General features: G+C 45.2%; 3 protein-coding genes across 4 annotated transcripts in view; 1 reads left to right on the forward strand and 2 right to left on the reverse strand.

Moving 5' to 3' along the window:
• Window positions 1-17,409, reverse strand: part of LOC142663968 (uncharacterized) — a 24,594-nt gene extending 7,185 nt beyond the window's left edge. Inside the window, exons 1-4 of the mRNA XM_075842828.1 lie at window positions 17,235-17,409; window positions 13,929-14,007; window positions 4,887-4,984; window positions 4,620-4,734 (exon numbers count right to left, since the gene is read on the reverse strand). Of these exons, the coding sequence (XP_075698943.1) occupies window positions 4,620-4,734; window positions 4,887-4,984; window positions 13,929-13,944 (229 nt within the window). The 5' untranslated portion in view covers window positions 13,945-14,007; window positions 17,235-17,409. The remainder of the gene's footprint in view (window positions 1-4,619; window positions 4,735-4,886; window positions 4,985-13,928; window positions 14,008-17,234) is intronic.
• Window positions 17,410-36,902: 19,493 nt separating this feature from the next.
• On the reverse strand, window positions 36,903-52,287 carry LOC142702600 (oocyte zinc finger protein XlCOF29-like). Its single transcript, XM_075848188.1, has 3 exons — window positions 51,993-52,287; window positions 37,618-37,772; window positions 36,903-37,127 (listed from the first exon to the last, which is right to left on the reverse strand). The coding sequence occupies exons 2-3, from the start codon at window positions 37,693-37,695 to the stop codon at window positions 36,903-36,905; spliced, it is 303 nt and encodes a 100-aa protein (XP_075704303.1). The 5' UTR covers window positions 37,696-37,772; window positions 51,993-52,287.
• Window positions 52,288-52,672: 385 nt separating this feature from the next.
• On the forward strand, window positions 52,673-108,062 carry LOC142664153 (uncharacterized). 2 transcript variants are annotated; one of them, XM_075843147.1, is made up of 6 exons: window positions 52,673-52,784; window positions 90,393-90,503; window positions 90,593-90,905; window positions 90,988-91,289; window positions 91,410-91,618; window positions 91,696-91,824. In XM_075843147.1, exons 3-5 carry the CDS (start codon window positions 90,642-90,644, stop codon window positions 91,597-91,599), a joined length of 756 nt encoding a protein of 251 aa, XP_075699262.1. In that variant the 5' UTR covers window positions 52,673-52,784; window positions 90,393-90,503; window positions 90,593-90,641; the 3' UTR covers window positions 91,600-91,618; window positions 91,696-91,824. The 2 variants fall into 2 exon arrangements, 1 of the variants encoding a protein (XP_075699262.1); XR_012851210.1 differs by lacking the exons at window positions 90,393-90,503; window positions 90,593-90,905; window positions 90,988-91,289; window positions 91,410-91,618; window positions 91,696-91,824 and adding exons at window positions 99,583-99,716; window positions 99,801-100,028; window positions 100,123-100,357; window positions 100,454-108,062.
• Window positions 108,063-144,179: the final 36,117 nt, after the last annotated feature.

Below are 144,179 nucleotides of genomic sequence, written 5' to 3' on the forward strand. Positions count from 1 at the left end.
GTGAGGATTACATCAGGGTATATGTAATCTGTGCAGTACATAAGGGCATATGTAAACCGTGTGGAGTACATCAGGGCATATGTAATATGTGCGGAGTACATCAGGTATATGTAATATGTGAGGAGTACATCAGGATATATGAAATCTGTGAGGAGTACATCAGGATATATGTAATCTGTGAGGAGTACATCAGGGTATATGTAATATGTGAGGAGTACATCAGGATATATGTAATATGTGAGGAGTACATCAGGTATATGTAATATGTGAGGAGTACATCAGGGTGTATGTAATATGTGAGGAGTGCATCAGGATATATGTAATCTGTGAGGAGTACATCAGGGTATATGTAATATGTGAGGAGTACATCAGGGTATATGTAATATGTGCGGAGTACATCAGGGTATATGTAATGTCAGGAGTACATCAGGATATATGTAATCTGTGAGCAGTACATCAGGGTATATGTAATATGTGAGGAGTACATCAGGATATATGTAATATGTGAGGAGTACATCAGGGTATATGTAATATGTGAGGAGTACATCAGGGTATATGTAATATGTGAGGAGTACATCAGGGTATATGTAATATGTGAGGAGTACATCAGGGTATATGTGATATGTGAGGAGTACATCAGGATATATGTAATATGTGAGGAGTACATCAGGGTATATGTAATATGTGAGGAGTACATCAGGGTATATGTAATATGTGAGGAGTACATCAGGGTATATGTAATCTGTGAGGAGTACATCAGGGTATATGTAATATGTGAGGAGTACATCAGGATATATGTAATATGTGAGGAGTACATCAGGGTATATGTAATATGTGAGGAGTACATCAGGGTATATGTAATATGTGAGGAGTACATCAGGGTATATGTAATATGTGAGGAGTACATCAGGATATATGTAATCTGTGAGGAGTACATCAGGGTATATATGTAATATGTGAGGAGTACATCAGGGTATATGTAAGATGTGAGGAGTACATCAGGGTATATGTAATATGGGTGGAGTACATCAGGGTATATGTAATATGTGAGGAGTACATCAGGGTATATGTAATCTGTGAGGAGTACATCAGGGTATATGTAATCTGTGAGGAGTACATCAGGGTATATGTAATATGTGAGGAGTACATCAGGGTATATGTAATATGTGAGGAGTACATCAGGATATATGTAATATGTGAGGAGTACATCAGGATATATGTAATATGTGAGGAGTACATCAGGATATATGTAATATGTGAGGAGTACATCAGGATATATGTAATATGTGAGGAGTACATCAGGGTATATGTAAGATGTGAGGAGTACATCAGGGTATATGTAATATGGGTGGAGTACATCAGGGTATATGTAATATGTGAGGAGTACATCAGGGTATATGTAATCTGAGGAGTACATCAGGATATATGTAAACTGTGAGGAGTACATCAGGGTATATGTAATATGTGAGGAGTACATCAGGGTATATGTAATATGTGAGGAGAACATCAGGGTATATGTAATATGTGAGGAGTACATCAGGGTATATGTACTATGTGAGGAGTACATCAGGGTATATGTAATCTGTGAGGAGTACATCAGGGTATATGTAATACGTGAGGAGTACATCAGGGTATATGTAATACGTGAGGAGTACATCAGGATATATGTAATACGTGAGGAGTACATCAGGGTATATGTAATATGTGAGGAGTACATCAGGGTATATGTAATCTGTGAGGAGTACATCAGGGTATATGTAATACGTGAGGAGTACATCAGGGTATATGTAATATGTGCGGAGTACATCAGGTATATGTAATATGTGAGGAGTACATCAGGATATATGAAATCTGTGAGGAGTACATCAGGATATATGTAATCTGTGAGGAGTACATCAGGGTATATGTAATATGTGAGGAGTACATCAGGATATATGTAATATGTGAGGAGTACATCAGGTATATGTAATATGTGAGGAGTACATCAGGGTGTATGTAATATGTGAGGAGTGCATCAGGATATATGTAATCTGTGAGGAGTACATCAGGGTATATGTAATATGTGAGGAGTACATCAGGGTATATGTAATGTCAGGAGTACATCAGGATATATGTAAACTGTGAGCAGTACATCAGGGTATATGTAATATGTGAGGAGTACATCAGGATATATGTAATATGTGAGGAGTACATCAGGTATATGTAATATGTGAGGAGTACATCAGGTATATGTAATATGTGAGGAGTACATCAGGGTGTATGTAATATGTGAGGAGTGCATCAGGATATATGTAATCTGTGAGGAGTACATCAGGGTATATGTAATATGTGAGGAGTACATCAGGGTATATGTAATATGTGCGGAGTACATCAGGGTATATGTAATGTCAGGAGTACATCAGGATATATGTAATCTGTGAGCAGTACATCAGGGTATATGTAATATGTGAGGAGTACATCAGGATATATGTAATATGTGAGGAGTACATCAGGGTATATGTAATATGTGAGGAGTACATCAGGGTATATGTAATATGTGAGGAGTACATCAGGATATATGTAATATGTGAGGAGTACATCAGGGTATATGTAATATGTGAGGAGTACATCAGGGTATATGTAATATGTGAGGAGTACATCAGGGTATATGTAATATGTGAGGAGTACATCAGGGTATATGTAATATGTGAGGAGTACATCAGGGTATATGTAATATGTGAGGAGTACATCAGGGTATATGTAAGCTGTGAGGAGTACATCAGGGTACTGTATATGTAATGTGTGAGGAGAACATCAGGGTATATGTAATCTGTGAGGAGTACATCAGGGTATATGTAATATGTGAGGAGTACATCAGGGTATATGTAATATGTGAGGAGTACATCAGGGTATATGTAATATGTGAGGAGTACATCAGGATATATGTAATATGTGAGGAGTACATCAGGGTATATGTAATATGTGAGGAGTACATCAGGGTATATGTAATATGTGAGGAGTACATCAGGGTATATGTAATATGTGAGGAGTACATCAGGGTATATGTAATATGTGAGGAGTACATCAGGGTATATGTAATATGTGAGGAGTACATCAGGGTATATGTAATATGTGAGGAGTACATCAGGGTATATGTAAGCTGTGAGGAGTACATCAGGGTACTGTATATGTAATGTGTGAGGAGAACATCAGGGTATATGTAATATGTGAGGAGTACATCAGGGTATATGTAATATGTGAGGAGCACATCAGGGTATATGTAATCTGTGAGGAGTACATCAGGGTATATGTAATCTGTGAGGAGTACATCAGGGTATATGTAATATGTGAGGAGTACATCAGGGTATATGTAATATGTGAGGAGTACATCAGGATATATGTAATATGTGAGGAGTACATCAGGATACATGTAATATGTGAGGAGTACATCAGGATATATATATATATAATCTGTGCAGAGTACATCAGGGTATATATAAACTGTGTGGAGTACATCAGGGTATAATAAGAGGGTATAATAATGGGGTAAATAATACAATTATCCATAGATGTGGGTTACGCTGTGATGCAATCCTTTATGCACAGGCCGGTGTCGCACTGATAAATGGTGTCCTTACTTATCCCCCTCTGCGTAGTTTGGGGAATTTTGCTGGGAAAGTGTTGTCCTGGTATAATACGGGCGCCCTCGCTTCCAGCAGATATGTTTGGGCCCTTCTCTTTGTGGTTCCCAAATATTAGAGCCCTGATAATCACCTCCTGATACAGAAGGAAAGTTCCCATCGGACCGGTTCATCTGCATATTTTTTCATCTTCGACTAATGGGAGCCATATCTTTATTTTTTCATAGGACGTAGTGGTTTGGGGGCTTTTTATTAATACCATTGTGAGGAACATGCAACTTTTTAAACACATTTTATTCCATTTGTTTTAGGCAAACTGATCAAAAAACAGCAATTTTGTTTTAAATGTGTGTTCACTGTTCTGTATAAATCACGTTATCTTTATCCTGCGGGTTATTTTTATTTTATTTTGTTGATTGAGCAGAGTAAAGGCTTATTTTTCGTGGGCGAGCTGTAGTTTTTATTGGCACATACGACTTTTTGATCACTTTTTATTACATTATTTTTTAGCGCTAAAGTGACCAAATAAACAGCGATTCTGGCGGTTTCATTCATTTTTTTTACGGTGTTCACCATGTGATTTAAATAATGTTATATTGTAATAATTCAGACTTTTTACGGATGCGGTGATACCAATTTTGTTTATTTTTTACAATACTTTAAGAGGAAAAGTGGGAAAAGGTTTTTTTTTATTTTTGTACACCACTAAAAAAAATTTACTATTTTTAACACTTTTTATTAGTCCCTGCATGGGGTTTGGACCAGCGATCGTCAGACATACTAATGTATTGAATTATTGTCATTTTTACAGGCTCTAAGTCTAGTGTATGACCAAATTCATACATCACCTTGTAGAGAACTTCTATGTGCAGTCACAGCTCCCTCAGGTCCTGCACTATGTATAACACATTGTCTGACGTGTTACTGTAATGTAGAACTAAGGAGGAACCCCACCTTAACAAACCTCCCAATTCACTTTCTAATATCATTATTACTGACCTGTGGTAACACCTCCTGGAATTTCCTCCTCCACTTCACTCTTACATGGTTGATCGCCCCTCACCCGCTCTTCTTCTGCTTCATGCTCGGCTTTACTATTAGTCAGATCTTCCCCCTGATTTCACATATGGAACAATTCAGTACAATACAGCAGAGTGCGAAGAATCTAACAGATCAACATAAGAAACCACCAAAATCTATGACCCCATGACCAAAAAGCTCCACACCCCCCTATATAGATCTGGTATAGGGCTCAGCTTCATCTACCTGATGATTCTCTGGCACATTGTGATTTTCCTCTGGACAGTCCTGGGAATACAGAGGACTGGGACATTTCTCTGGTGGATTTCTCCTACTGGATCCATCTGTAGGAAACACGCAGTGGCGGAATAGATTATTTACATGGGATGATATGAGAGTAGTATCTAGGTGATTCACTGTGTATAAGATAGCAAATGTAGTTCAAAAATGTAAATATATATTCACCGCCTGATAGAACGATTAAAAATACATTTTATTATTAAATTGATAAAAGATATGGCTCAACCAGCCATTATTTCCAGAAGCAGGCAAAAGCAAGTGATTGGCGACAGTAGAGGTGTACCAGAGTGAACGAAGTTTCTCAAACACTCCAGGACCACCCTCCCTGCTTATTGTATAGTATTTCGCTACACCCTTGCCAATAGATAACAATCTATCCAGATCCAACGCGTTTCAGCAACACATCAAGAGTGATGCCTCATCAGGGATTACTAGATAGCAAGTTCAATTAGAATTGTTAGATTTCAAAAAGCTGGATAGCACTGTATATGTGCAGATTTTAGCCTCCAGACGCGTGAACGGCTCTGATACAATGACCGCACACGCGCCCAGGAAGCTGCAGGCTTATACGATTGAGAGCCCGCCCTCATTCCAATCGTCACCGGGGCACCCGCCAATCCGCATGTAACACGCACATTGTGACGTGCCGGAGGCGGCGCCTCACGATACAGACGACCAATGAGGGTATCTGGACGACAAGCGTCCATAGTTACTTAGGGGACGCTAGACGCGGCTCCTAAACTGCTGTCAACATCAAAAAACAAGGAATGGATCAAGAACGAATGTCCCTCCTATCACACATAGCACTGTCCCCAAACAAGCGGGGCAGTGTGAGGTGGAAGAGATATGTATCACGGGAGTCGTCAAGAGGAGACTGACCCCCAGTAATTCCATAGTTGCCTAGCAACTTATCGTTACCCTCCTAGCCAGGGATCAGACTCAGATAGAGGATGGATATAGCCCATTATCCCAAGGATTCTGCATAGCAGTCCTATACGAGCATCCTCCCAAAAACGGAGGATGCCCGGCAGAGGAGAAACTCCCATACATGGTTGCTCCCTTGATCTCAAGGCGCATACAAAGTGAATAGAAAGGAAAAAAGTCAGCAAGTGGAGAACAATGCAGCCACAAATCGCAATAGAAACCGCATAGTGTGAACAGGGACTGAAATACCATTTATCAGTCAAAATATAATATATTGATATATTCACAGAGACATCCCAAATTCTCAGAGATGCCATTGTCAGTCAAAATACTATATGTTGGTATATTCTCAGGGAAAACTGGGAGTAACCAAAATCACAACTTGTCACAACTAGGCACACATAGCTCGACAGAGAGGAATGAGAAATAAGAGGCACAAAGTAACTAGAGAAAACAAGAATAGGAGATTTGTTCATTCAGTCCATGGGGATTAATGGTCTGCATCCTAAAAATCCATTCAGCCTCCTTTTGTAGAATTTTCTTGTCCAGATCCCCCCCTCTCGCGAGCGGTCTGACATATTCAATTCCCTGAAAGCCAAGAGCAGTAGCATCCCCATCGTGACAGGACCATACGTGTCTTGATACCGGGGTGTCCACCTTCCTTCTGACATCCCCAATGTGGTCACGGATCCTTCTCCTAAACTCCCTTTTTGTTTTACCCACGTACTGTAGACCACATCTACAAGTAATCATGTATACAATGCCTTTCGTTTTACAGTTGATGTATGATCTGTTGTCAAATGTTTTACCAGTTTTCGTGCTTTTGAAACTACTGCTACATATAATGGACACACATGCTTTGCATGTTCCACATCTATAGGTACCTTTTAGACTGTTCTCCAACCAAGTACTGCATTGTGCCTGTGATAGTAGATGACTATGAACCAATCGGTCCCTAAGGTTCCGTCCCCTCCTGTATGTAATAAGCGGGGAGTCTCCTACCAGGTCCCCCACATCGGGGTCTGCCTTAAGGATGCCCCAGAACCGCTTAAGGACTTCCCTCACCTCTCTACTGGCAGAGTCAAAAGTACCGATCACTCTGATCGACTCTTCCTCCACTATCTTTGGTTTAGGGTTCAGGAGATCGTTCCTGTTGCAACCCAAGGCATTTTGATATGCCCCTTTCAGTACATCCCTGGGGTACCCCCTATGTCTGAATCTATTCTCGAGGTCACGTGCAGATACCCTAAAGTCCGAAATGGTGGAACAATTTCTCCGTGCCCTGAGATACTGGCCCTTCGGTATTCCTCTCTTCAGGCTAATTGGGTGCCAGCTTTCCCAGCGCAGTAAGCTATTGGTCGCAGTCTCTTTGCGGTACATATTCGTCTGTAACATCCCTGTGTCAGTTTTGGAGATCAGAATATCCAAAAATGTAATTTTGGTGTCTTGGATTTCAGATGTAAAAAATAGACCCAATTCATTGGCGTTCAGTATCTCCACAAACTCCTGAAAATCCCGCCTGGTCCCTGTCCACAAAATCAGAATGTCATCTATAAATCTAATCCAAAGTAAGATAGATGATGACCATTTATCCATAAGGTCACTGAACACAACCTCTTTTTCCCACCACCCCAGGTAAAGATTGGCAAAGGTAGGTGCACAGGGACTACCCATGGCCACTCCTCTGAGCTGGTGGTAAATCTTCTGATCAAATAAAAAGAAGTTGTGTTCTAGACCAAATCTCAACTGTTCAATGGTAAATTTATTATGGGCCTGATATTGTATCCCTTTATCCATTAGGAAATATTCAATGGCTCTACAACCCTGATTATGTGGGATGGAGCTATACAGGGACTCAACATCTAAAGATGCCAACAAAACATCGCCATCGCAGCGTATACCCTCCAGTCTTCTCAGTACATCCATGGTGTCCCTCACGTATGATGGCAGGGACACCACGAACGGCCTGAGGACCTGGTCCAGGTACAAACTCGCATTCTGCGTAAGGCTGTCAATCCCCGATACAATGGGGCGACCTTTCAAGGGATTCACCCCCTTGTGTATCTTGGGCAGGCTATAAAATGTTGCCATTTGAGGGTGCTCCTTAAGTATAAAATTCATCTCTCTGTCATTAATGAGATTGGCTGATTTCGCTGGACCAAGGATGTTCAAAAGTTTACCTTTAAAGTTTGCAGTAGGATTGCTGGTAAGTACCCCATAACAATTGCGATCATCAAGGATGTCATGGCACATCTTTCTATATTGTGGTCGATTCATCACCACAATATTCCCCCCTTTGTCAGAGGGTTTTATAATGATATTATCATCTCTTTCTAGAGATAGTAGGCCAGCCATCTCATTGCTAGAAATGTTAGAACAGTGTTCTCTTTGGTTGATCAATTTTAGCTGATCCTCAACCACCTTCACAAAGACATCAAATCGGTGTGTTGTCACTTAGGGGTGCATATTTTGTAGATGGAACCCGTAATTCGGTAAATGGGCCCTTGCCCTCCTCCCTGTGACCCTCCTCCCACAAACCCTCCAATAGTCTAAAATGTGGGAGATCTTCCTCCATGATGCCCAGCTCAAGACATTGTCGTTTATTATGCATTTTAAAAAACTTTTTCCATTTCAATTTTCTAGCAAAAAGATTCAAGTCCTTGACCCAAGTAAAGGGAGCGACCATGTATGGGAGTTTCTCCTCTGCCGGGCATCCTCCGTTTTTGGGAGGATGCTCGTATAGGACTGCTATGCAGAATCCTTGGGATAATGGGCTATATCCATCCTCTATCTGAGTCTGATCCCTGGCTAGTAGGGTAACGATAAGTTGCTAGGCAACTATGGAATTACTGGGGGTCAGTCTCCTCTTGACGACTCCCGTGATACATATCTCTTCCACCTCACACTGCCCCGCTTGTTTGGGGACGGTGCTATGTGTGATAGGAGGGACATTCGTTCTTGATCCATTCCTTGTTTTTTGATGTTGACAGCAGTTTAGGAGCCGTGTCTAGCGTCCCCTAAGTAACTATGGACGCTTGTCGTCCAGATACCCTCATTGGTCGTCTGTATCGTGAGGCGCCGCCTCCGGCACGTCACAATGTGCGTGTTACATGCGGATTGGCGGGTGCCCCGGTGACGATTGGAATGAGGGCGGGCTCTCAATCGTATAAGCCTGCAGCTTCCCGGGCGCGTGTGCGGTCATTGTATCAGAGCCGTTCACGCGTCTGGAGGCTAAAATCTGCACATATACAGTGCTATCCAGCTTTTTGAAATCTAACAATTCTAATTGAACTTGCTATCTAGTAATCCCTGATGAGGCATCACTCTTGATGTGTTGCTGAAACGCGTTGGATCTGGATAGATTGTTATCTATTGGCAAGGGTGTAGCGAAATACTATACAATAAGCAGGGAGGGTGGTCCTGGAGTGTTTGAGAAACTTCGTTCACTCTGGTACACCTCTACTGTCGCCAATCACTTGCTTTTGCCTGCTTCTGGAAATAATGGCTGGTTGAGCCATATCTTTTATCAATTTAATAATAAAATTTATTTTTAATCGTTCTATCAGGCAGTGAATATATATTTACATTTTTGAACGACATTTGCTATCTTATACACAGTGCACTATTTATTAAATTCCTTATTGAGTGGGGATGGCAGGATTCCTGACTAGCGATATCAATACAGAAAAATGGTTTACAGATGCTAGGGAGGTTTTCTCAGATAAAGAGCTCATATCGCAATCTCAAAATCTAAGTGTTACTGCCTCTTTTCGACAACTTACCAAAGTTTATAAAGACCATATAAGATCCTGGTGGGAAATCCAAACATTAGAGACATACATCAAAAATAAAATTGTTCCGAGGGGCCTCAGAATCACCCTTATTCCTGCAGTAAGGGTTCGCTCACCTGAACTTTTAAAAAAGTGGGAAAAAGAATCGATCGAGTCTTCATTGAGGTTTATGGGGATTCTTCTTGAGGAAGAGAATATCAATTTGGCACGCAGCACTCTAGAACTGAAGGAGTGTATTATTGCTGTAAAAAAATTTAACAACAATCTGGAATACGAAAGAAAAGAGGTTGTTCTACAACAAGCAATAGAGAAGTTCACGTGTCACATTAAGGAAAGGAAGCATTTCCAGTTTGTACGTGACACGTTGGACTTCAAAGAAGGTAGAATTTTTGACTACAGTGCCAGGTCTGGTGTATCTCATGAGCCTGACACCGATTTATCTTCATCGGAGCAGGAACAATCAGACTCTGAATTCGGTAGGAACCCACCTAGGAGAGGTCGGGGACGGAGTGAGACTGGGAGATACCCGACCCGTCCCAACATTAGAGGCAGAGGAAGAGGAAAGAGTCAGCAGCGGGGTGGTTTTTTAGCCAAGAACCACCCGATTTCAGAGTACCTTCTGCGAGACAGAAGGGAGCTTTAGGCACCTTATCAGGGGAAAGTGATAGGCTCCAGATAGTTAATCTCTCCACACGTAACCTCACGAGGGAGGAAGTGGAAGTACTTAGCAAGGGTCTATAATTTGTCCCAACCAACAAATTTAATCTCTTTACTTGGGTCAAGGACTTGAATCTTTTTGCTAGAAAATTGAAATGGAAAAAGTTTTTTAAAATGCATAATAAACGACAATGTCTTGAGCTGGGCATCATGGAGGAAGATCTCCCACATTTTAGACTATTGGAGGGTTTGTGGGAGGAGGGTCACAGGGAGGAGGGCAAGGGCCCATTTACCGAATTACGGGTTCCATCTACAAAATATGCACCCCTAAGTGACAACACACCGATTGATGTCTTTGTGAAGGTGGTTGAGGATCAGCTAAAATTGATCAACCAAAGAGAATACTGTTCTAACATTTCTAGCAATGAGATGGCTGGCCTACTATCTCTAGAAAGAGATGATAATATCATTATAAAGCCCTCTGACAAAGGGGGGAATATTGTGGTGATGAATCGACCACAATATAGAAAGATGTGCCATGACATCCTTGATGATCGCAATTGTTATGGGGTACTTACAAGCAATCCTACTGCAAACTTTAAAGGTAAACTTTTGAACATCCTTGGTCCAGCGAAATCAGCCAATCTCATTAATGACAGAGAGATGCATTTTATACTTAAGGAGCACCCTCAAATGGCAACATTTTATAGCCTGCCCAAGATACACAAGGGGGTGAATCCCTTGAAAGGTCGCCCCATTGTATCGGGGATTGACAGCCTTACGCAGAATGCGAGTTTGTACCTGGACCAGGTCCTCAGGCCGTTCGTGGTGTCCCTGCCATCATACGTGAGGGACACCATGGATGTACTGAGAAGACTGGAGGGTATACGCTGCGATGGCGATGTTTTGTTGGCATCTTTAGATGTTGAGTCCCTGTATAGCTCCATCCCACATAATCAGGGTTGTAGAGCCATTGAATATTTCCTAATGGATAAAGGGATACAATATCAGGCCCATAATAAATTTACCATTGAACAGTTGAGATTTGGTCTAGAACACAACTTCTTTTTATTTGATCAGAAGATTTACCACCAGCTCAGAGGAGTGGCCATGGGTAGTCCCTGTGCACCTACCTTTGCCAATCTTTACCTGGGGTGGTGGGAAAAAGAGGTTGTGTTCAGTGACCTTATGGATAAATGGTCATCATCTATCTTACTTTGGATTAGATTTATAGATGACATTCTGATTTTGTGGACAGGGACCAGGCAGGATTTTCAGGAGTTTGTGGAGATACTGAACGCCAATGAATTGGGTCTATTTTTTACATCTGAAATCCAAGACACCAAAATTACATTTTTGGATATTCTGATCTCCAAAACTGACACAGGGATGTTACAGACGAATATGTACCGCAAAGAGACTGCGACCAATAGCTTACTGCGCTGGGAAAGCTGTCACCCAATTAGCCTGAAGAGAGGAATACCGAAGGGCCAGTATCTCAGGGCACGGAGAAATTGTTCCACCATTTCAGACTTTAGGGTATCTGCACGTGACCTCGAGAATAGATTCAGACATAGGGGGTACCCCAGGGATGTACTGAAAGGGGCATATCAAAATGCCTTGGGTTGCAACAGGAACGATCTCCTGAACCCTAAACCAAAGATAGTGGAGGAAGAGTCGATCAGAGTGATCGGTACTTTTGACTCTGCCAGTAGAGAGGTGAGGGAAGTCCTTAAGCGGTTCTGGGGCATCCTTAAGGCAGACCCCGATGTGGGGGACCTGGTAGGAGACTCCCCGCTTATTACATACAGGAGGGGACGGAACCTTAGGGACCGATTGGTTCATAGTCATCTACTACCACAGGCACAATGCAGTACTTGGTTGGAGAACAGTCTAAAAGGTACCTATAGATGTGGAACATGCAAAGCATGTGTGTCCATTATATGTAGCAGTAGTTTCAAAAGCACGAAAACTGGTAAAACATTTGACAACAGATCATACATCAACTGTAAAACGAAAGGCATTGTATACATGATTACTTGTAGATGTGGTCTACAGTACGTGGGTAAAACAAAAAGGGAGTTTAGGAGAAGGATCCGTGACCACATTGGGGATGTCAGAAGGAAGGTGGACACCCCGGTATCAAGACACGTATGGTCCTGTCACGATGGGGATGCTACTGCTCTTGGCTTTCAGGGAATTGAATATGTCAGACCGCTCGCGAGAGGGGGGGATCTGGACAAGAAAATTCTACAAAAGGAGGCTGAATAGATTTTTAGGATACAGACCATTAATCCCCATGGACTGAATGAACAAATCTCCTATTCTTGTTTTCTCTAGTTACTTTGTGCCTCTTATTTCTCATTCCTCTCTGTCGAGCTATGTGTGCCTGGTTGTGACAAGTTGTGATTTTGGTTACTCCCAGTTTTCCCTGAGAATATACCAACATATAGTATTTTGACTGACAATGGCATCTCTGAGAATTTGGGATGTCTCTGTGAATATATCAATATATTATATTTTGACTGATAAATGGTATTTCAGTCCCTGTTCACACTATGCGGTTTCTATTGCGATTTGTGGCTGCATTGTTCTCCACTTGCTGACTTTTTTCCTTTCTATTCACTTTGTATGCGCCTTGAGATCAAGGGAGCGACCATGTATGGGAGTTTCTCCTCTGCCGGGCATCCTCCGTTTTTGGGAGGATGCTCGTATAGGACTGCTATGCAGAATCCTTGGGATAATGGGCTATATCCATCCTCTATCTGAGTCTGATCCCTGGCTAGTAGGGTAACGATAAGTTGCTAGGCAACTATGGAATTACTGGGGGTCAGTCTCCTCTTGACGACTCCCGTGATACATATCTCTTCCACCTCACACTGCCCCGCTTGTTTGGGGACGGTGCTATGTGTGATAGGAGGGACATTCGTTCTTGATCCATTCCTTGTTTTTTGATGTTGACAGCAGTTTAGGAGCCGCGTCTAGCGTCCCCTAAGTAACTATGGACGCTTGTCGTCCAGATACCCTCATTGGTCGTCTGTATCGTGAGGCGCCGCCTCCGGCACGTCACAATGTGCGTGTTACATGCGGATTGGCGGGTGCCCCGGTGACGATTGGAATGAGGGCGGGCTCTCAATCGTATAAGCCTGCAGCTTCCCGGGCGCGTGTGCGGTCATTGTATCAGAGCCGTTCACGCGTCTGGAGGCTAAAATCTGCACATATACAGTGCTATCCAGCTTTTTGAAATCTAACAATTCTAATTGAACTTGCTATCTAGTAATCCCTGATGAGGCATCACTCTTGATGTGTTGCTGAAACGCGTTGGATCTGGATAGATTGTTATCTATTGGCAAGGGTGTAGCGAAATACTATACAATAAGCAGGGAGGGTGGTCCTGGAGTGTTTGAGAAACTTCGTTCACTCTGGTACACCTCTACTGTCGCCAATCACTTGCTTTTGCCTGTTTCTGGAATAATGGCTGGTTGAGCCATATCTTTTATCAATTTAATAATAAAATTTATTTTTAATCGTTCTATCAGGCAGTGAATAGTATCTAGGTGACCCTCAAAACAGGTTTGTCTTTACAACGAATGAAAGTCCCCCCCCCCCCTCTTACACTGCTGATCAGCCATTACATCCGTCTCCTCTTGTGCTTCATCTTTAACTTCAACCTTAATATGAATCAGATCTTCACCCTAAACAGACAAAAAAGAAAAAATGTAAAATTAAACTGGGTTCAATGACTTTATAGCAGAGTTGTAGTTTGGTTCTCCAGCACACGGGGCAAAGATTCAGTTTGCCCCCCCCCGCCCCCAACATCTCTTTCTACCTCGCCATCTTTGCTTTCTCTACCAATCAATGAGGTGTCATTTATATAAGTAACTCGAGTATTTTACATCGTACATTTTACAAGCGATATAAACTCTAGAAGGGAGTTACCAGAACAATAAATGAAAATAGAATAATTTAAAGAGGTCAGTGCCGGACTACAACAGATTGTATAACGGAGGCTAACGAGACTACATGGAGACATAATGAATAGCCTTCTCTCGTAGATAGTGTCACCCACCCCTGTAGTTACAAGGTTCGGACAGACTTAGGTAATGGTGTGGGTGCATTAGTAGGGGGCTAACCCGATCCAATAGAGAAAAAGTACTATGCACACCAATATGGAGTTATTTATCCAAACAAATAATTTATTTATTTATAGCCAGTGACAGTGCGACGTTTCGGTCAATACCATGACCTTCCTCAGGCACTATAGAATTAACAAAATTTATATAAGTATAGATTTCGTAATAAGTGGTACAGAATGTCATCAGTAACAATAAAATCAATTATGTACAGATCACAGATGTATATAAATCTTCATATGAAGCAATATCAGTAGTAGTGAGTACTCTAAGATCTATGTGACACAGGTTACTGTAGTTCAAACAAATAATGAAAACAAGAAAGAAAAAAGTAACGTTTTCACTGAGTAAAACACACATTGTAGATTTTCAGCTATGCATAGAACAGTGCGTTTTGTACAGAAAAAAAATCTTACATTGCAAGGAGAGGTTGCCGGTCATCAGACAAGACATAAATGTTCAATAACAAAATGCTGGTGGTAAATGTGTAATAATTAGCAATGTATAGTAATCATCTGAAAAGGTGGAAAAGGAAAATACAGGCAGACCAAGAGATATATAGACCAGTATATATAGTTGACAAGTAACAGTGGATGGATCTAGGTATAGAAAGTCTGATCCATAGTATAGAGATGTGTTATCAAATGAACCACATAATTATGTATAGGGAATTTACCTTTCGTCAATGCTTTATCCTGCGTGGATGGCGCTGTAAGCTTGGCGGGTAACCGCTATAGTGTGGCGCTACAGGAATGTCAGAAAACCCCTCTGTTATGTATCCAGCTGTGCAGTCACATGGCGTGCTTGGAACGCACATGTGAAACGCACCATGACCGGATGTTGTCTTTCAGACCGGAAGTTGTCATAGCTATATGCAACGTGCTGCTCGTAGCCGGTGTGTGTACACATGGCTAATTTGCATATTGCCTATGTTAGAACGGGGAGAAGAAAACCACAGTGCTGGGAGTACCAGCTGACTAGAAGGTAAGACAAATTAATGTCAGTTCAAACATGTTGTTGCTAAATGTTTGTTTGTGTAGTAGAGAGATAATAGTGCAGGAGTGAGTGCATGGAAGTATTAGATCTATTCAGAGATGATTGGAGGGATATAGAATCGGACCGTACGTCATCTAGGAGGAACCATGTCAGGTTGAAAGGATACATGGGTATGTAGTGTATTTTTCTTCCAGAGAAACCTTGAACAATGATTTTAAGTCTGCAAAAAAATTCTAGCTATATCATCTATACTAACTACTACCAATTTTTTTGCAGACTTAAAAATAATTATGTGGTTCATTTGATAACACATCTCTACATCTCTATACTATCAACCAGACTTTCTATACCTAGATCCATCCACTGTTACTTGTCAACTATATATACTGGTCTATATATCTCTTAGTTTGCCTGTATTTTCCTTTACCACCTTTTCAGATGATTACTATACACATCTACAATGTGTGTTTTACTCAGTGAAAACTTTACTTTTTTCTTTCTTGTTTTCATTATTTGTTTGAACTACGGTAACCTGTGTCACATAGATCTTACAGTACTCACTTACTACTGATATTGCTTCATATGAAGATTTATATACATCTGTGATCTGTACATAATTAATTTTATTGTTACTGAGGACATTCGGTACCACTTATTACGGAATCTATACTTATATAAATTTTGTTAATTCTATAGTTCCTGAGGAAGGTCATGGTATTGACCAAAGTGTCGCACTGTCACTGGCTATAAATAAATAATTTGTTTGGATAAATAACTCCATATTGGTGTGCATAGTACTTTTTTTCTACCCCCCCTGTAGATACTGCCACACCCCCCCTTGTAGATACTGCTATAAAAACAGCCCCTACTTGCAGATCCTACCACACCGCTCCCTTTGTAGATACTGCCAGACACCCCTAGTAGATAGTACTACACCCCCCTTGTAGATAGTGCCAAACACCCCCCCTGTAGATAATGCCACACCCCCGTTGTAGATACTGCCACACAGCCTCCCTTGTAGATACTGCCACACAACTCCTCTGTAGATACTGCCACACAGCTCCTCTGTAGATAATGCCACACAGCTCCTCTGTAGATAATGCCACACAGCTCCTCTGTAGATAATGCCACACAGCTCCTCTGTAGATAATGCCACACAGCTCCTCTGTAGATAATGCCACACTCCCCACAGTAGATAGTGCCAAACACCTCCCTTGTAGATAGTGCTATACTCCCTCCCTGTAGATAGCGCCATTGGGGCTCCCTTTAGTAGTGGAATCCCTGCTCTGTCTGGAGGAGCCCCTGACGTCACTGTCCATATATGGATAGTGACGTCAGGGGCTTCTCCAAGAGCGGAATCCTTGGCCAGAGTGTTTTCAACAATCTGGCCGGGGTTTTTACTCCAGGAGGAGTCCCTAATGTCACTGTCCATATATGGACAGGGGTGTCAGGGGCTCCCTTTAGGAGCGGAATACCTGGCCAAAGCATCGGCAACTCTCTGGCCAGGAATTCCGCTCCAGGAGTAGTGAATGGCAGAGCAGGGATAGATTCCTGCTCTGCCATAATATTCAATTGTATCTGCGCCCTGAGGACGCAGATACAATTGAACATGGCAGTTGCCGGGACACGTCTCGGTAAATCTGGGACTCTCCCGGCAAATTCAGGATTGATGGCAACTATGCCCGTGCTGCCTAGCCCGGCGCCCCCCTACCTTCTTTCCTATTTGTGCCCAGGGCACATGCCCCCCCCGCAGCTTTATAGATATATTTTAAAGAAAGCTTAGCGCCATCTACCTGATGATTCTCTGGCACATTGTGATTTTCCTCTGGACAGTCCTGGGAATACAGAGGACAGGGACATCTCTCTGGTGGATTTCTTCTACTGGATTCATCTGTTGGAAACACACAGTGACTGAATACATGACTACTGTATATCTGTCTATATATCACACACTTCCCTCTACATCTGCAATTCCATGTTTAAATAATCAAAGTCTAAAAGGTCGCGTCCTGAGAATTGCAGATACAGTTTAAAGGATATTTGCAGAGGATATTTATTAAGAGCTCCCTGCCAACCAAAGAAAAAAGTGCCCTGGTACGCCCTGGAACAATGACACCTCTGCTTATTAGGGAATTCTATATTTCAAGAGAGGGAACCCACAGTGAAGACACTTATCTTTTATTAGTCATACAAAGTACCTGTATTAAGGAAAACAACTACTCCAAGTTTTCTCTCCACAAGGGGTGGGAAACCACTGAGGTGTTGGAGGAAGCTCTACGGTTTTATAACACCAAGTTTCCTTTTACCTGGTGCAGTTATGAAGAATGAGAAAATAAAAATATATGATTACATTTAGTTAAAGAGGCTCTGTCACCAGAATTTGCAACCCCTATCTGCTATTGCAGCAGATCGGCGCTGCAATGTAGATTACAGTAACGTTTTTATTTTTTAAAAACGAGCATTTTTGGCCAAGTTATGACCATTTTTGTATTTATGCAAATGAGGCTTGCAAAAGTCCAAGTGGGTGTGTTTAAAAGTAAAAGTCCAAGTCGGCGTGTATTATGTGCGTACATCGGGGCGTTTTTAATACTTTTACTAGCTGGGCGTTCTGACGAGAAGTATCATCCACTTCTCTTCAGAACGCCCAGCTTCTGGCAGTGCAGATCTGCCACATCAGCACCAGAGGCTACAGTTGATTCTGCAGCAGCATCAGCGTTTGCAGGTAAATAGCTACATCGACTTACCTGCAAACGCTGATGCTGCTGCAGAATCAACTGTAGCCTCTGGTGCCGATGTGTCCTCGCTCGTCCGACACAATGCAGGACCTGTGAGTGACGTCACAGCGTGATCTCTCGAGAACACGCTGTGTCTGCACTGCCAGAAGCTGGGCGTTGTGAAGAGAAGTGGATGATACTTCTCATCAGAACGCCCAGCTAGTAAAAGTATTAAAAACGCCCCGATGTACGCACATAATACACGCCGACTTGGACTTTTACTTTTAAACACACCCACTTGGACTTTTGCAAGCCTCATTTGCATAACTACAAAAATGGTCATAACTTGGCCAAAAATGCTCGTTTTTAAAAAATGAAAACGTTACTGTAATCTACATTGCAGCGCCGATCTGCTGCAATAGCAGATAGGGGCTGCAAAATCTGGTGACAGAGCCTCTTTAATGACCAAGCTATTTTTTACGTTTTTCCATCGTCGCATTCCAAGAGCTATAACTTTTTTATTTTTGCGTCTACATAGCTGTATAAGGTCTTGTTTTTTGCGGGACAAGTTGTATTTTTTAATAGCACCATTTTGAGGTACATATTATTTATTGATTAACATTATTTAACTTTTTTTTGGGTGGGAATAGAAAAAAAAAAAAACGGAAATTTTGCCACTCTTTTTTGCGTCCTAAATCTACGCAGTTTACCGTAGATTTTGTATGTTTTCTACTTTTACACAGTAAAAACGCTTTTTTTTCAAAATTATTTGGTTTTGTGTCTCCATATTTGAAGAGCTGTAACGTTTTTATTTTTTCGCCGATACAGTTGTATGAGGGCTTTTTTTGCGGGAAGACTTGTAGTTTTTATTGGTAACATTTTGGAGTAGATGCGACTTTTTGATCACTTTTTAATCACATTTTTTTAAAGTCGGGATTCACAGAAAACAGCAATTTTTCCATAGTTTTTTATTACATTTTTTACGGCGTTCACCGTGCGGATTAAGTAATGTAATAGCTTTATAGTCGGGGTCGTTATGGACACGGCGATACCAAATATGCGTAACTTTTTTACTTTATTTTGTTTTTTGTAAGAGGAAAAAGTGGGTTTTTCATTTTTTTTTTTTCAGTAACTTTATTAAACTTTTTTGAAACTTTTTTACTAGTCTCACTACGGGACTTTAATATGCGATCATCCGATCGCTATTATAATACACTGCAATACTTTTGTATTGCAGTGTATTACTGCCTGTCCGTTTAACACGGGCAGGCATCTGCTAGGTCATGCCTGCGGCATGATCTAGCAGGCATTCGCTACAGGCAGACCTGGGGGCCTTTATTAGGCCCCCGGCTGCCGTTGGAGACAGACACTCGGCGATCTTATCGCCGGGTGTCAGTGGGATGAGAGGGAGCTCCCTCCCTCTCTCCAAAAACCACTCAGATGCGGTGCACGCTATTGCGCACCGCATCTGAAGGGTTAAACGGGTGAGATCGATACTAATATCGATCTCACCCAACAGAGCAGGGACGCCCCCAACCCTCAGCTGCCTCTGGCAGCTGAGAGCAGGGAGATTTGACAGCTCCCTGCTCTGTTTACTTTATTCTGATGCAGTGCCGTAAAAAGGAATATGCATCAGAATAAAGCCCGTTAGTGGCCGCCGTGAAAAGGCGTATTGGCGGTCACTAACGGGTTAAATGAAGACGATTCACACTGTTCTCCTCAATATATACAATAATCAGCCATAACATTAAAACCACTGACAGGTAAAGTGAAGCACATTGATGATCTTGTGACAATGGCGCCTGACAAGGGAGGAGATATTTGGAAGAAAATTAACAGTTTTAAAAGTTAATGTGTTGGAAACATGGGCAGGCAAAAGAATCTGGGCGACTTTGACAAGAGCCAAATTGTGATGGCTAGACGACTGGGTCAGAGCATCTCCAAAATGGAAGGTCTTGTGGGGTGTTCCTAGTATGCAGTGGTTAGTACCTATCAAAAATGGTCCAAGAAAGGACAACTGGTGACACGGTCATTGATCTGCGTGGGGAAGAAAGGCCAGCCCGGCTGGTCCGGTCCCACAGGAGAACTACTGCAGAATAAACTGTTCAAAAACATAATGCTGGCTATGATTGAAAGGTGTCGGAACACACAGAGCGCCTCTCATTGTGGCCAGCCGCGTCTACACAAGCACCATTTTGCAAAAGCGCCTCTCATTGCGTCCAGAGCATCTACACAAGCACCATTTCACAGGAACCAGCATACTACAGTGCCTGAGGAAGGTCAAGGATATGACCGAAACGCTACTGGCAAATAATAAATGTCCTTGAACCTTGAAAATTACTCCCGTTGGTGTGTATTGTACCTTCTTCATACCATACTGGGTTGGGCCCCTACGTATGCACCCACCTGAGGACCTGGTGCTATCTAGCCCTCGATAAACTGGAACACAAAGAGCATTTCAGCTCACTGTATTTAGGGCTGCATCACTGCGGACTAGTCCTAGTGCTGATACCTGTCCTCTGGCAAAAGCTTCTACAATTGGCATCAGAAATGGACCATAAAGCAATGGAAGAAAGTTGCATGATCTGATCACGTTAACTTTTACATCAAACGAATGGCCGGGTGCGTGTGCGTCGCTTCCTGGGGAAGAGATGGCACCAGGATGCATTATGGGAAGAACTACTATAGAACAAATTGCAGATTGGCTAGCGGCTGAGGAAGTGAGAAGCTTTGGGCAATGTTCTGCTGGTAAAGCTTCGATCCTGGCATTCATGTAGATGTTATTTTGAAACATACCACCTACCTAAACATGGTCATATATCAAGTAAACCCCTTCATGGCAGCAATATTGTCAAGTGGCAGGGACCTCTTTCAACAGGATAATGTGCCCTGCCACACCGCAAAGATTATTCAGGAACGGTTTGAAGAACATGACAAAGAGTTCACGAACTTCATAGTGTTCAGTGCTCAAGGTGTTGACAAATTCCCCAGATTTCAATCCGATCGATCCTCTGTAGGACGCGCTGGTAAAACAAGTCCAATCCTTGGAGGACTCACAATTTACAGGACTTCAAGGATCTGCTGCTAACGTCTTGGTGCCAGATACAACAGAAATCTTCAGAGGTCTTGTGGAGTTCTATGCCTCGATGAATCAGAGCTGTTTTGTTGGCACGAAGGGGAAATACACAATATTAGGAAGGTGGTTTTAATGTCATGGCTGATGGGTGTATATCTTAGGCTCTGTTCAAAACTAGTTTTGAGCCTTCTGTCAGAGTTACACGTCAGTAGGACTCCCAACATATACCTTCCACGGAAGGCTGCAACGTATCTCACTGTATAGACTTACAATGAGACACGTTGCCTATGCAGCCCCTTTCCCCCCGCAGGCAGCGCTTCACTGAACAATACACGGTATAGGGGAAAAGGGTGATTTTTACTACTCCCATGCGGAAGATGCAGTCAGTGTAACAGAGGTAAACAGTGATCACCGCACCTCGCCTTCACCTCTTCCATACTCCTCCTTGTTCCCCATATACTATGTATAGTTCATAGAAACAATGCCTGTTATGCTGTATGTATTGTCGTTTGTTCCCCTCTTGCAGCCACCTCATTCGGGGAGTATGTATTGTGCCCAGCTATGAGGTACAGGCTGGAAGTGGGGAGTGTTCTTGTCTGCGGCACGAGCACACCTAGGTGGACATGACTAAGCATGAGTCGGGGGCACGATATATACTGCTGTGCTGGTGTGGCGAGGAGAAAGGGATCACATCCACCATGCACACTGCAGGCTCTACTGCCTCTGTTCTAGAGAAGGTTATTCAAGGAGCAAGCTCAGGTCAAGCCTATCCCTCTTCCGATCCTTGGAGGCAGAGATACACAGTATTGCAAGGATTGAGTTCTCCCAGGGAAGCTGCAGTGAGAACTGTTCAGTTAAATCACTGGATCTTCTCACCTTATCCGTTTAACAGAGTCCTGTGACGGATGGCATATAGTGCCATCTGCCAGCTATAGGCTCCCATTGCAAAAAAAGTATATGTTTAGGGTACATGTTTTTTACTGGACCCCGCTGGAAGGAATAGTGTAGTGTACTACGCTATTCTATACGAAGGATAAAAAGATGGTTCAGTGAGACTCCTCAGGTAATGGTTCACGGTTTGGCCATAAGATTTCTGATATACAAAAGTATTAAAATAATCCTATGAGCCAGTAAAAGATGTGTATCAACTATGAATAATACGGTGCCAATGTATATGGCAGATAATACAATAATGTTTATTTATCCAAATACACCCTCAAAGAGGAAGAGACAAACCTCTTTGCCAAAGGATTATCATTCTGCCCAACGCAACAAGCAGATGAATTCCAATTATTTTTAGACCTCAATAATTTTTATTAGAAAAGTCACATTACAACGTCATTTTGCCATCGAAGCTGGGAAGCCTAAACAGATGGAAAATAGAATCAATTCAGAAGATCCCTACACACACCACGCAGTAAAGGGCAAATCAAGTTTTTATCCATTACACCACAGAGGCAATTTCCTCGAAACATTCTATACATTAGTTTCAAATGATATGAAAAACATTAATAGGAAAATAGTACCCAGTGAAAGTAATCTCAACAAAGTGGAGGAAAAAAAAAATAAATCACTGAAAGATTTGCAAAACAACAAAAACATAGGAATAAAATCAGCAGATAAGGGAGGAGGAATTGTGATACAAGACCGAGAGGTTTATGTTCAAGAAGCAGATAGAATACTATCTGACACAAAATATTATGAAACATTAAAGTCTGATCCTACAGATCGATACGAGAAGGAATTCCTAAATCTAATAAAAATACATTTCGAAGAAGGTATTATAAATAAAACAGAAAAATAATTTCTAACAACAACAAATCCGGAAATACTATTCTTCTATCACTTGCCCAAAATTATAATATCGGGCATAAATTCACTTACTAGCCAACTTTCACATTATATTGATTTACACCTGCAAAACCTGGTTATCAAATTACCATCCTATCTCAAAGACTCCACGAGTTTAATTAGAGATCTTCAAAAGTACAATTGAAAAGAAAACTACATCCTGATGACCCTAGACGTAACTTCTCTGTATTCCAATATAGATCATACCCTTGGAATAAAGGCGACTCAATTCTTTTTAGAAAATAACGGCATGCTACCAAAGAAACAAAATGCCTTTCTACTGAAAGGACTACATTTTATTCTCACCCACAATATCTTCAAACACAACTCAAAACTGTACAAGCATATAAGGGGCACGGCAATGGGGACACGAGTAGCCCCAAGCTACGCCAATTTGTTTATGCGGCATTTTGAATCCCAAAATATAGAGAACGAGCACTTGTATAGAAACAACATAGTCTACTATCGTAGATATATTGACGATCTCTTTTTTTATATGGTCTGGTACGCATGAAGAAGCCAACTGCTTTGTAAACACTTTAAATAACAACACATGGGGAATTCAATTCACCCCGAGCATATCTAAAGAAAATATTGTATTTTTAGATCTAGAAATCAGTCATTTTATTAACAAATTTACAACAAAAACACATTTCAAGGATGTATACAAAAACAGTTTCTTGAATTTCAAAAGTGCACACTATTTAAGATGGACAACAAACATTCCACATAGCCAGTACAGAAGGATAAGAAAGAATTGTTCATCGACAGAAGCATATAAATATCTATCAAAAATTCTCAAAGAAAGATTTGAAGAGAAAGGTTATCCTTCAAACCTCATCAAACACGCGTTTCAGAAAAATTTAGTTACCTCCCCTGAAACATGTCTCATAGAAAAAGATCATTTAATAACACAATAAAGGAGCCCCGATGAAGGACTATTCCAGCAATTTCATAACAATTTATAATTATGATCACAACATCATTCGAGGTTCTTTACAAAAACACTGGGGTATCCTCCAAAGTGACATAATTTTGAATAAGATCATTCCTTCAAATGCAGGCATAACATTTCGTCGAGGGAGAACGATCAAAAATATATTGGCACCGAGTAGATTGAGGACAAAAACCTCCAACTCCATCTCTAGCCATCTTCCGAAACCAACAGGTATTTTCAAATGTGGAAAAAGAAACGGCTTATGTTGTTTAAGTATAAATGCAGGAAAAAAAGAAGTTATGTCTAATGTAACAAAAGAAACATTCCAAACAGATACTTTTATGAACTGTGAAACCGATCATGTAATATATATATATGATTGAATGTGAATGTGGACTACAATATATTATCAGAACTAAACAGACACTGAGAAGTAGATTGAATGATCACCGTTTTAATACCAAAAACGGATTTCTGAAACACAGCCTATCGAGACATTTGCTACAAAACCATAAATCAAATTTCAATAACATAAAAATTTCTCCAATAAATAATAGAATTTCTACTTTGAACAAACGTGAATCCTTTTGGATCTTCAAATTTGAATCTCGGAGTCCAAATGGACTCAACGAGAAAATAGATTCAGTCTAAATTAATATAGTAAAATAAAGAAAATTAACTAAAAAATGGAAGATCTGAACAAAAACAATCTGAACCTACGAATTGTTCAAAATAAGGCAAAAGTCATAGACTGATACACAAATTACCAGTGACACAAGTACCGTCTCTTAAAGGCATTGTGTTGCCAGAAAAAAATGTTTGTTTTTTTTAAATTAAACATTTAGTGTGTGGGTGATTAAACATTGTTCAAATTTTTTTCACGAGTCAGGAAATATTATAAATTAATTCTAATTTATAATACTACCCATTTTTGGTCACTAGATGGAGCTATTCCCAAAATTGCAGCATTGCAACATTGGGTTAAAAGCCCTCGCTCTAGTGAGCTCTCAGCATCCCCCCCTCCTTTATCCTGGCTAGTGCCGGGATAAACGAGGGGTTTGAACGGTGTAACCTCCTACACTGTGTGTCGCCATTTTTGGAGCTAACACACAGTGTAGTAGGTTTACATACAGTAGTAAACACACACAAACACGAACATACATTGAAATCTCTTACCTGCTTCTGCCGCCGCGGCTCCCTCCAGCCCGTCCGCTCCGTTTGCTGCCGCTGGTCCAAGTGCACAAATCCGGAAGCCGCGACCGGAAGTAGTAATATTACTGTCCGGCCGCGACTTCCGGTCCACAGGAAAATGGCGCCGGACGGCGCCAATTTCGAATTGGACTGTGTGGGAGCGGCGCATGCGCAGTTCCCACACAGACGCCGTACACGGAAGTCAATGGGACGGGAGCCGTTCGCAGTCCCTATGGGACTGTGGCTGCCGTATTCCATGTCTGTATGTGTCGTTAATCGACACAGACAGAAATGGAACAAAAAATGGCAGCCCCCATAGGGAAGAAAAAGTGTAAAAATAAGAAAAAGTAAAACACAAACACACAAATGAATATAAACGTTTTTAATAAAGCACTAACATCTTTAACATATAAAAAAATAATTTGTGATGACACTGTTCCTTTAAAGAAAACAATGTAATAATATTCATCTAATATATCCCCAATGGAGGGTAAATCTAACTAAACGAATCAGTAGAGACAAATTATGAAACCAGATACAGAATCTCTAATCAAAAATACCTTTTCCGACGTGCAGTCAAATGCCGGAGCTATATTTCCGGCGATTTAAAACCTATGAAGGTGAACCAGCAAGATTAAATGACAGTTGCGATCCCAATAGCGACATAAAAATGTAATCTATCGCAACATAAAATACAGAGATTACACAATATAAAATCACATGATAGAAATGAGATACCAACGGAGAAGAAATACGTACATTTTTGCAGACATCTAGCCATTTCCGTATTTACATAAATTTTTATTTAAAAAAAAAATGCATTATTTATCTAAACAAATACTGCTAATTGAACACTATCATCGGCATCAGTACAGGTTTAAAACTAAACAAAATGAAATAAAATGAAGTATTAAACATAGAAACTTCATAATACAAAAAAGAAAAATAAACAATGCATACGTACCTGTAATGAAACTCCCACAACGAACTCTAAACTAAAAATAAGAAAGGGGGAGGGAGAGTGGTTGAGTCAGCCGCCAGCAGCAGAGTGAGGGATTTGAGTTAGAATTTGCAGGAGACCAGCTGTCCACAGGAGTTACACAGACTCTACAGCAGCCAAGTGGTAGGACCTTTTTAATGAAGACTATTTAGAAAGTTGCTTAATTTTACATTTGGGAACCAAATAAACAATAAAAATAATTAGGTTGAAAGGTGTACATAGCCTGTAAGTAGTACAACATTATTTCAAAACTGTTTTTATTGATTTTTCTCCTAACATTACATACAAAAATATGTCATTCAAAATGATAACATGTTGTACAGAAAATTCACATCCATCAGGAATCACATTTGGATTTTCATCATTGCAGGAAATGAGTGTGATAACATATCTTGAGCAGTGTAAATTCCATTAAGAATGTGGAACATATATTGATTTACATATCTTCTGATCAACAAGAAGGGAGGGAAAGGGGAGGTACAGGAGGGGGGGGGGGGGTAGGAAGGTGGACTGGTGTTGTTGAGTTTAGCTAACATAGATGTTATTTATGATATTGATGAAGGCAAAGTATTCTAATCCCATTGTGTATGATATAGAAACTACTTTCCTACAATTACTCTTACCTAGTTCAAATTGAGGTTGCCCGGTCTTTCCATGGTCCCCATATTTTAAGATACTTCTTTCTAGTTAGCAGTTCCCAATGTGCCAGTTCCTCTAGTCTTTCTAATTCTGATACCTTGTTCACCCAATTACTCAACTGTGGGGGTTCTGTTGATCTCCAGCAACTTAGCAACTTGGTATTAATAGCTTAGCTGCTGTGAGCAACAGGGTTGGAAGACAATGCTTCTTGGGGGTAAAACTGGGTGTCGGTTTCCACAGTAGGATTAACTCAGGTGTTAAGTGTAAGTTTGTAGAGCAAATGTTATTAATTTTCTGTTCTATTTGCTGCCAAAAAGGCACAATAAGGGGGCATGTCCACCATATGTGTAAATAAGTACCTCTTGAGGTGTTACATCTCCAACACCGGTCCGTAACTTCTTGATCAATAGCATGTAGGACCACAGGCGTCTTATACCACCTAGTTAACAGTTTGTAGGAGCTTTCCTGTATTCTAGTACACCTAGAGAAACCTAATGCGTTAGACAGTATGAATCTAATTTCGGGCTCGGTCAATGATATATGGAGGTCTGTCGACCACTTTTCCATATAGCTTGGAGTCGGTGGGCAAGTCAGTGAGATCAGATGATTATATGAGGTAGATAGTATCTTACGCTGGGGTATAGAGCTCATGAGCATCTTATCTAACCAATTCTGAGAAGATGTTTGGATGGGTAGGGAGTTAAGCATAGCCGTGCAGCATTTAATAAAAGTGTGTTTAAAGAGGAAATCACGAGACTTTATTCCTAATTTATCAAATACCGTGGGGACACTTCTCTGCGGAGTATCAGTCATCAGGACGGAAACTTTCATGTGGTGTGGTATGTCCCACGGATCTGGTATTAGTGTAGAATCCCGATGTACATAGCAAGGCACTAAACGTAAAGGCATATGTGGTGAAGGCATCCCGAGCAAGTTCAATCTATTATGTGTGTCTTGCCACACTAGGATGGTTCCCTTTAAAAGAATGCTAGAGTATTGGTCAAGGTGTGAACTTTTGGCGAGACTCCACAGGGCCCTCTGTTCCCAGCTAAGCATAAGAGTATTCTCTACTTCCGTATAAAGAGAAGTCTGAGAGGGATGTTGCAGCTCAACCCATCTATTCAAGTGATTAGCAATATAATATGTGTGTATGTCGGACAGTCCCATACCTCCCATTTTAACCGAGTTAATCAGTTGTGTGTGCCTCTGTCTTGGTCTGTTCTTGTTCCATAGAAAATTCGAGAATATACGCTTTAGGGAGAGGAAGAATGATTTTGGTAGCCACAGCGGTAACGTCTGAATCAGGTATAAAATTTTTGGGACTATAAAAGTCTTTAGGAAATTTTTCCGCCCCATCCATGACATAAACGGGAACTTCAAGGAATCTAGTTGACGTTTAATAGCCGCTACCAGAGGTATATAGTTGAGGGTATACAATTGTGATGGGCAATTAGAAATGGTAATGCCTAGGTACGAGATTGATGTAGAAATCCATCGAAACTGAGATGTTCCCGTCACCGCAGCAACTACCTGTTGAGGTACAGAGACATTAAGGATCTCAGATTTACTATAGTTAATTTTAAAATTAGATATTGCACCAAATTCCGTAAAAGCTTGTGTTATGTTCCGAAGGGAGACAGACGGCTTAGTCACCAACAGTAGCAGATCGTCCGCAAAGGCAGCCGTTTTATGCGTGAATTGACCTATCTTCAGGCCAGCTATATTGTCATCTTGGCGGATCCTTTGTATCAAGGTCTCCATCACCATCACAAACAGTGTAGGTGATAGAGGGCATCCCTGCCTAGTACCATTTGAAATTTGAAAGGAATCCGACAATATGCCATTTACTCTGACTTTAGCACTCGGATTATGATAGAGTGTCAATATAGCTTGTATGAATTCAACAGGGATCCCAAATTTTGACAAGGTAGCTACCATATATTGCCAGCTCACCCTGTCAAAAGCCTTTTCGGCATCTGTGCTAAGTAGTGCCATTGGGGTGTGTGTCGAGCGAGCGTGTTGAACTAACCGAACTACTCTTGTAGTATTATCCTTACCCTGACGCCCTCCCACAAATCCAGTTTGTTCTGGGCCAATGAGTTTGGGCAGAAGCTTCTCCAATCTAGTCGCCAAAGCCTTTGCCCACCATTTCAGATCCGTGTTTAGTAAAGATATAGGTCTATAGCTACCACATAGTGCTGGATCCTTCCCGTCCTTTGGGAGGACTGTGATGTGAGCTTCCAAAGATTGGCGAGTCAATTGGGCTCCCCCCATCAATGAGTTACACATAGATGTGAAATGGGGCAACAGAATACCGCTAAATGTCTTATAGTACTGAATCGTATAACCATCTGGGCCAGGACTTTTCCCGGATGGTATTGTTTTAAGAATTTTATGAAGTTCTGTGGTAAAGGGTGCAGTAAGCGCTAGTTGATCTTCCTGTGTGAGTTGAGGTAAGCTAAGTTTATCTAGAAACTTTCTAGTGCTATCCCCCAGGTTACCCTGCTGACTATCCCCACCTTTAAGATTATATAGGCCATGGTAGAAATGAGTAAAGGCCTGTGCTATGTCCTTCGATTCAGTAGCTCTAACACCTGAAGAAGTCAGGATCTCAGAGATAAAAGATTTCTCATGTTGTTGTTTAAGCAGTGCAGCCATGATTCTGTTGCCCCTTTCCCCATGCGCATAGTGTTTAAATTTGGTATAGTGAAATGTTTTAGCAGCTTTTATATTCGAGGCATTTTTAACCTCTTCCCTTAACTCCCCAAGCTCAACCTGGGCTGCGGCTGCTTTCGTACGTTTGTGAATAGTCTCAAGCGTAGATATTCTCGAGAACAGATCGTTCAATATTGCTGACCGTTGTTTTTTGATATGTGAGCATAGCGATATCAGTTCTCCTCGTATTACTACTTTATGCGCTTCCCATCTAATAACATCCGATAAATCCGGAGAGGAATTTATATCAAAATATTTCTGAATATTATCCTGTATCGCAGAGGAATGTTGGGGGTCACTCAAAATCGTATTGTTCAACCTCCACAGTCTGTCTCCCCTCGGAACACTATTTAGCTTCATAGATACAAACACTGGTGCATGATCAGAAAGGAGAAGGTTTCCTATTCCTGCCGACAGAACCATCGGGAGGAGACTATCCGACAACAGAACATAGTCTAATCTAGTATATACATTATGTGCTGCAGAGTAATAAGAGAAATCCTTTGTGGTGGGATATAGAAGTCTCCACGCATCAGTGACCTGTAGGTCTCTAAGTACCCTGTGGAGTCTCGATCCAGCTCGATGGGATATTTTAACCTTGCCAGTGGAATCTATAATGGGATTAAGTGGGATGTTAAAGTCCCCGCCTATAATTCTAGCACCTTCCGCAAACAACTTAAAATTCTCTAAGGTCTGAATAATCCACGATATCTGATCCGTATTGGGTGCGTATAAGTTGGCTATAGAGAACAAATCTGTACCAATGTGAGCTTTTATAAAAAGATATCGACCGTCAGGGTCTTTCTGCATTGACAGTAATTTAAAAGGTAAGTTTTTCCGTATCAAAATACTCACTCCTCTGCTAGCAGTAGAGTAGGTGCTATGAAAGGCATTTGAGAAGATAGCCCTAGATAGTTCCATAGTTTTATTATGCTTGTGATGTGTTTCCTGGAGAAGGGCTATATCAGTATTATCTTTTTTCAATTGTTGGGCAATCTGGTATCGTTTACGTGGAGTATTCAGACCTCGAACATTATACGATGTTATCTTAATATCAGACATGGTGAAAGATAGTATACATCAGCATATATGTCATCACAGTATTCAGAACACCAGTAGGAGGGGGGGGGGTTGTAATACAGGGAAGAGTGAGATTAAAGTAAAGGTATGTACTGCCCCAATGTATAGAGCATGTACCTGGGGAGGGGGGGGGAGTTAACTGTTAACAACAGTTGTGTAGTTGGCATAACCCGCATGCCAGCCAAAACCCAAGTAAGAACAGTGCAAAACAATAAGAAGCGATAGGATAGAATCGCCCACAATAGCAACAATAAAGTCACATCAAAGTATACTCTATTTCTTGATCTTCTCCAGCTACAGTGACTAGCTCCTACTCACGAATCCAATTCGAATAGAGAGGTGACGTCCGTCAATCCGAATGCTGGAGCCGTGTGGAGAACAGTCCCCGCAATATTGGCAGTACCTTTCAATTTTCCATCGCTCCAGATCTTAGCGCCGGCTTTTTATTCTTAGGCGATTTCAGTTTCCCCACCACTTTCCACGGCATAAGTTCCAGCAATGGAGGTAATTTCAGCTCCGGAGGTACCATCATCCACGGCGAGATTTCCATAGGCGGTATACCCAGGGTTTCCCATGCATGGGTCAGGTCCTCGTGTTTCCTGATGGTGATTTGGCGGCCATCTTTTTGTATCGCCAGGCCAAACGGATATAGCCAGCGAAAAGGCGTCTTGGAGGCACGTAGCGCATCAAGGAGAGGTCGGAAAACTTTCCGTTTTTGTAGTGTGGAGGATGCTATATCTTGATAGAGGTATATTGTTGTTCCTTCAAATTCAATAGTACCTTTCATCCTTGCAGCCTTTAGAATCTCCGCTGTATCAGTGTAGCTCAGCAGACCACATATAATGTCGCGGGGGGGATCATTAGAGCGAGGTTTTGGGCGGAGTGCTCTATGGACACGTTCTATCCGAACTGTATCATGGCTGTTTACTCCTAGAACTGAAGAGAATATGTCATGAGCAAGTTTGCCCAAAGTCTCATGTGCGTATGACTCAGGTACTCCCCGCAGCCTGATATTCTTCCTCCGACTCCTATTTTCTTGGTCTTCTGTCCGCATAAACATCTCATTCAATTGATCTTGTTGTGAATGTAGAATGTCCCGCACTTTGTCATGATAAACTCTCATGTCTGTCTGTGCCGCTTCAAGCGTCTCCACCCGTGATCCTATCTGACGTAAATCAGTGCTTATCTCTGACAGTTCTTTAGTAAGAGGAGTCAAGGCTTTGTATAAGATCCTCTTCATAAACCCCCGTAACACTGGTGCTAAATCATTAGTGTCTCCCGACTCAGATTGCTCACCTCCACTCTCCTCATCTGAATCGTCATCTCGGCACTGTGGAGCAGCATGCACGGTGGCCATCTTAGATTTCCGGGCCGGAGATTCTTCATGCCTTTTATGGAGAAATTTCTCCATGTCTGCTTGTGCTTTCCCCGGTTTGGGTGTGCCAGTGTGATCTTTAAGTTTCTCCTTTGCCGGTTTAACCATTTTCCAACGATGTGGGTCGATATAGCTCGGGTTTTGGCTGGTATCAGTGAGGAGCTCTGGTCTCAAGCTGCCATCACACTGCACGGCTACGCTCCGCCCCAGTAGTACAACATTAAATGACACCCGCTCATGATTAATAGCCAGTAAATTATATGATCCTACATTACTTCTTTTTTATTTTCAATGTCTGAAACTAAAGATAACAAGAAGTTGTGGCCCCATATCCTCAGTGCATTAGATCCAAACACAGATAATATCCAACAAAAGCTCCACCCAAAATGAAATGTGTTGAGAAAGCAAAATATTCTAATCCAAAAATTCAATAATAATTCTGAAGATAATTTAATTATTCAAAATTCAGGCAAAATGGACCAAGTGGCCCTTCCATAGTGAAGTTCTCCTACATTTCCCTCCTCCCATGATTCTATCACTTCATAAAAAAAGGTTTAGTAAACAACAAAGAGAAATTCTTCTCTTCTACTAACATTATTGCTTGATAAACAAAAAAAAAGAAAAAAAAAAAAAAGGAGGAGGGAAATGTAGGAGAACTTCACTATGGAATAGCCACATAGCAGGTCAGAGTATAGAGAAAGCACCTTGATAGCCTGTGAGCTCTCCTCCTTATCTTCACTACGATACTAACAGCTTGTGGGATCACAACCCTCCGCTGCCATCTCTAACACTGAAAGAATGGAGGTGGAAGAGCACTTGAGTCAGCCACCAGGAGCAGTGCACTGACGGATTTAAGTTAGAATTTGCAGCAGATTAACTGTCTACAGGAGTTATACAAACACTACAGCAGCCAAATGGCAGGAAATTTTAAAAAGGACTATTTAGAAAGTTGCTTAATTTTGCATTGAGAAAGAAAATTAACAATAAAAAAAATAAAAAATTACTTAAAAAAGCTGTACATAGCATTTAAAAGGAACCGGTTAGTAGGTTTCAAGTTGCTAAAACACCAATATGCCATCATGAAGCTGGAGTTTAGCGCTCTAAACCTGCCTACCTAAGAAAAAAAAAGGACATTTAGGGAATGGTTAGTAAAGTAAATTACAACTTACCGGAAGAAGTCCAGCAGCATCGGGTGCATGCACATATGAAGCCGAGGACACTACACCTCACTTTACTGTGCATGCGCAGTGAACAGTCCTCTGCTTCCTATGCGCCTGATGCCGCTCCCGAGCTCCTTTCGGTAAGTTGTAAATTACTTTAGTAACTATTCCCCAACGTCTATTTATGAGGTAGGCAGGTATTGAACACTAGACCCGGTTGTATAACGGTATGCTGGTGGCTTAGTGGTTAAGTTCAAACTTACTGACAGGTTCCCTTAGTTATTATTTGTTGATCAAGGTTTCTTAGAAGGTGTGAACCTCTACTGTTTCGATATCAATGTATTTCTATGTTATTAATTATGGTATAAAATCAACTGCACGTCCCGAATATGTTATAGAATCACTGGTTGCACAATTCCAAAAAGTCTGCTGGAGACCGTCGGGAGTAAGCATGCAAATAAAACCGCAACCCCAAATCCGTCACAACACTGATCGACAGAATCTAAGGCTACTCTGAGGTATTCGGCAGAGCCCACCGCAAGGCTGAATGGTTTTTGATGTACAGAACCCAGGTTGTTCTAACAGAGTTCAGTGTTGGATAAGGAGTGCAATGCAGGCTACACCTGAGCAGGTAACCAGACAGCCAGAGGGTAAACAGCAAGTCCAAAACAGAGCTAGTGGAAATCAGGTACACCAGAGGTAAGAACCAGCCGGGAGCAGATAATCAAAACCGGTAAAACAAGGGGTTAACGAGAGACAAGCCGAGGTCAGTTTCCAAGAAGTCCAAAACTCTAGTGCCCAGGGTAAGTGAGAGCTTGATCACAACACCTAAGAAAGGAGAAAATTCACAAGCAAAGAAAGAGGGAGGAGGCCAGGTATAAATACCCCACCCTACACCTGACAGGAAGAAGACAGAGAAGTGGGATAGACTCCGGAAGTAAATAGAACCCCCCAGAAGCTACATCAGTAGTCATGGCAATCTTAAAGACACAGACACTTCCTAACAGAATACAGTTAAGTCAGAACAGAATCTTAAGGGCATCTGGTCTCCTTACACAAGGTTAGAAGCTCATACCGCAAATGACAGGGGGCCGATATTAACCCCTTCCAGTATCGCTCCTTACATGTTCAGCACAGACAGGAGGTAAAGTAAGGAACGTCTGTTTGAAGCTCAGGCATTAACCCCATCAGGAACGTCTGTCAAACTCTCAGATTTTATGAGCAGGATGACAAAGGAAAATCATTCTGTGTGGGCGGGGGAAGCAGGACTCACAGCTTTTCTCTAGAAGTCCTGGCAGCATTTATACCGTTCTTTAGATGAAAATACTGAATGATATCATTGAAAACATTATATCCCAGATCTCAGCGTCTACCCACCCGATCCTATGCTGCCCTCTGATAGGGGAACATAAGAGACCTGACACATCCACACTAAATGGATCCTTCTAACTGGACAAATCTTCTCAAAAAGGAGGCTGGTCCAGAGAGTAGCCGTACGCCATGGGTCCTGCTGCTGAAAGATCCAAGAATCAGCTCATATCACCGAACTGCGGGCGGTCACATAATTAATATGTAAAGGATCTGCCAGACACAGCTTCTGTGTCGACGCCCGTGGTTAATCAGTCTGCACCTGCTCCTAAGTCTGATAGAGTTACTCGATCATCTACCACTCGGGCTGGGAGGCTGAGAAGTGGGAGAGCCTATCACAGCCTGGCCAGACGGAGCTAGCTCCCGCTCTCTGTCTATTTATACCTTCATTTCCTGCTCCTCCTTTGCCTGTGATTCTGCCCGTTTCCTGGCTCTGCTGCTGCTTGTACTATTGACCTCTGCTTCATATTGACCCTGGCTTTACTGACTACTCTCCTGCTCTGCGTTGGTACCTCGTACACTCCTGGTTTGACTCGGCTTGTTCACCTCTCTTGTTGCTCACGGTGTTGCCGTGGGCAACTGCCCCATTTCCCTTAGCTTCTGTGTACCCTTGTCTGTTTGTCTGTCGTGCACATATTGAGCGTAGGGACCGTCACCCAGTTGTACGCCGTCGCCTAGGACGGGCCGTGCAAGTAGGCAGGGACTGAGTGGCGGGTAGATTACGGCTCACCTGTCTGTCTCCCTACCCCGTCATTACATAATATGTAATATTACACAACTCCCAATCACATGAACCCCAACAATATAATACAAGGGAAGTCTCTCTTTAACCCTCTCACTGCTTGTCCGGATCTGTGTTCATGCAGGGGGAAAAGTACTGCGCACAGCTCGGACAGTAGTGTTACTGCACGGAGAATGGCTTGTAATGAGCGGCAGCTTCTCTCTGCACAGTAAGGCTGGGTTCACACACACTATATACGGACGTAATGCGGGCATTTTAGCCCCGAACTACGTCCGAAAATGCGGCTCAAATGCGTCGGCAAACATCTGACCATTCATTTGATTGGGTTTTATGATGTACTGTGCCGACGGTCATTTTTTTTACGCGACGCTGTCAAAAGGCGGCACGTAAAAAAAGACGCCCGCATCAAAGAAGTGTCTGTCACTTCTTCAGACGTAAATGGAGCCATTTTCCATGGACTCCATGGAAAAACAGCTCCAATTACGCCAGTAATGGACGCAGCGAAAGACTCCTGCACATGCCATTACGGCTGAAATTACGGTGCTGTTTTCTCCTGAAAACAGCACCGTTATTTCAGCCGTAACGGATGCTGCCGTGTGAACATACCCTAACAGTAAAGTTTGACGGTCCATGACCACCCTGACCAGGTCTTCTACATTTCTAGCGTCCTGCTGCTGGATTCCTCTTGTTCTTGAGTTCGATTCCCCTGAAACTCTATTCCAATAAAATGTTTAAAATAAAATGTAACGGAGTGTAAAATAAATAAAGAAATATATCTCCACACACACATTGTTCAACCTGTTTTACTTACAATCGGACAGATCCCTGGATCCACATTCCTGATTACTACCAGTAACCCTGTGTATTGTGTCTTACAAGGAAGATCTTTAACCCTTTCTTATATCTCTCTGCACTGTACCATTACCAAATCCTGTGGGAGCAGGTTCCATGACTTTACGGTTCGGACAGTGATGTGCGGCTTTAGGACTTTGTGATGAAATTGCACTTCCTTTATTTGTAAGCAGTGACCCCGTGTTCTCTGCGGGTCCATGAAAATAATAATTTATTACATTGTTTTACAGGGACGTTTCCACATTTATATAAAGATATCCCCTCCCCCTGAGCCTTCTCTTCTCTACAGGAAATACATTTAGTTTTGATGGTCTTTCTTCATAACCGAGATCTTCCATACCTTGTATTATCCCCAAATGGAGAAATGGTGGCAGAAATTTCTGTGATTGTCCAACTTATCTGAACGTGGTTACTAAAAATTCATGTACCAACTGCAGAAAGAACCACATTCAGATATATGGAAACTTCTGCGTGTGAACATAACCTAGTGCAGCACTGCAGCAAAGCGAGGAACGTATGATCAGAGATCAGGAATCCCATGTCTGTATATACTGCACATTACGAAATTAACACTTCAAAAAACAAACAAAATATAATATCTATATCTTCTTACCTTGTGATGTGCGCGGCCGGTAGTTCTCCATCATGACCTCCTCGTACAGATCCTTGTTTCCTTCTAGATACTCCCACTCCTCCATGGAGAAATAGACCGCGACATCCTGACACCTTATAGGAACCTGACACACACAATGATACAGTCATCACCCAGACACCTCCAGTGCTGTTACTGTAGAATTTCCCAGCAGTGTCACCTCTCCAGTCAGCAGCTCAGTCATCTTGTAGATCAGTTCTAAGATCTTCTTCTCATGTATCCAGGAGTGAGGGGGAGGCTCTGTGATGGGGCTCTGACTACTGCTCCATCCTCCTGACTCATGGATGATGGGAGTCGTACAGTCACCCGATGTCTTCTTCACTATTGTGTACTCCTGTGTATGGAGAGAGACACTTAGAGAACTGAACACAGTATTCCCCCCTCAGTAGAGAGGGAGATTGTGACCCCGCTGTATAGAGCTCTAGTGACCCCCCCATCTGTAATACTGGAGACCTCACCTACAAAAAGACAATGAGAATATAGAACAAGGCCAAAACTAAAAAGTAAATAATATTGGGGGGACTAGATGGACCATGTGCTCTCCTCCTGCCGTCATCTTCTATGTTTCTATATAGATGTAGTCCTGATCCTCCTGGTTCCTTGTCATTCTCATTGCTCTACAACATTACTATTGCTGCATTGGTGACATGACACATAACTGACCATATTGGTGGCTGATCTTCAGCTTTTCTGCTGGTGGCTTCTTGATGTCACTTGGAAGGTCTGGACGCTGTTATACAGGACACTGGATTCTTCCTATTACTTCCTATTATGTATTGTCCCTTCCCTATGTGTGACTTGTTCTATAATGTAGAAAAGTTTACCTCTCCGCTCAACAGGTAGATGATCTCCAAGGTGAAGTCGAATATTCTTCTGCTCATCTCATTCCTGTCCTTGTCCATCCTTGGTGGGTCATTCAGGAGAAGGAACGTTATGGGGGAGAAGATGAGAAAACTGGAGGATCTAGTACTGCAGACGTCTTTATGAAGAAAGGAGAAGATGGAGATCATACAGTGGACAACATCATGTGTGACATACAGAACCTCACTTATTGATCATTGAGGGAAACATCTTCTCAGAGCCGTCACCACATGGAATAAAGGGGTATTCCCAACACGGACATTTCTCCCCAGGATATGCCAGAAACGTCTGATAGATGCGGCTCCACCTCTGGCCGTGCTCGGCTGTTTCTGGAACTCCTATACAAGTGAATGGAGAGAGTCGTGCACATGTGTGGTCAACTCGCCATTCATTCTCCACCTGGATGTAGTCATCACCTCACCAGGCGGGCTGGGGGACCCCCGTTCTCCACATAGAGGTGGGACCCCCATATATCAGACATTTATGGCAAATCTCTCAGGTGAGAAGAGTAAAATGAAGAAATTCCCCCCCAGACAATGAAGACCTGACTCCGGACAACCTGACACATGGCGGATACTGCGGAGACATTGCTGACATCTCACAAGACGTGGTGCACACTATGCAGTCAGTGTTTGATATGAGGTGTGAGGTTCTGCAGCAACTGAGGTGACATTATATATAGGGAACATGCAGTGTGATCTCTTTTCATCATATTACAGCGCAGGTGGAGCGGAGCAGAGTAATACATTGTTTTGTGGAATAAGATTCAGTATAAACTTGTATTTTACTCATTTAACCCCTTCCTGCACAGGACATTTACCGCTCAGGACTTGTTCACATGACATAGGGAAGACCTGACACCTGCTGCAAAGGCCGGAGACCTGAGGGAACGCCGACCCCGGGCATTTAACTACTTAGATGCCGTGGTCAATATCGACTGCAGAATCTAAGCTGTAAGAAAGAGGGGGGGGGGGGTCCTCTCTGACAGATCATCAGCCCCTCGCGACACGATCACGGGGTATGGATGGTTGTCATCGCAGCCTGGGGGGTAATGAAGTTCTGCCATATTTCTGCTCCTATTAACCCCTTCATCTTAATCACGATATACTGCGATACATTAGTGTTACAGTGTATTGTACCAGCGATCTAATCATCACTAGTTCACGTCCCCCAGGGGAGTAATACAATTTGCTAAAAATATTCAAATAAAGCGTTTAGTTCTCTACAAAATATTAAATATAAAATAAAACCTTTTCCCAATTTGTCTTTAACCCCTTCAGGACCATTTTTAAAAATCTGACATATTTCACTTTATGTGGTAATAACTCCGGAATGCTTTTACCTATCAAAGCGATTCTGAAATTGTTTTCTCGTGAGACATTGGACTTTATGATAGTGGAAAAATTTGGTCGCTAAATTCAATTTTTATCAGTGAAAAACTCCAAAATTTGGTGAAAAATTGCAAACATTAGCATTTTTCTAAATGTAAATGTATCTGCTTGTAAGACAGGCAGTTATACCACACAAAATTGTTGCTAATTAACATCCCCCATATGTCTACTTTAGATTGGCATAGTTTTTTGAACGTCCTTTTATTTTTCTATGACGTCACAAGGTTTAGAACTTTAGCAGCAATTTCTCACATTTCCAAGAAAATTTCAAAAGGCTATTTTTACAGGGGCCAGTTCAGTTGTGAAGCGGCTTTTAGGGCCTTATATATTAGAAACGGCCAAAAAGTCACCCCATTTTAAAATCTTCACCCCTCAAAGTATTCAAAACAGCATTTAGAAAGTTTCTTAACCCTTTAAACGTTTCACAGGAATGAAATCAACGTAGAGGTGAAATTTTCAAATTTCATTTTATTTTTGCAGAAATTCATTTTTAATCTTTTTTTTCCTGTAACACAGAAGTTTTTACCAGAGAAATGCAACTCAATATTTATTGGCCAGATTTTGCAGTTTTTAGAAATATCCCACATGTGGCCCTAGTGTGGTAATGGACTGAAGCACAGGCCTCAGCAGCAAAGGAGCACATAGTGGATTTTGGGCCTCCTTTTTATTAGAAAAGATTTTAGGCACCATGTCAGGTTTGTAGGGCTCTATCGGTGCCAAAACAGTGGAAATCCACCAAAAGTGACCCCATTTGGGAAACTACACACCTTGAGGAAATTATCTAGAGGTGTAGTGAGCATTTTGACCCCGCAGGTTTTTTGCAGAAATTATTGGAAGTAGGCCGTGAAAATTAAAGTCTACATTCTTTCAAAGAAAATGTAAGTTTAGCAAATTTTTTCTAATTTCCACAAGGACTAAAGGAGAAAAAGCACTGCAACATTTGTAAAGCAATTTCTCCTGAGTAAAACATTACCCCACATGTGGTAATAAATGGCTGTTTGGACCCACGGCAGGGCTTAGAATGGAAAGAGCGCTATTTGGCTTTTGGAGCTCAAATTTAGCAGGAATGGTTTGCGGAGGCCATGTCGCATTTGCAAAGCCCCTAAGTGACCAAAACAGTGAAAACGCCAAAAAAAGTGACTCCATTGAGAAAACTACACCCCTTGAGGAATCCATCTAGGGGTGTAGTGAGCATTTTGACCCCACAGGTGTTTCATAGATTTTATTAGAATTGGGCAGTGAAAATAAAAAAAATCCTTTTTCTTCAATAAGACGTAGCTTTAGCTCCAAATTTTTACGTTTCTCAACAAATAAAGGAAAAAAAGAACCCCAACATTTGTAAAGCAACTTCTCTGGAGTGCGGCAATACCCCACACGTGGTCATAAACTGCTGTTTGGGCATACGGCAGGGCTCAGAAGGGAAGGTGCGCCATTTGCTTTTGGTGTACAGATTTTGCTGCATTTGGTGTCTGGTAGCTATGTTGCATTTGCAAAGTCCATGTGGAACCAAAACAGTGGTTCCCCCTCAGAAGTGACCCCATTTTGGAAACAACACCCTCAAGGTATTCTCCTAGCGGTGTAGTGAGCATGTTAACCCCACAGGTGTTTTGCAGAAATTAGTGTGCACTCGATGTTGCAGAGTGAAAATGGGATTTTTTTCCATAGATATGCCAATATGTGGTGCCCAGCTTGTGCCACCATAACAAGACAGCTCTCTAATTATTATGCGGTGTTTCCTGGTTTTAGAAACACCCTACGTGTGGCCCTAAGCTTTTGCCTGGACATTCGACAGGGCTCAGGAGTGAAAGAGTACCATGTAAAATTGAGGCCTAATTTGGCGACATATAAAGTATTGGTTCACAATTGCAGAGGCTTTGATGTGAAATAAAAGAAACCCCTGAGAAGTGACCCCATTTTGGAAACTTCACCCCTCAAGGCATTTATTAAGGGGTGTAGTGAGAATTTTCACCCCACGTGTCTTTTCCATAAATGATTGCGCTGCCGAAGGTACAAATTAAAATTTTTCCCTAGATATGCCAATTCATTGTCAAATATGTCATGCTCAGCTTATGCCACTGGGGACACACACCTCAAAAATTGTTAAAAGGGTTCTCCCGGGTATGGCGATGCCATATATGTGGACGTAAACTGCTGTTTGGGCACACTGTAGGGCTCAGATGGGTGGAATTTGCTTGGTAATAGTTTTGTTTGGAGTATCACTGGTGTTTCCGTTTATAATGTGGGGGTACATGTGAGCTCGGCAGAGTACATCAGGGGCATAGTTAGGTGGTATAATAATGGGGTAAAAAAAAGAATAAAATGATCCATAGATGTGTGTTACGCTGTGATCGATCCTTTCTGCACAGGCCGGTGTCGCACTGATAAATGTCCTTCCTTATCCTTTTGGTCCACACTCTGCACCTTTGCAGCATGGGGAATTGTGCCGGGAAAGTGTTGTCCTGGTATAATACAGGCACCCTCCCTAATTTTAGTGCCTTGATACATCGCCTTTTGAAACAGAAGAAATGTTCCCCTCAGGCCGGCAAAACTGGATATATTTCTTTCCTGACTTATTGGAGTCTTAACTTATTTTATTTTTTCATAGACGTAGTGGTATGAGCTGTAGATTTTATTGGTACCATATTGGGGTACATGCAACTTTTTGATCACTTGTTATCCTTTTTTTGGGAGGCAAGGTGACAAAAAAACAGCAATTCTGCCATCGTTTTTTAGTTCTTTTTTTTAATATACAACGTTCACCATGCGTTATAAATTACATGTTACATTTTATTCTGCGGGTCAGTACGATTCCAGCGATACCTAATTTATAGAACTTTTTTATAACTTTTTGCACAATAAAATTACTTTTGGAAAGAGAATGAATTTTTTCTGTCGCCAAGTTGTGAGAGCCATAACTTTTCAATTTTTTTGTCGATGGAGCTGTGTGAGGGTTTGTTTTTTGCGAGACGAGGTATAGATTTTATCGGTACCATTTTTGGATACATGCGACTTTTTGATCACTTTTTATTTCAATTTTTGGAAGACAGTGACCAAAAAAAACAGTAATTATGGCAGTGTTTTTGAGGGTTGTTTTTTTACGGCGTTCACTGCGCTGGATAAATAACATAATATTTTTATAGTTTAGGTCGTTACGGTCGCAGCGATACCAAATATGTATGGCTTTATTATTTTTTTCAATAATAAATGACTTGATAAGGGAAAAAGGGCGATTGTGTTTTATTTTATTACTTGAAACTTTTATTGTATGTTTTACAACTTTTATTTTTACTTTTTTTACACTTTTCTTTAGTCCCACTAGGGGACTTGAAGGTCCAACTGTTTGTTTGATGTTCTAATACATTGCACTACCTATGTAGTGCAATGTATTGGAACTGTCAGTTGTTCACTGACAGCAAGCCGATCAGGCTCCGCCTCTGGGCGGTGCCTAATCAGCTTACGTAATGGCAGACAGGAGTCCATTGTTAGGGCTCCTGTTGCCATAGTAGCAGTCGCCAGCCTTGCCATCGCGTGGCAAGGCTGCCGATTTGCTACAAACCTCTAGGATGCAGCGATCACAATGGATCGCTGCATCGAAGGGGTTAATGCCAGGAATCGGAGCTAGCTCCGGTTCCTGGCGATAGATCGGGGTGTTCGCTGTAACATACAGCGGACACCCACTGCTGATGACGCTGGCTCAGCTTCTGAGCCGGAAGCTGAGCCGGCGCCATCTTGCCGATGGTACCGGAAGCCTCCTGGGCCCGCCGACGACGGGGCATAGGAGGATTCCATTACTGGCAGACCGGGAAGTAAGTATTAGCCCTCCGATCGCCTTTGCAGCCACCGGCAACCCAGCGATCACGTTTCTTGGGTGCCAGTGGCTATAAACTCCTCACATGCTGCGATCTCTATTGAACGCAGCATGTGAGGGGTTAATCGGCCGGATCGGATGCTAGCTCCGGTCCTGGCCGATACCTCAGTGTGACAGCTGTAACATACAGCTGTCACCCGGCGGTGATGTCGCTGGCTAAGCTCCTGAGCCAGCTTCATCTCCGTCACGTACAGTTACGTGAAAAGGCGGTAAGACACCAGTTTTAATCACGTAACTGTACGTGATTGGGCGGGAAGGGGTTAAAGGAACGTAAAGAACACAAAAATAAATATAACTGGTATCACCGCATCCATAAACATAATGATTATAATAAAAGGTTATTTACCCGAACGGTGAACGATGCAAGAAAAAACAAAAACAAAACACTAGAAGCGCAAAAAAAAAAAAAGTCTTAAAAAGTGATCAAAAAATTCCAACTCGTCCTACAAAAAATAAGCCCTCACTCCGCTCCATCCACGGAAAAATAAAAAAGTTCTGGCTCTGTATACATATTTGCCAACATTTTTTTCCCCAGGGACACTTAGGGTGTGGCTTCTTTGGTGGGTGTGGCTTATGGGCATGACTTATCTGGTGGATGTGGGTTATGGGGCGTGGCTTCCCAGAATTTCTCCATATTAATAAACAGACAAAATATTCTGCACTAGTTTGGCTGACAACCATTATGGTGGCCGGTATCTCTCTCTGGGTATGTGGTTGTTTAGAGGCAGGTGATGTCTCACTTTATCACTATATGTGCTGACCACTACTGGCAGTGTAAAAACCAGCGTAGATAGTGCCACACTGAGTGCCACACTGAGTGCCCCTTGTAAATAGCGCCACTCACTGTTTCCTGTAGATAGCGCCACAACCCCCTGTAGATATTACCACACACAACCCCCTGTACATAGTGCCACACACAACCCCCTGTCCATGGTGCCACACACCCCCCACTGTAGATAGTGCCGAACACATACACACACCCCTGTAGATAATGCCAAACTCACACCCTGTAGATAGTGCCACACCCCCCCTGTAGATAGACAGCCCTCCGTAGATAGTGCCACACACACCCCTGTAGATAGCGCCGCACACCCCACTGTAGATAATGCCACACACCGCCTTTTAGACAGGCCACGCACACACCCTCCTGTAGATAGCGCCGAACACCCCACTGTAGATACACACACACACACACACCCCTCTGTAGATAGTGCCACACACTCCCCTGTAAATAGTGCCACACACACCCCCTGTAAATGGTGCCAAGCATACAGACCTCCATAGTGTCGCACACCCCACTGTAGATGGTGCCACACACTCCCCCTGAAGATAGTGCCAAACACACATACACACCCTATAGATAGCGCCGAACACCCCACTGTAGATAACGCCACACCACCCCCTTTAGATAGCGCCACACACAAAATCCCCTGTAGATAGTGCCACAAATTCCTATAGATAATACCACACACCCCTGCAGAGTGCCACACACACCCCTGTAGTTAGCGCCACACAAAACCCCCGTAGATAGTGCCGCACACACAACCACCTGTGCCACGCAAACACCCCTGTAGATAGCGACACACATTGCCCTGCAGATAGCGACACACACCGCACTGTAGATAATGCCACACACACATCCTTTAGCTAGAGCCATCAAATAGAAGATAGCAAAAACTCACACAATTTAAAACCGTTTTTTTTATCCCTTGCAGATTCGTTCCAGATGACCAGCTGACTAGGGGGAAATGGTTAACTGGACACAGGTGGTATAAATTAGTCAGCAGACCTCATTTTGAGCTTGCTCTTTCTGAGCTTGGTGGTTTATGTGGCTTGTGATCTAAGTGGAGTTCGAAAAGAGGAGTTCGAAAAGAGGAGTTGAAGCCCCAGTAAGTACTCTTCTTTTCTTTTACTTTGACAATTTTTCACTGTTTTGTTGTAATTTGGATAATGGATAGCAAGATTGGAGCTTTTCTTCAGTGCACAGTTTGTCATATGTATACACGACTGGAGCCGGAGTTCCAGGGTGAATACCTCTGTGGCAGATGTGAGCATGTTGGTTACGGGGAAGCTCGCATTAGAGATCTGGAGGAGCAGAATGCAACACTGAGGGCGATAGACAATCTTGAGCTGAGCTTGCTGCTCACGGAGCATGCAGTTAGTGGGTTAGAACTGGAGGGTGAAGACATGGGTGAGCAGGATCAGGTAAGTAACTGGGTTAATGTAGTTAGGGGCAGTAGAAAGGGGTCAAAGAAAAGGAAGGCCAATCCGGTTTCTGACATTCCAAGCAAAATTGCCAAGTTGGGTGATGATGCGAGGGTGTCAGTCTCAGAAATGGCAGCCCTTGTGGATACTGATCTCCCTAACAGCCGGGAGAACAGCCCAGCTAGTAGTCGGCGGGATGGTAATGCAGGTAAGGCAAGACAAATGATAGTTGTAGGGGATTCTATAAATCAGGAAGACGGATAGAATAATTTGTCGCCAAGACCGTCTCAACCGAATGGTTTGTTGTCTCCCTGGTGCCAGGGTTCGGCATGTGGTGGAACGGGTGGACAAATTGCTGGGAGGGGCTGGTGATGATCCAGCTGTTGTGGTCCATGTCGGTACCAACGACAGAATAAATGGTAGATGGAGGAGCCTTAAGAATAATTTTAAAGAACTAGGCTACAAGCTGAAGGGAAGGACCTCCAAAGTAGTATTCTCAGGAATACTGCCTGTGCCATGCGCATCACAGGAAAGACAGCGGGAGCTCAGGGAGTTAAATGCATGGCTTAAGTCTTGGTGTAGAGGAGAAGGCTTTGGGTTCCTAAAGCACTGGGCTGACTTTTCATTGGGGTACTAACTGTATTCTGAAGATGATTTGCACCTAAATGGAAGGGGGTCCGTTGTTCTGGGGGAGAGAATTCTAGCTGGGGTGGCAGAGTATTTAAAGAGGCTCTGTCACCAGATTTTGCAGCCCCTATCTGCTATTGCAGCAGATCGGCGCTGCAATGTAGATTACAGTAACGTTTTTATTTTTTAAAAACGAGAATTTTTGGCCAAGTTATGACCATTTTCGTATTTATGCAAATGAGGCTTGCAAAAGTACAACTGGGCGTGTTGAAAAGTAAAAGTACAACTGGGCGTGTATTATGTGTGTACATCGGGGCGTGTTTACTAATTTTACTAGCTGGGCGTTCTGATGAGAAGTATCATCCACTTCTCTTCACAACGCCCAGCTTCTGGCAGTGCAGATCTGTGACGTCACTCACAGGTCCTGCATCGTGTCGGCACCAGAGGCTACAGTTGATTCTGCATCAGCGTTTGCAGGTAAGTAGCTACATCGACTTACCTGCAAACGCCGATGCTGCTGCAGAATCATCTGTATCCTCTGGTGCCGATGTGTCCTCGCTCGTCCGACACGATGCAGGACCTGTGAGTGACGACACAGCGTGATCTCTGGAGAACACGGCTGTGTCTGCACTGCCAGAAGCTGGGCGTTGTGAAGAGAAGTGGATGATACTTCTCATCAGAACGCCCAGCTAGTAAAAGAAGTAAAAACGCCCCGATGTACGCACCTAATACACGCCCACTTGGACTTTTACTGTAAACACACCCACTTGTACTTTTGCAAGCCTCATTTGCATAAATACGAAAATGGTCATAACTTGGCCAAAAATGCTCGTTTTTTAAAAATAAAAACGTTACTGTAATCTACATTGCAGCGCCGATCTGCTGCAATAGCAGATAGGGGTTGCAAAATCTGGTGACAGAGCCTCTTTAAACTAGGACTGAGGAGGGAGGCCAATGTAGAAAATAAAGGGGTAGTTAGGTTAGAGAGGGGTCAGACTATATTGGTGGGGGGAGAAACAGACGGTGAGGAGAGGACTAGACAACAAGATAAGGAGATCCTTTCGTTACAAAACAGCAGTGAAAATAAAAAAGGCCTAAATGTCAAATAATCACATTTCTGATAGTGAAAGTGAAACATTTAAAGGCAAGTTAAAGTGTATGTTCACAAATGCCAGAAGTCTAGCAAGCAAAATGGGGGAGCTGGAGGCCTTAATACTGGAAGAAAATATAGATATAGTTGGTGTTGCTGAAACATGTCTAGACTCTTCACATGACTGGGCTGTAAATCTACAGGGTTTTACACTTTTTCGGAAAGACAGGACAAATAGGAAAGGTGGTGGTGTATGTCTGTATGTGAGAAGCGATATGAAGGCGAGTCTGAAAGAGACAATAGTGGGTGAATACTGTGAGGAGGTTGAAACCTTGTGGGTGGAACTAGAAAGGGAGGTAAACACTGAAAAAATTACTTTTGGTGTAATCTATAGACCCCCAATATAACTGAGGAGATGGAAGGTCAGCTATATAAACAGATGGAGCGGGCTGCACAGGCGGGCACTGTAGTGATAATGGGAGATTTTAATTACCGGGATATTAATTGGTGTCATGGTTCGGCTTCAACTGCAAAGGGGAGACATTTCCTCAACCTGTTGCAGGAAAATTTTATGGGCCAGTTTGTGGAAGACCCGACTAGAGGTGAAGCTCTGTTGGATCTGGTCATTTCTAATAATGCAGAGCTTGTTGGGAATGTCAATGTTCGTGAAAACCTCGGTAACAGTGATCACAATATAGTTATATTTTACCTATACTGTAAAAAACAAACGCAGGCTGGGAGGGCAAAAACATTTAATTTTAGGAAAGCCAATTTCCCCAGGATGAGGACTGAAATTCAGGATATAGACTGGGAAGAACTAATGTCAAATAATGGAACAAATGATAAATGGGAGATTTTCAAATCTACTTTGGGTAATTATAGTGCAAAATGTATTCCTACAGGTAACAAGTATAAACGACTCAAATTAAACCCCACATGGCTTACACCTTCTGTGAAAGGGGCAATACATGACAAAAAAAGGGCATTTAAAAAATACAAATCTGAGGGTACAGCTGTAGCCTTTGTAAAATATAAAGAGCTTAATAAAATCTGTAAAAATGTAATAAAATTAGCAAAAATACAAAATGAAAGGCAGGTGGCCAAGGATAGTAAAACAAATCCTAAAAAATTCTTCAAGCATATAAATGCAAAAAAGCCCAGGTCTGAACATGTAGGACCCCTAGATAATGGTAATGGGGAGTTGATCACAGGGGATCAAGAGAAGGCAGAGTTACTAAATGGGTTCTTTAGCTCTGTATATACAACAGAAGAAAGAGCAGCTGATGTAGCCGGTGCCAGTGCTGTTAATATATCAGTTGATATACTGAATTGGATGAATGTAGAGATGGTCCAAGCTAAATTAAATAAAATAAATGTGCACATGGCTCCGGGACCAGATGGGTTACACCCTAGAATTCTTAAAGAGCTTAGGCCTCATGCACACGACCGTAGCCGTGTGCACGGCCGTGATTTTCGGGTCGGCCGGCTGCGGACTGTCAGCGGACTGTCAGCCGCAGGCCGCCCGCACATGCACATGGCCGCGGCCATTGTTTTCAATGAGCCCGGACCGCAGAACCGGGCCGTAATAAGACATGCCCGTTCTTTCTGCGGTCCGGGCTCCCGGGCCGTGCACGGACCGCAAAAACTACGGTCGTGTGCACGGCCCCATAGAAAAGAATGGGGCCGCAATTCTCCCGTGGATTTTCGGGGGAATTGCGGCCGCAAAAACACGGTCGTGTGCATGAGGCCTTAGTTCAGTTATTTCTGTCCTCCTCGTCATAATATTCATAGAGTCTCTCATGAGTGGTATAGTGCCAAGGGACTGGCGCAGCGCAAATGTGGTGCCGATTTTCAATAAGGGCTCTAGGTCTTCGCCGGGTAATTATAGACCAGTAAGCTTAACATCCATCGTGGGGAAAATGTTTGAGGGGCTATTGAGGGACTATATACAGGATTATGTGACAATAAATAGCATTATAAGTGACAGCCAGCACGGTTTTACTAAGGACAGAAGTTGTCAAACTAACCTAATCTGTTTTTATGAAGAGGTGAGCAGAAGTCTAGACAGAGGGGCCGCTGTGGATTTAGTGTTTTTGGACTTTGCAAAGGCATTTGACTCGGTCCCTCATAGACGTCTAATGGGTAAATTAAGGACTATAGGTTTAGAAAATATAGTTTGTAATTGGATTGAGAATTGGCTCAAGGACCGTATCCAGAGGGTTGTGGTCAATGATTCCTTCTCTGAATGGTCACCGGTTATAAGTGGTGTACCCCAGGGTTCAGTGCTGGGACCACTATTATTCAACTTATTTATTAATGATATAGAGGAAGGGATTAATAGCACTATTTCTATTTTTGCAGATGACACCAAGCTATGTAATATAGTTCAGACTATGGAAGATGTTCATGAATTACAGGCGGATTTAAACAAACTAAGTGTTTGGGCGTCCACTTGGCAGATGAAGTTTAATGTAGATAAATGTAAAGTTATGCATCTGGGTACCAACAACCTGCATGCATCATATGTCCTAGGGGGAGCTACACTGGGGAGTCACTTGTTGAGAAGGATCTGGGTGTACTTGTAAATCATAAACTCAATAACAGCATGCAGTGTCAATCAGCTGCTTCAAAGGCCAGCAGGATATTGTCGTGTATTAAAAGAGGCATGGACTCGCGGGACAGGGATGTAATAATGCCACTTTACAAAGCATTAGTGAGGCCTCATCTAGAATATGCAGTTCAGTTCTGGGCTCCAGTTCATAGAAAGGATGCCCTGGAGTTGGAAAAAATACAAAGAAGAGCAACGAAGCTAATTAGGGGCATGGAGAATCTAAGTTATGAGGAAAGATTAAAAGAATTAAACCTATTTAGCCTTGAAAAACGACGACTAAGGGGGGACATGATTAACTTATATAAATATATGAATGGCGCATACAAAAAATATGGTGAAATCCTGTTCCATGTAAAACCCCCTCAAAAAACAAGGGGGCACTCCCTCCGTCTGGAGAAAAAAAGGTTCAACCTGCAGAGGCGACAAGCCTTCTTTACTGTGAGAACTGTGAATCTATGGAATAGCCTACCGCAGGAGCTGGTCGCAGCAGGGACAGGAGATGCTGCAAAAAAGGGTTAGATAATTTCCTAGAACAAAAAAATATTAGCTCCTATGTGTAGAAATTTTTCCTTCCCTTTTCCCATCCCTTGGTTGAACTTGATGGACATGTGTCTTTTTTCAACCGTACAAACTATGTAACTATGTAAAACAGCCCCCTGTAGATAGTGCCACACACTCCCCCTGTAGATAGTGCCACACACTCCCCCTGTAGATAGTGCCACACACTGCTCCCTGTAGATATTACCACACACTCCCCCTGTAGATAGTGCCACACACTCCCCCTGTAGATTGTGGCACAAACACTACTCCCTGTAGATAACGCCACACCACCCCCTTTAGAGAGCGCCACACCCCCCCTGCAGAGCGCCACACACACAACCCCCTGTAGATAGTGCCATACATACTCCACTGTACGTAGCGCCACACACAGCCCTCCTGTAGATAGTGCCACACACTGCCCCCTGTAGATAGTGACACACACTGCCCCCTGTAGATAGTGACACACACTGCCCCCTGTAGATAGTGACACACACTGCCCCCTGTAGATAGTGACACACACAGCCCCCCTGTAGATAGTGACACACACAGCCCTCCTGTAGATAGTGACACACACTGCCCCCTGTAGATAGTGACACACACTCCCCCTGTAGATAGTGACACACTGCCCCCTGTAGATAGTGCCACACACAGCCCCCCTGTAGATAGTGACACACACAGCCCCCTGTAGATAGTGACACACACTGCCCCCTGTAGATAGTGACACACACAGCCCCCTGTAGATAGTGACACACTGCCCCCTGTAGATAGTGCCACACACAGCCCCCTGTAGATAGTGACACACACAGCCCTCCCTATAAGAGTAGAATGCCCAGCCAGCGTGATGCCGACGCTCTGGCCGGGGATTCCACCCCAGAAGGAGTGAATGGCAGAGCAGGGAGCGGATAGTTTCCTGCTCCACCATAGTATTTAACTGTATCAGTGTCCTGAGGATGCAGATACAATTGTATATGGCCGGGACACGTCCAGTACAGTAATTTGCCGGGACTGTTGGCAACTATGAGAATCTGGCAACAGAAAAAAAAAAAGAAAATGAAACCAAAATGTTATTTTGTAAATGTCGCACATCATGAAAAACTCTAGAAATTTGTTATCACGGTAACCGCACGGTCCTGCGGAATAATGTTACGTGGACGTTTTTACAACACGGCCGTAAAATCGCCGTAAAAATAAGACCGAAAAACTTTGGAGGAATCTCAGATTTTCCCCATTTCCCTCACATAGAAGTTTTGCAGTTGCAGTGACATTATGTGATACTTTATACGACGCCCTGAAAATCTACATCTCGTCCCGCAGAATCTAATCCTCGCACCGCGGCACCGACAGAAATACACAGAAGTTATAGATCTGAGAAGACGGAGAGGGAAAAACTGAAACAGAACCTGGCCTGGTGGTTAAGGGGTTAACCTGCGGTGCGGATTATAGACACGCAGGATATCGGATTTATACCGCGGATTCGCTGCGCATTTGTTGCAGAATTTCCCCATTAAGTTCAATGAGAAAGTCAAGTTCCGCAACAAACGCCATTGTTCCCAGAATCCTCTGCGGCTCCACCGCGTGTTCACAGCAACGCTGCAGGTTACACATGTATAGAAAGAAGGCGTCATGTGACCCCCTGCAGCCAATCACAGGCCGGAGAGGTCACATGTCATTATAGGGGTCTCCTGGACACAGCCGGAAGAGCAGGGACGTGTTGCTATGGTAACGCTGGGAGAGGTGAGGATCGGCCTTGTTGTATTTCTGTAGTAGATATTCGGGGGGATTATACGTCCACCATTTGGGGTGAATATTCGGGGGGATTTCCTTGCGTGTTGTGGGTCGTATTCGCTACGTGTGAACATTCCCTTAAACCGCACGGTGAACGACATTAACAAGAAATGTATAAAAGTCAGTGAATAAGTTGTATGTCCCGAATATTATGTCATTACAAAACACGACTCGTCCCACAAAACATCCGACCACTACAAAGACCAGAAATAACCACTTACCCCAAAGAGGCCGGCACTGGAGGGGTTAAATCCCGGCTAGGAGTCCAGTGGGCGGGGTCATTCAATGATTGACAGCTCTCTGTATACACACTCATACAGAGGGGACTGATAACAGAGAGAACACCCGACCAGCGCTGCTCCCTACCTCATACACGGAAATAGCTGAAGGACCTGAGAAGACGTCACTACCACGTGACCAAGGAGGAGGGGCGGAGCTTATCAGAGGAGAGAGGAGGCGTGGTGGATAAAGGACATTTGATATTAAAAGCACGTGACCGCGGTATCAGGGGGAGGAGCTACAGGGGTTACAGATAACAGAGAGAACACCCGACCAGCGCTGCTCTCTTTCTAATACACCGAAATAGCGAAAGGACCTGAGATGACGTTACTACCACGTGACCAAGGAGGAGGGGCGGAGCTTATCAGAGGAGAGGGGGCGTGGTGTATGAAGGACCTTTGATATTAAAAGCACGTGACCGCGGTATCAGGGGGAGGAGCTGTTAAAATGTGACTAATAAGCGATGGACGGATGACCTGTGATGATGATCACGTGACATCAGGCGCAGATCTCTGAGGGAGTGGTACTCATGCGCTGTGGAAAGGGGATGATCACGTGACATGAGGGGCGTCCCTCCCCGGTCACATGGTGGTGACGTCATCACAGGTCCTTCAGCTGTTGTCGCGTATGAGGTAAAGCAGCACTTGTAGGGTGTACATGACTTCCGGTCACCGCTGTTTTCTTAGTGTTCTCTCTGTTATCAGTCAGGAGATTTCCCATGATGCAGTAGTAAGGTAAGGTTACATGAGGTCGTTTCTTTGCGGTTTTGGTGCGTTTTTGTCTGGCACAGTGCTGGTGATTATTATTATTTATTATTAGTGCTGTAAATATGAAATACAGGAGGTTTAACCCCTTGGTGACATCAGATCTATAGTATTATGTTGGACATACGGCGTCACACTAGAAGGAGCGGAGCCGGCACCGTACACGACTTCTGACCGCCGCCTGCAACCGCCAAGATCAGAGACAGCGCAATCCCGGACGTTTAACCCCTCAGATGCCGTGATTAATAGCGACCGCGGCATCTGATCAGTTAGAAATAGCCGCTTCCTCTGTCCTCCGAAGAAACTGCGCGATGCCGACCGGTTACCATAGTAATACATTGTAATATGTTTTTTAGTTGTTTTTTTTTTTCACAAAAAAATGATGTAAGAATTAAAAATAAGTAACGGAATCGCTGCATCCGTTGTGTCCAAATTATTAATATATCAAGTTATAACCGGCAGAAATAATTCACATGTGAACGTCGCTGTTTATGGTCTCCGCGATTCTCCAACATATGGAATAAAAAGTCCCCAAAATGTCACTCACAAAACCCCTCACACCGCGCAATCACCGGAAATATAAAACCCCTCACACCGCGCAATCACCGGAAATATAAAACCTCTCACACCGCGCAATCACCGGAAATATAAAACCCCTCACACCGCGCAATCACCGGAAATATAAACCCCCACACACCGCGCAATCACCGGAAATATAAACCCCCACACACCGCGCAATCACCGGAAATATAAACCCCTCACACCGCGCAATCACCGGAAATATAAACCCCTCACACCGCGCAATCACCGGAAATATAAACCCCTCACACCGCGCAATCACCGGAAATATAAACCCCCCACACCGCGCAATCACCGGAAATATAAAACCCCTCACACTGCGCAATCACCGGAAATATAAAACATCTCACACCGCGCAATCACCGGAAATATAAAACCCCTCACACTGCGCAATCACCGGAAATATAAAACTCCTCACACCGCGCAATCACCGGAAATATAACCCCCCCCCACACCGCGCAATCACCGGAAATATAAACCCCTCACACCGCGCAATCACTGGAAATATAAAACCCCTCACACCGCGCAATCACCGGAAATATAAAACCCCTCACACCGCGCAATCACCGGAAATATAAAACCCCTCACACCGCGCAATCACCGGAAATATAAAACCCCTCACACCGCGCAATCACCGGAAATATAAAACCCTCACACCGCGCAATCACCGGAAATATAAAACCCCTCACACCGCGCAATCACCGGAAATATAAACCCCCTCACACTGCGCAATCACCGGAAATATAAACCCCTCACACCGCGCAATCACCGGAAATATAAAACCCCTCACACCGCGCAATCACCGGAAATATAAAACCCCCCACACCGCGCAATCACCGGAAATATAAAACCCCTCACACCGCGCAATCACCGGAAATATAAACCCCCCCCACACCGCGCAATCACCGGAAATATAAACCCCTCACACCGCGCAATCACCGGAAATATAAAACCCCTCACACCGCGCAATCACCGGAAATATAAACCCCCCCCCACACCGCGCAATCACCGGAAATATAAACCCCTCACACCGCGCAATCACCGGAAATATAAACCCCTCACACCGCGCAATCACCGGAAATATAAACCCCCTCACACCGCGCAATCACCGGAAATATAAAACCCCCCACACCGCGCAATCACCGGAAATATAAACTCCCCCTCCCCACACCGCGCAATCACCGGAAATATAAACCCCCCCACACCGCGCAATCACCGGAAATATAAACCCCTCACACCGCGCAATCACCGGAAATATAAAACCCCTCACACCGCGCAATCACCGGAAATATAAACCCCCACACCTCGCAATCACTGGAAATATAAACCCCTCACACCGCGCAATCACCGGAAATATAAACCCCTCACACCGCGCAATCACCGGAAATATAAACCCCCCACACCGCGCAATCACCGGAAATATAAACCCCTCACACCGCGCAATCACCGGAAATATAAACCCCCCACACCGCGCAATCACCGGAAATATAAAACCCCTCACACCGCGCAATCACCGGAAATATAAAACCTCTCACACCGCGCAATCACCGGAAATATAAAACCCCTCACACCGCGCAATCACCGGAAATATAAAACCCCTCACACCGCGCAATCACCGGAAATATAACCCCTCACACCGCGCAATCACCGGAAATATAAACCCCCTCACACCGCGCAATCACCGGAAATATAAACCCCTCACACCGCGCAATCACCGGAAATATAAACCCCTCACACCGCGCAATCACCGGAAATATAAACCCCCCCACACCGCGCAATCACCGGAAATATAAAACCCCCCACACCGCGCAATCACCGGAAATATAAAACCCCTCACACCGCGCAATCACCGGAAATATAAAACCCCCCACACCGCGCAATCACCGGAAATATAAAACCCCTCACACCGCGCAATCACCGGAAATATAAACCCCCCCCCACACCGCGCAATCACCGGAAATATAAACCCCTCACACCGCGCAATCACCGGAAATATAAAACCCCTCACACCGCGCAATCACCGGAAATATAAACCCCCCCCCACACCGCGCAATCACCGGAAATATAAACCCCTCACACCGCGCAATCACCGGAAATATAAACCCCTCACACCGCGCAATCACCGGAAATATAAACCCCTCACACCGCGCAATCACCGGAAATATAAAACCCCTCACACCGCGCAATCACCGGAAATATAAAACCCCTCACACCGCGCAATCACCGGAAATATAAACCCCCCCACACCGCGCAATCACCGGAAATATAAACCCCTCACACCGCGCAATCACCGGAAATATAAAACCCCTCACACCGCGCAATCACCGGAAATATAAAACCCCCCACACCGCGCAATCACCGGAAATATAAACCCCTCACACCGCGCAATCACCGGAAATATAAAACCCCTCACACCGCGCAATCACCGGAAATATAAACCCCCTCACACCGCGCAATCACCGGAAATATAAAACCCCTCACACCGCGCAATCGCCGGAAATATAAACCCCCCACACCGCGCAATCACCGGAAATATAAAACCCTCACACCGTGCAATCATCGGAAATATAAAACCCTCACACCGCGCAATCACCGGAAATATAAACCCCTCACACCGCGCAATCACCGGAAATATAAACCCCTCCACACCGCGCAATCACCGGAAATATAACCCCCACACCGCGCAATCACCGGAAATATAAAACCCCCCCACACCGCGCAATCACCGGAAATATAAAACCCCCCCACACCGCGCAATCACCGGAAATATAAACCCCCCACACCGCGCCATCACCGGAAATATAAACCCCCCACACCGCGCAATCACCGGAAATATAAAACCTCTCACACCGCGCAATCACCGGAAATATAAAACCCCCCCACACCGCGCAATCACCGGAAATATAAAACCCCTCACACCGCGCAATCACCGGAAATATAAAACCCCTCCACACCGCGCAATCACCGGAAATATAAAACCCCTCACACCGCGCAATCACCGGAAATATAAACCCCCCTCACACCGCGCAATCACCGGAAATATAAAACCCCTCACACCGCGCAATCACCGGAAATATAAACCCCTCACACCGCACAATCACCGGAAATATAAACCCCTCACACCGCGCAATCACCAGAAATATAAAACCCCCCACACCGCGCAATCACCGGAAATATAAAACCCCTCACACCGCGCAATCACGGGAAATATAAAACCCCTCACACCGCGCAATCACCGGAAATATAAAACCCCTCACACCGCGCAATCACCGGAAATATAAAACCCCTCACACCGCGCAATCACCGGAAATATAAAACCCCTCACACCGCGCAATCACCGGAAATATAAAGCCCCGCACACCGCGCAATCACCGGAAAGATCGACCCCCCCCCCCCCCCACACCGCGCAATCACTGGAAATATAAAACCCCCCCCACACCGCGCAATCACCGGAAATATAAAACCCCACACCGCGCAATCACCGGAAATATAAAGCCCCTCACACCGCGCAATCACCGGAAATATAAAGCCCCTCACACCGCGCAATCACCGGAAATATAAAACCTCCCACACTGCGCAATCACTGGAAATATAAAACCATCACCCCGCGCAATCACCGGAAATATAAAACCCCTCACACTGCGCAATCACCGGAAATATAAAACCCCTCACACCGCGCAATCACCGGAAATATAAAACCCCTCACACCGCGCAATCACCGGAAATATAAAACCCCTCACACCGCGCAATCACCGGAAATATAAACCCCCCTCACACCGCGCAATCACCGGAAATATAAAACCCCTCACACCGCGCAATCACCGGAAATATAAACCCCTCACACCGCACAATCACCGGAAATATAAACCCCTCACACCGCGCAATCACCAGAAATATAAACCCCCCACACCGCTCAATCACTGGAAATATAAAACCCCTCACAGCACGCAATCACCGGAAATATAAAACCCTCACACCGCGCAATCACCGGAAATATAAAACCCCTCACACCGCGCGATCACCGGAAATATAAAACCCCGCACACCGCGCAATCACCGGAAAGATCGACCCCCCCCCCACACCGCACAATCACTGGAAATATAAACCCCCCACACCGCGCAATCACCGGAAATATAAAACCCCTCACACCGCGCAATCACCGGAAATATAAAACCCCTCACACCGCGCGATCACCGGAAATATAAAGCCCCGCACACCGCGCAATCACCGGAAAGATCGACCCCCCCCCACACCGCGCAATCACTGGAAATATAAAACCCCTCACACCGCGCAATGGGCGGAAATATAAAACCCCTCACACCGCGCAATCACCGGAAATATAAAACCCCTCACACCGCGCAATCACCGGAAATATAAACCCCTCACACCGCGCAGTCACCGGAAATATAAAACCCCTCACACCGCGCAATCACCGGAAATATAAAACCCCTCACACCGCGCAATCACCGGAAATATAAAACCCCTCACACCGCGCAATCACCGGAAATATAAACCCCCTCACACCGCGCAATCACGGGAAATATAAACCCCCTCACACCGCGCAATCACCGGAAATATAAAACCCCTCACACCGCGCAATCACGGGAAATATAAAACCCCTCACACCGCGCAATCACCGGAAATATAAAACCCCTCACACCGCGCAATCACCGGAAATATAAAACCCCTCACACCGCGCAATCACCGGAAATATAAACCCCCTCACACCGTGCAATCACGGGAAATATAAACCCCCTCACACCGCGCAATCACCGGAAATATAAAACCCCTCACACCGCGCAATCACGGGAAATATAAAACCCCTCACACCGCGCAATCACCGGAAATATAAAACCCTCACACCGGGCAATCACCGGAAATATAAAACCCCTCACACCGCGCAATCACCGGAAATATAAAACCCCTCACACCGCGCAATCACCGGAAATATAAAACCGCGCAATCACCGGAAATATAAACCCCCTCACACCGCGCAATCACCGGAAATATAAAACCCTCACACCGGGCAATCACCGGAAATATAAAACCCCTCACACCGCGCAATCACCGGAAATATAAAACCCTCACACCGCGCAATCACCGGAAATATAAAACCCCTCACACCGCGCAATCACCGGAAATATAAAACCCCTCACACCGCGCAATCACCGGAAATATAAACCCCCCCCCACACCGCGCAATCACCGGAAATATAAAACCCCCCCCCACACCGCGCAATCACCGGAAATATAAACCCCTCACACCGCGCAATCACCGGAAATATAACCCCCCCCCCACACCGCGCAATCACCGGAAATATAAAACACCCCACACCGCGCAATCACTGGAACTATAAAACCCCTCACACCGCGCAATCACCGGAAATATAAAACCCCCTCACACCGCGCGATCACCGGAAATATAAACCCCCCACACCGCTCAATCACTGGAAATATAAAACCCCTCACAGCACGCAATCACCGGAAATATAAACCCCTCACACCGCGCAATCACCGGAAATATAAAACCCCTCACACCGCGCGATCACCGGAAATATAAAGCCCCGCACACCGCGCAATCACCGGAAAGATCGACCCCCCCACACCGCGCAATCACTGGAAATATAAACCCCCCACACCGCGCAATCACCGGAAATATAAAACCCCTCACACCGTGCAATCACCGGAAATATAAAACCCCTCACACCGCGCGATCACCGGAAATATAAAGCCCCGCACACCGCGCAATCACCGGAAAGATCGACCCCCCCCCCCCACACCGCGCAATCACTGGAAATATAAAACCCCTCACACCGCGCAATCACCGGAAATATAAAACCCCTCACACCGCGCAATCACCGGAAATATAAAACCCCTCACACCGCGCAATCACCGGAAATATAAACCCCTCACACCGCGCAGTCACCGGAAATATAAAACCCCTCACACCGCGCAATCACCGGAAATATAAAACCCCTCACACCGCGCAATCACCGGAAATATAAAACCCCTCACACCGCGCAATCACCGGAAATATAAAACCCCTCACACCGCGCAATCACGGGAAATATAAACCCCCTCACACCGCGCAATCACCGGAAATATAAAACCCCCCACACCGCGCAATCACGGGAAATATAAAACCCCTCACACCGCGCAATCACCGGAAATATAAAACCCCTCACACCGCGCAATCACCGGAAATATAAAACCCCTCACACCGCGCAATCACCGGAAATATAAAACCCCTCACACCGCGCAATCACCGGAAATATAAACCCCCTCACACCGCGCAATCACGGGAAATATAAACCCCCTCACACCGCGCAATCACCGGAAATATAAAACCCCTCACACCGCGCAATCACGGGAAATATAAAACCCCTCACACCGCGCAATCACCGGAAATATAAAACCCTCACACCGGGCAATCACCGGAAATATAAACCCCTCACACCGCGCAATCACCGGAAATATAAAACCCCTCACACCGCGCAATCACCGGAAATATAAAACCGCGCAATCACCGGAAATATAAACCCCCTCACACCGCGCAATCACCGGAAATATAAAACCCTCACACCGGGCAATCACCGGAAATATAAAACCCCTCACACCGCGCAATCACCGGAAATATAAAACCCTCACACCGCGCAATCACCGGAAATATAAAACCCCTCACACCGCGCAATCACCGGAAATATAAAACCCCTCACACCGCGCAATCACCGGAAATATAAAACCCCCCCCACACCGCGCAATCACCGGAAATATAAAACCCCACACCGCGCAATCACCGGAAATATAAAGCCCCTCACACCGCGCAATCACCGGAAATATAAAGCCCCTCACACCGCGCAATCACCGGAAATATAAAACCCCCCACACTGCGCAATCACTGGAAATATAAAACCATCACCCCGCGCAATCACCGGAAATATAAAACCCCTCACACTGCGCAATCACCGGAAATATAAACCCCCTCACACCGCGCAATCACCGGAAATATAAAACCCCCCCACACCTCGCAATCACCGGAAATATAAAACCCCTCACACCGCGCAATCACCGGAAATATAAAACCCCTCACACCGCGCAATCACCAGAAATATAAAACCCCTCACACCGCACAATCACCGGAAATATAAACCCCCTCACACCGCGCAATCACCGGAAATATAAAACCCCTCACACCGCGCAATCACCGGAAATATAAAACCCCCCCACACCTCGCAATCACCGGAAATATAAAACCCTCACACCGCGCAATCACCGGAAATATAAAACCCCTCACACCGCGCAATCACCGGAAATATAAAACCCCTCACACCGCGCAATCACCGGAAATATAAAACCCCTCACACTGCGCAATCACCGGAAATATAAAACCCCTCACACCACGCAGTCACCGGAAATATAAAACCCCCCACACTGCGCAATCACCGGAAATATAAACCCCCTCACACCGTGCAATCACCGGAAATATAAACCCCCCCACACCGCGCAATCACCGGAAATATAAACCCCTCACACCGCGCAATCACCGGAAATATAAAACCCCTCACACCGCCCAATCACCGGAAATATAAAACCCCTCACACCGCGCAATCACCGGAAATATAAAACCCCTCACACTGCGCAATCACCGGAAATATAAAACCCCTCACACAGCGCAATCACCGGAAATATAAAACCCGCACACCGCGCAATCACCGGAAATATAAAACCCCTCACACCGCGCAATCACCGGAAATATAAAACCCGCACACCGCGCAATCACCGGAAATATAAACCCCCCCCCCACACCGCGCAATCACCGGAAATATAAAAGCCCTCACACCGCGCAATCACCGGAAATATAAACCCCTCACACCACGCAATCACCGGAAATATAAACCCCTCACACCACGCAATCACCGGAAATATAAACCCCTCCACACCGCGCAATCACCGGAAATATAAACCCCCCCCACACCGCGCAATCACCGGAAATATAAAACCCCTCACACTGGAAATATAAAACCCCTCACACCGCGCAATCACCAGAAATATAAAACCCCTCACACCGCGCAATCACTGGAAATATAAACCCCTCACACCGCGCAATCACCAGAAATATAAAACCCCTCACACCGCGCAATCACTTGAAATATAACCCCCCCACACCGTGCAATCACCGGAAATATAAACCCCCCACACCGTGCAATCACCGGAAATATAAACCCCCCACACCGCGCAATCACCGGAAATATAAACCCCCTCACACCGCGCAATCACCGGAAATATAAACCCCCCACACCACGCAATCACTGTAAGTATAAACCCCCCACACCACGCAATCACTGGAAATATAAACCCCCCACACCACGCAATCACTGGAAATATAAAACCCCTCACACCGCGCAATCACCGGAAATTTAAACCCCCCACACCACGCAATCACTGGAAATATAAACCCCCCACACCACGCAATCACTGGAAATATAAACCACCCACACCACGCAATCACCGGAAATATAAACCCCCCACACCATGCAATCACCGGAAATATAAAACCCCTCACACCGCGCAATCACCGGAAATTTAAACCCCCCACACCACGCAATCACTGGAAATATAAACCCCCCACACCACGCAATCACCGTAAATATAAACCCCCCACACCACGCAATCACTGGAAATATAAACCCCTCACACCGCGCAATCACCGGAAATATAAACCCCTCACACCGCGCAATCACCGGAAATATAAAACCCCTCACACCGCGCAATCACCAGAAATATAAACCCCCTCACACCGCGCAATCACCGGAAATATAAACCCCCTCACACCGCGCAATCACTGGAAATATAAAACCCCTCACACCGCGCAATCACCGGAAATATAAACCCCCTCACACCGCGTAATCACCGGAAATATAAAACCCCTCACACCGCGCAATCACTGGAAATATAAAACCCCTCACACCGCGTAATCACCGGATATATAAAACCCCCCACACTGTGCAATCATAGGAAATATAAACCCCCTCACACCGCGCAATCACTGGAAATATAAAACCCCTCACACCGCGCAATCACCGGAAATATAAAACCCCCCCACACCGCGCAATCACCGGAAATATAAAACCCCTCACACCGCGCAATCACCGGAAATATAAAACCCCTCACACGCGCAATCACCGGAAATATAAAACCCCTCACACCGCGCAATCACCGGAAATATAAAACCCCCCACACCACGCAATCACCGGAAATATAAACCCCCCCACACCGCGCAATCACAGGAAATATAAAACCCCTCACACCGCGCAATCACCGGAAATATAAACCCCCCCCACACCGCGCAATCACCGGAAATATAAACCCCCTCACACCGCGCAATCACCGGAAATATAAACCCCCCTCACACCGCGCAATCACCGGAAATATAAAACCCCTCACACCGCGCAATCACTGGAAATATAAAACCCCTCACACCGCGCAATCACCGGAAATATAAAACCCCTCACACCGCGCAATCACCGGAAATATAAAACCCCTCACACCGCGCAATCACCGGAAATATAAAACCCCTCACACCGCGCAATCACCGGAAATATAAAACCCCCACACCGCGCAATCACCGGAAATATAAAACCCCTCACACCGCGCAATCACCGGAAATATAAAACCCCCCACACCGCGCAATCACCGGAAATATAAAACCCCTCACACCGCGCAATCACGGGAAATATAAAACCCCTCACACCGCGCAATCACGGGAAATATAAAACCCCTCACACCGCGCAATCACCGGAAATATAAAACCCTCACACCGCGCAATCACCGGAAATATAAAACCCCTCACACCGCGCTATCACCGGAAATATAAAACCGCGCAATCACCGGAAATATAAACCCCCTCACACCGCGCAATCACCGGAAATATAAAACCCTCACACCGGGCAATCACCGGAAATATAAAACCCCTCACACCGCGCAATCACCGGAAATATAAAACCCCTCACACCGCGCAATCACGGGAAATATAAAACCCTCACACCGCGCAATCACCGGAAATATAAAACCCCTCACACCGCACAATCACCGGAAATATAAAACCCCCCACACTGCGCAATCACCGGAAATATAAACCCACTCACACCGCGCAATCACCGGAAATATAAAACCCCTCACACAGTGCAATCACCGGAAATATAAAACCCGCACACCGCGCAATCACCGGAAATATAAAACCCCTCACACCGCGCAATCACCGGAAATATAAAACCCGCACACCGCGCAATCACCGGAAATATAAACCCCCCCCCCCACACCGCGCAATCACCGGAAATATAAAAGCCCTCACACCGCGCAATCACCGGAAATATAAACCCCTCACACCACGCAATCACCGGAAATATAAACCTCTCACACCACGCAATCACCGGAAATATAAAACCCCTCACACCGCGCAATCACTGGAAATATAAACCCCCCACACCGCGCAATCACCGGAAATATAAAACCCCTCACACCGCGCAATCACTGGAAATATAAAACCCCTCACACCGCGCAATCACCGGAAATATAAAACCCCTCACACCGCGCCATCACCGGAAATATAAAACCCCTCACACCGCGCAATCACCGGAAATATAAAACCCCCCACACCGCGCAATCACCGGAAATATAAAACCCCTCACACCGCGCCATCACCGGAAATATAAAACCCCCCACACCGCGCAATCACCGGAAATATAAACCCCTCCACACCGCGCAATCACCGGAAATATAAACCCCTCACACCGGGCAATCACCGGAAATATAAACCCCCCCCACACCGCGCAATCACCGGAAATATAAAACCCCTCACACTGGAAATATAAAACCCCTCACACCGCGCAATCACCAGAAATATAAAACCCCTCACACCGCGCAATCACCAGAAATATAAAACCCCTCACACCGCGCAATCACTGGAAATATAAAACCCCTCACACCGCGCAATCACCGGAAATATAAAACCCCCCCACACCGCGCAATCACCGGAAATATAAAACCCCTCACACCGCGCAATCACCGGAAATATAAAACCCCTTACACCGCGCAATCACCGGAAATATAAAACCCCTCACACCGCGCAATCACCGGAAATATAAAACCCCCCACACCACGCAATCACCGGAAATATAAACCCCCCCCACACCGCGCAATCACAGGAAATATAAACCCCCCCCCACACCGCGCAATCACCGGAAATATAAACCCCCTCACACCGCGCAATCACCGGAAATATAAAACCCCTCACACCGCGCAATCACCGGAAATATAAAACCCCTCACACCGCGCAATCACCGGAAATATAAACCCCTCACACCGCGCAATCACCGGAAATATAAACCCCCCCCCCCCACACCGCGCAAACGCCGGAAATATAAAACCCCCCACACCTCGCAATCGCCGGAAATATAAACCCCCCCCCCACACCGCGCAAACGCCGGAAATATAAAAGCCCCCACACCCCGCGATCACCGGAAATATAAAAGCCCCCACACCCCGCGATCACCGGAAATATAAAACCCCTCACACCTCGCAATCACCGGAAATATAAAACCCCTCACACCGCGCAATCACCGGAAATATAAAACCCCTCACACCGCGCAATCACCGGAAATATAAACTCCCCCTCCCCACACCGCGCATTCACCGGAAATATCACACCGCGCAATAACCGGAAATATAAACCCCCTCACACAGCGCAATCACCGGAAATGTAAACCCCCTCACACCGTGCAATCACCGGAAATATAAACCCCTCACACCGCGCAATCACCGGAAATATAAACCCCTCACACCGCGCAATCACTGGAAATATAAAACCCCTCACACCGCGCAATCACCGGAAATATAAACCCCTCACACCGCGCAATCACCGGAAATATAAAACCCCTTACACCGCGCAATCACCGGAAATATAAACCCCCCCCACACCGCGCAATCACCGGAAATGTAAAACCCCTCACACCGCGCAATCACCGGAAATATAAAACCCTCACACCGCGCAATCACCGGAAATATAAAACCCCTCACACCGCGCAATCACCGGAAATATAAAACCGCGCAATCACCGGAAATATAAACCCCCTCACACCGCGCAATCACCGGAAATATAAAACCCTCACACCGGGCAATCACCGGAAATATAAAACCCCTCACACCGCGCAATCACCGGAAATATAAAACCCCTCACACCGCGCAATCACCGGAAATATAAAACCCCTCACACCGCGCAATCACCGGAAATATAAAACCCCTCACACCGCGCAATCACCGGAAATATAAAACCCCTCACACCGTGCAATCATCGGAAATATAAAACCCTCACACCGCGCAATCACCGGAAATATAAAACCCCTCACACCGCGCAATCACCGGAAATATAAAACCCCTCACACCGCGCAATCACCGGAAATATAAAACCCCTCACACCGCGCAATCACCGGAAATATAAAACCGCGCAATCACCGGAAATATAAACCCCCTCACACCGCGCAATCACCGGAAATATAAAACCCTCACACCGGGCAATCACCGGAAATATAAAACCCTCACACCGCGCAATCACCGGAAATATAAACCCCCTCACACCGCGCAATCACCGGAAATATAAAACCCCTCACACCGCGCAATCACCGGAAATATAAAACCCCTCACACCGCGCAATCACCGGAAATATAAAACCCCTCACATTGCGCAATCACCGGAAATATAAAACCCCTCACACCGCGCAATCACCGGAAATATAAAACCCCCCACACTGCGCAATCACCGGAAATATAAACCCCCTCACACCGCGCAATCACCGGAAATATAAAACCCCTCACACAGCGCAATCACCGGAAATATAAAACCCGCACACCGCGCAATCACCGGAAATATAAAACCCCTCACACCGCGCAATCACCGGAAATATAAAACCCGCACACCGCGCAATCACCGGAAATATAAACCCCCCCCACCGCGCAATCACCGGAAATATAAAAGCCCTCACACCGCGCAATCACCGGAAATATAAACCCCTCACACCACGCAATCACCGGAAATATAAACCCCTCACACCACGCAATCACCGGAAATATAAAACCCCTCACACCGCGCAATCACTGGAAATATAAACCCCCCACACCGCGCAATCACCGGAAATATAAAACCCCTCACACCGCGCAATCACCGGAAATATAAAACCCCTCACACCGCGCCATCACTGGAAATATAAACCCCCCACACCGCGCAATCACCGTCAATATAAAACCCCTCACACCGCGCAATCACTGGAAATATAAAACCCCTCACACCGCGCAATCACCGGAAATATAAAACCCCTCACACCGCGCAATCACCGGAAATATAAAACCGCGCAATCACAGGAAATATAATCCCCCTCACACCGCGCAATCACCGGAAATATAAAACCCTCACACCGGGCAATCACCGGAAATATAAAACCCCCCACACCGCGCAATCACCGGAAATATAAACCCCTCACACCGCGCAATCACCGGAAATATAAAACCCCTCACACCGCGCAATCACTGGAAATATAAAACCCCCCACACCGCGCAATCACCGGAAATATAAACCCCCCCCCCACACCGCGCAAACGCCGGAAATATAAAACCCCCCACACCTCGCAATCGCCGGAAATATAAACCCCCCCCCCACACCGCGCAAACGCCGGAAATATAAAACCCCCCACACCGCGCAATCACCGGAAATATAAAAGCCCCCACACCCCGCGATCACCGGAAATATAAAACCCCTCACACCTCGCAATCACCGGAAATATAAAACCCCTCACACCGCGCAATCACCGGAAATATAAAACCCCTCACACCGCGCAATCACCGGAAATATAAACTCCCCCTCCCCACACCGCGCATTCACCGGAAATATCACACCGCGCAATAACCGGAAATATAAACCCCCTCACACAGCGCAATCACCGGAAATGTAAACCCCCTCACACCGTGCAATCACCGGAAATATAAACCCCTCACACCGCGCAATCACTGGAAATATAAACCCCTCACACCGCGCAATCACCGGAAATATAAACCCCTCACACCGCGCAATCACCGGAAATATAAAACCCCTTACACCGCGCAATCACCGGAAATATAAACCCCCCCCACACCGCGCAATCACCGGAAATGTAAAACCCCTCACACCGCGCAATCACCGGAAATATAAAACCCTCACACCGCGCAATCACCGGAAATATAAAACCCCTCACACCGCGCAATCACCGGAAATATAAAACCGCGCAATCACCGGAAATATAAACCCCCTCACACCGCGCAATCACCGGAAATATAAAACCCTCACACCGGGCAATCACCGGAAATATAAAACCCCTCACACCGCGCAATCACCGGAAATATAAAACCCCTCACACCGCGCAATCACTGGAAATATAAAACCCCTCACACCGCGCAATCACCGGAAATATAAAACCCCTCACACCGTGCAATCATCGGAAATATAAAACCCTCACACCGCGCAATCACCGGAAATATAAAACCCCTCACACCGCGCAATCACCGGAAATATAAAACCCCTCACACCGCGCAATCACCGGAAATATAAAACCGCGCAATCACCGGAAATATAAACCCCCTCACACCGCGCAATCACCGGAAATATAAAACCCTCACACCGGGCAATCACCGGAAATATAAAACCCCTCACACCGCGCAATCACCGGAAATATAAAACCCCTCACACCGCGCAATCACCGGAAATATAAAACCCTCACACCGCGCAATCACCGGAAATATAAAACCCCTCACACCGCGCAATCACCGGAAATATAAAACCCCTCACACCGCGCAATCACCGGAAATATAAAACCCCTCACACCGCGCAATCACCGGAAATATAAAACCCCACACCGCGCAATCACCGGAAATATAAAGCCCCTCACACCGCGCAATCACCGGAAATATAAAGCCCCTCACACCGCGCAATCACCGGAAATATAAAACCCCCCACACTGCGCAATCACTGGAAATATAAAACCATCACCCCGCGCAATCACCGGAAATATAAAACCCCTCACACCGCGCAATCACCGGAAATATAAACCCCCTCACACCGCGCAATCACCGGAAATATAAAACCCCCCCACACCTCGCAATCACCGGAAATATAAAACCCCTCACACCGCGCAATCACCGGAAATATAAAACCCCTCACACCGCGCAATCACCAGAAATATAAAACCCCTCACACCGCGCAATCACCGGAAATATAAACCCCCTCACACCGCGCAATCACCGGAAATATAAAACCCCTCACACCGCGCAATCACCGGAAATATAAAACCCCCCCACACCTCGCAATCACCGGAAATTTAAAACCCTCACACCGCGCAATCACCGGAAATATAAAACCCCTCACACCGCGCAATCACCGGAAATATAAAACCCCTCACACCGCGCAATAACCGGAAATATAAAACCCCTCACACTGCGCAATCACCGGAAATATAAAACCCCTCACACCGCGCAATCACCGGAAATATAAAACCCCCCACACTGCGCAATCACCGGAAATATAAACCCCCTCACACCGCGCAATCACCGGAAATATAAAACCCCTCACACAGCGCAATCACCGGAAATATAAAACCCGCACACCGCGCAATCACCGGAAATATAAAACCCCTCACACCGCGCAATGACCGGAAATATAAAACCCGCACACCGCGCAATCACCGGAAATATAAACCCCCCCCCACCGCGCAATCACCGGAAATATAAAAGCCCTCACACCGCGCAATCACCGGAAATATAAACCCCTCACACCACGCAATCACCGGAAATATAAACCCCTCACACCACGCAATCACCGGAAATATAAAACCCCTCACACCGCGCAATCACTGGAAATATAAACCCCCCACACCGCGCAATCACCGGAAATATAAAACCCCTCACACCGCGCAATCACCGGAAATATAAAACCCCTCACACCGCGCCATCACTGGAAATATAAACCCCCCACACCGCGCAATCACCGTCAATATAAAACCCCTCACACCGCGCAATCACTGGAAATATAAAACCCCTCACACCGCGCAATCACCGGAAATATAAAACCCCTCACACCGCGCAATCACCGGAAATATAAAACCGCGCAATCACAGGAAATATAATCCCCCTCACACCGCGCAATCACCGGAAATATAAAACCCTCACACCGGGCAATCACCGGAAATATAAAACCCCTCACACCGCGCAATCACCGGAAATATAAAACCCCTCACACCGCGCAATCACCGGAAATATAAAACCCTCACACCGCGCAATCACCGGAAATATAAAACCCCTCACACCGCGCAATCACCGGAAATATAAAACCCCTCACACCGCGCAATCACCGGAAATATAAAACCCCTCACACCGCGCAATCACCGGAAATATAAAACCCCCCACACTGCGCAATCACTGGAAATATAAAACCCCCCACACCGCGCAATCACCGGAAATATAAAACCCCTCACACCGCGCAATCACCGGAAATATAAAACCCCTCACACCGCGCAATCACCGGAAATATAAAACCCCTCACACCGCGCCATCACTGGAAATATAAACCCCCCACACCGCGCAATCACCGGAAATATAAAACCCCTCACACCGCGCAATCACTGGAAATATAAAACCCCTCACACCGCGCAATCACCGGAAATATAAAACCCCTCACACCGCGCCATCACCGGAAATATAAAACCCCTCACACCGCGCAATCACCGGAAATATAAAACCCCTCACACCGCGCCATCACCGGAAATATAAAACCCCCCACACCGCGCAATCACCGGAAATATAAACCCCTCCACACCGCGCAATCACCGGAAATATAAACCCCTCACACCGGGCAATCACCGGAAATATAAACCCCCCCCACACCGCGCAATCACCGGAAATATAAAACCCCTCACACTGGAAATATAAAACCCCTCACACCGCGCAATCACCAGAAATATAAAACCCCTCACACCGCGCAATCACCAGAAATATAAAACCCCTCACACCGCGCAATCACCTGAAATATAACCCCCCCCACACCGTGCAATCACCGGAAATATAAACCCCCCACACCGTGTAATCACCGGAAATATAAACCCCCCACACCGCGCAATCACCGGAAATATAAACCCCCTCACACCGCGCAATCACCGGAAATATAAAACCCCTCACACCGCGCAATCACCGGAAATATAAACCCCCCACACCACGCAATCACTGGAAATATAAACCCCTCACACCGCGCAATCACCGGAAATATAAACCCCTCACACCGCGCAATCACCGGAAATATAAAACCCCTCACACCGCGCAATTACCAGAAATATAAACCCCCTCACACCGCGCAATCACTGGAAATATAAAACCCCTCACACCGCGCAATCACCGGAAATATAAACCCCCTCACACCGCGCAATCACCGGAAATATAAAACCCCTCACACCGCGCAATCACCGGAAATATAAAACCCCCCACACCGCGCAATCACCGGAAATATAAACCCCCCACACCGCGCAATCACCGGAAATATAAAACCCCTCACACCGCGCAATCACCGGAAATATAAAACCCCCCACACCGCGCAATCACCGGAAATATAAAACCCCTCACACCGCGCCATCACCGGAAATATAAAACCCCCCACACCGCGCAATCACCGGAAATATAAACCCCTCCACACCGCGCAATCACCGGAAATATAAACCCCTCACACCGGGCAATCACCGGAAATATAAACCCCCCCCACACCGCGCAATCACCGGAAATATAAAACCCCTCACACTGGAAATATAAAACCCCTCACACCGCGCAATCACCAGAAATATAAAACCCCTCACACCGCGCAATCACCAGAAATATAAAACCCCTCACACCGCGCAATCACTGGAAATATAAAACCCCTCACACCGCGCAATCACCGGAAATATAAAACCCCCCCACACCGCGCAATCACCGGAAATATAAAACCCCTCACACCGCGCAATCACCGGAAATATAAAACCCCTTACACCGCGCAATCACCGGAAATATAAAACCCCTCACACCGCGCAATCACCGGAAATATAAAACCCCCCACACCACGCAATCACCGGAAATATAAACCCCCCCCACACCGCGCAATCACAGGAAATATAAACCCCCCCCCACACCGCGCAATCACCGGAAATATAAACCCCCTCACACCGCGCAATCACCGGAAATATAAACCCCCCTCACACCGCGCAATCACCGGAAATATAAAACCCCTCACACCGCGCAATCACCGGAAATATAAAACCCCTCACACCGCGCAATCACCGGAAATATAAAACCCCCCACACCGCGCAATCACCGGAAATATAAACCCCTCACACCGCGCAATCACCGGAAATATAAAACCCCTCACACCGCGCAATCACTGGAAATATAAAACCCCCCACACCGCGTAATCACCGGAAATATAAACCCCCCCCCCACACCGCGCAAACGCCGGAAATATAAAACCCCCCACACCTCGCAATCGCCGGAAATATAAACCCCCCCCCCACACCGCGCAAACGCCGGAAATATAAAACCCCCCACACCGCGCAATCACCGGAAATATAAAAGCCCCCACACCCCGCGATCACCGGAAATATAAAACCCCTCACACCTCGCAATCACCGGAAATATAAAACCCCTCACACCGCGCAATCACCGGAAATATAAAACCCCTCACACCGCGCAATCACCGGAAATATAAACTCCCCCTCCCCACACCGCGCATTCACCGGAAATATCACACCGCGCAATAACCGGAAATATAAACCCCCTCACACAGCGCAATCACCGGAAATGTAAACCCCCTCACACCGTGCAATCACCGGAAATATAAACCCCTCACACCGCGCAATCACTGGAAATATAAACCCCTCACACCGCGCAATCACTGGAAATATAAAACCCCTCACACCGCGCAATCACCGGAAATATAAACCCCTCACACCGCGCAATCACCGGAAATATAAAACCCCTTACACCGCGGCAATCACCGGAAATATAAACCCCCCCCACACCGCGCAATCACCGGAATGTAAAACCCCTCACACCGCGCAATCACCGGAAATATAAAACCCTCACACCGCGCAATCACCGGAAATATAAAACCCCTCACACCGCGCAATCACCGGAAATATAAAACCGCGCAATCACCGGAAATATAAACCCCCTCACACCGCGCAATCACCGGAAATATAAAACCCTCACACCGGGCAATCACCGGAAATATAAAACCCCTCACACCGCGCAATCACCGGAAATATAAAACCCCTCACACCGCGCAATCACCGGAAATATAAAACCCCTCACACCGCGCAATCACCGGAAATATAAAACCCCTCACACCGTGCAATCATCGGAAATATAAAACCCTCACACCGCGCAATCACCGGAAATATAAAACCCCTCACACCGCGCAATCACCGGAAATATAAAACCCCTCACACCGCGCAATCACCGGAAATATAAAACCGCGCAATCACCGGAAATATAAACCCCCTCACACCGCGCAATCACCGGAAATATAAAACCCTCACACCGGGCAATCACCGGAAATATAAAACCCCTCACACCGCGCAATCACCGGAAATATAAAACCCCTCACACCGCGCAATCACCGGAAATATAAAACCCTCACACCGCGCAATCACCGGAAATATAAAACCCCTCACACCGCGCAATCACCGGAAATATAAAACCCCTCACACCGCGCAATCACCGGAAATATAAAACCCCTCACACCGCGCAATCACCGGAAATATAAAACCCCACACCGCGCAATCACCGGAAATATAAAGCCCCTCACACCGCGCAATCACCGGAAATATAAAGCCCCTCACACCGCGCAATCACCGGAAATATAAAACCCCCCACACTGCGCAATCACTGGAAATATAAAACCATCACCCCGCGCAATCACCGGAAATATAAAACCCCTCACACCGCGCAATCACCGGAAATATAAACCCCCTCACACCGCGCAATCACCGGAAATATAAAACCCCCCCACACCTCGCAATCACCGGAAATATAAAACCCCTCACACCGCGCAATCACCGGAAATATAAAACCCCTCACACCGCGCAATCACCAGAAATATAAAACCCCTCACACCGCGCAATCACCGGAAATATAAACCCCCTCACACCGCGCAATCACCGGAAATATAAAACCCCTCACACCGCGCAATCACCGGAAATATAAAACCCCCCCACACCTCGCAATCACCGGAAATTTAAAACCCTCACACCGCGCAATCACCGGAAATATAAAACCCCTCACACCGCGCAATCACCGGAAATATAAAACCCCTCACACCGCGCAATCACCGGAAATATAAAACCCCTCACACTGCGCAATCACCGGAAATATAAAACCCCTCACACCGCGCAATCACCGGAAATATAAAACCCCCCACACTGCGCAATCACCGGAAATATAAACCCCCTCACACCGCGCAATCACCGGAAATATAAAACCCCTCACACAGCGCAATCACCGGAAATATAAAACCCGCACACCGCGCAATCACCGGAAATATAAAACCCCTCACACCGCGCAATCACCGGAAATATAAAACCCGCACACCGCGCAATCACCGGAAATATAACCCCCCCCCCACCGCGCAATCACCGGAAATATAAACCCCTCACACCACGCAATCACCGGAAATATAAACCCCTCACACCACGCAATCACCGGAAATATAAAACCCCTCACACCGCGCAATCACTGGAAATATAAACCCCCCACACCGCGCAATCACCGGAAATATAAAACCCCTCACACCGCGCAATCACCGGAAATATAAAACCCCTCACACCGCGCCATCACTGGAAATATAAACCCCCCACACCGCGCAATCACCGTCAATATAAAACCCCTCACACCGCGCAATCACTGGAAATATAAAACCCCTCACACCGCGCAATCACCGGAAATATAAAACCCCTCACACCGCGCAATCACCGGAAATATAAAACCGCGCAATCACAGGAAATATAATCCCCCTCACACCGCGCAATCACCGGAAATATAAAACCCTCACACCGGGCAATCACCGGAAATATAAAACCCCTCACACCGCGCAATCACCGGAAATATAAAACCCCTCACACCGCGCAATCACCGGAAATATAAAACCCTCACACCGCGCAATCACCGGAAATATAAAACCCCTCACACCGCGCAATCACCGGAAATATAAAACCCCTCACACCGCGCAATCACCGGAAATATAAAACCCCTCACACCGCGCAATCACCGGAAATATAAAACCCCCCACACTGCGCAATCACTGGAAATATAAAACCCCCCACACCGCGCAATCACCGGAAATATAAAACCCCTCACACCGCGCAATCACCGGAAATATAAAACCCCTCACACCGCGCAATCACCGGAAATATAAAACCCCTCACACCGCGCCATCACTGGAAATATAAACCCCCCACACCGCGCAATCACCGGAAATATAAAACCCCTCACACCGCGCAATCACTGGAAATATAAAACCCCTCACACCGCGCAATCACCGGAAATATAAAACCCCTCACACCGCGCCATCACCGGAAATATAAAACCCCTCACACCGCGCAATCACCGGAAATATAAAACCCCTCACACCGCGCCATCACCGGAAATATAAAACCCCCCACACCGCGCAATCACCGGAAATATAAACCCCTCCACACCGCGCAATCACCGGAAATATAAACCCCTCACACCGGGCAATCACCGGAAATATAAACCCCCCCCACACCGCGCAATCACCGGAAATATAAAACCCCTCACACTGGAAATATAAAACCCCTCACACCGCGCAATCACCAGAAATATAAAACCCCTCACACCGCGCAATCACCAGAAATATAAAACCCCTCACACCGCGCAATCACCTGAAATATAACCCCCCCACACCGTGCAATCACCGGAAATATAAACCCCCCACACCGTGTAATCACCGGAAATATAAACCCCCCACACCGCGCAATCACCGGAAATATAAACCCCCTCACACCGCGCAATCACCGGAAATATAAAACCCCTCACACAGCGCAATCACCGGAAATATAAAACCCGCACACCGCGCAATCACCGGAAATATAAAACCCCTCACACCGCGCAATCACCGGAAATATAAAACCCGCACACCGCGCAATCACCGGAAATATAACCCCCCCACACCGCGCAATCACCGTCAATATAAAACCCCTCACACCGCGCAATCACTGGAAATATAAAACCCCTCACACCGCGCAATCACCGGAAATATAAAACCCCTCACACCGCGCAATCACCGGAAATATAAAACCGCGCAATCACAGGAAATATAATCCCCCTCACACCGCGCAATCACCGGAAATATAAAACCCTCACACCGGGCAATCACCGGAAATATAAAACCCCTCACACCGCGCAATCACCGGAAATATAAAACCCCTCACACCGCGCAATCACCGGAAATATAAAACCCTCACACCGCGCAATCACCGGAAATATAAAACCCCTCACACCGCGCAATCACCGGAAATATAAAACCCCTCACACCGCGCAATCACCGGAAATATAAAACCCCTCACACCGCGCAATCACCGGAAATATAAAACCCCCCACACTGCGCAATCACTGGAAATATAAAACCCCCCACACCGCGCAATCACCGGAAATATAAAACCCCTCACACCGCGCAATCACCGGAAATATAAAACCCCTCACACCGCGCAATCACCGGAAATATAAAACCCCTCACACCGCGCCATCACTGGAAATATAAACCCCCCACACCGCGCAATCACCGGAAATATAAAACCCCTCACACCGCGCAATCACTGGAAATATAAAACCCCTCACACCGCGCAATCACCGGAAATATAAAACCCCTCACACCGCGCCATCACCGGAAATATAAAACCCCTCACACCGCGCAATCACCGGAAATATAAAACCCCTCACACCGCGCCATCACCGGAAATATAAAACCCCCCACACCGCGCAATCACCGGAAATATAAACCCCTCCACACCGCGCAATCACCGGAAATATAAACCCCTCACACCGGGCAATCACCGGAAATATAAACCCCCCCCACACCGCGCAATCACCGGAAATATAAAACCCCTCACACTGGAAATATAAAACCCCTCACACCGCGCAATCACCAGAAATATAAAACCCCTCACACCGCGCAATCACCAGAAATATAAAACCCCTCACACCGCGCAATCACCTGAAATATAACCCCCCCACACCGTGCAATCACCGGAAATATAAACCCCCCACACCGTGTAATCACCGGAAATATAAACCCCCCACACCGCGCAATCACCGGAAATATAAACCCCCTCACACCGCGCAATCACCGGAAATATAAAACCCCTCACACCGCGCAATCACCGGAAATATAAACCCCCCACACCACGCAATCACTGGAAATATAAACCCCTCACACCGCGCAATCACCGGAAATATAAACCCCTCACACCGCGCAATCACCGGAAATATAAAACCCCTCACACCGCGCAATTACCAGAAATATAAACCCCCTCACACCGCGCAATCACTGGAAATATAAAACCCCTCACACCGCGCAATCACCGGAAATATAAACCCCCTCACACCGCGCAATCACCGGAAATATAAAACCCCTCACACCGCGCAATCACTGGAAATATAAAACCCCTCACACCGCGCAATCACCGGAAATATAAAACCCCTCACACCGCGCAATCACCGGAAATATAAAACCCCTCACACCGCGCAATCACCGGAAATATAAAACCCCTCACACCGCGCAATCACCGGAAATATAAAACCCCCCACACCACGCAATCACCGGAAATATAAACCCCCCCACACCGCGCAATCACAGGAAATATAAAACCCCTCACACCGCGCAATCACCGGAAATATAACCCCACCCCCCACACCGCGCAATCACCGGAAATATAAACCCCCTCACACCGAGCAATCACCGGAAATATAAACCCCCCTCACACCGCGCAATCACCGGAAATATAAAACCCCTCACACCGCGCAATCACCGGAAATATAAAACCCCTCACACCGCGCAATCACCGGAAATATAAAACCCCCCACACCGCGCAATCACCGGAAATATAAACCCCTCACACCGCGCAATCACCGGAAATATAAAACCCCTCACACCGCGCAATCACTGGAAATATAAAACCCCTCACACCGCGCAATCACTGGAAATATAAAACCCCTCACACCGCGCAATCACCGGAAATATAAAACCCCCCCCACACCGCGCAATCACCGGAAATATAAAACCCCTCACACCGCGCAATCACCGGAAATATAAAACCCCTCACACCGCGCAATCACCAAAAATATAAAACCCCTCACACCGCGCAATCACCGGAAATATAAAACCCCCCACACCGCGCAATCACCGGAAATATAAAACCCCTCACACCGCGCAATCACCGGAAATATAAACCCCCCCACACCGCGCAATCACAGGAAATATAAAACCCCTCACACCGCGCAATCACCGGAAATATAAACCCCCCCCACACCGCGCAATCACCGGAAATATAAACCCCCTCACACCGCGCAATCACCGGAAATATAAAACCCCTCACACCGCGCAATCACCGGAAATATAAAACCCCTCACACCTCGCAATCACCGGAAATATAAAACCCCTCACACCGCGCAATCACCAGAAATATAAAACCCCTCACACCGCGCAATCAGCGGAAATATAAACCCCTCACACCTCGCAATCACCGGAAATATAAAACCCCTCACACCGCGTAATCACCGGAAATATAAACCCCTCACACCGCGCAATCACCGGAAATATAAACCCCCCCACACCGCGCAATCACCGGAAATATAAACCCCCTCACACCGCGCAATCACCGGAAATATAAAACCCCTCACACCGCGCAATCACCGGAAATATAAAACCCCTCACACCGCGCAATCACCGGAAATATAAACCCCCTCACACCGCGCAATCACCGGAAATATAAAACCCCTCACACCGCGCAATCACCGGAAATATAAACCCCCCCTCACACCGCGCAATCACCGGAAATATAAACCCCTCACACCGCGCAATGACCGGAAATATAAAACCTCTCACACCGCGCAATCACCGGAAATATAAACCCCCCACACCGCGCAATCACCGGAAATATAAAACCCCTCACACCGCGCAATCACCGGAAATATAAAACCCCTCACACCGCGCAATCACCGGAAATATAAACCCCCCCCCCCCACACCGCGTAATCACCGGAAATATCAAACCCCTCACACCGGAAATATAAAACCCCTCACACCGCGCAATCACCGGAAATATAAACCCCCCCACACCGCGCAATCACCGGAAATATAAACCCCCCACACCGCGTAATCACCGGAAATATAAAACCCCTCACACCGGAAATATAAAACCCCTCACACCGCGCAATCACCGGAAATATAAACCCCTCACACCGCGCAATCACCGGAAATATAAACCCCTCACACCGCGCAATCACCGGAAATATAAAACCCCCCACACCGCGCAATCACCGGAAAGATAAAACCCCTCAAACCGCGCAATCACCGGAAATATAAACCCCCTCACACAGCGCAATCACCGGAAATATAAACCCCCTCACACAGCACAATCACCGGAAATATAAAACCCCTCACACCGCGCAATCACCGGAAATATAAAACCCCTCACACCGCGCAATCACCGGAAATATAAAACCCCCCCACACCGCGCAATCACCGGAAATATAAAACCCCCCACACCGCGCAATCACCGGAAATATAAAACCCCTCACACCGCGCAATCACCAGAAATATAAAACCCCTCACACCGCACAATCACTGGAAATATAAACCCCCTCATACCGCGCAATCACCTGAAATATAGAACCCCTGACACCGCGCAATCACCGGAAATATAAACCCCCTCACACCGCGCAATCACCGGAAATATAAACCCCTCACACCGCGCAATCACCGGAAATATAACACCCCTCACACCGCGCAATCACCGGAAATATAAACCCCCCACACCGCGCAATCACCGGAAATATAAAACCCCTCACACCACGCAATCACCGGAAATATAAACCCCCCCCACACCGCGCAATAGCCGGAAATATAAACCCCTCACACCGCGCAATCACCGGAAATATAAAACCCCTCACACAGCGCATTAACCGAAAATATAAAACCTCGCACACCGCGCAATCACCGGAAATATAAAACCCCCCACACTGCGCAGTCACCGGAAATATAAAACCCCCCACACCGCGCATTCACCGGAAATATAAAACCCCCTCACACCGCGCAGTCACCGGAAATATAAAACCCCCCACACCGCGCAATCACCGGAAATATAAACCCCCCCCCCCACACCGCGCAAACGCCGGAAATATAAAACCCCCCACACCGCGCAATCACCGGAAATATAAAAGCCCCCACACCCCGCGATCACCGCAAATATAAAACCCCTCACACCTCGCAATCACCGGAAATATAAAACCCCTCACACCGCGCAATCACCGGAAATATAAAACCCCTCACACCGCGCAATCACCGGAAATATAAACTCCCCCTCCCCACACCGCGCATTCACCGGAAATATCACACCGCGCAATAACCGGAAATATAATCCCCCTCACACAGCGCAATCACCGGAAATGTAAACCCCCTCACACCGTGCAATCACCGGAAATATAAACCCCTCACACCGCGCAATCACCGGAAATATAAACCCCTCACACCGCGCAATCACTGGAAATATAAAACCCCTCACACCGCGCAATCACCGGAAATATAAACCCCTCACACCGCGCAATCACCGGAAATATAAAACCCCTTACACCGCGCAATCACCGGAAATATAAACCCCCCCCCACACACCGCGCAATCACCGGAAATATAAAACCCCTCACACCGCGCAATCACCGGAAATATAAAACCCCTCACACCGCGCAATCACCGGAAATATAAAACCCCTCACACCGCGCAATCATCGGAAATATAAAACCCCCTCACACCGTGCAATCACCGGAAATATAAAACCCCCCACACCACGCAGTCACCGGAAATATAAAACCCCCCACACCGCGCAATCACTGGAAATATAAACCCCCCCCCCCACACCGCGCAATCAACGGAAATATAAAACCCCTCACACCGCGCAATCACCGGAAATATAAAACTCCTCACACCGCGCAAACACCGGAAATATAAAACCCCTCACACCGCGCAATCACCGGAAATATAAAACCCCTCACACCGTGCAATTACCGGAAATATAAAACCCCTCACACCGCGCAATCACCGGAAATATAAAACCCCTCACACCGTGCAATTACCGGAAATATAAAACCCCTCACACCGCGCAATCACCAGAAATATAAAACCCCTCACACCACGCAATCACCGGAAATATAAACCCCTCACACCGCGCAATCACCGGAAATATAAAACCCCCTCACACCGCGCAATCACCGGAAATATAAAACCCCTCACACCGCGCAATCACCGGAAATATAAAACCTCTCACACCGCGCAATCACCGGAAATATAAAACCCCCCACACCGCGCAATCACTGGAAATATAAAACCCCTCACACCGCGCAATCACCAGAAATATAAAACCTCTCACACCGCGCAATCACCGGAAATATAAACCCCCCACACTGCGCAATCACCGGAAATATAAACCCTTCACACCGAGCAATCACCGGAAATATAAAACCCCTCACACCGCGCAATCACCGGAAATATAAAACCACTCACACCGCGCAATCACCGGAAATATAAACCCCTCACACCGTGCAATCACCGGAAATATAAAACCCCTCACACCTCGCAATCACCGGAAATATAAAACCCCTCACACCGCGCAATTACCGGAAATATAAACCCCTCACACCGCGCAATTACCGGAAATATAAAACCCCTCACACCGCGCAATCACCGGAAATATAAAACCCCCCACACCGCGCAATCACCGGAAATATAAAACCCCCCACACCGCGCAATCACCGGAAATATAAAACCCCTCACACCGCGCAATCATCGGAAATATAAAACCCCTCACACTGGAAATATAAAACCCCTCACACCGCGCAATCACCGGAAATATAAAACCTCTCACCGCGCAATCACCGGAATTATAAATCCCCCCACACCGCGCAATCACCGGAAATATAAAACCCCTCACACCGCGCAATCACCGGAAATATAAAACCCCCCACACCGCGCCATCACCGGAAAGATAAAACCCCTCAAACCGCGCAATCACCAGAAATATAAAACCTCTCACACCGCGCAATCACCGGGAATATAAACCCCTCACACCGCGCAATTACCGGAAATATAAAACCCCTCACACCGCGCAATTACCGTAAATATAAAACCCCTCACACAGCGCAATCACCGGAAATATAAAACTCCTTACACCGCTCATTAACCGGAAATATAAAACCCCTCACACCGCTCAATCACCGGAAATATAAAACCCCTCATACCGCGCATTAACCGAAAATATAAAACCTTGCACACCACGCAATCACAGGAAATATGAAACCTCTCACACCGCGCAATCACCGGAAATATAAAACCCCCCACACTGCGCAGTCACCGGAAATATAAAACCCCCCACACCGCGCAATCACCGGAAATATAAAACCCCCCACACCGCGCAATCACAGGAAATATAAAAGCCCTCACACCGCGCAATTACCGGAAATATAAAACCCCTCACACCGCGCAATCACCGGAAATATAAAATCCCTCACACCGCGCAATCACCGGAAATATAAAACCCCTCACATCGCGCTATCACAGGATATATAAAACCACTCACACCGCGCAATCACCGGAAATATAAAACCCCTCACACCGCGCAAAACGGGAAATATTAAACCCCCCACACTGCGCAGTCACCGGAAATATAAAACCCCCCACACCGCGCAATCACCGGAAATATAAAACCCCCCACACCGCGCAATCACAGGAAATATAAAAGCCCTCACACCGCGCAATTACCGGAAATATAAAACCCCTCACACCGCGCAATCACCGGAAATATAAAACCCCTCACACCGCGCAATCACCGGATATATAAAACCCCTCACACCGCGCAATCACCGGAAATATAAAACCCCTCACACCGCGCAATCACCGGAAATATAAAACCTCTCACACCGCGCAATTTCCGGAAATATAAAACCCCTCACCGCGCAATCACCGGAAATATAAACCCCTCACACCGCGCAATCACCGGAAATATAAACCCCTCACACCGCGCAATCACTGGAAATAGAAAACCCCTCACACCGTGCAATCACCGGAAATATAAACCCCTCACACCGCGCAATCACCGGAAATATAAACCCCTCACACCGCGCAATCACCGGAAATATAAAACCCTCACACCGCGCTATGACCGGAAATATAAAACCCCTCACACCGCGCAATCACCGGAAATATAAAACCCCCCACACCGCGCAATCACCGGAAATATAAAACCCTCCCACACCGCGCAATCGCCGGAAATATAAAACCCCCCACACCGCGCATTCACCGGAAATATAACACCGCGCAATCACCGGAAATATAAAAGCCCCCACACCCCGCGATCACCGGAAATATAAAACCCCTCACACCGAGCAATCACCGGAAATATAACCCCCCCCCCCCCCACACCGCGCAATCGCCGGAAATATAAAACCCCTCACACCGCGCAATCACCGGAAATATAAACCCCCCCTCCCCACACCGCGCATTCACCGGAAATATCACACCGCGCAATAACCGGAAATATAAAAGCCCTCACACCGCGCAATCACCGGAAATATAAACCCCCTCACACAGCGCAATCACCGGAAATGTAAAACCCCTCACACCGCGCAATCGCCGGAAATATAAAACCCCTCACACCGCGCAATCACCGGAAATATAAACCCCCCACACCTCGCAATCACAGGAAATATAAAACCCCCCACACCGCGCAATCACCGGAAATATAAAACCCCTCACACCGCGCAATCACCGGAAATATAAAACCCCTCACACCGTGCAATCACCGGAAATATAAAACCCCTCACACCGCGCAATTACCGGAAATATAAAACCCCTCACACCGCGCAATTACCGGAAATATAAAACCCCTCACACCGCGCAATTACCGGAAATATAAAACCCCTCACACCGCGAAATCACCGGAAATATAAACCCCTCACACTGCGCAATCACCGGAAATATAAAACCCCCTCACACCGCGCAATCACCGGAAATATAAAACCCCCCACACCGCGCAATCACCGGAAATATAAAACCCCCCACACCGCGCAATCACCGGAAATATAAAACCCCTCACACCGCGCAATCACCGGAAATATAAAACCCCTCACACTGGAAATATAAAACCCCTCACATTGCGCAATCACCGGAAATATAAAACCCCCCACACCGCGCAATCACCGGAGATATAAACCCCCCACACCGCGCAATCACCGGAAATATAAAACCCCCCACACCGCGCAATCACCGGAAATATAAAACCCTTCACACCGCGCAATCACCGGAAATATAAAACCTCTTACACCACGCAATCACCGGAAATATAAAACCTCTTACACCACGCAATCACCGGAAATATAAAACCCTCACACCGCGCAATCACCGGAAATATAAAACCCCTCACACCGCGCAATCACCAGAAATATAAAACCTCTTACACCACGCAATCACCGGAAATATAAAACCCCCTCACACCGCGCTATCACCGGTAATATAAACCCCTCACACCGTGCAATCACCGGAAATATAAAACCCCTCACACCGCGCAATCACCGGAAATATAAAACCCCTCACACCCCGCAATCACCGGAAATATAAAACCCCTCACACCGCGCAATCACCGGAAATATAAAACCCTCCACACCGCGCAATCACCGGAGATATAAAACCCCTCACACCGCGCAATCACCGGAAATATAAAACCCCTCACACCGCGCAATCACCGGAAATATAAAACCCTCCACACCGCGTAATCACCGGAGATATATGTTAGAGGAATTTTATATTCTTATCAAGGAAGAGTCAAGAAGTCACCTGAATAGAGATGATGCGCGTCTTTATTCTTATCGATAAGGAGACATTATGGCAGAATGTCTGCCTCCATCCTGAATGACAGAGTTTTTATACATATTCTGAGAATAACATGTCCGGACTAGTTCTTGTTACATTTTACTTCATATATCACAATTGGCAACTAATTAAAAGTTAAACTTTTGTCCGGAAATTCTAATCTCCCTTTTTAGGAATTCCGCTACCCCCTCCTCATATATAATATCAGTTATCTTAACAATAAAACATACTAGACATTTTGTTAGTCAAGGTTTTACAGATACACAGTTTTAGTCTTCATTAGATAAAGTAATCATAAATGTAAAACTTTTCTATCATTCCTCCCTGTTGTAAATTTATGAAGGAATGTCATGTGACACATCCAAAACAGAGTTTCCACCTATTTTTTCATACATCTATAATCCTTAATCTATAGGAGATCCTCCAAATCTCCAAGTACTTTATCTTTTACGTGCTGCACGGAGTTATTTATTACCTGTAGTCTTCTCACACAGGCTATGGACTACTAACCTCGTGAACCGTTATTCCCAGGTTTTTATATTAAGACCTGTGCTTAATATAACTAAGACCCAGTCTTAGTACCGAAGGACCACTTAGGTTTTTTTTTGTTTCCTTTTCTTTTTTGTTTTTTTTTTATCACATAACCTTATAACATCTAAATATGAAAAATAATAAAAACAAAATTATATTACCTTTTATTCAGATGAAAACTCGAATCCTCAATTCCTCTCTATACGTTCTTTTAGAATCCTTCACTCCAGCCCCCATAAGTCCCATAAGACTGGCCTCTATTTGACAGCAATTAGCTGGAGGTCTTTCTTTTAGTGAGCTCATAGAATAACTCACCCCGTTCACGGTAAGCAGTCCTCTGGAAGACGAGGGGTCAGGAGATGTTGGATTCCCGGCTTCGAAGGACCAAATGTTAGAGGAATTTTATATTATCAAGGAAGAGTCAAGAAGTCACCTGAATAGAGATTATTCACGTCTTTATTCTTATCGATAAGGAGACATTATGGCAGAATGTCTGCCTCCATCCTGAATAACAGAGTTTTTATACATATTCTAAGAATAACATGTCTGGACTAGTTCTTTTTACATTTTACTTCATATATCACAATTGACAACTAATTAAAAGTTAAACCTTTGTCCGGAAATTCTAATCTCCCTTTTTAGGAATTCCGCTACCCCCTCCTCATATATAATATCAGTTATCTTAACAATAAAACATACTAGACATTTTGTTAGTCAAGGTTTGACAGATACACAGTTTTAGTCTTCATTAGATAATGTAATCATAAATTTAAAACTTTTCTATCAAGCAGCTGCTCCCAGTCATCATGCTGCCTGGAGGTAAAGTGCCACAGATAGTTCTTCATAATCTGATTAACCCTCTCGACTTGACCATTGGACTGGGGATGGTAGGCCGAGGAGGAGCCAACTTTACACCGAGGAGACCGCAGAGTGCTCTCCAGATCTTTATTCAGAGGCAAGCCGTGCAGACAGAAGATGTGTTGGACGTAGAGGCCGGCCAGTCGGGAAGTAGAAGGCAGACCAGTCAGTGGAACAAAATGAGCCATCTGGGAAAATCAATCCACCACCACCCAGACCACACTGCATCCAGCAGAGAGAGGCAGATCTGTGATAAAGTCCATTGCAATATGTCACCAGGGGGCATCGGGCACAGGCAGTGGTTGGAGCAGACCAGCTGGTTGGAGTGGGCAACTTTAGTTGCTGCGCACACCGTACAGGAGGAGACAAAGTCTGTGACGTCTTTGGGCAGCATGGGTCACCAGAACTGACGGGCAATTAGGTCTCGGGTCTTACGGGTACCCGTGTGACCTGCCAGCTTGGAACTGTGTCCCCAGCGAAGGATTCTTCCTCTGTCTGCCAGACGTACAAAGGTCCTTCCCAGAGGAATGTCTCTAACTTGCAGAGGGTTGACAGAGATGATGCAGGAAGGGTCAATGATATTCTGTGGGTACTCCACAGTGTCCTCTGTTTCAAACGACCTACACAAGGCATCGGCCCTCACATTCTTGTCGGTAGTGGAGCTCAAACTGGAACTGAGCGAAGAACAGCGACCACCTAGCTTGACGAGGATTCAGCCGTTGAGCCGTCTGAAAATAGGTGAGTTTCTTGTGGTCCATGAAGACCAGGATTGGATGAGCTGCGCCTTCTAGTAGGTGTCTCCACTCCTGCAGAGCCAGCTTGATGGCCAGTAACTCCCGATCCCCAATTGAGTAGTTGCGCTCTGCGGGAGAAAACAGCTTATAGAAGTAGCCACATACCGCTCTCTTGCCTTTGGAACCTCTCTGGAACAGAAGTGCGCCAGCACCAACAGAGGAGACGTCCACCTCCAACGAAAACTGTAGGGACACATCAGGATGATAAAGAATTGAGGCTGACGTGAAGGCCTTCTTTAACCCCTTCCCGCTCCTGGACGTACTAGTAGGTCATGGTAGCTGTATCGTTCGTGCTCCATGACCTAATAGTACGTCACGGGAGTAACGGTCATTTCTGCCGTCCTCCCGACACATACAGGAGCTGTGACAGCTGCTGTCTCGTACAGCAGCTGCCGCAGCTCCTACACCGGGGACCGATCGCTGTGTCCCCGCTGATTAACCCCTAAAAGCCGCGTTAAATAGGGATCGCGGCTTTTTAGGGGTTAAGCTACAATCGCCGGCCTGCTACACGATAGCGGCCGGCGATTGTAACTATGGCAACCGGACACCAAACAATGGTGTCCGGCTATGCCATCGACAGAAGCCTAGTGGGTCCTAACAAAGTCTGGACCCACTATGCTTGCTGTCAGTGAGTAGCTGACATTCTAATACACTGCACTACGCATGTAGTGCAGTGTATTAGAATAGCGATCAGGGCCTCCTGCCCTCAAGTCCCTTAGTGGGACAAAGTAATAAATTTAAAAAAAAGATGTGTAGAAATAAGAAAATAAAAGTTTTAAAAGTAATAAAAGTAAAAATCACCCTTTTTCCCTTATAAGTCCTTTATTATTAATAAAAATAGATAAATAAACAAACTATATATAATTGGTATCGCCGTGTCCGTAACGGCCTGAACTACAAAATTATTTTGTTATTTATCCCGCGTGGTGAACGCCGTAAAAGAAAATAATAATAAACCGTACCACAATCACAATTGTTTGGTCACTTCACCTCCCAAAAAATGGAATAAAAAGAGATCAAAAAAGTCGCATGTACATAAAAATGGTAATGATTGAAACTACAGTTCGTTACGCAAAAAAAAGGCCCCGCACGGAATTATTGATGGAAAAATAAAAAAGTTATGGCTCTTAGAATATGGTAACACAAAAAGTGAATGATTTTTTACAAAACGTATTTTATTGTGCAAACGCCATAAGACATAAAAAAAATTATAAACATCTGATATCGCCATAATCGTATCACCCCGCAGAATAAAGTGAATATGTCATTTATAGCGCACGGTGAACGCTGTAAAAAAAAATAGAATAAAAAACAATAGTAGAATTGCTGTTTTTTTAGTCACCACGCCACCTAAAAATAGAATAAAAACTGATCAAAAAGCCGCATGCACCCCATGAAAAATACAATTAATTCCTCAAGGGGTCTAGTTTCCAAAATGGGGTCACTTTTGGGGGGGGGTTTCCACTGTTTTGGCACCACAAGACCTCTTCAAACCGGACATGGTGCCTAATAAAAAAGAGGACTCAAAATCCACTAGGTGCTCCTTTGCTTCTGAGGCCGGTGCTTCAGTCCATTACTGCACTAGGGCCACATGTGGGATATTTCTCAAAACTGCAGAATCTGGGCAATAAGTTTTAAGTTGCGTTTCTCTGGTAAAACCTTTTGTGTTATAGAAAAAAAATGGTATAAAAAGGATTTTCTGACAAAAATAAATATGTAAATTTCACCTCTACTTTGCTCTAAATTCCTGTGAAACACCTAAAGAGTTCATAAACTTTCTAAATGCTGTTGTGAATACTTTGAGGGGTCTAGTTTCTAAAATGGGGTGTTTCATAGGGGTGTCTAATATATAGGTCCCTCAAAGCAACTTCAGAACTGAACTGGAACCTAAAAAAAAATAAAAATGAGGCAATACTTCGCTTCTCCTAATGATCATTGCCTACTCGAAGACGACCCCAGTTTTGACCGTTTGTATAAACGGAGACCCCTATTCGACCGTTTCAGTGCCTGGTTTTCCCAAGCATACACCACCGAGACGTGTATTTCTATTGATGAGTCCTTGGTACATTTTAAAGGGAGGCTTCAATTACGCCATTACCTGCCGAGTAAGAGGGCAAGGTATGGTGTGAAGATGTATAAGCGGTGCGAGAGTGCATCAGGGCATACCTACAAATTTAGGATATATGAAGGGAAGGACACCAGTATTCAGCCCCCAGAATGCCCCCCTTACTGGGAGTGATTTTGTTTGAATTGCCAGCCCAATTCAAATAAGTTATGTGAAAAAACTATGGGGTCAAAATGGTCACAACACCAATAAATTAATTCCTTGAGGCGTGTAGTTTCCAAAATGGGGTCACTTCTGGTGGGTTTCCATTTCTTTGATACCTCTGGCATGGCACCCGAAAACCAATCCAGCAAAATCTGCACTCCAAAGAACACACAGCGCTCCTTCCCTTCTGAGGCCTCCCATGAGCTCAAACGGCAGTTTATCGCCACAAATGGGGTATTGCTGCACTCAGGAGAAATTGGGCAACAAAATGGGGTATTTTGTTCCCTGTGAAAAGAAGAAATTTTTATCAAAAATGACATCTTATTGGAAAAAATTTCATTTTTTTAATTTCACAGCCCAATTCAAATGCGTGCTGTGTAAAACCTGTGTGGTCAAAATTAATTAATTCCTTGACTGGTGTAGTTTCCGAAATGGGGTCACTTTTGTGGGATTCCTACTGTTTTGGCACCTCAACACCTCTTCAAACCTGGCATGCTGCCTAAAATATATTCTAATAAAAAAGAGGCCTCAAAATGCACTAGGTGCTTCTTTGCTTCTAGGGCTTGTGTTTTGGTCCACGAGCACACTAGAGCCACATGTGGGACATTTCTAAAAACTGCAGAATCTGGACAATACATATTTAGTAGTGTTTCTCTGGTAAAACCTTCTGTGTTACAGAATTTTTTTTAATACAATTGAAATTCAGCAAGAAAAATTAAATTAGCAAATTTCACCTCTACTTTGCTTTCATTTCTGTGAAATGCCTGAAGGGTTAAATAAACTTTCTAAATGCTGTTTTGAATACTTTGAGGGGTCTAGTTTTCAAAAGGTTAATGGTAGCTGAGTGAAATCGGATATTTGTCTGTAACAACAGATTGGAGAATCTATGTAAAAACATTACAGCTGGCTGGAGCCAGAAATTAGGCTGAAAAAAACAGAGGCATGTGTATTGAAAAAAAATCACAACTGGCTGGGCATAGGATTGAGCTAAAACAATACTGTGGTATGTGCATTAGAAAATCTCACACATAGCTGGGCCAGGGGTTGGGCTGAAACAATACAGTGGCATTTGCATTCCGGGCACAGAGGCAGAGAGGAGAAGGGAGCTCCATTGGGTAATAATATAATGAATGGAAAACCTCCTTGGGTTCCTCAGTGGTCGTGGGTTCACAATCATCAACACTCCTCCTGTGCCAAGGTATGCACTATTACAACTAGAGTATTGGTCTTTTATAAAAATTAGTATTTGTTTTATATTTTTGTATGTATGTTTCTAATATCATTCATTTTGTCTTTACACTTTTAAGGTGTAATCCAGTCAGAAATTATAATTCTGAAGTTGAGATGGCAAAAGCCCCGGAAACGAAAGAATGTCAGCCAGCGGTCGAAGAAAAAAACTAAAAATGTCCACACAAAAGGTGAGAAATGTTTTGTCTCCAAGCTTTATACATGTTGTGGAAACATTTTCCTTGCATGTGATATTAATATATAATGTTTTGTTTAATAGCTGTCAACAGTCAGAGGATGTCATAAAGGAGGAGGAAGAAGAAGTCATCATGATAAGCGACTCTGACAAGGAAAATGATGAAGGCACTGTGGAAGAGAAGTATGAACGGCAAGAAAATGAGTTAAAAGAAGAGGATGATGTGATGGACCAAGAAGCACTGACTGACGATCCCAAGATATCCTGGAACAACCCACTGAGGAAGAAAATGTCAGAAGCTGGATTGTACAAGAGGCATTCTCTGAACTCAGAGTTGATCGTTGGTTTTGATAACTATCTTGCAACAACCTTAAGCGTTGTCAGAAACAAGCAGGAGGTAAGCACCAAATCATCATGTAAATAACATACATCTATGTAAGATTCTGTTCCTTTTAATTTATCCCATTTCATCATTATAGGTAGAGAACGTTGCTCGCTTCCTGTATTTCATGGAGAGCAAGAAGCCATCTGTGAAATTTGTCTACGACATTGAGAAGACAAACGAGTACTTTGCCAAGTTGCTGGCAATCGGAAACACTCATACGACCGTCTTCAATCATCTGAAGAATTTGAAGCGTTTCGTCTTTTACCTGATGAATGCCAGATGTTTAGGTGACAAAGACAAGAAGACCTACAATGCAGCCAAAATGTACCTCGGCAAGCTTGCAGTTTTTCAAAAGAGTCTGAGCAAAGGAAGTTCCAAGGAGAATGTTGCAAAGAAGTAAGTCTAAGAATAGTTTTATGAGGTCTTAGAATAGATTGACAAGAACATAATTTAATATGTATTCATTTTTTCTTCTGCCTTTTCATTTCTTAAATTTCATTTCTTTTCTTTCAACAGACATAAGCGCTTATCGGAGACCGTTTCAAAGCCTGACGACTTGAGAACGGTGTTGAAAGTTGCTGGACCCACTTTGCAAAGGGTGTTGAAGATGGCTGAAAATGGCGATGAACTCCTTGATAGCGAAAAATTAACAGTTGTCAATTATTTGGAGTCCCTCATTATCTTAAAAAAAAATGCAACGACCTAGGGTGGTCCAAAATATGACAGTAAGTAACCTTTGTTTTTTATTGCTGTCTTTGAACATTTGTGTAGTGCTGGTTTTCACAATATATTTATCTTGTAGGTCAATGAATGGAAAGAAAGAACACAAAAAAACTACAGCAACGTGGTAATATCGATCCAGGAACACAAGACTGCAACAAAACAAATAGCAGTATTGGTTCTAAATAAAGAAGAGGATATCACTGCCTTTATGAACGATTACAATTATATTTTATTATAGATATCAATAACTAAAAAACGGCTAAATAGCCATAGAACTATTTTAAGGCAAAAGCAGGGGGACCAGTAGGGGAACGCAGGTGGATACTGTACTTATCCACATACACTTCCACTTGCATATAGGATTTATGTCCCTTTAAATTATAATATAAACCTGATCATCCCTGCCACTAGAGCTGTGTCCCAACGCGTTTCAGCACCCCCAATTGGTAGGGTGCGTCATCATGGGTCACAGTATTTGTTTATGAATTTGAAACACAAATAGGCCGGTTATCACATGTTGCCTGCTCTAACATTCACCCGGCTCGTGCACGACACTAGTCAGCTGGTCGAACACTAGCCGAGTGAACGCCGATCTGATATAGTCCTGGCCCCTCCCACTATCTGGAGGCACTGCGCCCGGTTGACCAATCCCACCAAGGTACACAAGATTGACGTCACCTGCACGGAACGGGCCTCCGCAAGCGCCGTGATGTCGATGATGGGAGGAGAGAAAGCGTCCCTAGAATCCAGGGATAGAAGGCGGCCATTTAGAAACCTGGCAAGGAATGTTTGGCGGAAGATGGCTTTATAAATAAACGGAAGCATTGACTGACTGTGTTATACAGGAGCTGCGGGACTGTTAGATTGAATGATGGAATTAAAAATTACCATAGTTAAATGGCATATGACTCGTAGTGTGGCATAGAGCTGGAGTGTACGATGACTCATATAATAGGGATCAGGTCATGCAAAAGGGAACATAGAATAGAATGATCGACTTGCATGTGGTACACCTTAGGTGGCATATGACTCATATCATGGCATTAAAGAGAGGTATGTAATTAGTAGAGATCAGATCAGACCAGGAGCACTAATGTGGAAAACGGGTTATAATAAACAATTAAAGGACAATTGTTCGTTGAGGCCCGCAGGTTTCACAGTTTGCATATGGAAAATCCATTGGGCCTCTTTTTGTAAAATCCTCTTATCCAGTTCACCCCCCCCCCCCCCCTGGCCGACGGTCGTATATGCTCAATCCCCTGAAATAGAATCACATTGGTGTTACCAGCATGGCATTCCCATACATGTCTTGCCACCGGAGTATCCTCATTTCTGCGAATGTCCCCTAAGTGGTCCCTGATCCTCCTCCTGAATTCCCTTGATGTCTTACCAATATATTGCAGCCCACACACACACAAAATAAGATATACAACTCCTCTTGTTTTACAGTTAATGAATGATCTATTGTCAAAAGTCCTCCCTGTAGTATGACTCTGAAAAGTTTTGCGGCATAGTATGGAATCACACGCCTTGCATGAGCCACATCTAAAAGTGCCCTTAATGTCATGTGTTAACCATGATGTAGATGAGGTAGATTGCAGGTGGCTATGTACCAAACGGTCCCTAATGTTTCTACCCCTCCTATATGTCACCAATGGTCTATCACCCATCATACTTCCAATATCCGGATCTGCTTTGAGAATACCCCAATAGGCTTGGAGTACACTCATCACTTCCCTATTGGAGGAATCAAATGTCCCTATGATGCGTATCTGCTCATCAATCGACCGCTTCCTAGGAGTAAGTAGATCACTTCTATTGCTGTTTAGAGCATGTTGATACGATGATCTCAAGACTTTATGAGGATAACCTCTACGGCGGAATCTATTTTGTAGGTCTGTTGCAGCTATTTTGAAGTCTGTAATGGTGGAGCAATTCCTACGCACCCTCAAGTACTGCCCCTTAGGTATTCCCCTTTTCAAGGGTACAGGGTGCCAGCTCTCCCACTTAAGTAGACTATTGGTCGCTGTGTTCTTCCTAAACACACTGGCCTGGATACATCCTTGTTCGGTCTTGAATATATTGATATCAAGGAACATTATTTTGTTGTCATTAATCTCAGAGGTGAAGAAGAGCCCCATCTCATTGACATTAAGGATGGCTACAAATTCGCTAAACTGTTCCCTGGTTCCCGTCCGGAGAATTAAAACATCGTCAATGAATCTTAGCCACAAGAGGATCATAGATGTCCATCTCTCCATGTCCTCATTAAACACAACCTTTTAGATGTGGCTCATGCAAGGAGTGTGATTCCATACTATGCCGCAAAACTCTTCAGAGTCATACTACAGGGAGGACTTTTGACAATAGATCATTCATTAACTGTAAAACAAGAGGAGTTGTATATCTTTTTTTCGTGTGTGTGTGGGCTGCAATATATTGGTAAGACATCAAGGGAATTCAGGAGGAGGATCAGGGACCACATAGGGGACATTCGCAGAAATGAGGATACTCCAGTGGCAAGACATGTATGGGAATGCCATGCTGGTAACACCAATGTGATTCTATTTCAGGGGATTGAGCATATACGACCATAGGCCAGGGGGGGTGATCTGGATAAGAGGATTTTACAAAAAGAGGCCCAATGGATTTTCTGTATGCAAACTCTGAAACCTGCGGGCCTCAACGAACAATTGTCCTTTAATTGTTTTTTATAACCCGTTTTCCACAATAGTGCTCCAGGTCTGATCTGATCTCTACTAATTACATACCTCTCTTTAATGCCATAATATGAGTCATATGCAACCTAAGGTGTGCCACATGCAAGTCGATCATTCTATTCTATGTTCCCTTTTGCATGACCTGATCCCTATTATTTGAGTCATCGTACACTTCAGCTCTATGCCACACTACGAGTCATATGCCATTTAACTATGGTCATTTTTAATTCCATCATTCAATCTAACAGTCCCGCAGCTCCTGTATAACACAGTCAGTTAATGCTTCCGCCTATTTATAAAGCCATCTATCGCGAAACAATCCTTGCCAGGTTTCTAAATGGCCGCCTTTGTATCCCTGGTTTCTAGGGACGCTTTTTTTCCTCCCATCGTCGGCATCACGGCGCTTGCGGAGGCCCGTTTCGTGCAGGTGACGTCATTCTTGCGTACCTGCGTGGGATTTGTCAACCGGACGCCGTGCCTCCAGATAGTGGGAGGGGCCAGGACTATATCAGGTCGGCGTTCGACCAGCTGACTAGTGTTGTGCATGAGCCGGGTGGATGTTAGAGCATGCAACATGTGCTAACCGGCCTATTTATGTTTCAAATTCATAAACAAATACTGTGACCCCTGATGACGCACCCTACCAATTGGGGGTGCTGAAACGCGTTGGGACACAGCTCTGGGGACACAGCTCTAGTGGCGGGGACGACCAGATTTATACTATAATTTAAAGGGACCTAAATCCTATATGCAAGTGGAGGTGTATGTGGATAAGTACAGTATCCACCTGCGTTCCCCTACTGGTCTCCTTGCTTTTGCCTTAAAATAGTTCTATGGCTATTTAGCAGTTTTTAGTTTTGGATATCTATAATAACATCTAATTTTAATCGTTCATAAAGGCAGTGATATCCAATTTGCAATATAAGTGAACATACATCTAGCAATATCAGCACAATGTTATATGTGCAGTGTGAATCCTTTATTGATCTTTCAGTATTACAGTGGGGATGGCAGGCTTCCTTACTGGTGAGATTAATGTGGCTAAATGGATGAGCGATGCAAAGGAAGTATTTTCTAAAAATGAATTGGCGTCTCAAATACAACACCTCAGGATTAGTGCCTCTTTTAGTAAACTCACAAAAATCTATAAGGATCATATTAGATCTTGGTGGGAGATTCAAACCCTAGATACCTACCTGAAAAATAAGATCGTACCTCGAGGCCTACGTATTACCCTCATTCCAGCAGCAAGGGTAAGGTCACCTTACCTCCTAAAAAAATGGGAGAAGGAATCTATTGATTCATCTTTAAGGTTCATGGGGATTCTATTAGAGGAAGAGAAAGTTCTATTGGCCCGCAGTTCTAATGAACTAAAAGAGGGGATTGAAGCAGTTAGGAAATTCTCCAGTAATCCAGACTTTGAAAGAAAAGAAGTTGTACTCCAGGCATAGAGAAATTCACGGGACACATTAAAGAACGGAAGCATTTTCAATTTGTCCGTGATACCGCTGACTTTAAGGAGGGCAAAATCTTTGATTACAGTACAAAGAATGTGGGGGGTCAAGAACAGGATACGGAACTCTCTTCCTCCGAACAAGAACAATCTGATTCAGATAACCCTAGACTCCCTAATAGAAGGCTCAGGGGCAATCACTATCAGGAGAGGAACCCTACCCGTATGAACCAACGGGGTAGAGGTAGAGGAAAGAACTCCAACAGAGAGGGTTTTTTAGTCAGGAACCATCTTATCTCAGAGTACCTCCTACGAGACCGGAGAGAAGTATGATCTCTAGTCATAAGGAGGATGACTTGCAGATAATGACTCTCTCATCACTTATCTGGACTACAGAAGAGGCCAGCATCTTAAAGAAGGGGTTGTCATTTGTGCCCACAAATAGATTTGACCTATTCACATGGGTCAAGGATCTCAATCTCTTTGGGCGCAAGCTTAAATGGAATTTTTTATTTTTTTTAAACTCCTGACAGGCGACAGTGCATGCAATTAGGGATTGTAGAGGAGGACCTACCACATCTTAGAATACTTGATCAACTACTGCAAGAGGGTCAAAGAAATATGGGGGATGGACCATTTACTAATTTGAGGCTTCCATCAACAAGAAATGCACCGTTAATGATAATACACCGATTGACGTATTTTTAGAGGTAGTGGTTGATCAATTGAGGAAAATGGATTCTAGTATTCCAATTAAGTTTAATACTTCGACAGATGAGATGGTTGCTCTACAAGCACTTGAAAAAGATGAGACCATTGTCATAAAGCCCTCTGATAAAGGGGGCAACATTGTGGTGATGGATCGGAGGTAATATACAACAATGTGTCATCGTATTTTGAGAGATTCAAATTGCTATCGTATTTTACCAAGTGACCCAATGAGGACCTTTGGCAACATCCTCAAGGAACTAATAAATCAAGGTAAATCATTGAATCTGCTCAGTATTGATGAACAACGATTCATCCTTGGCGATCATCCACAATATGCCACCTTTTATAGCTAACCGAAGGTGCATAAAGGTACATCTCCCCTCAAGGGTCGCCCCATTGTCTCAGGGGTAGATAATCTGACCCAAAATGCTGGTCTCTATATTGATTAAATTCTTAAACCCCTTGTGTCGACTCTCCCATCCTACATTAGAGATACTATGGATGTATTGAGAAGACTTGATGGTATCAGATGTGATACCGGGGTACACTTGGCTTCACTGGATGTGGAGGCCCTCTACAGATCTATACCCCATGAATCTTGGTGTAGGGCTGTAGGGGACTTCCTCACTGAAAGGGGAATACATTTTCAGGCACACAATGAGTTTGTAGTTGACTTACTTAGATTTGTCCTTGAACATAACTTCTTCTTGTTCGATGGTAAATACTATCAGCAGCTCAGGGGGGGGGCGATGGGTTGTCCCTGCACCCCCTCATATGCCAATTTATATTTGGGCTGGTGGGAGAGGAAGATTGTGTTTAATGAGGACATGGAGAGATGGACATCTATGATCCTCTTGTGGCTAAGATTCATTGACGATGTTTTAATTCTCTGGACGGGAACCAGGGAACAGTTTAGCGAATTTGTAGCCATCCTTAATGTCAATGAGATGGGGCTCTTCTTCACCTCTGAGATTCATGACAACAAAATAACATTCCTTGGTATCAGTATATTCAAGACCGAACAAGCATGTATCCAGACCAGTGTGTTTAGGAAGAAAACAGTGACCAATAGTCTACTTAAGTGGGAGAGCTGGCACCCTGTACCCTTGAAAAGGGGAATACCTAAGGGGCAGTACTTGAGGGTGTGTAGGAATTGCTCCACCATTACAGCCTTCAAAATAGCTGCAACAGACCTACAAAATAGATTCCGCCGTAGAGGTTATCCTCATAAAGTCTTGAGATCATCGTATCAGCATGCTCTAAACCTCAATAGAAGTGATCTACTTACTCCTAGGAAGCGGTCGATTGATGAGCAGATACGCATCATAGGGACATTTGATTCCTCCAATTGGGAAGTGATGAGTGTACTCCAAGCCTATTGGGGTATTCTCAAAGCAGATCCGGATATTTGAAGTATGATGGGTGATAGACCATTGGTGACATATAGGAGGGGTAGAAAGATAAGGGACCGTTTGGTACATAGCCACCTGCAATCTACCTCATCTACATCATGGTTAACACATGACATTAAGGGCACTTTTAGATGTGGCTCATGCAAGGCGTGTGATTCCATACTATGCCGCAAAAATTTTCAGAGTCATACTACAGGGAGGACTTTTGACAATAGATCATTCATTAACTGTAAAACAAGAGGAGTTGTATATCTTATTTTGTGTGTGTGTGTGTGTGTGTGTGTGGGCTGCAATATATTGATTGGTAAGACATCAAGGGAATTCAGAAGGAGGATCAGGGACCACCTAGGGGACATTCGCAGAAATGAGGATACTCCGGTGTCAAGACATGTATGGGAATGCCATGCTGGTAACACCAATGTGATTCTATTTCAGGGGATTGAGCATATACGATCGTCGGCCAGGGGGGGTGATCTGAATAAGAGGATTTTACAAAAACAGGCCCAATGGATTTTCCGTATGCAAACTGTGAAACCTGCGGGCCTCAACAAACAATTGTCCTTTAATTGTTTTTTATAACCCGTTTTCCACAATAGTGCTACTGGTCTGATCTGATCTCTACTAATTACATACCTCTCTTTAATGCCATGATATGAGTCATATGCCACCTAAGGTGTACCACATGCAAGTCGATCATTCTATTCTATGTTCCCTTTTGCATGACCTGATCCCTATTATATGAGTCATCGTACACTCCAGCTCTATGCCACACTACGAGTCATATGCCATTTAACTTTGGTCATTTTTAATTCCATCATTCAATCTAACAGTCCTGCAGCTCCTGTATAACACAGTCAGTCACTGCTTCCGTCTATTTATAAAGCCATCTATCGCCAAACAATCCTTGCCAGGTTTCTAAATGGCCGCCTTTGTATCCCTGGTTTCTAGGGACGCTTTCTCTCCTCCCATCGTCGGCATCACGGCGCTTGCGGAGGCCCGTTTCGTGCAGGTGACGTAATTCCTGCGTACCTGCGTGGGATTGGTAAACCGGGCGCCGTGCCTCCAGATAGTGGGAGGGGCCAGGACTATATCAGGTCGGCGTGCGACCAGCTGACTAGTGTCGTGCACGAGCCGGGTGGATGTTAGAGCACGCAACATGTGCTAACCGGCCTATTTGTGTTTCAAATTCATAAACAAATACTGTGACCCCTGATGACGCACCCTACCAATTGGGGGTGCGGAAACGCGTTGGGACACAGCTCTAGTGGCAGGGACGACCAGGTTTATACTATAATTTAACGGGACCTAAATCCTATATGCAAGTGGAGGTATATGTGGATAAGTACAGTATCCACCTGCGTTCCCCTACTGGTCCCCCTGCTTTTGCCTTAAAATACTTCTATGACTATTTAGCCGTTTTTTTAGTTTTTGATATCTATAATAAAATGTAATTTTAATCGTTCATAAAGGCAGTGATATCCAATTTGCAATATAAGTGAACGTACATCTAGCAATATCAGGACAACGTTATATGTGCAGTGTGAATCCCCTAAATAAAGAAGAGGAAACAGTATGAATCTTACAGTACAAGTTCATCTACTGCATCTGTCATCTATCATTCTTTCGTTCATCAATCTAACAACTATGTATTTTTTAATTAATTTTTTCAGTGGTTTGAAATATATCACGACATAGTGAGGCCTCTGCTTGTGAAGGCGAACAAAAAGATTGGCAACTTCTTTATTTCCACCACCAGAGAAAGGCTACACAATGTTTCAACCAATCTAGCAAGACTTCATACATGGTAATTATTAGTGACGGTTAGATTTCCACTCTACATGCCAACGTAATAAACTTTTTTTTAATAATTATTTCTTCTATTGTATAGATTTGAATTAAAGCCAGTGACCAGCCAGGCGGTCAGGAGAATGTCAGAAGCCTATGTGTCCTCAAATTGCTTGAAAACCATCGAGACACAATTATTTGCAAAATACCAGGCACATTCAAACAACCCGGCTGAGTGTGTTTATCGGGAGAAGACCATGAACAACATGATAAAAGCATCATCGTTACCGGACAGGATTCAAGAATTGCAAGAGCAGCCTTCCACCTCAAAGTAAGTACCTGGGCAGCAATATGTTCATATTATTGACCCTTTGTTTTGCTGTTTTCTATTATCTCTTTGACTAAAATAATTGTGTCTTTTGCAGAGCTGCGATGGAAGAGAATCTAAAAATGGGTAGAGCACAAGACCAGAAACCTCCCGTAATCTGGTCTGGTCTAAGGAGGAAGCATTTGAAAGGTTTACTAAAAAGTATCCCCTCACTGTGGAGAAGGATTTACCAACACTTAAAAGATGCAATGCAGTGTCCACAATCCATGGACAACGTCTGTATGATCGGTGGAGGAAACTGCAGAACAGAATGCGAGTGGACTACATAATAGGTAAGAATGATGTTCTCTCTTTTTTTCTTCTCTCTATCATAATAAAATATTAATACTAATTAATAATAATAATAATCTATGATCTTTTAATCATAGGATTGCTTCAAGACCATTGGCCGGAAGAAGAGGAAATAAAGAGGACTTTAGGACATCAGCTCTGGGGAAAAAACCGTCCCAGAGTAAAAGACATTTTAGACCAGTGGAAGAAGGAATAAGAAGCTTAAAGATATGGACATTTAATGGACATTGAAATGCACAGGGAATAATAGCACTTTTATTTGTTGGGTTCTGGGATGTTTGGATTTATTCAATAAATGTATAATTCTTTTTAATCTACATGTCTAGCCCATGGCCGCGGGACGTCAGGCTCACTCACCGACTGACGCCCGCAGCCATGGATCTGTGAGCGCTGGCCCCAGTCTCCTCAGGAGACGCCAGCGCTCACTTCCGCTCACCTCGGCCGGGTCCCATAAGCACCCTGGACCCTGGAAGGGCCCAGCCCCTTCCTCCCACGCCTGCGCGTTGTTGTAGTACCCTAAGTTTGTATATGCAAATGGTCTCCTAGTGTTTTCCAGTTCCCAGTGTTTCCCGTACCTGTAACCTGTATCCCGTTCTATCCTGGTCAAGTGCCGTGCTGAGCTGAAGTCGTGCTATGCTGTATACCACGCCTGTCCTGCTACACCACGCCTGATGTCTGCCTGCTGCCTAGTCCCAGCCCGCCTTGCTACTGTCCGAGCTGCCACAGGTACCCTATACGAACTATAAACTGTAACCTATGTCCTGTTGGCCAGCTGCCATACCGCCAAGGCTGTACAGCCCAGTGGTTTCACGAACCCAATGTGACAGTACGCTCAGGCCATGGACCCCGCTGGTCGATCCAAGATGACGTCACAAGAGATATGGACGGATATGCTGGACCTCCGGTCTCGACAGGACCAACTCCTCCAGGCCTTGAACATTCTCACACGTTGGCAAGAGGCACAAGCTGCCGTTCCTCCTCCTGGCGGTGTTGATCCCTGTTTTTCTTTGCCACTTCCTGACCGCTATGATGACGAGACGCAGGTACCTGTCGTGGATTTTGGAACCAGTAACAGATCCACTTCAGCCTGTATGCAAGGGAATTTTTGTCTGATGGTGCAAGGGTCGCTTTAATCATCTCTCTCCTCACTGGCAAGGCTCTTTCAGGGGTGAATCCTATCTGGGAGAGACAAGGACCAGAGACCCGTGACTTCCAGGGCTTCCTCCGGACTTTTTGCATGGTGTTTGAGGAGCCTGGATAAGTCTCATCTGCAGCAGCTTCCTTGTTAAACCTACACCAAGGAGACACCTCCGTGAGCGAGTACGCCATCCACTTCCGCACCCTGGTGGGAGAACTGTTGTGGAACAATGAGGCCCTGGTAGCTACATTCTGGCATGGTCTGTCTCCTAAAAATAAGGACGAACTTCCTGCTCGAGATCTACCGTTTACCCTGGATGACCTCATCCTTCTGTCCACCCGGATTGATATGAGGATCCGAGAACGGGTCCAAGAGGCTCATCGGGAGGGAGGCCTTCCTAGTTTGGTACCATCCTTGCAGCAACCTCTGCTGTCCTCAGGTGCCGATCCTCCTAAGGCGTCTGTGAGGATGGACCAGTGTAAGCTATCCACCCAGGAGAAACAACACAGATGCACTTCGGGACTCTGTTTATATTGTGACCTTGGAGGCCATCTTGTGCGTTTGTGTCCCCAAAGGTCCCAAAGCCTAGGGTTGGTAGGAGAGACAACCTTGGGCAAAGAAGGAGTCCCGTCTAAGTTGTTCATACCCATGACCATAGTGTCCGGCGAAAAAACGTATAGGGTCTCTGCGTATCTGGACTCTGCATCTGCTGCTAATTTCATTTGTAGAGACTTGGTGGATCTTCTTCAATTACCCACTACCCCTTTGGAGAGGTCGTTGACGGTTGAATCGGTAAATGGACTACCTCTGCCAGATCCAGTTATTGCTGTGACCAAGCGACTGAGTCTCCAAGTGGGAGCTCTCCACTCCGAGCTGTTATCATTCTTTGTCTTGTCCAAGGCCGTTAACCCCGAGCTGCTGGGCCTGCCTTGGCTCTGATTACATGCCCCAGTCCTGGACTGGAACTCTGGAGAAGTTCTCCAGTTGGGCCCCGGTGTCACAACTGTTGCCTGGGACAGATTAGTTTGGCTCAGCCTCCTCTGCCTCAGTCATTGGATTGCCTGGTCATTATGCTGCATTTTCGGATGTCTTCAGCAAGAGGGAGGCGGAGACGCTGTCCCCACACCGGGCGTATAACTGCCCTATCGAGCTGATTCCTGGTGCATCCCTTCCCCGTGGTAGGGTATATCCTGTCTCCTTACCAGAGACTCTGTGAATGTCTGCCTATGTTAAAGAGAACTTGGAGATGGGCTTCATATGGAAATCTTCCTCCCCGGCAGGAGCCGGGTTCTTCTTAGTCAAGAAAAAGGATGGTTCTCTGCGTCCCTATATCGACTACCGGGTCTCAACCAGATTACGGTGTAAAATAAGTATCCGTTGCCATTGATCTCAGAACTATTTGATCGTATATGTAGTGCCAAGATTTTTTCCAAACTAGACCTGCGTGGGGCTTACAATCTAATTTGGATTCGCCGGGGTGACGAATGGAAGACTGCATTTAACACCCGTGATGGACACTATGAATACCTTGTAGTGCCCTTCAGCCTGCGTAATGCTCCCGCGGTCTTCTAGGAGTTTGTTAATGACATCTTCCGTGACCTCCTCTATGTTTGTGTAGTAGTCTATCTTGATGACATCTTGATTTTTTCTCCAGATCCTATGACTTATCAGAGACCGTCAAGTTTTGCTGCGGTTAAGGGAGAATCGTCTATACGCTATGTTGGAGAAGTGCGTGTTTGAGAAAGATGCTCTACCCTTCCTGGGCTACATCATCTCGAATCGAGGACTGGAGATGGGACCTGAAAAGGTAAATTCCGTCCTGGAATGGCCACGCCCCCAAGGCTTGATTGCCATACAGTGCTTTCTGGGATTCACAGACAGTTCATACCAAACTTCTCCTATCTCTAACCTCACCAAGAAGGGCATGAACATCAAGGTGTGGACTCCTGAGGCATTCAATAGCCTGAAGAATGCCTTCACGTCAGCCTCTATCCTCCATCATCCAGATGTTTCTCTACAATTCTCGTTGGAGGTGGACGCCTCCTCTGTTGGTGCTGGTGCACTCCTGTTCCAGAGAGGTTCCAAGGGCAAGTCAAGTCAATGGTATGTGGATATTTCTCTAAGCTCTTCTCTTCCACAGAATGCAACTACTCGATTCGGGAGTTACTGGCGATCAAATTGGCTCTGGAGGTGTGGAGACATCTACTAGAGGGTGCAGCTCATCCCATCCTCATTTTTACCGGCCACAAGAATCTCACCTATCTCCAGACGGCCCAAAGGCTGAATCCTTGTCAGGCCAGGTGGCCGCTGTTCTTTACCAGGTTCCAGTTTAAGCTCCATTATCGCCCGGCTGACCAAAATGTGAGGGCCGATGCCTTGTCCAGGTCTTTTGAGACAGAAGACACCATGGAGATTGCACAGAACATTATTGATCCGTCTTGTATTGTCTCTGTCAACCCCCTGCTAGTTGGGGACATTCCTCCAGGGCGTACTTTTGTGTGCCTGGCTGACAGAGGGAGAATTCTCCTCTGGCGACACGCCTCTAGATTGGCAGGTCACACGGGGACCCGTAAGACCTGGGATTTGATTGCCCATCATTTCTGGTGGCCCACGCTGCCCAAGGATATTATGGACTTTGTTTCCCCCTGCAGTGTGTGCAGCTAACAAGGTCGCTCACTCCAGACCTGCTGGCCTGCTCCAGCCATTGCCTGTGCCCAATGCTCCCTGGCAGCATATAGCTATGGACTTTATCACTGACCTGCCTCTCTCTGCTGGATACAGTACCTTCTGGGTGGTGGTGGATCGATTTTCAAAGATGGCCCACTTCGTTCCTCTTCCTACTGCTCCTCAACTGGCCAAGCCTTTCATCCAACACATCTTCCGCCTGCACGGCTTGCCGTTGCATATTGTGTCTAATTGGGGGGTTCAGTTTACCTCGAAGTTCTGGAGAGCCCTCTGCGGACTCCTAGGTATAATGTTGGACTTTTCCTCGGAATACCATTCTCAGTCCAATGGTCAGGTCGAGAGAATCAATCAGATCTTGGAGAACTACCTACGCCACTTTATCTCCAAGCAGCATGATGACTGGGTGCAGTTTCTCCCATGGGCTGAATTCTCCTACAAAAATCACACCAGCGAGTCCATAAGGAATACATCGTTCTTTTATTGTCTATGGCCAACACCCACAAATTCCTCTCCCGGTGCCTGAAACTTCCGAGGTACCAGCTGCTGACACTGCTTTTAGGGACTTTCTGCAGATCTGGCAGCAGACTTGATCCTCCATCCTGCTGGCAGTCGAACGCATGAAACGGAAGATGTAGTTGTGCTGTGCTGTATTCCACGCCTGTCCTGCTACTCTACGCCTCATGTCTACCTGCTGCCTAGTCCCAGCCGAGCCTGCCTTGCTACTGTCCGAGCTGCCACAGGTACCCTATACGAACTATAGACCGTGACCTGTTGGCCAGCTGCCATACTGCCAAGGCGGTATGGCCCAGTGGGTCCACGAACCCAACGTGACAGTGCTATTATAATTAGAGGTGCCGTGTATGGCGCCATTGACGGGCTAAGGTTGGATGGCGCCCTGTGCGGGCTACCCTACACAAACCCAAAATTCCCACATATGTAGACACGCACATACTGGAACATATATACTGTACATACATAAAGGCAGATATTTAGATATACAGGCAAATATATATATATATATACACACACACACACATTCTGGAATATACAAACTGGTAAATATATAGACATACAGACACATATACACACACACACGTGCGTGTGTGTTTGTGTGTGTGTATCATGCAGTGCACTTCCAAACTGGAGGTACATTTTGAAAAGATTATTTCTATTAATGAATTGCCATGTATTGGTTAAAGATTATAGATTAGCATATATGAAAATGTGGTGTTTCCCTTAAGGGCGGCAGAGTATATAAGAGGCAGCAGAGTATATAAGGGGCAGCAGAATATATAAGGGGCAGCAGGGTATATAAGGGGCAGCAGGGTAAATAAGGCGCAGCAGGGTATATAAGGGGCATCAGGGTATATACGGTGCATCAGAGTATATAAGTGTCAGCAGGGTATATAAGGGACAGCAGAGTATATAAAGGGCAGAATCGTATATAGAGGTAGCAGGGTACATAAGGGGCAGCAGGGTATATAATGGACAGCAGAATATATAGGGCAGGAGGGTATATAAGGGCCAGCAGGGTATATAAATGGCAGCAGGGCATATAAGGGGCAGCAGGGTATATAAGGGGCAGTACGGTATATAGGGGCAGCAAGGTATATAAGGGGCAGCACAGATATCTTCATTTTGCCAGTTCTACTTTAATATTGAACACACACATTTACAAAGAGACATAAACACATGCAGACACGTATATACACACATATACTGTAACATATACAATCACAGAGATACATACTGTATACACACATATACACATACTGTATACACATATACACAAACATACTGGAATATTTACACACAGTTACCATCTATCCTTGCTGACAGGATCTGTAATGTCGGGGTAGGGAGACAGACAGGTGAGCCATAATCTACCTGCCACTCAGTCCCTGCCTACTTGCACGGCCTGTCCTAGGCGACGGCGTACAACTGGGCGACGGTCCCTACGATCCATAATTGCATGACAGACGAGGGTACACAGAAGCTAAGGGAAATGGGGCAGTTGCCCACGGCAACACCGTGAGCAACCAGAGTAGTGATCGAGCCGAGTCAAACCAGGAGTGTACGAGGTACCAAACGCAGAGCAGGAGAGTAGTCAGTAAAGCCAGGGTCAAATTGAAGCAGAGGACAGCAGAGCCAGGAAACCAGACAGAATCACAGGCAAAGGAAAAGCAGGAAATGAAGGTATAAATAGACCAAGGGCGGGAGCTAGCTCCATCTGGCCAGGCTGTGATAGGTTCTCCCACTCCTCAGCCTACCAGCCTGAGTGGTAGCAGATCGAGTCACTCTATCAGACCTAGGAGCAGATGCAGACTGATTAATCACGGGTGTCGACACAGAAGCTGTGTCTGGTAAATCCTTTACAGGATCACAGGCTTCTTGCAGGGCGGGCTGTGGGCGGAGATTCCTCCACTGCTTTTGCTCCTCGGCTCTTATTTACTCCATGTGTGTAACTAAGATCAGAGCGCAGAGTAGAGGCTTAGCCCAGTGGCACCCCTACATGCTGGGAGGGTACAGCGTCTTGTGCACTCGCACAGGTCACACACCCCTAAGGCCAACCCTGTATGGCGCTATTATATTTAGGGGTTCAGTGTGTGGCATCATGAAAACTTTATCTTCGTTTATAGGTGAGTGAGAAACTGAAGACATCTGAGCAGCAAACTGCAGAAATGGGCTGTGGCTGAGAGAAGTCATCATAGAGGTCTGGACCGAATGGAAAGGAAAAGAGAAAAATAACAACTAGATTCTGACGTCACCTGTGAGTCACTTAATGTAAATGTTTATTCTGCCTCTAATCTGTACTGTAGTCACTGAATGATCTGCAGCGAGATGATGGGTGGTATGATTTTTTTTTTTGTGAAACAGCATCTCCCACATATCCTTACTATTACAAATACATAAACTCCTAGAATAGTATCACAGCGGGCTAAGTCATGTCCACACGGGACACCTTCCCTCATATAAGATTTGGGCCACTCCTAAATTAATGTCATACGGAAGGAACGGAGTACAAAGCCATATATATATATAAAAAAATAACAATTTTATTCACATATAGGTTAGACAAACAATTAAAAAAGGTATCAAAACAGAGAAGACTCTAGAAATGTTCACATAACCATAGCAAATTAGCAGATCTGTAATTTGACGTTGTATTAATTTCTACATATAAGTGCTGTAGGTATAGCAGTGGCCTGAAAGTAGCAATATCCTATCCCAAAGAAAGTGCAAGTGCATATATTTAGGACAAAAAACCGTCCATATGAAAAGGGAGAGGCAAATGCTATCAGGAGTACATCAGCACCTTACCTATCTCAGTAGTCCTGCAAGTCTCCATGTCATGTGTTTAGGACCCCAACGCGCGTTTCGCGTAGTGCTTCCTCAGGGGGTGTGTATGTGTCCTGTTACAGCAATTGCTATTTATATACTAAATACCTCAGATGTTTGAAATTAGTGAGACCTCAATGAATAGCTGGCGCATGTCTATCGGCGAAACCGGAAGCGAGTCATGCCCCACTTCCGGCCCCCTGTGCTGGAGCGCACATCCGGGTTCCTGACGCGTACCAGGAATTCCGGACATGCGCAATGCACTACAGGAGGCAGGAACGGGGCAGACACCACCCCGGCCACAGCCGACAGAGTGCGCACTTCATTGGTCAACACAGAAAGGTACGTAACAAATGTAATACTCGCAAATCCAGCCTTTCTCCTAACTCCTCCCTATAGATAAAAAAAAACATATTGCATTCGTGTCATAGTGTATCTTAGGATGGAAGACAATAGAAGTTATATATAAAAAATGTCTCCCACGCAGTATTGTGAATGTGATTTGTTTGGAAACAGAGGATATATGAAGTTATGTATAAAAAATGTCTCCCACGCAATATTGTGAATGTGATTTGTTTGGAAACAGAGGATATATGAAGTGATGATGCATCAAAGTGTACATTGACATGTCATTTTCCAAAGTTGTGCAAGACGCTACATTTAAATTGCAAAACAGTCATGCCGCGCAATGTCCACAAGAACTATTTCTATAAATGGGCATACCATCGTGATAAATATCATTCCATAAACAGCAAAGTCGAGTGATGAAAACATAAGAAAACAATAATAATGTGAAAAATTAAAAAACAGCAAACAAATAACAAACAAACAAAAAGCAAAAACACAAAGTGCTATTGTGAAAGTAACAATGCAAAACAAGGTTCATTGTGAAGGGGAGGATAAAAGCAGGAAGAAACAGTAAACCGACATATCGAATATAATGGCAGGGTTGTTATAAGCAGCATATATACATATATGTATCGATGATCCTGATCTTGATACGTAGGGGAAGAAAAATTTGCCGTTACCGTAGCAAATCTATTTCATGTATATTTCAAATGTTAGTGTATATCATATTTTGAAGCAATCGAGCTGGAAAAAGTTGGTACATCAGATACCTAGTAAAACATATAAGACAAGACACATAAAAATAATTTTAAAAACATGCTTTTTAGTGATAGGGATATACTATTGTAGTACTATAAAAATGGGGCAAAGCTGAGTTTTTCATCTGCACTCTCTGTGCCAAGACCTTTTTCAAGTCCCCCCCTCTGATGCCACAATGTATGCGGTCCCTATGATTTTTAGGGACTTAGGGTTGCAGCCATGGTATAACTTAAAGTGCCATGGTAAAGTTTTTAATTGAGTAGGGTCATCTATGGCATTGGCTCCTCTAATGTCCCGCACATATTCTCTCGTGCGTACCCTGAGTTCTCTGGAAGTCAGGCCTACATAGACCATAGAGCAACCGCACACCGCATAATAAATTACATGGGTCGTACTACAAGAGATGTAGTCTCTTATTTTTTATTTATTTTTATTGAAGTTTTTTATTTTCTGCAAGTTATACAAAACCACACAACAAATAAGAGCGCGCAGGCTCAAACATATTAAACAGTATTACCACAAAGTGTAATATAACAAATAAAGAGATTGCACATTAGTTTGTATCAAAAATTTTAAAAATAAGAATATTTATGAAGCAGTAATAAGGAAAAAAGGGGACAAACCCCTCCCACCTTCTCGGGAAGAGAAAATCCTAGTTTAGTTTGGTAAGAAATTCAGCTGTCCCGCAAATGCAGACGACCCAGCGTACCCTTTAAGACTTCCAACAAGTACCATTTGGTGAGCGTGAAGGGAGACACCGCCTGTTTAAGTTCTGATTCAGATAAATGCCGTATCATGAATGCCTTCCATTTTATGAAAAATCTTTTAGTGCGTTTGGTTTTCATACGTTCCGCATCTAATCGTTCTATGTGTAAACATTGCTTTAGTTGGTTCACTACATTTTGCATAGTTGGTATTGTTGATACCAACCATTGTTGTAGCAGTAGTCGTTTAACTACCAAACAGATCAGATGAAACAGTTGGGGCAGGTGTCTCCCTTCCGCTCTGCCACCATCCGTCTCCTCCTCCCAATAGTGGAAAAGGAAAAGGACATGCGACATTGGCAGGGTCAATCCCCATAGTGTATCCATCATGTCACGGACCTGAGACCACAAGGGCTGAATTGCCGAGCACTGCCATAAACCATGGAACAGATCTGTTTTTTGGACATGACATTTAGGACAGGCCACCAGGCGGTCAGGCATAGCAGTGCTCGGCGGTATATTAAAACCTAAGATTGCCCTGTGCATTATGCGAAACTGAGTATCTCTCCACACCTCTCTCATCACATGTTTCCGAACTGAACCCCATCCTATCAGAATTTTGTCCCTGAGGTCCCCGTCTCCTAACTGTTCTTCCCATTTTATGAAAAATTGTTCTGGCGGAGTAACAATCAAACTATCCCTAATTTTGTAGTAGATATGTGATACAGACAGCATTCCCGTATGTTGAAAAATTGCTTTATCCATTTTGTTTGCGATCACCTCTCGACCCACCTCCCTTAGCGCATTCCTAAAGAAATGCTGGACCTGAGCGTATTGGATACTTTGGAAAGGTCTCAACCCAAATTTGTCTATCAATTCTTGACCCGTCAACCATCTCGGATCCGTGTCATGGAGTAGATGTTCTACCCTTAGAATGCCCCTCGCCCTCCATTCTGCAAAGAGACTACTATGTCTTCCTTGAGCGAATTCCGGATGATTCCATAGGGGAAGATATTTGGAAACTCGAAAAGATAAACCATAACTCCGTCTCATCGCCCTCCACGTCATGAAAGTATCTCTACAGATCACTGATTGCTTTATCTACCCAGGCATGGCTGATAGGGACGAATGCAGGAGCGTTCAGAGGTCCCATGGGGCACAAAAATGTGATTCAAGCGTGTGATCTGAATGATAACTAGTAGACGCCACCCAGTCTATAACATGTCTTGCTAGACAGGCCAAATTGTACCCTCGTATATTAGGTAAGTTAATACCCCCCCTCTCCTTAGTGGCCATGAGCTTGTCTATACGGATTCGAGGCCTCCTCCCTTTCCATAAAAAGTGACCAAAAGCCGACTGTAGTCTTGAGACATCTGTATGCTTTAAAAGAAGTGGCAGGGTTTGTAAAGGGTACAATAGCTTCAAGAAGCTCATCATCTTAAGAAGGTGATTCCTACACAATAGAGAGAGTGGTAAACCATGCCACCTTTTCAAGTCATGTAAGATCTTCGTAAATAAGGGGAGATAGTTCAAACGATAAAGGGAGTCGGCTGTGCGCCCAATATGTATCCCCAAGTATTTGATGGATCGTTTGGCCACTGGAATATTGTGCAACTGAGTGGGTAACCCCCCCCCCCCCCCCGTGGGTCTGTGGTGCCCAGAAACAGAGCCTCACATTTAGACACATTCAGTTTGAATCCCGAAAAAACGCCAAAATCCGATATGACATCCAGTACTTTGGCCAGCTCTGTATCCGGGTGAGCCATAAATAAGAGGATATCATCCGCAAAAAGAGCCAGCCTCAGAGTCGCCCCCCCAATCGAAATGAAAGGTCCGGTCTGTATCCAGGGACCGGGCCAAGGGCTCTAAAGCCAGATCAAATAGTAAAGGGGACAACGGACATCCCTGTCTTATCCCCTTTAGCAAAGGAAAGGACGGGGAGATAAATCCAGGCGTGTGTACACTAGCTTTAGGTTGTGTGTAGAGAACTCTCAGAAATCGTCGAAAAGCCCCCTGAAAACCCATGGCATCCAGCACCTGACCCAACCACCCCCATCTCAAATTGTCAAATGCTTTTTCTGCATCTAGGGTGATCAGGGCAGGCGGTTCTCCCCCCGGCCATCTCCAACCTTATCCATTGCCAATAATACTCTTCGGATGTTCGTCACAGCTGAACGGCCCTTTACGAAACCCACCTGTGATGGGCCTATCAGTGAGGGCAATATCAAAGCCAAACGGTTGGCCATGAGCTTAGCCAATATCTTGAGGTCCTGATCGATCAGCGAAATCGGCCGGTAAGAGGAGGGACAATCAAGATCTCGACCCTCTTTAGGTATTAGCTTGATGTAGGCTAGATTAGTTCGGAAAGCCCGATCCTGTCCTGACAATACGTTGTTAAACAGGCTAGTCAAGATGGGCGCCACTTGTGTCCCCAGAACCTTATAAAATTCACCTGGGTATCCATCAGGCCCAGGAGACTTGCCCGAGGGCAAGGCCATAATTACACTTTGCACCTCCTCCGCGGTTATCGGCGCGTTAAGCACGTGTAATTGTTCCTCAGAGATTTGAGGTAAAGAGAGGTTTTGCAAAAAGGTCTCGCCCTCCGGCAGTTCCCCCGGGTCGTCCCGATACAGCGAAGCATAATAATTCCCCAGTAATGCGTTAATGGACTTTGGGTCTTCTGTAACACTGCCTCCCGGGGATCTCAGGCGTTGGATACAGTGAAAAGGTCTCTTTCCCCTAGCCAGGTTTGCTAACAATTTCCCAGGTTTATCTCCAAAACGTCTATAGCTTACTTCCTGTTGGGTCCTAATAAAATCTTCCTGACGCTCAGCCCATATATCAAAGTCTCCCCTGGCTGATATCCATAAGGCTTTAGAGAGTGGGGTCTGCTTTACCAAAAATTCGTTATATGCCTGTCTCAACGCTGCACTAGTCTTCTCGTATTGTGACCGTACCACTTTTTTAAGTTTACTAACATGTGCTATAATGCGTCCCCTCAAAACTGCTTTTTCCGTGTTCCAAAATAGCTGAGGATCGGATACATGCTGCTCATTCGTAGCCCCGTATTCAAGCCACCAACCCTTCAGAAGCGTCAGAAAACTTTCATCCTTGGCCAAAAAGGATGGAAAGCGCCACAAATAAGCGTCTCCCTTAGGATGAGTATCAAGCAGGTCTATTAAGACAGGTGTGTGATCTGAAATAACTAGGTCTGTAATTGAGACCTCTTTGACCTTGGGGATTAATGCACGACTAAGTAATACGTAGTCAATACGCGACCAAGAAGAGTGGGGGTGAGAAAAATGAGTCTACTCCCGGTCACCAGGATGAACATGTCTCCAACCATCCATTAATGATGCAACCGACAAAAGACCCGCCAAATTAGAGCCCGCGACAGGGGTCGTCAGATCTGTAGCTAGTCTGGACGATTTATCTTCCTGCTGCGACACTACCCCATTGAAGTCCCCTCCCACCACTATTTCCGGAGATGAATCAAGGAGTAAGGTGGCACGAAACTTATCATAAAAGGGTTTCTGTGAGCTGTTCGGAACATACACATTATATAACCTCATCGTACCCTGAGGACTGTTGAGTTGGAGGTGTATCATCCTGCCCTCGTCATCTGTAACTACATCAGTGACCGTATGAGGAAATGCCCTACGAATCAGTACTAAAACCCCTGCTTTCCGCTCTACTGCAGGGGACCCATACACCTCCCCAACCCATAATTTGAGCATGCGCGGGAAATCTTCTTTAAGGAGATGGGTCTCCTGCAGTAGGGCGACATCTACACGAAGTCTTTTCAAATGGCGCAAGACCATCATACATTTGGCTGGGGACCTAAGCCCTTTAACATTCCAAGTTACGATTTTCATGTCACAGGTGTACTATAAATATGAGCAACTGGATAGGTCATTAATACGCAGGCGCCAATCCCTATTGAGGGGCCAAGATGGTGACAGCTAAAATGTATCTCCCGAGTTAGTAACTGCAGTCTAAAAGTGCAACAGTAGATTCCAATGGGAACTAATGCAGTAAAAGGCACATTAAACAAAGTGCAACAGTGCATAGGAACAAGTAACAAGTATATCCAACAATATATGTCTAGGACTCCCATTATTCTGGTACTTAACGTTACACATCTACTCCCCTCCCTATTGTACAGTTAAGAACAAGGGGGCACGACCTCAGAAGGCAAACCCCAAGACCTGACTTTTTGGGGGACCAGACTCATATCCTTCCCTCCCGCAGCAGTGTAACCCATATTGACAATTAACTAGGTATACTCAAGTAAGTCCCAGTGTTGCGACACGAGACCATCCCGCTCAGGTACAGTCCTCAGTCTGGCAGTCGCGATCCGCTTTGACGTCCTCGGTGTGTAGTGCGCTGTGACTTCGGACTACATGGGGACCCCTTTGCTTCGGTCAAAGAAGGAGAGCTTAGCGTCGACTGGGCCGACAAGGGTGGCCTGCGTCTAGGTGAGGAGATGGATGTCCCTGCCTCCGAGATCACCGATGTAGTAGGCGAAGATTCAGAAGCTAGGAATCGGTCCACTGCCGCCGGATCTCTGAACGTCTGGAAAGTTCCATCTGGGTGTTTAATGCGAAGAATAGCAGGATACAGGAGTTGAAATCGAATGTTCTTCCAAAACAGCAAGGAACACGTGGCACTGAAAGCTCGTCGTTGTCTTGTCACATCTGCTGAGTAATCTCCGAAGAGGAGTATACGTGCACCTTGAAAGGTAAGTGGTTCCTTTCGGGTACGGTAAGCATGAAGGATGTCTTCTTTATCCACAAAATTCAAATATCGCATTATGACTTGTCGGGGCCGCTCAGTATTGCCAACATTATGGTCAGAGGCAGGCGGTTTGGGTCCCACCCTGTGAGCTCGTTCCACCCGTCTGATCCCTGATAAGCCCAGGGCCTGTGGTAAATCACACTCACACAGCTTTCTAAGAGCCTTAACTGGTATGGACTCCGGCAAACCGACCAGTCTCAAGTTGTTCCGGCGGGACCGATTTTCAAGGTCTTCAATGCGGTCGTAAAGCTGTTTAACGGTCTGATGCAGATCACTTGTCTGGGACACCACCGCAATCAACTCATCCTCAGCATTAGAAATCCTCTGTTCAGATTCGATTATGCGGCCCTCTTGCTGGGTAATGCTCTCTTGTAGGCGGTTTAAGGTGGATTGCACCGTCGATACCAGAGTGCTGGACAAATCCGGAGCTATAAGGTCGGCCACTGCTTTAGCCAAAAATGTGTAATCCAAAGTTTCTTGCAAGGTATGAAGTTGCGTGGGAGGAGGCTGAGTCGGCAAGTCAGCGCTGTCCCGTCTCACCTCTAACGGCGCCATCTTGGGCGGCTGTTCCTCCATAGCGTCGTCCCCTATGTCTTCCAAATCCGGTTTTCTGCTGCTCCTCAGCAAGTAACGCTCCATATAGGTAACGCCAGTCGTTTAGATGTTAGGTCTTCTCCACCCCAGTGTATCTTGAGGAGAGATTTGTAAGAGCAAACAGCTTTGTTAGGTCTGGAGGAGCAGGAGCGATGCTACACGCGTCTTCACATACCAGCGCCGGAATCGGAAGTCAGTCTCTTATTTTAAAAGATTTCTTACCATCAACTGACGTTAAATCTGTTGCTCTAATGAGTTTAGGGCACGAGATGCAGTCACCACAGGGGTAGCAACCTGTTCTCAGTCCTCGAGATCCAAAAGGGTTCGGGGCTTTAGGTACGTAATGGCTCTTAACCAGGAGGTCTCTGAGATTCTTATTCCTCTTGGCCGTCAACATGGGTCTCACAGGTAAGTTCAAGCTGGGCTCGGATCTTAAAATTGGTCAATGACGCTTCCAAGATTGTCCTCATTCTCTCCCATTGGCCATTATATGTGTATGGTTGTGTTCAGATAGCACCGGTATCTTTGGGTTCTCGAGGTAGGGTCCCAACCCGGATGTAGGTTAAGAATTGTAGTCGGCACACCTTGCTTGTGTTTCAAAAATTATATTTATTAGATTCTCAGGATAAATGCCAGAGGCTATATGTGTGACGTCAACATTTTGGTCGTAAGACCTTCGTCGGGCACTGGAAAAATATGTACACATAATTATAGCATATCATGAGTTTGGAGAGCTGTCACATAATTCACATTATTACATCACATAATATGTCATATATATACACACTAGATGTAGTATAGAATATATAACTGGGTCAATCTTAACATAGTTATTCTTTACAAAAATAAGACTATGAAATTGACATGAAGATTAAAAACAATGGGAGGAGACAGTTGCATATACCCCAGGTACATTCACCACACCAGGGGGAGCGCCAGATGACTATAGGGAGATAGCTGATGTTCTAGGTAGTCATATACATTCAGACTAAGAAGTTTTTAGAAAGAGGCTATCCCAGTAGAGTCTTGGAGTCAGCCCAAATACCGAGTGTTCCCCACACCCGGGCCAAACCAAAACGCATCCCCTTCGTACATGTCTATCACCCTTGTACCTATAAGATCCATCACGTCATCAGGAAGCATTGGCCCTTATTACAAGAAGCCTACCCACAAATCACGGAATTTAAATCCCCCTTCTTACCCTGTTTAAAAAAAACTAAAAATCTAAAAGACAAGATTGTGAGGGCAGATATTGGATCATCCAGAAAAATATCTAGACAGACGTTCCTGAGCACACCTAAGAGGGGTACCTTCCCCTGCAGAAGCTGTCTCCAATGTTCCCATATTATTAAAGGGGATAAAATCCACCATCCATCATCCGGTCAGAGTATCCCGATTAGAGAATATTTTGATTGCAATACGAATTACGTGGTCTATATGACCAAATGTCCCTGTGGATTAGCCTACGTAGGTGAGACCACGCAACGGATCAAAGACAGAATCAGCCAACACAAGTCCAATATTAGATGCGGCAAAATACTACTTCCCATCCCTGCACACTTTGCCCATCACAAACACAATATTTCCCAAGTCATGTTCCAAGTCATTGAACACGTTCCAGCACATAGAAGAGGGGGCGACAGGATTAACCTACTGAAACGCAGAGAGGCCTACTGGATACATAAACTACAGACACTAGAACCAAGGGGTCTGAACAGGGAGTACGAGATCAGCAGCTTCCTATAAACAGTATTAGAAAACTTGCCGTTTCACCACCTACTAGCTAGTTAACTATGGTGTTATACCTCAACTGTAACTCTGCTTATCCATCTCAATGTGTCACCCTTCCTGATTCTATGTATATATCCCATTGTCCAGGTATAAATGTATTATACAGTTATTTTATAATTGACATTAACACAACCTGCATCTGTTTTTATCCCAGACTCGATGATTCCAATCAGCAACGGACAGCGTCACAGCAAGAGCTGGAGAGAGAGCACATGCGCGGGAGCGCGCAGCTTCCCCACCACTACGGAACAGAAGAGGAGAAGAAGAGCGTGAATTCTTCTTCTGTTTCATGGCATTGGAGCTGTGCGTGCACGCACGCTCTTACTCTTTAGCTCTCGGCCGACAAGGACGACAAGACTGATCTCTCGCGAGAGATCACACAGTCTTGTACTTGCCTGCCGAGAGCTGAAGATAGAGAGAGCGTGTGCGCACGCACATGCTCTCCTCTCTGCAGCTCCTGCTGTTGACATTGTCCGTAGCAGATTGGACAGAGTCACAGTGATGTTACACGTTTATTTAAATATCGGGCGCCAAATATTATGGCACTGATATCTAAGTAAGGAAAGAGGGTGTTTGTGCAGCCCTGACCATTACATGCTGCACTCAAATGCACATCTATGGGCAGGTGAAAGGTTCTCTTTAAAGTGTAACAACCTTTTTAAAAACTTTTGACATGTCAGAAGTTCTGATCAGTGGGGTCCGAACACTGAGACCCCTCACTAGTCGCTAAAACGAAGCAGCAGAAGTGCTCGGGTGAGCGGTGTGCCGCTTCAATTCTGTTTGGCTTTCCTTGGAGCAGTGTACAGGCACAATAGAAAGTATATGAGTCCGTACACCGCTCACTCGGCTGAAAGTCGATCATAAATGAAGCAGCACAACGCTCACCCGAGCACTTCTGCTGCTTCGTTTTAGCGATCGGTGGGGGTCTCAGTGCTCGGTCCCCCACCGATGAAAACTTCGGACATGTCACTATGACTGTAAAGGATTTGCCAGACACAGTTTCTGTGTCGACGCCCGTGGGCAATCAGTCTGCACCTGCTCCTATGTCTGTGAGACTGACTCCATCTTCCACCAATCAGGATGGCAGGCTTAGGAGTGGGAGAGCCTATCACAGCATGGCCAGACGGAGCTAGCTCCCGCCCACTGTCTATTTATACCTGTCTTTCCTGTTCCTCCTTTGCCTGTGATTCTTCTATGCTTTGTTTCCTGGCTTGCTGCTGCTGCTTGTACTACTCATCCTCTGCTTGTTATTGACCTTGGCTTTCTGACCACTCTCCTGCTCAGCGTTTTGTACTTCGTTCTCTCCTGGTTTGACTCGGCTTGTTCACTACTCTTGTTGCTCACGGTGTCTCCGTGGGCAGCTGCCCCGTTTCCCTAGCTTCTGTGTACCCTTGTCTGTTTCTCGGTCTTGCACTTACTGAGCGTAGGGACCATCGCCCAGTTGTACCCCGTCGCTTAGGACGGGTCGTTGCAAGTAGGCAGGGACTGAGTGGCGGGTAGATTAGGGCTCACCTGTCTGTCTCCCTACCCTGTCATTACATAATCACAGGCCCATATACCTAGTCTACACTGGTCCCTGACACATCTATGAACCCCCTTGAGACCCTGGCTCAGCAGATGCAGGGCCTCTCCCTACAGGTCCAGGCCCTGGCTCAGAGGGACAACCTGCGTGATGCTTCCCTGGTAGTGCCCCCCACCTCACCTCTTGAACCCCACCTCAAGTTGCCTGACCGGTTCACAGGGGACCGGAAGACTTTTTTCTCCTTTCGGGAGAGTTGTAGGCTCTATTTTCGCTTAAAGCCCCACTCCTCAGGTTCTGAGAGCCAGCGGGTGGGTATAATTATGTCCCGACTCCAGGACGGGCCCCAAGAATGGGCCTTCTCCTTGGCTCCTGACGCCCCTGAACTTTCCTCCGTTGATCTTTTCTTTTCTGCTCTCGGGCTCATTTATGACGAGACTGACAAGACTGCCTTTGCCGAGAGTCAGCTGGTGACCTTACGTCAGGGTAAGAGACCTGTAGAGGAGTATTGTTCTGACTTTAGGAAGTGGTGTGTAGCTTCTCGGTGGAATGACCCTGCCTTGAGGTGCCAGTTTAGATTGGGTCTGTCGAACGCCCTGAAAGACCTGCTAGTTAGCTATCCCTCTGCTGACTCCCTAGATCAGGTTATGGCTTTAGCGGTACGACTTGACCGACGTCTCAGGGAACGACGACTTGAACGTTTTTATGCCTTCTCCTCTGACTCCCCCATGATGCCTCCCGAGGTTCCGTTGCTTCGTTCTTCCACGTAAGACTCGGATGTACCTATGCAACTCGGGGCCTCCGTGTCCCCCCAACAACGTAGAGAGTTCCGCAGGAAGAATGGTCTCTGCTTCTACTGTGGGGATGACAAGCATCAAGTGAACAACTGTCCTAGGCGTAAGAATAAGCAGCCGGAAAACGTCCGCGCCTAAGTGATCATCGGGGAGGTCACTTGGGCGCACAGGTATTTCCCGTGAAGATGAAACCTAATAAAATCTTGCTTCCCTTTCAAGTCTCTTTTGGTGGTTGGTCTGCTACCGGCAGTGCCTTTGTGGATTCAGGGTCTTCTACTAATATTATGTCTGTGGAATTTGCTATGTCTCTAGCTATGCCATTGATTGATTTGCCTAAACTGTCCCGGTAGTGGGTATCGACTCCACTCCTCTTGCTAATGGTTATTTTACACAGCATACCCCTGTTTTTGAACACCTTGTTGGCTCCATGCATTTGGAGCAGTGCTCTGTACTGGTGATGCAGGGATTATCGTCTGATTTGGTTTTAGGCCTTCCCTGGTTGCAGTTGCATAATCCCACGTTTAACTGGAATACTGGGGATCTTACCAAATGGGGTAATGAATGCATGACGTCATGTTTTTCTGTTAATTCTATTTCTCTCCCTGAGGAGGTGAACACTCTACCTGAGTTTGTTCTTGACTTCGCTGATGTTTTCTCTAAAGAGGCCTCCGAAGTGTTACCTCCTCATAGAGAATACGATTGCGCTATCGAATTGGTACTAGGATCTAAGCTCCCTAAGGGTAGGATATTCAATCTCTCTTCTCCCGAACGCGAAGCCATGAGAGAGTATATCCAGGAATGCCTGGCCAAGGGTTACATTCGGCCCTCTACTTCTCCGGTAGGTGCTGGCTTCTTCTTCGTAGGGAAGAAGGATGGTGGTCTTAAGCCGTGCATCGACTACCGGAACTTGAATAAGGTCACTGTAAGGAACCAGTACCCCCTTCCTTTGATTCCTGATCTCTTCAATCAGGTTCAGGGGGCCCAATGGTTCTCTAAGTTTTATCTACGGGGGGCTTATAACCTTATCCGCATCAAAGAGGGGGATGGGTGGAAGACTGCATTTAACACGCCCGAAGGTCATTTCGAAAACCTCGTCATGACCTTTGGGTTGTGTAATGCTCCCGCGGTCTTCCAGAATTTCATAAATGAGATTTTAAGAAACTACCTGGGGGTATTTCCTGTAGTGTACATTGATGACATACTTGTGTTTTCCAAGGACTGGTCCTCCCACATTGAGCATGTCAGGAAGGTGCTCCAGGTCCTTCGGGAAAACAAACTGTTTGCTAAGACCGAAAAATGTGTGTTTGGGGTGCAAGAGATACAATTTTTAGGTCAAATCCTCACTCCTCATGAATTCCGCATGGACCCCGCCAAGGTCCAGGCTGTGGCGGAATGGGTCCAACCTGCCTCCCTGAAGGTGTTACAGTGCTTCCTGGGATTCGCTAATTATTACAGGAGATTTATTGCTAACTTCTCGGTCATCGCTAAGCCTCTTACGGATCTCACTCGCAAAGGGGCTGATCTCCTCCACTGGCCTCCTGAGGCTGTCCAGGCTTTTGAGGTCCTTAAGAAGTGCTTTATCTCGGCCCCAGTGCTGGTTCAGCCCAACCAAATGGAGCCATTCATCGTGGAGGTTGACGCCTCCGAGGTGGGAGTGGGTGCTGTCTTGTCCCAGGGTACCAGGTCCCTCACCCATCTCGGTCCCTGTGCCTACTTCTCCAGGAAGTTTTCGCCCACTGAGAGTAACTATGATATTGGCAACCGCGAACTCTTAGCCATTAAATGGGCATTTGAAGAGTGGCGCCACTTCCTGGAGGGGGCTAGGCACCAGGTAACGGTCCTTACCGACCACAAGAATCTGGTTTTCTTAACCCCTTAGTGACCAGCCCATTTTAGGCCCTAATGACCAAGCTATTTTATTCGTTTGTCTATAGTCGCATTCAAAGAGCTATAACGTTTTTATTTTTTCATCTACATAGCTGTATGAGGACTTGTTTTTTGCGGGATTAGTTGTGCTTTTTAATAGCACCATTTTTGGGTACATATAATTTTTATATTAACTTTTATTAACCTTTTTGGGGGGGATTATAAAAAAAAACTGAAATTTCGCCATTGTTCTATGCGTTTTTAAATTGACGCCGTTCACTATGCGACGTAAATAACATGTTACCTTTATTCTATGAGTCGGTACGATTACGGCGATACCACATATGTAGAGGTTTTTTTATGTTTTACGACTTTTGCACAATAAAAACACTTTTGAACTAAAATTATTTGTTTTTGCCTCGTCGCTTTCCAAGAGCCGTAATTTTTTTATTTTTCCATCAATGTAGTGATTTTTTGGGCTTGTTTTCTGCGGGACAAGACGTAGTCTTGAATGGTACTGTTTTTGGGTACATGGGACTTATTGATTCATTTTTATTATGAATATTTTGGGGGGCAATGGAAAAAAATTGCAATTTCGCCATGGTTTTTTGCGTTTTTTTTTTTACGGTGTTCACTTTGCCGTTTAAATTACATATTAACTTTATTAATGGAGTCATTACGGTTGCGGCGATACCACATATGTGTACTTTTTTTTTTTTTTTACACTTATGAAAAAAAATGGTTTTATTTATTTTTTTACTGTACTTTTTATTAATAATCTTTATTTCACTTTGATGACTGATTTTATTAGTCCCACTAGGGGACTTTGCTGTGCGATCTTCAGATCGCTGCTATAATGCTCTGGTATACTTCGTATACCAGAGCATTATTGCCTGTCAGAGTAAATCTGACAGGCAATCTGTTAGGACGTGCCTCCGGCGCGTCCTAACAGGAATATGTCCAGGGCAGACCTGGGGGCTTTTATCAAGCCCCCGGCTGCCATGACACCCCATCGAAGACCCGCGATTTCATTCGCGGGCCGCCGATGGGTGACAGAGGGAGCGCACTCCCTCTGTAAACAAAGTTAAATGCCGCGGTCGCTATTGACGGCGGCATTTAACGGGTTAAACGGCCGCGATCGAAGTAAACTTCAATCGCGGGCATTGGAGCAGGAGCTCAGCTGTCATCAGACAGCAGAGCCCCGGCTCCAGCCTGCACGGGAGACCCGTGCAGGACTTAGACTAGGCTGACGTGAAAAGGCGTCAGCCTAGCCTAAAGCCCATTAGTGACCAACGTAAAAAGGCGTATTAGTGGTCACTAAGGGGTTAAAATCTGCCCGGAGGCTAAACCCGAGACAAGCTCGATGGGCGTTATTTTTTACCAGATTCAACTTTTTGGTTACCTATAGGGCTGGGTCTAAAAATATTAAGGCTGACGCACTGTCGCGTAGCTTCATGGCCAGCCCTCCTTCGGAGGAAGATCCTGCTTGTATTTTGCCTCCAGGTATAATCATTTCCTCTATTGATTCTGATTTAGGCTCCAAGACTGCGGCTGATCAAGGTTCAGCTCCCGGGAACCTTCCTGAGAACAAGCTGTTTGTTCCCCTGCAACTCCGGCTAAGGGTACTTAGGGAAAATCATGACTCTGCACTATCTGGCCATCCAGGCATCCTGGGTACCAAGCACCTCATTGCCAGAAACTACTGGTGGCCTGGGTTGCTTAAAGACGTTAAGGCCTACGTCGCCGCTTGTGAGGTTTGTGCTAGGTCCAAGACTCCCAGGTCCCGACCAGCGGGCTTACTATGTTCTTTGCCCATTCCCCAGAGACCTTGGACCCATATCTCCATGGATTTTATCACCGATTTGCCTCCATCTCAAGGCAAGTCGGTGGTGTGGGTGGTAGTAGACCGCTTCAGTAAGATGTGCCACTTTGTGCCCCTCAAGAAACTACCCAATGCTAAGACGTTAGCTACCTTGTTTGTCAAACACATCCTGCGTCTCCATGGGGTTCCTGTCAATATTGTTTCTGACATAGGGGTACAATTTGTTTCATTGTTTTGGAGAGCCTTCTGTAAAAAGTTGGAGATTGATCTGTCCTTCTCCTCGGCTTTCCATCCTGAAACTAATTGCCAAACGGAGCGGACTAATCAGTCTCTAGAACAATATTTAAGGTGTTTTATCTCTGACTGTCAACATGATTGGGTCTCATTCATTCCCCTCGCCGAATTTTACCTTAATAACCGGGTCAGTAACTCGTCAGGGGTCTCCCCCTTTTTCTGTAATTTTGGGTTTAATCCACGGTTCTCCTCCGTTTCACCTGGTAGTTCCAACAATCCCGAGGTAGAGGTCGTTCATCGGGAACTGTGCACAGTCTGGGCCCAGGCTCAGAAGAACCTAGAGGCGTCCCAGAGCGTACAAAAGACTCAGGCAGATAGAAGACGTTCTGCTAACCCCTTGTTTATGGTCAGGGATCTGGTGTGGCTATCTTCTAAAAATTTGTGCCTTAATGTCCCGTCCAAGAAGTTTGCTCCCCGGTTTATAGGGCCGTACAAGGTCATTGAAGTCCTTAACCCTGTCTCCTTCCGACTGGACTTGCCCCCGTCTTTTCGAGTGCACGACGTCTTTCATGCCTCCCTCCTTAAACGCTGCTCCTCGTCCTTGGCTCCCTCGAGGGAACCTCCGGTCCCTGTTCTCACCCCTGAGGGGGTAGAATTCGAGGTGGCCAAGATTGTGGACAACAGGATGGTCCAAGGCTCCCTCCAGTACCTGGTCCATTGGAGAGGATACGGGCCTGAGGAGAGGACTTGGGTACCCGCCCGGGATGTTCACGCTGGGGTATTGCTCAGGAGGTTCCACCTTCGTTTCCCCAATAAACCAGGTCCACCTAGAAAGGGTCCGGTGGCCCCTCATAAAAGGGGGGGTACTGTAAAGGATTTGCCAGACACAGATTCTGTGTCGACGCCCGTGGGCAATCAGTCTGCACCTGCTCCTATGTCTGTGAGACTGACTCCATCTTCCACCACTCAGGATGGCAGGCTTAGGAGTGGGAGAGCCTATCACAGCCTGGCCAGACGGAGCTAGGTCCCGCCCTCTGTCTATTTATACCTGCCTTTCCTGTTCCTCCTTTGCCTGTGATTCTTCTATGCTTTGTTTCCTGGCTTGCTGCTGCTACTTCTACTACTCATCCTCTGCTTGTTATTGACCTTGGCTTTCTGACCACTCTCCTGCTCAGCATTTTGTACTTCGTTCTCTCCTGGTTTGACTCGGCTCGTTCACTACTCTTGTTGCTTGCGGTGTCTCCGTGGGCAGCTGCCCCATTTCCCTAGCTTCTGTGTACCCTTGTCTGTTTGTCTGTCTTGCACTTACTGAGCGTAGGGACCGTCGCCCAGTTGTACCCCGTCGCTTAGGACGGGTCGTTGCAAGTAGGCAGGGACTGAGTGGCGGGTAGATTAGGGCTCACCTGTCTGTCTCCCTACCCTGTCATTACAATGACATGATAAAAGTTTAGTTACAGTTTAAAGGCTATGTACACCTTTTAAAACATATTTTATATATATATATATATATATATATATATATATATATATATATATATATATATATATATATATATATATACAGGGGCGGATTATAATGAGGGCAATATGGGCAAGTGCCCGGGCCCGAGGCTGGAAGTGGGCCCAGTTCGCCCCGGTTCCCCCTTACCGGCTGTTAAAATTACAGCCGGTTTGGAGAACCGGAGTCAAGCGGGACTGCTCACCCAACCAGTGGCGTAGCTATAGGGGCCGCACTACACAGTAAAAAGTTACTAAAGTAACGGGAGCCGCGGGCCCGTTACTATAGTAACTACAGTACTTACCTTCCTGTTTCCGGTGCGCAGCGCATGACGTCACCACCATCATGTAGTTCAGAGTCAGGACATCCGCCGCGGCTGAAGAGCAGGGCAAGTTTCATATCCCTGTCTGCTTAAAGCTGATTGGCGGAGTCCAACTCCAAGGACGGCCGCCAATCACCTATTTTGAAGGGGACGCAGTGCTCGTACGAGAGCTGGTGCTTCCCCTTCATTCCGGTCACTTGCTCACATTGTGAATCCATGTCGGCGATACACAGCGTGAGCGAGTAAGTGACATGAAGGGGAAGCAGCTGTCGTAACAGTGCTGCGGCCCCTTTAAAACAGGTGAGAGGCGGGGGTCCTGGGAGACGGACCCCAAGCCATCAGCTATTGATGGCCTATCCTGAGGATAGGCCATCAATGTTTAGGGACTGGACAATTCCTTTTAAGCCTACGATGTTGCAGGCTTAGAGGGCCCATGAGACAGGATCACAGATTGTGTGATGCTGTCTGCTGGGCCCTGTATCTAAGCCAATCACATGGTAGGTTAGATACAAGGCCCATGTGTGATCCTGTCTGCTGGGCCCTGTATCTAAGCATCTTACATAAGCACATGGTAGGCTTAGATACAATGCCCATGTGTGATCCTGTTTGCTGGGCCCTGTATCTAAGCATCTTACGTAAGCACATGGTAGGCTTAGATACATGGCCCATGTGTGATCCTGTCTGCTGGGCCCTGTATCTAAGCATCTTACATAAGCACATGGTAGGCTTAGATACATGGCCCATGTGTGATCCTGTCTGATGGGCCCTGTATCTAAGCATCTTACATAAGCACATGGTAGGCTTAGATACATGGCCCATGTGTGATCCTGTCTGCTGGGCCCTGTATCTAAGCATCTTACATAAGCACATGGTAGGCTTAGATACATGGCCCATGTGTGACCCTGTCTGATGGGCCCTGTATATAAGCATCTTACATAAGCACATGGTAGGCTTAGATACATGGCCCATGTGTAACCCTGTCTGATGGGCCCTGTATATAAGCCTACCACATGTACTGTATAAGATTACTGTCTGCTGGACCCTGTATTTTGACAGACAGTATCACACATGGGCCCTGTACCTAAGCCTACCACATGTGTTACTAATCATTTTTGTTGTGTTTGTGTTTTTTACAGGTTCGGTCGTTGGACTACGTCGGATTCGAGGACTACTTTGATGATTGCGTTTTTATTATCAATAAAATGGTTAATGAGGGTTGTCTGGGTGTTTTCTATTTTAAATAAAATATTTTTTCTATGTCTTTGTTTGTTTTTTAAACTTTATTACTACCGCCTTAGTAATGGACGCCGGCTGATTGACAGCGTCCATTACTAAGGCGAGGCTTAGTGTTAGCCGGTACAGAGGCTAACACTAACCCCCATTATTACCCCGGTACCCACCGCCACCAGGGGTGTCGGGAAAAGGCGGGTATGATCCAGTATCTGACCATCTGTAGTGATGGTCGGACAATGGGGCGGCCGCAAGATGGTATTATTATGCTGGGAAAGGCCAAAAACTGTGGCCATTCCCCCTGGTAATGTTAACCTGCTGCTGCTTTCTTGAATCTGGCTGGTTATGAAAAATGGGGGGGGCCCCGCCGGATACAACAGCAGCAGCCTAGCATTACCAGGGGGGGGGGGAAGCGTCACTGTTTTTGGCCTTTCCCAGGCTGATATTATCGTCGTACCCGGCTCTTCCCAGTACCACTGGTGGCGGTGGGTACCGGGGTAATGGGGGTTAGTGTTAGCCTCTCTGCCTGCTAACATTAAGCCTCGCCTTAGTAATGGATGTTGTCAATCAGCCAGCAGCTGTTAAGGCGATAATAATATATTTTAAAAACATACAAGGACATAGAAAAAATATTATATTGAAATAAAAGAACAAACACAACCCTCATTAACCATTTTAGTGAGAATAAAAAAACGCTACCAGTGAAGTAGTCCTCGAATCCGACGTAGTCCAACAACCGAACCTGTAAAATAATACAAACACACAAAAATAATTAGTAACACAGAAATAAGCAAAACAATTCTTATACTTACCTTTTCTGGGTCCAGCGCTGGAACCGCAATGTCAGCGAGCTGGTCCCTATATCTAATCCTATCATGTGTGATACTGTCTGTTGAGCTACTGTATCTAATCCTATCATGTGTGATACTGTGCTGAGCCACTGTATCTAATTCTATCCATAGTTTGTAGGGTCGTAGTACAATAGATATGCTGTCTCCTATACACACACACACACACACACACACACACACACACACACACACACACACACACACATTCAGGGGCACAGTGTATAGTACTATTATATTCAGGAGTACAGTGTATAGTACTATTATATTCAGGAGCACAGTGTATAGTACTATTATATTCAGGGGCGCAGTGTATAGTACTATTATATTCACGAGCGCAGTGTATACAGTGTAATACATCCCCAGAACCAATGTACTGAGCTTGGGTCTGGGGATGTATATATGTACTGAGCTTTGTTCTGGTGCTGTATATATACTGAGCTTGGGTCTAGCATTGTATATATATATATATATATATATATATATATATATATATACTGAGCTTGGTTCTAGCATTGTATATATGTACTGAGTTTTGTTCTGGGGATGTATATATGTATTGAGCTTTGTTCTAGTGCTGTATATATGTACTGAGCTTTGTTCTGGTGCTGTATTAATGTACTGAGCTTGGTTCTAGTGCTGTATATATGTACTGTGCTTGGTTCTGGTGTTGTATATATGTACTGAGCTTGGTTCTGGGGCTGTATATATGTGCTGAGCTTGGTTCTGGGTCTGTATATATTTACCTTCTCTTAAGGTAAAAGTATATATGTTAAATCTACTTTTACCTTAACCCCTTAATGACCAGCCTATTTTAAACCTTAATGACCAAGCCATTTTTTAAGTTTTTCCATCGTCGCATTCCAAGAGCTATAACTCTTTTATTTTTGCGTCGACATCGCTGTATAAGGTCTTGTTTTTTGCGGGACAAGTTGTATTTTTTAATAGCACCATTTCAAGGTACATATTATTTATTGATTAACTTTTATAAAACTTTTTTTTGGGGGGGAATAGAAAAAACCCTGAAATTTCGCCACGCTTTTTCGCATCTTAAATCTACGCCGTTTACCGTGTGATATAAATAACACAATAACTTTATTCAGCGGGTCGTTATGATTGCAACGATACCAAATTTGTATTGTTTTTGTATGTTTTACTACTTTTACACAGGAAAAACGCTTTTTTTTTCAAAATTATTTGTTTTTGTGTCTCCATGTTTGAAGAGCCGTAACGTTTTTATTGTTCCGCCGATGCAGTTGCATGAGGGCTTTTTTTTTGCGGCAAGACTTGTCGTTTTTATTGGTACCATATTGGAGTAGATGCGACTTTTTGATCACTTTTTATAACATTTTTTTTAAGTCAGGATTCACAGAAAACAGCAATTTTTCCATAGTTTTTTATTACATTTTTTACAGCGTTCACCGTGCGGGTTAAATAATGTAATAGATTTATAGTCGGGGTCATTACGGACACGGCGATACCAAATATGAGTAACTTTTTTAATTTATTTTGGTTTTTTAATAGTAAAGCATTTTGTAAGGGGAAAAGCTGGGTTTTTCATTTTTTTTCACATTTTTTTTTAAATTAACTTTATTAAACTTTTTTTAAACTTTTTTACTAGTCCCACTAGGGGACTTCACTATGCGATTCTCAGATCGCTATTATAATACACTGCAATACTTCTGTATTGCAGTGTATTACTGCCTGTCCGTTTAAAACGGACAGGCATCTGCTAGGTCATGCCAGAGGCATGATCTAGCAGGCATTCATGACAGGCAGACCTGGGGGCCTTTATTAGGCCCCCGGCTGCCATAGAAGACACTGACACTCCGCGATCTTATCGCCGGGTGTCGGTGGGAGGGAGAGGGAGCTCCGTCCCTCTCTCCAAAACCACTCAGATGCGGTGCTCGCTATTGCGCACCGCATCTGAGGGGTTAAACATGTGAGATCGATACTTATATCGATCTCACACGGCAGAGCAGGGACGCCCCCAGCCCTCAGCTGCCTCTGGCAGCTGAGAGCAGGGAGATTTGACGGCTCCCTGCTCTGTTTACTTTATCCTGATGCAGTGCCATAAAAAGGCATATGCATCAGAATAAAGCCCGTTAGTGGCCGCTGTTAAAAGGCGTATTGGCGGTCACTAACGGGTTAAGAGAAGGTAAATATATACAGTAAAAACTAAATCAAAAAAACCATGAAGGAATCTCAGTTATTTCCAATTCACCCATTATATGGTACTTTACATGGTGCCACTAAAAACTATAACTCCTCCCGCAAAAAAAAATCCTGCACACATCCCTCCATTGATGTAAAAATAAAAAAGTTATAAAGCTCCTGACCACTTCAGTGTCTCAAAGTATTTTGGTTTCTTTATTCTATATAACTCATTCTGCTTTTACAGCTAAATTAAAATCATGTCAGGTCTGTGGCCGCCTAAACAGAAATCTGCAAATATATACGGTACAGGGTCTTCGGAGTCCGCGGCTGGGGGGGGGGGGCAGACCTGAAAAAGTGCCCGGGGCCCATGGTACCCTTAATCCGCCCCTGTATATATATATATATATATATATATATATATATATATATATATATATATATATACACATATACATACACCAAATTCCAAATTATTATGCAAATGTTATTTTTCGCAGATTTTCCTAAATAGTCGATGCAAATGACAGTCAGTATAATCTTCAAGCCATCAATCGTTGGAGTATAATGTGAATTTTATTGGACAAATCTAATGATAACAGGTTTTCTTTTAGAAGTAAAAAACTCAAAATGCACTATTTCAAATTATTATGCACAACAGAGATCAAAACATTTTAAAGGTTGTAACGAGAACTAAAATGGTAATTTGTTGAATTTGCAGCATCAGGAGGTCATATTTACAGAAATCAAAAGCTGTTTTAAATAAAAAAAACCATAGTAGGCCAAGTTACATATTAACATAGGACCCCTTCTTTGATATCACCTTCACAATTCTTGCATCCATTGAATTTGTGAGTATTTGGACAGTTTCTGCTTGAATATCTTTGCAGGATGTCAGAATAGCCTCCCAGAGCTTCTGTTTTGATGTGAACTGCCTCCCACCCTCATAGATATTTTGCTTGAGGATGCTTCAAAGGTTCTCAATAGGGTTGAGGTCAGGGGAACATGGGGGCCACACCATGAGTTTCTCTCCTTTTATGCCCATAGCAGCCAATGACACAGAGGTATTCTTTGCAGCATGAGATGGTGCATTGTCATGCCTGAAAATAATTTTGCTATGGAAGGCACGGTTCTTCTTTTTGTACCACGGAAGAAAGTGGTCAGTCATAAACTCTACATACTTTGCAGAGGTCATTTTCACACCGTCAGGGACCGTAAAGGGGCCTACCACCTCTCTCCCCATGATTCCAGCCCAAAACATTACTCCGTCACCTCCTTGCTGGCGTCGCAGCCTTGTTGGGACATGGTGGCCATTCACCAACCATCCACTACTCCATCCATCTGAACCATCCAGGGTTGCACAGTACTCATCAGTAAACAACACGGTTTGAAAATTAGTCTTCATGTATTTCTGAGCCCACTACAACCGTTTCTGCTCGTGAGCATTGTTTAGGGGTGGCCAAATAATAGCTTTATGCACACTTGCAAACCTCTGGAGGATCCTACACCTTGAGGTTCGCGGGACTCCAGAGGCACCAGCGGCTTCAAATACCTGTTTGCTGCTGTGCAATGGCATTTTAGCAGCTGCTCTCCTAATCCTATTCATTTGTCTTGCAGAAACCTTCCTCATTATGCCTTTATCAGAACGAACCTGTCTGTGCTCTGAATCAGCCACAAATCTTTTCACAGTACGATGATCACGCTTAAGTTTTCTTGAAATATCCAATGTTTTCATACCTTGTCCAAGGTATTGCACTATTTCACACTTTTCGGCAGCAGAGAGATCCTTTTTCTTTCCCATATTGCTTGAAACCTGTGGCCTGCTTAATAATGTGGAACGTCCTTCTTAAGTAGTTTTCCTTTGATTGGGCACACCTGGAAAACTAATTATCACAGGTGTCTGAGATTGATTACAATAATCCAAAGAGCCCTAAGACACAATATCATCCATGAGTTTAATTGAAAAACTAATAATTAAATGTTTGACACTTAAATCCAATGTGCATAATAATTTTGAACACGGTGTATTTTGTGTGGTATTACTATCTGTTTTACAAGCAGATACATTTACATTTCGAAAAATGCTAATTTTTGCAAATTTTCTCTAAATTTTGGTGTTTTTCACATTTGTTGATTTTTTTTTCAGAAATCTTTTGGGAACGGTAATTCAGGGGCAAGGCCTCAAATATTGGATCAGGCTTTTGATTAGTGAAGGAGAACATATGAATGTCAATGAGTTTTTATAAGAAGTAAGTCAGATACAAAGTAATCTGACCTTATTTGCCAAAGCTTTAAAGCTTAGACATATCCAGTAAGACAGCAGTATGAAAGTGGAGAAAGAAGTAAGTTTTTGTCAGCTGGAGTAGAGCATTTACAGATGAAATCCATCTCTAGGTTTTCCTTAATGTATGAGACGTAGCTTCTGTCTCAGGAACAGACAAAGGGTATACCCTGTCCCGAGGAGGAGCAGAATCGGTTACCAGGTCAATGGCACAATGGCACGATCTATTTGCGTCTCAGCATTTGAAACACAATCCTGACAGAGAGGTGGGGGGAGCAAGAAGCAGTGGAAATAAGAGGCATATAATGTATGACATCATATTCTACAGGAAGGTGGAGTGGAGATAACCAAATCCGAGATAAACACTGGAAGCATGGTCATGGGACTACATGTGGGACAGGCCTTTATCCACTTGTCCAACACAGATTTTACCCTTGCTGCTTTTTTCTGACGTCTTTTGGGAAAATCATTTCAGGGTCAGGGTTTAAAATGTAGGATCCGGCTTCTGATTAGTGACAGAGCTGTGGGGTAGGGCTCTATGAGCAGCAAATTGCCTTACAGAAAGAGACAGGTCTTGATCTTAGTTTTCTGATGAGGAGGATGGAAATTGTTCTTTAAATGGGAAAACCGCAGCATGATTCATTTTAGTTATTTTACAGTTTTAATAGGTTTATTAGACAGGAATGGCTCAAAGTGAAACTAAAAGAGTTGATGTTTCTTGGGAAGTTTTTTTTAATCTCTCTTTATAAAATGCTCCACTGTGTTGAAGGACCTGTAGGTGACGTCACGCTGTGTGTCTGCAGTGAAAGAAGTTGGGTGGGAACGATGAGGTCACCCACAGGTCCTTCAACCTTGGCGTCGGAAGAGAGTAGATACATCAGCTCCAGGCGTCAGAGGGTACAGTGCAGGGTATGTGCAGGTAAGCATAGCAAACTCCCTAGAGACGAGCATATTAACCTTTTGGACGCCTGGAGCCGATTTATCTTCTTTGTCCGACAACAAGGTTGAAGGACCTGTGGGTGACGTCACGCTGTGTGTCTGCAGTGAAAGAAGCTGGGTGGGAACGATGAGAAGTGTATGATGCTGATTTGTCAGCGTCATACACTTCTCAGCATTGTGAGAAACTAGACATGGACCGCACAATCCACAATATATACGTTGATCTGAGCCGCTAGGCATAATTTAGAAACATGAACGTGAGGTTCTTTGTAAACATTTTGATCAAACTGTATAAGCCCACTTGCCACTTCACGGCGACCTCTTTTAAGTGGGTCCCTACTCTATCGGCTGCAGCACCGCATGGCGGCCCCCGCCACCGCAGCACCGCTCCCACAGAGGGAGCAACCCATTGGTCCAAAAGCACTTTTATTCACAACGCCCAGTTGGTAAAAACACAACACATGCCCAGTTGGTAAAAACACAATACACGCCCAGTTGGTAAAAACACAATACACGCCCAGTTGGTAAAACGAGAAAACACGCCCAGTTGTCCATTGAAAAGCTCATTTGCATAAATATAAAATTGCTCATAACTTGGGCAAAAATTATAGTTTTTTTTAAAAAACAACAACTTTGCTGTTATCTACATTGCAGCGCCGATCACATTCAATAGGAGATAGGGATTTTATAATCTGGTGACAGAGCCTCTTTGACCCCTAAAGGACGCAGCCTGTTTTGACCTTCAGGACACAGCCAATTTTTTAAAATCTGACATGTTTCACTTTATGTGGTAATAACTTGGGAATGCTTTTACCTATCCAAGCGATTCTGAGATTGTTTTATCATGACACATTGGACTTTATGTTACTGGCAAAATTTGCTCGATACATTAAGTATTTAATTGTGAAAAACACCAACATTTTGCGAAAAATTGCAAGAATTAGCATTTTTCTTAATTTAAATGTATCTGCTTGTAAGACAGATACTAATACCACACAAAGTTGTTGCTAATTAACATCACCCATATGTCTACTTTAGATTGGCATTGTTTTTTGAACATCCTTTTATTTTTCTAGGACGTTACATGGCTTAGAACTTTAGCAGCAATTTCTCACATTTTCAAGAAAATTTCAAAAGGCTATTTTTACAGGGGCCAGTTCAATTGTGAAATGGATTTTAGGGCCTTATATTTTATAAACCCCCGATAAGTCACCCCATTTTAAAAACGTCACCCCTCAAAGTATTCAAAACAGCATTTAGAAAGTTTCCAAACCCTTTAGACGTTTCACAGGAATTAAGGCAAAGTAGATGTGGAATTTTCACATTTCTTCTTTTTTTTTTGCAGAAATTCATTTTTCATCTATTTTTTTTGTAACACAGAAAGTTTTACCAGAGAAACACAACTCAATATCTATTGCCCTGATTCTGCAGTTTTTAGAAATACCCCACATGTGGCCCTAGTGCACTTATTGACTGAAGCACAGGCCTCAGTAGCAAAGGAGCACCTAGAGGATTTTGGGGCCTCCTTTTTATTAGAAAATATTTTAGGCACCATGTCAGGTTTGAAAGGCTCTTGTGGTGCCAAAACAGTGGAAATCCCCCAAAGGTGACCCCATTTTGGAAACTATACCCCTTGGGGAAATTATCTAGGGGTATAGTGAGCATTTTGACTCGCAGGTTTTTTGCAGAAATTATTGGAAGTAGGCCGTGAAAATGAAACTACATTCCTTCAAAGAAAATGTAGTTTTAGCTAATTTTTTCTATTTTCCACAAGGAATAAAGGAGAAAATGCACCACTACATTTGTAAAGCAATTTCTCCCGAGTAAAACAATACCCCACATGTGGTCATAAACGGCTGTTTGGACACACGGCAGGGCTTAGAACGGAAAGAGCGCCACTTGGCTTTTGGAGCTGAAATTTAGCAGGAATGATTTGCGGAGACTACGTCGTATTTGCAAAACCCCTAAGGGACCAGAACAGTGAAAACGACAAAAAAGTGACTCCATTTAGGAAACTACACCCCTTTAAGAATCCATCTAGGGGTGTAGTGAGCATTTTGACCCCACATGTGTGTCATAGATTTCATTAGAATTGGGCAGTGAAGATAAAAAAAATCCTTTTTTTCCAATAAGACGTAGCTTTAGCTAAAAAAATTTCATTTTCTCAACAAATAAAGGAATAAAACAACCCCAACATTTGTAAAGCAACTTCTCTGGAGTACGGCAATACCCCATTTGTGGTCATAAACTGCTGTTTGGGCACACGGCAAGGATCAGAAGGAAAGGAGCGCCATTTGGCTTTTGGAGCACACATTTTGCTGGATTGGTTTCTTGACACCATGTCACTTTTGCAAAGCTCCTAAGGTACCAGTACAGTGGAAACTCCCCAAAAGTGACTCGATTCACAAAACTACACCCCTTGAGGAATTCATCTAGGGGTGTAGTGAGTATTTTGACCACACAGGTGTTTCATAGATTTTATTAGAATTGGGCAGTGAAAATAAAAAAAATCCTTTTTCTTCAATAAGACGTAGCTTTAGCTGAACATTTTTCATTTTCTTAATAAATAAATGAAAAAAAGCACTCCAACACTTGTAAAGCAACTTTTCCTGTGTACGGCAATACCCCGTATGTGGTCATAAACGGCTGTTTGGGCACAGAGTAGGGCTCAGAAGGGAAGGAGCGCCATTTGCTTTTGGAGTACAGATTCTGCTGGATTGGTTTCAAGGCGCTATGTCGCATTTGCAAAGTCCCTGTGGGACCAAAACAGTGGATTCCCCCCAGAAGTGACCCCATTTTGGAAACTACACCCCTCTAGGGGTGTAGTGAGCATATTAACCCCGCAGGTGATTGGCAGAAATTGGTGTGCACTCGATGTTGCAGAGTGAAAATGGGTTTATTTCCATAGACATGCCAATATGTGGTGCCCGGCTTGTGCCACCATAACAAGACCGCTCTCTTATTATTATGCTGTGTTTCCCGGTTTTAGAATCACCCTACATGTGGCCCTAATCTTTTGCCTGGACATTCGACAAGGCTCAGGAGTGAAAGAGTACCATGTAAAATGAAGGCCTAATTTGGCAATTTACAAAGTATTGGATCACAATTGCAGAGGCTCTGATGTGAAATAATAAAAGAAACGGCTGAAAAGTGACCCCATTTTGGAAACTGCACCGCTCCAGGCATTTATTAAGGGGTGTAGTCCGCATTTTCACCCCACAGGCCTTTTCCATGAATGATTGCGCTGCGGAAGGTGCAAAGTAAAAATTTTAATTTTTCCCTAGATATGCTATTTCAGTGGCAAATATGTAGTGCCCAGATTGTGCCACTGGAGACACCCACCCCAAAAATTGGTAAAAGGGTTCTCCCGGGTATGGCAATGCCATTTATGTGGAAGTAAACTGCTGTTTTGGCACACTGTAGGGTTCAGAAGGGAGGTAGCATTATTTGGCGTTTGGAGCGTGGATTTTGCTTGGTAGTAGTTTTGTTTGGAGTCTTACTGGTGTTTCAGTTTATAATGTGGGGATACATGTAAGCCGGGCGGAGTATATAAGGGGCATAGTCAGGTGGTATAATAATGGGGTAAAAAAAAACAATAAAATAATGCATAGATATTTGTTACGCTGTGACACAATCCTTTCTGCATAGGCCGGTGTCGCACTAATAAATGGTTCTTACTTCTTTTCCTTTTGGTCCACTCTCAGCATCTTTGCAGTTTGGGGAATTTTGCTGGGAAAGTGTTGTCCCGGTATAAAACGGACGCCCTCGCTTCCAGCAGATATGTTTGGGCCCTCCCCTTACTGGTTCCCTAATGTTAGGGGCCTTGATAATTCACCACTTGAAACAGAAGAAATGTTTCCCTCGGCTCGGCACAACTGCATATTATTTCTTTCAAGAGTAATTGGAGCCTTAACTAATTTTATTTTTTCATAGACGTAGTGGTATGGGGGCTGTTTTTTTGCGGGACGAGCTGTAGTTTTTATTGGTACCATTTTGGGAAACATGCGACTTTTTGACCACTTGTTATGACCAAAAATAATGCAATTCTTGCGTATTTTTTTAGTTGTTTTTATACAGCGTTCACCACGCGTTATAAATTACATGTTACCTTTATTCTGCGGGTCAGTCCGATTCTGGCGATTCCTAATTTATAGAACTTTATGTCTTCCAACTTTTTGCACAATAAAATAACTTTTGTAAAGAGAATGGATTTTTTCTGTTGCCAAGTTGTGAGAGGCATAACTTTTTTATTTTTCCGTCGACGGAGCTGTATGAGGGCTTGTTTTTTGTGAGACGAGCTATAGTTTTTATAGGTACCATTTTTGGGTACATGCGACTTTTTTGATCACTTTTTGTTTCAATTTTTGGAAGAGAAAGTGACCAAAAATAGCAATTATGTCAGTATTTTTTAGTTTTTTTTTTACAGCGTTAACTTTGCGGAATAAATAACATAATATTTTTATATTTCAGGTCGTTACGGTCGCAGCGATACCAAATATGTATGGCTTTATTATTTTTTTCAATAATAAATGACTTCATAAGGGAAAAAGGGCGATTGTGTTTTATTTTAATACTTGAAACTTTTATCGTATTTTTTACAACTTTTATTTTTACTTTTTTTACACTTTTCTTTAGTCCCACTTGGGGACTTGAAGGTCCAACTTTTTGTTTTATGTTCGAATATATTGCACTACCTATGTAGTTCAATGTATTAAAACTGTCAGTTGTTCACGGGGCCTAATCGGCTTAGGAAGATTTAGTTGCTGGCAGACCGGGAGGTAAGTATTAGGCCTCCGATCGCCTTTGCAGACACCAGCAACCCAGCGATCACGTTGCTCGGGTGCCGGTGGCTATAAACTCCTCACATGCTGCGATTACTATTGAACGCAGCATATGAGGGGTTAATCGGTCGGATCGGAGGCTAGCTCCGGTCTTGGACGATACCTTAGGGTGCCAGCTGTAACATATAGCTGTCACCCGGCGGTTATGTCGCTGGCTCAGCTCCTGAGCCAGCTCCATCTCCTTCACGTACAGTTATGTGGAATTGCCTGAAAACACCAGCTCCCATCACGTAACTGTACGTGAAAATGTGGGAAGGGGTTAATGTATTGAGACATAGCTTCTGTGTAAGGCACAGACAATGTATATACCCTGCCCCAAGGAGGAGTAGAATTGGTTACCAGGTCAATGGCACAGTGGTACCATCTATTTGCATCCCAGCATTTGAAACACAATCCTGCCACAGATAGGAAGAGGTGGGGAGAGCAGGAAGCAGTGGAAATAAGAGGCATATAATGTATGATATCATATTTCTTAGAGAGCTTAGTTCAGTTATTTCTGTCCCCCTCTTCATAATATTTAGAGATTCTCTAGTGATATAGTGCCAAGGGAATGGCGCAGGGCGAATGTGGTGCCTATTTTCAAAAAGGGCTCTAGGTTTTCCCCTGGTAATTAAAGACCAGTTAACTTAACATCCATCATCGGGAAAATGTTTGAGGGGCTATTGAGGGACTATATACAAGATTATGTGGAAAAAAAACTGTATTATAAGTGACAGCCAGTATGGTTTTACTAAGGACAGAAGCTGTCAAACTAACCTGATATGTTTTTATGAAGAGGTGAGCAGAAGCCTAGACAGAGGGGCCACTGTGGATATAGTGTTTTTGGACTTTGCAAAGGCATTTGACACTGCATAGACATCTAATGGGTAAATTAAGGACTATAGGTTTAGAAAGTATAGTTTGAAATTGGATTGAGAATTGGCTCAAGGACCGTATCCAGGGAGTTGTGGTCAATGATTCCTACTCTGAATGGTCCACAGTTATAAGTGTTGTACCCCACGGTTCCATGCTAGGACCACTACTATTTAACTTATTTATTAATGATATAGAGCAGGGGTCTCAAACTCGGCCGGTTAATTGGGCCACATATAGAAAAAATGGGAAGTTGATGGGCCACATTACTTTCAAATTTGATACAATACAAAATTATTGTTAATCAATTAGTTATTTGAACTACTATAAACAATATTACATTACTATAATAATACCGCTAGGTTTAAAATTTGAGAGATTTCTCCACGTGCTTATTTCAACAATCCAGTTTTCAAGTTTAAGTGTCGCTAAATGCAGTCCGGCAGCTCAGTTGGCAGCGTTTGGCAGACACACAAATGACAAGATTGGGCAGCCCTTTTTTTGATAGTGCCACAGAGTCCTCTGCAGATAGTGCCACAGGGTCCTCTGTAGATACTGCCACAGTACCCTCTGTAGATAATGCCACAATGCCCTCTGTAGATAATGCCACAGTGCCCTCTGTAGATAATGCCACAGTGTCATCTGTAGATACTGCCACACACCCACTTGTAGATAATGCCACAGTGCCCTCTGCAGATGCTGCCACAGTGCCCACTGTAGATGCTGCCACAGTGCCCTCTGTAGATGTTGCCAGTGCCCTCCATAGATATGGCCACAGTGCCCTCTATAGATAGTGCCACACTGCCCTCTGTAGATAATGCCAAACACTGCCCTCTGTAGATAATGTCACAGTGCCCTCTGTAGATAATGCCACACACTGAACTCTGTAGATAATGCCACACACTGCCCTCTGTAGATAATGCCACACCCTGCACTCTGTAGATAATGCCACACACTGCCCTGTGTAGATACTGCCACACACTGCCCTCTATCTACAGAGGGCACTGTGACACTATCTACAGAGGGCTGTATCTACACAGGGAAGTGTATGGCATTATTTACAGAGGGCAGTGTGGCACTATCTACAGAGGGCAGTGTGGTACTATCTACAATGCCACACACTGCCCTCTGTAGATAGTGTCACAGTGCCCTGTGTAGATAGTGCCATACTGCCCTCTGTAGATAGTGTCACAAACCACTGTAGATCATCACACACACACACACACACACACACACACACACACACACACACACACACACACACCCTATAGATAGTACCACATCCCCCCTATAGGAGTGGAATCCCAAGTCAGAGCATGCCGATGCACTGGCCTGGGATTCCTTTTCTGTAGAATGGGCCCAACACACCCCACCCTGCTGACAGCGCCACAAGCCACCTCCATGTAGGTAGCTCCATTGAGACGCCCTCCTCGACTGGGGTGTGTAGCACTGTCAAAAGTGGGGTGTGTGGGGCGCTACTACAGGGGGTTTCCACTACATGGGACATTCGGGCCACTGCAAGGGGCGTAACTAGGAAAGACTGGGTCCCATAGCAAACTCTTGACCAGGGCCCCCCCCCACCCGGGTGCCACAAGCAGCCCCCCTTATAAATAGTGCCCCCTGTAGAATGTGCCTTACAGCCCCCTGTAGACAGTCCTATATAGCCCCGCCTATAGACAGTGTCACACCCCATTTGTAGATAGCGCCCCCCCTTCTAGATAGTGCCATACAGCTTCTAAGTATTTGATCCTGCTCCATACTGACCCTGGCTTACTGACTACTCTCCTGCTCTGCGTTTGGTACCTCGTACACTCCTGGTTTGACTCGGCTCGTTCACCACTCTTGTTGCTCACGGTGTTGCCGTGGGCAACTGCCCCATTTCCCTTAGCTTTGTGGACCCTTGTCTGTTTGTCTCGTGCACTTACTGAGTGTAGGGACCGCCGCCCAGTTGTACCCCGTCGCCTAGGGCGGGTCGTTGCAAGTAGGCAGGGACAGAGTGGCGGGTAGATTAGGGCTCACTTGTCCGTTCCCCTACCCCCATCATTACATAATCACAAGCCCATATACCTAGTCTACCCTGGTCCCTGACACTACTATGGACCCCCTTGAGACCCTGGCCCAGCAAATGCAGGGTCTCTCCCTACAGGTCCAGGCCCTGGCTCAGAGGGTCAACCAGCCTGATGCTACCATGGTAGTGCTCCTCACCTCACCTCTTGAACCCCACCTCAAGTTGCCTGACCGGTTCTCAGGGGACCGGAGGACTTTTCTCTCCTTTCGGGAGAGTTGTAGGCTCTCCTTTCGCTTAAAGCCTCACTCCTCAGGTTCTGAGAGCCAGCGGGTGGGTATAATTATCTCCCGGCTCCAGGAAGGGCCCCAAGAGTGGGCCTTCTCCTTGGCTCCTGACGCCCCTGAACTTTCCTCCGTTGATCGTTTCTTTTCTGCTCTCGGACTCATTTATGACGAGACTGACAGGACTGCCTTTGCAGAGAGTCAGCTGGTGACCTTACGTCAGGGTAAGAGACCTGTTGAGGAGTATTGTTCTGACTTTAGGAAGTGGTGCGTAGCTTCTCGGTGGAATGACCCTGCCTTAAGGTGCCAGTTTAGGTTGGGTCTGTCGAACGCCCTGAAAGACCTGCTAGTTAGCTATCCCTCTTCTGACTCCCTAGACCAGGTTATGGCTTTAGCGGTACGACTTGACCGACGTCTCAGGGAACGACAACTTGAACGTTTTTGTGTTTTCCCCTCTGACTCCCCCATGATGCTTCCCGAGGTCCCGTTGCTTCGCTCTTCCACGGAAGACTCGGAGGTACCTATGCAACTCGGGGCCTCCGTGTCCCCCCGACAACGTAGAGAGTTCCGCAGGAAGAATGGTCTCTGCTTCTATTGTGGGGATGACAAGCATCAAGTGAACACCTGTCCTAGGCGTAAGAATAAGCAGCCGGAAAACTTCCGCGCCTAAGTGATCATCGGGGAGGTCACTTGGGCGCACAGGTATTTCCCGTAAATATGAAACGTATAAGATCTTGCTTCCCTTTCAGGTCTCTTTTGGTGGTAGGTCTGCTACCGGCAGTGCCTTCGTGGATTCAGGGTCCTCTGCTAATATCATGTCTGTGGAATTTGCTATGTCTCTTGCTATGCCTTTGATTGATTTGCCTAAACCTGTCCCGGTAGTGGGTATCGACTCCACTACTCTTGCTAATGGTTATTTTACACAGCATACCCCTGTTTTTGAACTCCTTGTTGGCTCCATGCATTTGGAGCAGTTCTCTGTACTGTTGATGCAGGGATTATCGTCCGATTTGGTTTTAGGCCTTCCCTGGTTGTAGTTGCATAATCCCACGTTTGACTGGAATACTGGGGAGCTTACCAAATGGGGTAATGAATGTTTGACGTCATGTTTTTCTGTTAATTCTATTTCTCCCCCTGAGGAGGTGAACACGCTACCTGAGTTTGTTCAGGACTTCGCTGATGTTTTCTCTAAGGAGGCCTCCGAAGTGTTACCTCCTCATAGAGAATACGATTGCGCTATCGAATTGGTACCAGGAGCTAAGCTCCCTAAGGGTAGGATATTTAATCTTTCTTGTCCCGAACGTGAAGCCATGAGAGAGTATATCCAGGAATGCCTGGCCAAGGGTTACATTCGCCCCTCTACTTCTCCGGTAGGTGCTGGCTTCCTCTTCGTAGGGAAGAAGGATGGTGGTCTTAGGCCATGCATTGACTACCGTAACTTGAATAAGGTCACTGTAAGGAACCAGTATCCCCTTCCTTTGATTCCTGATCTCTTTAATCAGGTTCAGGGGGCCCAATGGTTCTCTAAGTTTGATCTACGGGGGGCGTATAGCCTTATCCGCATCAAAGAGGGGGATGAGTGGAAGACTGCGTTTAACACGCCCGAAGGTCATTTCAAATACCTCGTCATGCCCTTTGGGTTGTGTAATGCTCATGCGGTCTTCCAGAATTTCATAAATGAGATTTTAAGAGATTACCTGGGGGTATTTCTTGTAGTGTACCTTGATGACATACTGGTGTTTTCCAAGGACTTGTCCTCCCACATTGAGCATGTCAGGAAGGTGCTCCAGGTCCTTCGGGAAAACAAACGGTTTGCGAAAACCGAAAAATGTGTGTTTGGGGTACAGGAGATACCATTTTTGGGTCAAATCCTCACTCCTCATGAATTCCGCATGGACCCCGCCAAGGTCCAGGCTGTGGCGGAATGGGTCCAACCTGCCTCCCTGAAGGCGTTACAGTGTTTCTTGGGGTTCGCTAATTATTACAGGAGATTTATTGCTAACTTCTCGGTCATCACTAAGCCTCTTACGGACCTCACTCGCAAAGGTGCTGATCTCCTCCACTGGCCTCCTGAGGCTGTCCAGGCTTTTGAGGTCCTTAAGAAGTGCTTTATCTCGGCCCCGGTGCTGGTTCAGCCCAACCAAATGGAGCCATTTATCGTGGAAGTTGACGCATCCGAAGTGGGAGTGGGGGCTGTCTTGTCCCAGGGTACCAGGTCCCTCACCCATCTCCGTCCCTGTGCCTACTTCTCCAGGAAGTTTTCGCCCACTGAGAGTAACTATGATATTGGCAACCGCGAACTCTTATCCATTAAATGGGCATTTGAATAGTGGCGCCACTTCCTGGAGGGGGCTAGGCACCAGGTAACGGTCCTTACCGACCACAAGAATATGGTTTTCCTAGAATCTGCCCGGAGGCTAAACCCGAGACAAGCTCGATGGGCGCTATTTTTTACCAGATTCAACTTTTTGGTTACCTATAGGGCTGGGTCTAAAAATATTAAGGCCGATGCACTGTCGCATAGCTTCATGGCCAGCCCTCCTTCGGAGGAAGATCCTGCTTGTATTTTGCCTCCTGGTATAATCATTTCTTCTATTGATTCTGATTTAGTCTCTGAAATTGCGGCTGATCAAGGTTCAGCTCCCGGGAACCTTCCTGAGGACAAGCTGTTTGTTCCCCTGCAATTCCGGCTAAGGGTACTTAGGGAAAATCATAACTCCGCACTATCTGGTCATCCAGGCGTCCTGGGTACCAAACACCTCATTGCCAGAAACTATTGGTGGCCTGGGTTGCCTAAAGACGTTAAGGCCTACGTCGCCGCTTGTGAGGTTTGTGCTAGGTCCAAGACTCCCAGGTCCCGACCAGCGGGCTTACTATGTTCTTTGCCCATTCCCCAGAGACCTTGGACCCATAACTCCATAGATTTTATCACCGATTTGCTTCCATCTCAAGGCAAGTCAGTGGTGTGGGTTGTAGTAGACCGCTTCAGTAAGATGTGCCACTTTGTACGCCTCAAGAAACTACCCAATGCCAAGACGTTAGCTACCTTGTTTGTCAAACACATCCTGCGTCTCCATGGGGTCCCTGTCAATATTGTTTCGGACAGAGGGGTACAATTTGTTTCATTGTTTTGGAGAGCCTTCTGTAAAAAGTTGGAGATTGATCTGTCCTCCTCTGCCTTCCATCCTGAAACTAATGGCCAAACTGAGAGGACTAATCAATCTCTAGAACAATATTTAAGGTGTTTTATCTCTGACTGTCAATATGATTGGGTCTCATTCATTCCCCTCGCCGAATTTTCCCTTAATAACCGTGTCAGTAACTCGTCAGGGGTCTCCCCCTTTTTCTGTAATTTTGGGTTTAATCCACGGTTCTCCTCCGTTTCACCTGGTAGTTCCAACAATCCCGAGGTAGAGGTCGTTCATCGGGAACTGTGCACAGTCTGGGCCCAGGTTCAGAAGAACCTAGAGGCATCCCAGAGCATACAAAAAACTCAGGCTGATAGAAGACGTTCTGCTAACCCCTTGTTTATGGTCGGGGTTCTGGCGTGGTTATCGTCTAGGAACTTGCGCCTTAAGGTCCCGTCCAAGAAGTTTGCTCCCCGGTTTATTGGGCCGTATAAGGTCATTGAAATCCTCAATCCTGTCTCCTTCCTACTGGAGTTGCCCCCATCTTTTCAAATACACGACGAGCTCCCTCCTTAAACGCTGCTCCCCGACCTTGGCTCCCTTGAGGAAACCTCCTGTTCCCGTTCTCACCCACGAGGGGGTGGAATTCGAGGTGGCCAAGATTGTGGAAAGCAAGATGGTCCAAGGCTCCCTCCAGTACCTGGTCCATTGGAGAGGATACGGGCCTGAGGAGAGGACTTGGATACCCGCCCGGGATGTTCACGCTGGGGTATTGGTCAGGAAGTTCCACCTTTGTTTCCCCAGTAAACCAGGTCCACTTAGAAAGGGTCCGGTGGCCCCTCATAAAAGGGGGGGGGTACTGTAAAGGATCTGCCAGGCACAACTTCTGCGTATACGCCCAAGGGTAATCAGTCTGCACCTGAGTCTATGTCTCTGAGACTGACTCCATCTTCCACCACTCAGGATGGCAGGCTTAGGAGTGGGAGAGCCTATCGCAGCCTGGCCAGACGGAGCTAGCTCCCGCCCTCTGT

This window comes from Rhinoderma darwinii, chromosome 1 (genome assembly GCF_050947455.1).
Source record: "Rhinoderma darwinii isolate aRhiDar2 chromosome 1, aRhiDar2.hap1, whole genome shotgun sequence".
In the NCBI taxonomy this organism is placed as follows: domain Eukaryota; kingdom Metazoa; phylum Chordata; class Amphibia; order Anura; family Rhinodermatidae; genus Rhinoderma; species Rhinoderma darwinii.

Coding starts and splice junctions, on each gene's coding strand:
- LOC142702600 (XM_075848188.1), bottom strand. CDS start 37,695: ATGGACAAGGACAGGAATGAGATGAGCAGAAGAATATTCGACTTCACC. Junction 37,128..37,617: donor TCTACCTGTTGAGCGGAGAG/GTAAACTTTTCT, acceptor CTCCATACACAG/GAGTACACAATAGTGAAGAA.
- LOC142664153 (XM_075843147.1), top strand. CDS start 90,642: ATGATAAGCGACTCTGACAAGGAAAATGATGAAGGCACTGTGGAAGAG. Junction 90,906..90,987: donor TTGTCAGAAACAAGCAGGAG/GTAAGCACCAAA, acceptor TCATCATTATAG/GTAGAGAACGTTGCTCGCTT. Junction 91,290..91,409: donor AAGGAGAATGTTGCAAAGAA/GTAAGTCTAAGA, acceptor TTCTTTCAACAG/ACATAAGCGCTTATCGGAGA.